This window comes from Cryptomeria japonica, chromosome 4 (assembly GCF_030272615.1).
Source record: "Cryptomeria japonica chromosome 4, Sugi_1.0, whole genome shotgun sequence".
Classification (NCBI taxonomy): Eukaryota; Viridiplantae; Streptophyta; class Pinopsida; order Cupressales; family Cupressaceae; genus Cryptomeria; species Cryptomeria japonica.
In genome coordinates, this window is record NC_081408.1 from 85820264 (window position 1) to 85964442 (window position 144179).

The window sequence follows — 144179 nt, forward strand, 5'->3', positions numbered from 1 at the left end:
GACATGGACCTCTACCTACTCCTCTGCTTCATCTCTTACTTTGGCTTCCATTTACCCAAGATCTTGGGGTGAGGAAATCTAGCAGGCTAGGTTAGCTTGGAGAGCTTTTTTTGTGTAATTCTCCTAGCTTGCCACTGACCTCCTCATTGAATGCCATTTCTTCATCACCTGGCTCTGTCTCTTCTTTCCCGACTGCTATATCCTTAAGAAGGTCCTCTTGATCTTGGGGAGCTAGGATCAACCTTTCATTCAATATGTCTTCTACCTCACCCCCTTCGCCTTCTAGCGGTTGTTGTTGCTCAAGATCCTCTTCTTCTTGATCAGAGTCAGACTCGGCGTTTCTAACTTTCACCCCTTCAGTGGTGGATGTGAAGCCTTGCACTCCGGACTGCCCTGAAGATATATTGACTAATGGTGGTGTAGGAGCAGTGGTGTCTGGAGCACTTGTTGTACCTGTTGAAGGTGGTTGAGCAGGTATCTCCTCAGTAGCTTCTACATTCTCTTCTTGTTCCTGGGTACCCTCTCCTTCGGTGTGGCCTATAGCCATCCTTGGTGGGAGAACTTTGGCGAGTGGCACCGCGCCCAACCCATTGGTCACCCCTAGGTCTATAGCCTTCTTCAACAGTTCAGACTCCCTCATATTTTCTTGGAGTTTCTTCAATAAGTCCTCAATGCTTTCTTGAGCCTTGTCTTCCTCACTTGGGTCAGTGGAGGTATTCTGCCTTGAGGCTGACCTTGTCTTTCGACCGTACTCCTTATGGCCTCTTGACTGAGGTACCCCTAAGGTGGATTCCTATTGTTTTGTTTTTGATATGCTGGGCCTTACCCTCTACCTTAACCATTGTTTAGTCCTATTGATGACCGCTTGGGAGACCTTCTCCATATTTGTATCTTCAGTTGCAGACCACTTTACTAGGGAGAGGGGCCTCTTATCTATACCTGATTCTCTATAGATTGGATCAAGTAACTCTCCATCATCCCTCAGGTCTTTAGGGAGGTTAGTCTCAATACCAAAATCTCTTACCTGTGGGACAGATAACCTATTATAGTTCTTTTCCCTGACCTAAAAAATATCTTGTAAGTTGGTCCAAAAGTCTTCCAGGCTGGGCCTATTCCCCTCATATGCCTTAGGCATAGCTTGTTTGAGTTTCCCGTAGGGATCATAAAATTCTCTAGCATTATCACATTCTTTCAAGTTTAAATCTTGAAGCCCTTGTTCCGCTAGTTTTGCCACTTGTATCTTGGAACATGCAAAGTATCCAATAGACACTAAGAAATCAATTCCTGTTTTATGTTTCGATGACAGCAATGACTGGAGACCTACAAGTTGCCTTACATATTCTAGCAGAATCACCCTATTGTTGCAATAACGAGGCAGCAACATCGGGTTCCCTGTGAATCCACTAACCCTAATGTAAGTGGAGAGTGGGTTTTGGATGAACCAACATGTCCACTCTCGGATGATAGCCATAGCCTCTGGGCTAATATGATATCTTGCATCCTCTATCAATTTGATGATTATCGGGAAAAAAAAGGCATCATTAACTCTCTTGAAGTGCACCTTAGCATTGGCTAGAGTGAGTTCGGAATAATACTCCCATATCTTCTTCTGTCCTTCCTTCTCTCCCAATTGTCCTTCCACCTGTAGGCCTGGGAATTTTCCAGCTCTAGCAGCTACCCAGATGACATATGATGTGAAGAAGAACTTTTGGGTATGCTGCACCTCTTTCATCTGCTTACAGATATTATCAGAGAGGATCTATGGCCAATCAAAGTATTGTTTCCCTATTAAGATAGTGCTCATGAACTGGAACATCCAGGGATGGAAGTGCTTGCAGTCCGGCTTGCCAAAGGCCCTGCTGAGCATAATGATTAGGTCCTTTTGAGGTTCTTTAAAATCCACCCTTAGGATCTTTGATGCCTTAATCCCTTTCTTTCTTTCTTCTTCTAGCCAATTGGCATTCATGTGCCTCTTACTGGCTAATATTTTGTCATTCCATGCCTTTAAGGCGTCTACTTTGGTTAGCAGAAACACTTCTTCCCTAGTAATGGTACTTCATGGTGGCTGGGAGTCTATCAATTTCTTTGCCTCTTTTGTTGGCGGATGAGTCCATCTAACCACTCGAACCTGCAAGCAAAACAAAAATCTTCAATCTCCAACATTAGGCATTAACTTTAATTTGCTTCGGGACTTTGGGGTCCCAGGGTCCCGGGTTAGGCACAAGGGGAGAAGGCTCGGAACTACAAGGATCTAGGGTTCCGAGGTTAGGTCTACACAAAAACCTCCCAGAACTCTGGGGTTTCGGGCTCATGGAAGTGGTGACCTAGAACTCCAGGGATCAGGGGTTCCACGGTGGTGGATATAGAAACTACCTGGAACTTCGGGGTTCCGGGGTGTGGAAATGGAAGCCACCCAGAACTCCGAGGATTCGGGGTTCCGAGGTGGTGGAAATGAAACCGCCCAGAACTCCAGGGATCTGGGGTGTGGAAATGGAAGCCACCCGGAACTTTGGGGTTCCGGGGTGGTGGAAATGAAACCGCCCAGAACTCTGGGGATCCGGGGTTCTGGGGTGTGGAAATGGAAGCCACCTAGAATTCTGGGGATCCAGGGTTCTGGGCTCAAAACTAGGGCACACACAATGACAAAAACCACGCAAAAAAAAAAAAGAAAAACAAATGAAAGGGAAAGGAAAGGAAAACTAGCCTAGAAAACACAACAAGGGCAAGAAAATTCACCAACCTGGTAAATCAAAATACCCAAAAATGCCAAGGAAATCTCAGAGGTTCGGAAGTTCACAACTTGGAGCTAGAGAGGAGGAGCTCTGAATGCACAAAATGAATTTTAAAAGACCATGATCTCTATTTATAGCTCCTTGAATCCATCCGTACGAAAGCGTTTAACACAACCTCAGGACTCTGGGGTCTCGAGCTTTCGAGCTCGACAAAAAAAAGAAAAAGAACACCCCACCCCGGAACTTCAGGTATCCGGGGTTCCAAAGTAGGCAGCAAAGATGACCTCGGAACTCTGGGACTCCGGGGTTCTGAGGTCAGCAGACAAAAGACCTCGGGACTCTGGGACTCCGGGGTTCTGAGGTCAATAGACAAAAGACCTTGGGACTCCGGGACTCCGGAGTTCCGATGAAAAAAGAAAAAAAGGGGGGGCCATATTTCGACTCAAGGAGACTAATGGGGAAATAGATATGATGGGCATAACAAATGGCGACTATCTGGGAAAAATGACTATAGACAATTTAGAACTTCAGAATCTATGGTTAACCCGACACTTACAGCTATTATCATTCAAAAGGATGTATAAGAGTAAAAGATGAGTGACGCAATGAACAAACAACCAAGACGAGAAATAGACATGATTAACTCTTAAGTGTGTGCGTATGATTTGTTACCCCATCATTTCAATAATGTAGATCATCATAGGAAACTAGGCGCAAGCTACATAGGTGAAGTCATTAACCGTGTTTCGTGCAAGGCTATCTTGGGCATAGCTTTGCTGCCAGTTAGGCATCTATATCCCCGATAGAGATACCTCTGGATCCCATCAAACAGTGCTCCACTACCAGCCAGGCATCCATAGCCCTGGTGGAGGTTACTTGAAACACCCATTTGAGTTGCTTAAGAAGATCATTTCTTTCTTTCTCTTTTTTCTTTTTTGAAAACATTATAGGATATAGAGAATGACTTATTTCTTCAATAACCTTTTAAGCAACTTTCAAACATTGAATTTTGATAACTGGGCTGGGAGCCACAGTGAATACCAAGAGACTCGAGGAGACTAATGGGGAAATAGATATGCTGGGCATAACAGTTACCTCACTAGAGGATTTAAATAACTCAATGAACTTGAGCAACCTGGTTAGAGGATTTACAACAAAGCCTGTTAAGGCTACCCAGTCAAGGGATTTACCTTTTGTTGAAATGGTTAGAAGACAACAGGTAAAACTCCGATTTGATAACAACACTTCTTGCTAAGGCAGATCCTTTTCAGTTCCTGTCTTCTGCAATCACACTCTGCAGATTCCTCACTCTAGTTTGGCAAGCATCCAATCTCCAACACACAGACACACACACAACTTTTGTCAACACTTATAATAACAAAACTCATCGACCTTATAGACAACAATTAGGTTGGTAGCATAAACCCTAAACCCTAAATATTTTAGGTTTACAATTACAAGCGGTCCAATCCTAACCATCAAAACACATTACATAGAATGAAATGATCTAAGACAAATCTAAAGACATTCTGCATCATCCAGCTTTCACCGCATCTGGAAAACAGTAACACATCACGCGCTCTTCTCACACCGCTCAGAACATCGCTCATTCCCGAGGTAGGCATTCAATGCATTCAATCTTCATGCACAAGATCCTCAAGGAAATCCTTCACATGCACCCAACTGACGTGGCATCCTGATCCTTATCTGTATCGTTCACAAAATACCATCAGTTGCACCGCACAAGCCATACCGGAAACCCTAGAGCTGAACAAAGGCTACCAACCGGTAGTCATACTTAGTGAACCCTGACATTGATCCACTCCATCTTGGTTGACCATAACCACTTCCAATCTTCATACTGGTGCATACCGGTTCACCTGCTTGAGCACTTATTGACATCAATGACAACATACATTGTCACCGCTTCATCATATGCCAACAACCTATCCCTAAAGTTTCCCCATTTGGTAATTTGTGTGGAAACATATATGGCACCACTAGCTAATGTTTCTAGGCTAGTGGCGAGGGATTTACGATGCTCAAGTTCAGATGTTTTCAATTTATCATTCAGTCTATTTATTTTAGACGTATTTTGCCCTAACTGATTAATTAAATGCTCCTATGTTTCAGGTGTGCGGTCAAAAGGAGGAATTGGGGGTGTATCTTATGGGTTTTTAGGAGGTGCATTTTGTTGTTCTTGTTGTGGATTAGAAGAATCTAGTTTTTGAAATAAAAAATGAAAAAACCTAATCAAAATTAATGAAATTAAATTCAAAATGTAAAACAAATTGAACAAACGGGAAAGAAAGACAAAAATTAAGAAAAACTAACCTTGATCCATAGTGTCTGGAGGAGAAATGTGGCACCTCATTCGTGGTCTGGAGGAGAAATATAGCACCCCAATCATGGTTTAGCAAAGAAAATGAAGGAAAAAGAAAATAAAAATGTGGTTGTCACAGGAAAATAAGACCTATTTTTTTTTAAAAACCTTTTTTGATAGGTACCGCGTACGCGGTCCTTTAGAGATTATGAGCACTTTAGGGATTATTAGCGTGTACGCGCTCATTTTCCTATAAGTAGCGTGTACACGCTCATTTTCCTAGAGGTAGCACGTACGCGCTACCTTTCCTAAAAGCAACATGTACGCGCTACCTTCTCTAGGCTTGGGAACAACAAACCTGAGTGCGTACGTGGTCATTTCAAATTTTATAACTGCGTACGCGCTACTTGTTTTTCCATGTTTTTTTTTGGGTGGTGTCCACTTTTCTGACGACCATCTTTGTGCACATACCCCACTGTCAAACCCCTTTTGGGTCCTAGGTAAACCCATTACAAAGTCCATCGACACACTTTCCCAAGGTCTTGAGGGAATGGGTAAGGGTTGATAGAGACCAGCATTGGTGCTTCTTCCTTTTTCCTTTTGGCAAATGGTGCATGCATCTACAAACTTTCTTACATCAACCTGCAATTTGGGCCAAAAGTAGTGCCTCCTTACCAATTCAAGTGTCTTCCAATCCAAAATGACTTGCCATAGCCCCATTATGCTTTTCCTTGATGATATTAGTCCTCATTGAACACCTTGGTTTGCACAATTGCCCACCTTTGAAAAGAAGTCTATCTTGGATCAAAAAATCAAAAAACTCCACATGATACCTTTCATCAAATTCAGTACATACCTTGTAAATATCCTTGAAGTCCTCATCTACAACATACATATCTTTCAATGTATTAACTCCAATGCTTTCTAATTGTATTTTAGATATAGTTAGCACTCTTCTACTTAGTGCATCAACCACTTTTTTGGCTACTCCTTTCTTGTTTTTTATGGAGATGGTATAGGCTTGGAGGGATTCTACCCATTTCATATGCCTATGGCTTAACTATTCTTTGCTATTAATGAAACTCAAGGCTTGGTTGTCAGTATAGACCACAAATTCATTTGGTAGCAGATAGTGCCTCCATTTTTTCAAAGGCTGAACTAATGCATACATTTCTAGGTAATAGGAAGAATATTTTCTCTTTGCCTCATTAACATTTTCACTAAAGAATGCTATAGGTCTGCCTTCTTGGCTTATGACTTCTCCTATGGCCACATGACTAGCATCACATTCAATCTGAAACACTTTATTAAAATCAAGTAAGGCAAGTACCGGTTGTTGAGCTACCTTTTTCTTGAGAGTTTCAAATGCCTCATCTACCTCCTTTGTCCAAGAGAACCTTCACTTTTGACCACCTTTTATGGTTTCCAACATTGCAGCACATATTTGACTGAAACCTCTTATGAACTTTCTATAAAATGTGGCTAATCCATGGAAACTTCTAACCTCACCAATAATCTTAAGAGTAGGCCAAGAGAGAATTGCATTTACCTTATCCTGATCCATCTTCAAGTGACCTTTAGAGATCACAAATCCAAGGTAGATGAGTTCTTCCTGCATGAACAAACACTTCTCCATATTGATCATCAATTCCTCTTCACTCAACTTTTTCAAAACCTTGTTTAGATGCCTCAAGTGCTCTTCCTTTGTCCTACTAAATATTAGTATATAATCCAAATACACTGTTACAAACTTCCCTATGAATTCTTTCAAAACTTCATTCATGAGTCTCATGAATGTACTTGGAGCATTAGAAAAACCAAATGGCATAATGTTCCACTCATACAACCCTTCATTTGTTTGGAAATTTGTTTTCCACTCATCACCAGGCCTAATTCTAATTTGGTGGTATCCACTCTTTAAATCAATTTTAGAGAAATATTTTGCACCCCTGAAACAAGAAAGCAAATCCTCTATCCTGGGCATTGGAAATCTATACCTTATGGTGATCTTGTTAAGAGCTCTTGAGTCAGTACAAAGCCTCCATGTTCCATCCTTTTTGGGTACCAAAACTGTAGGGACTGCACACGAGTTAAGGCTCTTTCTAATCGGGTTAGAATCTAGCAACTCTTGAATTTGCCTTGCCATCTCCTCATTTTTCTGTGGTGTGGTTTGTATGGAGCCTTGTTAGGTAATGTAGCCCCTGGGATCAAGTCAATACAGTGACTGATCTCTCTCATTGGTGGCAAACTCCTTGGAACTCCATCTGCAACTATTCCTTGGTATCTACCAATGATCTCCTTCACTTCCGGACTAAGATCCTTGTCCTTTCCTTCTACCCTATCATCTGCAACATGATTCTCCTTTGAGGTTGGTATTGGAAGCAATGCAAAACATATTCCTTCTTCCATCTTTATCTCCTTGAGGAATGGTTTTCTTTCCATCATCATCACTTTGGACTCAGTTTCTTTTCGTTCTTCATTGTTTTCAGTCAAGGGTAGTAGCTCTATGACCTTGTCATTCTTTGTGATGGAGTAGGTATTCCTAAAACCATCATGGTGTTCTTTGAGGTCATATTGTCATGGTCTTGCAAACAAGAGGTGACAAGCATCCATGTTAACAACATCAAACAAAATCTTATCTTTATATGCACTTATCTGGAATTCCACCCATGACTGCTCCTCTACAAGTGTTTGTTGCCCCTTTGTGAGCCAATACACCTTATAGGGGTATGGATGGGGTATCCTCCTCAATTTCAACTTCTCTACCATTTCTATTGACACAAAATTCTCATTAGACCCTGAGTCAATCAAAGCTTTACATACCTTTCCTCCTGATTGGCAAGTGGTGTGGAAGATAGACTTTCTTTGGGGTGGCTCCATAGGTGTTGGTACCTTCAAGAGGGTTCTTCTCAACATTAGTGCCTCTCCTATCTCTAGGTAACCATATGAATTAGGTTTACTCCCGCCTTGGTAATCTGTTTCTTGGGTTAGGTTGGCTCTCCTTTCCCCTTGGGAACTAGATCCCATCTTCTCTAGGCATCTACTAGTAATGTGTCCCTCTTGGTTGTAGTTGAGACACTTTATTGACCCTGCTCCTCTTCCTGATGATCTACCTCTAAAATTAGGCCTTCTCCCTCTGAAGTTGCCTTTGTTGTTGTTGTCATTCCTTAAGGAGTATTGACTACTCTCTCCTTGAAACTCAAAACTTGATCCTCTTCCTCTAAAGTTGCTCCTTCCTCTTGGTTGATTACCCCTTCCTCTACTGCTCTACTCTTGTCTTCTTTTAAGCTTCTCCTCTACCTTTAATGCTAATTGATAGCATTTATGAACAGTGTCAGGGCACAAGAGGTTCAACTCTTCTTGTATGTTCTACCTTAGGTCATTTAGATACCTTGCCACTCTTTCACTTTCATCTTCAACCTTCTTAGACTTTATACTCAATTTCTGAAATTCTTCAGTATAGGCACACACATCCATCTCTTTGTGTCTGAGACTTTGCCTTCTCTTGTGTAATTGGACTTCATAGTCCTCAGGTACATATACTCCCTTGATCTCTGCAATCATCTTCTTCCAAGAGGTGATCATTCCTCTTCCCTCTTTTACTCTTTGCCCTTGCACAAAATTCCACCATGTCAGGGTTGCTCCCTACATTTTTTACTTGGCAATCTTCACCTTTTCGTTGTTAGCAATGTCTTCACATTCAAAGAAGTTGTTCAAGGACTCTATCTAGTCCATCACTCCATCGACATCCATCTTCCCACTGAAAATAGGGAGATTTGATTTCTGGTCCATGGTTCTCCTCTCCATAGACTTCAAGGCATTGACTAGGTACCTATGCTCTGTAGGAACTTCCTCTTCTTCCTTCCCTTGTGGGTTCTCCTCTTCTTCTCCCACTTCCTCCAAGCCATCAGGTCCTCCTCTCTCTAGTCTGCCTTCCAAGTTCTCTATCAACTTTCTAAGCCGATCATTCTCTTCTCTGTTCTCTTGCACCATCCTAGCAAGTTCCACATTTGTTAAGTCCGCCTACCTAGAGTTGTTTCAACATGTCTTAAGCCTTCCTAAGACATCTCCAACACATAAACACCTAGAAAATACTCAACTAAATACCCCTAGGCCCATATGCCCATGGTGGCTTATCAACTTTCCAAATCCATGTCATTGGGTAACAAGGTGGGGTTTATTACAAAAATCAAACAAACAAGACTATCCTATAACATAGATTGAAAGGTCACATTACCATGTGTGACCTTTAACCTTTATTGCCCTTATCAACTTAGTCATGAGGTGATCCTGCACCACTACCTTTGCTTGATATTACACCATGCTAAACTCATGTAGATGAGACAAACAAAAAAAATTGCAAGGTCAAATTTTGATGATAAATAAACTTGGGTCGTATTCCTATGCCAAAAAAAATTCAATGGTCATCTCATAAATAATCATGCTGATAAACTCTAATATAGAGAAATATGGAAAAGGCCTTGATTTTAATTTCTAACTGTAGCATCGAAATTAGGAATCATCACAAGATAAGTAAATCAATCAAAACACAAGACATGCTAGCTCAATCAAAAGAACACTCATTGAAATGAACCTAATCCTAAGCACATTCAATAGAGGTATGAAAACAAAGCATCTAAAAGAAAATATCATGCAAACCATATAACAATTCGGATGCTTCTTCCATGTGGCTCCATTGTTGTTCTTTCCTCTTCAATGGGTTTGTGGATCTCACCTACAAGTGCTCACACAATTGAAAGCAAAAAGCTTAAGAGTACTAGAAACGTAAGTTCGGTAGTTTGATAGAAATTCGGGATTCATGAAGTGATTGATTGAAGAAAATTATCCAATTTATAGAAGAATTGGATAAATGACAAGATTGGCATGATGCAATTCAAATGGAAATTGCAAATCAATATGACAAATTATGACAAATTATGCACTTTCCATGCACAATTTGATTGATTGATAATTGATGACAAATTATGACACATTCCATGTCAAAATTGATTGATTATCAATTATGACAATTTCATGACAAATTGAAATGTCATTCCCATAGAATTAGGAGATGAAATAGGAGGGAAAAGGAATTAGAAATTTGAGAAATAGGAAATTGAAATTGATGAAAATTAGAATTTAGTGAATTAATCAATAATTTTTCATTTATTAATTAATTCACTCACAAAGAGGAATAATTAGCCAATTAAATAAAGATTTAATTGTAAAGAGAGGACTTAGGATTAATAAATAATTTAGTAATCCTAGAGGAAGAAATGGCAAATTAGGTTAAATGACTAAATCATAAAACCCTAGAAGACGAATTAGAAATGCGAAAATGACAATTAGGTCTTGATTGAAGATAATTAATGTCATGATTTTGAATTGATAAATGACCAATGCGACAAAATGATTTGATAAATGCGCCAATTGACGAGGAACAATGACAACTTGCTCCAAATTGACATAATTGAGACAGACAACGATCGATGACAAATCGGTCGCAAAATGACAAAATTGACAAGAGGACGAGGATCGATGACAAAATAGATTGCAAGACAACAAGATTGGAAATGACCACGATCGATGACAAATCGATCGCCAAAACGACAAGATTGATAAACCGATCGCCAGATGATAAGATTGAAAAGAGGGCAAAACCCTACTTAGGATTGACGATGTCCATAATGATAAGATTGATGATAAGATTGATAAGAAAGCCACGATTGATGACAAATCGATCGCAAGATTGACAGGAGGAAAAAACCCTAATTAGGATTGACGATGTCCAAAATGATGACAAATTAGCATGCACATTGATGCAACAAGATAAGCTCGATCAAAATCATGATTGGATAATGTTGTCGACAAGACCAAATTTGAGGACGAGATGAATGTAGAAGAATGACTCGATGTTCGCAAATGATAAAGACCAAGTGCGAATCATAGGAGAAATGTTAATGCGACGCAAAAACCTAAAATGAGGCAATGCGCAAATGTTAAAGTATGACCTCGCAAGCGTTGACCATTTTTGGGTGTCTACATTTTGCCCCTCTTTGAGACAATGCGATTATGAGCGTTGTTTCAAAGAACAATAATGAAAATGCCCCAGACAATAATAATGACATATGCATGCCCCCTCGAGGAATTGGCCGGAAACATGCAGAAAAGAGGCCAATTGATCGATAAGAATGATAGAAAACGATAGGATCGAATAGACTGCCAAGATTGACGGAAGAAATGTTAGTAAGCAGAAATTAAACAGAGGACAGTTAGAGATGAAGGAAAAACTTGCTTTCAGTAATGCACTTTGTAGGTGAGAACCTTTATTTTTATGTAGCAAAATGGATGCGTAGCATCTGGCATTGAAGGCCAGAGCTAAAATGCAACCCTTTTTGCAAAAGACAGACATGTCACAGACAAGCAACAATCACGATCAAAAAAGAAAAGGATCATGAACCATCCCGGTCACTCTAAATCACTCAGTGACATCATCGAGCAACATAGGAACATGATCGAAGCCAAAGATAAATCAATAAAAAGATAAGATGCGCAAATGCAAGCAAATCAAACAAACATCTTGATCTTCATTGTCAAAAGTTGAATCGTGCTGATAGGACGATCATGTTGTCTGGTTTCAGGATATGCGGTACCCCGTCTAAGACAGGACACAGTCTGGTTTCGAGTATACCACACCCTGTATAAGACCCATGATAATGTGACAAGGACAAATGATTTTGATGCTGATATTCGATTGATAAGACAATTTGGATCAGTTTGAATGTTTGAGGTGATTGAAAAGGTTCATCTATTTATGCATGATTTCATTAAAGCACGATGTTGGATTGCGAGTGTCGTTGGATGAATGCTCAGTGGTTTGTCAATGCATAAAGGGAATACTTTATTGCAAAATGCTTGTTTTTGCTTTTGGGGTTTTACAATTTTTTTTTTTTTTTTTTTTTCAGGACTTTATTTGACTTTTTATGGATTTTTTCAGGACATTATTCGATGTTTTTGAGATTTTTTTCAGGACTTTTTTCAATTTTTAAGACTTTTTTTAGGACTTTTTTCAATTTTTATGACTTTTTTAGAGATTTTGCCCCCAGTGTCTAGCAAGGAAAGGAATATGATAGGTGAATAAATAGGCTTGCTGAAATGTTGGTGGATAGAAGGAAGATAAAGGCCTTTTATTATGGAGACAACGCGGATGCAATTTGCAAGGGCTATTGCGTGATGGGACAAGAGATTGGATATGACAATGTAAAGCAGGAACATGGCCTGAGGGACATGTCAAGAGGTGTTTTAAAACCATGTTTAAATTTTGTGTCCTTATGTCAGATCAAGATCAAGGGATGAAAAAGATATGGATAGGATAAGCAAGACCAAGAATGGATAAAGGACATGGACTAAAGGTCGGGATTAGCTAAGGGATAGTGGCAGAAAGTTGCGATAAGCCAGGGAATATGGATGAAAGGTTATAATAAGCAAATGGATAAAGACCAAAAGCTATGATGGACTAAAAGCTGCAAACAAGATGCGTGATGCTCATGACGATCCTCAGCCTTGTCAAGATCAAAGGTGGAAAGGGAAATTGGACATGAGGGACAATAGGATAATGGAAGGGTATGACATGATATGATAGGATAATGAAGGGCAATAGGATATGAAGGAGGAAACCTGCCCCCAAGTGTGGTGTGCAAGAAGTTCATAAATTGCGCATGACGCCTGTTTGCCAGGTTTTCATCATGGTACTTGCCCAAGGCGCCTGTTTGCCAGGTTTTCACCAGTGGACGAATTATTTTTCCTTTATTTTTTTTTTTCTTTTTCTTTTTTCACTTTTTTTTTTGTATTTTGACTTTTTCAATAGAAGATAGACACATGATAGGGATGGAAGAAGGACTCAAGCATCTTTTTATTTTTTGGATAGTAGCCTTAAAAAAAAAAGTGGACCATGACCTTTAAAAGTATGCTCAAAGACGTTGGTAGGATAAGGACATGGAAAAAGAGATGAAACTAAGGCGAGGATCTATGCAAAGGATTGTATCAAAGGGATCGAAGGATGGAAAACATGCATTGGATAATGGATAGGGTATTGGAAGAATTGGGCTTCAGTGGATGGAAATGAAGGCAAGATCAACATTGGCACACACCTTGAGGGGTAATGGACTGATGGAGGACAAATGTATTTTGGATATTGAGATTTTGACGAAGGAACGACTATGGATTTTGGGACATAAGGGCCCAAAACGGATGAAGGAGGTGATGGAGGAAAAAATTTGAGAGGTTGGGATGGAGGAATAGCAATTTTGGATGCCAAGTTGGATTTTGCTCTTTGTGCTTCAAGGAGCTTCTTAGGGATCCACATGGTTTTTGATTTTTCATGCTTTTGTGGTTCCTTGGAGTGCATTGCTTGCACAAGGGAATTAGGAACCCATATATATTTTGACTTTTCTTTATTTTGCTCAGTGGGCCTTTGTGTCCTTTTGGATATTTCTTTTTCTTTATAGATCATATTGTTCTTTGTTTTGACATGTCGATTATATTGGACATGTTGATCCTTGAATACATGTGGATTTCTAGACTTATGACTTTGATATTTGGCATCCAAATTGCTTGGAAGAGAGAATGAATGTCGATGTGGATGGGAATGATTTGGAGGCTTGTGGGATGTATGGAAGGTTCTCCAAGATGTGTGCCTTTGCTGATGTTGCATAGGAGATGGAGGGATATAGGGACCTAGAATGGATGGAAGCGATGATGGGGAAGGGATATGTTTTGATTTTGATGGAGGGATACCAACGTCTTGAGAGTGAGTTGTGTAGCCATGACCATTAGTATACTCTTTGATATGGAGAGATTCTTGCTTATGAAGGTCTACTCCTTTGCCTTTATGAATATCTTGACTTGTAGGATACTCTTTTCTTTGGGAAGAAGACGCAAGTTCATTATGAGGTGGATGTGATATGAGAGAAATAATGAGATCTTGAAGTGGATCGGATTGCACCAAAGTGGAAGAACCCATTATGCATGTCGAGGGTTCATGAACATCTTGCACTGACACGTTAGAATCATGAGGGGTATCAGGATCATGAGGGGGATTAGGATCATGTAGTGGACATGGTTCAATGATAGGCTCTTCAAGAGATGGAATGGGAGAAATAATGGGATCACCAAAAGAAATGCACTCTTGGAGTGGATATGCTGGATTAGGACGTGGAGATGGAGGAACAAGTGGATCTTGTGGAGGATCTGAAGGAATGATTTGATCTTGACAAGGAGGAAGATCATTGGAATCCTCTTTAAAGGTGCTTTTCTCTTGACTTCCAATGGGATCATCGAAAAGGATGGAAGGAATATCTTTATCTTGTTTAGGAAGTGGAATGTCAATGGGATTTGAAAGGACATTGTGTTTGTGAAATGGAAGGGGATCATTTGGGATTGGATGGACTAAGATATCTTGATCTTGCTCGGAGAATGGAGTGTCAATAGGACTTGAAAAGGTGTTGTTCTCTTGGATAGAATGGATAGTGATAGGAGGATCATTATGAATGTGTGGGAAGATGGGGTCCTGGTCAACAATTGGATGGGATGATAAGGTTTTGTGATCTTGATCTTGATCTGTTTCAAGACACATTTCTTCATGCTCTAAACTATCCTCTTGACATGGAGTTGGACTTTGAATATGCATGGGGGATTTTGGCAAGGGATTAATGCTTTGGCATGAAGGAAAGGCAATTTGAACATTTGTAAGATCAGACATTCCAATCGTAAAGCTTTCCTGCATCTTAGATTTGGGTCCACTTTTTGGTATTCGAGGAATCACTTCTTGTTGAGGGACACCTGTCATCAACATTTGTGTGGCCTTCATTTGATCTGGTGTTAAAGGTGTTGCATTAAACAATGGATTGTTTATTATTTTGAATGTGGACTTTTGAGGAATAGTCACTGTCAATGCCTTTGAAGCACGTTTACTCATCAAGGTGGGTTGGGTTTCTTGTTGCACATGTTCTTCATTTGGATGCGGAGAGAAACCTAACAACTCACCGCCTTGTTGTTTTTGCACATTAATTTGCTTACTTGAGGAGGTCACATTACTCATCATGTCAAGATATTTTTGTGAGAATCTCTTAAAGACCTTATTCAAGAATTTATCCATCTTTTTTGTCAACTTTGGATCCTTAAGGAACATAACAACATCATCAGAGACATCGAAATCTGATGAAGAATCTGGTAAAATATTTGGATTTGTTTCTTGTTGAATGCCTTGGTCTGAACCGAATCCTTGTGAAAGAGTTTGGTCTTCATACAATGTTTGAGTTCGAATGTCATGTTGCAAATTTGGTTGATCCCAATTAAAAGGTGCACTTCCTCTTGGAGTTGGTGGAACACTCCCATGTCCTGGTTTCATGGGTACAAATACTAGTTCATATAATGGAGGTGGTCCAAGTTGAACCGTTCCATATGGTGGTAGAGATGTGTTTAATGAACCTTCAACTTGCACTATTTGACTGGTTTGAAACTGCGAATTTACTATGTTATCCATGGATTGATACATTGGTTCACTCATCTTCTTAGATCTTGATCTTGTCTCAACAGGCATGTCACTTATGCAAATGCAATTTTTTTTGGAATTTTTCAAAGACAATATATGATATGTAACTAAATGCAAACTAAATATATGAAAATGCAATCTATGTTTTTGGTTGTTTTTGAAGATTTTGACAAACTTTTGAAATGCAAATCTAAGAGAGGGACCCTTAGGAAATTGGAATGATATCTAGACCTCAAAGAACAAAAGGACTTAAGTGACAAAAGGACAAAATGACAATGTCTCCCCTATATGCTTGGATACTAAGCTAGGTTTGACGAAATGATATTGATGACAAAAGGACAAAAGATTTGATAAGGTCTAAACTTCTTAACAATGACTTAGGGTTTATCAAAGATTTGGATTACTCAAGTATGACAAGACCTAGTTTTGACACTATATGCTAAGGGAAAATTACTATGCAAATGACCCTAATATGATATGATAATGACCTAAGCTTAGTGAAGAGACTTAGGGTATGCAAATATAAATGTATGACAATGATATGACTTTAATGCAAGAGGACACATGCAAGTGGATGACTCTTATTGATATGCAAAAGGAGCATGACTTAGGTGAAACCTAACCTTGATATTTGACAATGACTTTGCAAAATGCAACCTAGGATGAACCTAAATGTAAGTGACATAAATGTTGAGACAAGTTTTTGAACAATGTTGGATAACCATGTTTGAAGAAGATGATCTTTGAATCTTGTTGAACTTTTATTGGATGAATGTCTCTTGTGTTTAAATCTTATGTTGGATCAATGTGTTTTGCTTTTGAAATGGGATGCAATTCAACTTTTGACAATCAAAGAATACAAGATATTGCAACTTAGACTCAAGACAATCATGCTCATTTCCACATTTCTTATGGTAGGCAAAGACATTAAGTACTTGAGAGGTAGACTCATTATGGGATTCAAGGAGAATACATAGATGCTTGACCCCACGGGCTCCCCTCGACGGCACTCACTTCTCAGGGAAGCCAAGCATCAGTCCCCATGGAATCTCCCCATGGCGAACTTAGTATCTCTTCCAAGTATCTGAATTTGTCCTTCTCAAGCAACTAGAAGGGTTTTTGGCCTCTAAAAACAAGGTGTTTAGTAAGGATTTCTGTTAAGCGTTACTCCTTGATGTCATGCAAGCATGATTGAGACATTAAGCCCATCAAGATACCAAACAAATGTAGTCGCGCAAGCGCGATTTAGACCAAGAGGCCCTACTTAGATGTTGATATGAGAAAGAGTCCAAGGGTCATCACTTCCCAAGTAACTGCAATTCCCACGTAACACTTCCTTCAAAGCTTTTGCTCATCAGGTATTTGTTTATAGTGAGTTAGAATGCCAAGGAATTCTAGCCGTACTCAGTTTGGGTCGTTCCCTTCTCACGATTATCACTTGCTTGCAAAAGCAAAGTGGTCGGGAAGGCAAGCCCTCTAATGGAGACACTCAATCAACAACACAAGCATGGTATCGAAGATCTGGATTTCTGATCACCCTAAGAAGGATGAGAGCATACTCTCCTACTCCAATGTCATACTTAACAAACAAAGCAAACAAAGGTTCATTTCCACCTATTTATAAATCACTAAGTGCCTAATTAAAAATCTCAAACACACAATTTGGTTGTTTCTCCAAGGCAACCTACAAAAACCCAAGTTAGGAGTTTGATTTGTTGTCTTTGACCATCGAATCTGCATAACACATGTTAGTAGTTTGATTTGTAGTCTTTGTCATGCGTATGCCAAGATCCTGCACAAATAATTAGTACCAAAATCCAAAGCACAGATGATCTGATTTATGAAAACCAGATTACAATTTCAGTCCACTTTGAGAAGGCATAACTTTCTCATCCTAGCTCCGAATTACAAACCATTTGATGCGTTGGAAAGGTATTCAAATAATCTAGAACCAAATTTCGGAAACATCAATGATGTCTCATCATGTTTCCGGGCTACCATATTTGTCCAAAAATGCACCGAAGACCCTCAAAATTGCAATTTACTAAAACATATAAAATTTTGGAAAAATTAGATTTCAATATTTTCCCAATTTAATCCTGATCAACAGAAAACATAAAGCAAAAACTACTTTTTTCACCTCTGTTCTAGACTTTACACAAGCGCAGAACTCATGACACAGGCGCAAGATGTCTGACACAAGCGCAGAATGTCTCAACACAGGTGCAAGATGTTTCAACACAGGCGCAGAATGCTTCACACAAGCGCAGAAGTGTCCAGAATGCACTGCACGGCTCTGTTTTTTGGTTTTTGACCTGCAAAATCAACTTAGAAGCACTCCAAAACACAGTAAAGGGGTTAGAAGGTTAGTATTCACGTCGGGTTCACCAGTTAATGTACGTTAGGAATTAGGAATCATCACAAGATAAGTAAATCAATCAAAACACAAGACATGCTAGCTCAATCAAAAGAACACTCATTGAAATGAACCTAATCCTAAGCACATTCAATAGAGGTATGAAAACAAAGCATCTAAAAGAAAATATCATGCAAACCATATAACAATTCGGATGCTTCTTCCATGCGGCTCCATTGTTGTTCTTTCCTCTTCAATGGGTTTGTGGATCTCACCTACAAGTGCTCACACAATTGAAAGCAAAAAGCTCAAGAGTACTAGAAACGTAAGTTTGGTAGTTTGATAGAAATTCGGGATTCATGAAGCGATTGATTAAAGAAAATTATCCAATTTATAGAAGAATTGGATAAATGACAAGATTGGCATGATGCAATTCAAATGGAAATTGCAAATCAATATGACAAATTATGACAAATTATGCACTTTCCATGCACAATTTGATTGATTGATAATTGATGACAAATTATGACACATTCCATGTCAAAATTGATTGATTATCAATTATGACAATTTCATGACAAATTGAAATGTCATTCCCATAGAATTAGGAGATGAAATAGGAGGGAAAAGGAATTAGAAATTTGAGAAATTAGGAAATTGAAATTGATGAAAATTAGAATTTAGTGAATTAATCAATAATTTTTCATTTATTAATTAATTCACTCACAAAGAGGAATAATTAGCCAATTAAATAAAGATTTAATTGTAAAGAGAGGACTTAGGATTAATAAATAATTTAGTAATCCTAGAGGAAGAAATGGCAAATTAGGTTAAATGACTAAATCATAAAACCCTAGAAGACGAATTAGAAATGCGAAAATGACAATTAGGTCTTGATTGAAGATAATTAATGTCATGATTTTTAATTGATAAATGACCAATGTGACAAAATGATTTGATAAATGCGCCAATTGACGAGGAACACTGACAACTTGCTCCAAATTGACATAATTGAGACAGATAATGATCGATGACAAATCGGTCGCAAAATGACAAAATTGACAAGAGGACGAGGATCGATGACAAAATAGATTGCAAGACAACAAGATTGGAAATGACCACGATCGATGACAAATCGATCGCCAAAATGACAAGATTGATAAACCGATCGCCAGATGATAAGATTGAAAAGAGGGCAAAACCCTACTTAGGATTGACGATGTCCATAATGATAAGATTGATGATAAGATTGATAAGAAAGCCACGATTGATGACAAATCGATCGCAAGATTGACAGGAGGACAAAACCCTAATTAGGATTGACGATGTCCAAAATGATGACAAATTAGCACGCACATTGATGCAACAAGATAAGCTCGATCAAAATCATGATTGGATAATGTTGTCGACAAGACCAAATTTGAGGACGAGATGAATGTAGAAGAATGACTCGATGTTTGCAAATGATAAAGACCAAGTGCGAATCATAGGAGAAATGTTAATGCGACGCAAAAACCTAAAATGAGGCAATGCGCAAATGTTAAAGTATGACCTCGCAAGCGTTGACCATTTTTGGGTGTCTACACTAACCAATTAGCTTGGATGCCTAGAAATGGACAAAAAATCACTTTCTTTGAGCAAATAAATGTAGGATAGTTTTGGCTTCTAATCTATCTCTGTTTAAACGAGAGGCTTCATGTTCAAAAGATTTGCTATGTTAATCAGGTGGTCAGTTTCAAAATATCCCCAAGCTCATATCAACACTTGATCTTAATATACCCCTAGATTTGCAAAATGACTAGAGACTTTTTTGTCTTCTTCAATGCTAAGGTGTCTCCCTCTTGATCCCAATAGTGAAGATAAGCTCATTTATGACAGCATAAGAACACATGAAACTATTCAATAAACAAATATATCATGAAAATCTTAAGTGAATTTCACCATGCTATTTTGTCAATCCATGAGCACAAATCTTTTAGGGTTTAGCAACCTCTTTTATGTGCCTACGCTTTCAAACTAGGGAAAAACATAGGTAATGCATAGCCAACTCTAAAAAAAATCAAGAGAAGCAACCATTTTTGCACAAGCCTTATGAAGTTCCAGCAAATCATGAAAAGAGGGCAGTAAGCTATGAAACATATGCCAAGAGGGCTCAAGCCAATGGTGAGTATTGCCCGATATTTAAAACATAGCTAACAGATAAGTGAACTCAACCTAGCTTGAAAACACAAAATTGTTCATGAAGCATACATTTTGAGAGGTTAAATCATTAGTAAGTTCCACTAGTCATGAAAAGACTTGGAAAATGCTCAAGCTATTTATGCCAAGCACTTAAAAGCCATAGAAAATAGACCTAGCACACATTTTGAAGGGTTTCACCATTAGTGATTTTTGTCATGACATAAAAGATAATGCATAACAGAAAATTATCCTATAAAATGTAACTCCAACAATAAAAAATCAACATCATGTTGTTGTGAGAAACCCATTGAATGAAAAAAACCACTAATTGGCTCTTGTTAATTATTTCAACCAATGAGAAAGGACCAAATTTATATGATGTCAACTTTCAATGATATTTTCATGCATGCATTCAAATATGTTAAAGAATAACAAACTGAACCAAAGTTGAATTTTGTTAGAAGTCTTCAAAACACAATAATACTTTGATTGTTAGCTACCAACATACAATAGATAGGAATACTCCAAACATAGGTCCAAAGTGAATAGAAATAAGTCTTCAAATAAGTCCATGTTGGTTTGAGTATTCCCTTTCCAAGAGTGTTTCAATATGTAGTAGAGATAAGCAAATATATAGAGCACAAATTGTGGGTACAGGGTTGGTGAAGTTTAGAATGGATTCTTTGCTCACCATTCACACACCAAACATAGTACATTCTAATGATGTCTAGAATTTAAAACTCTAGCTCTTTTTTGTTCACTTAAAAGCAAACACATTTTGAATAGCTTCAGTTAACATAGCAATACTTGAATTTTTTCTATGGTCAGCAAGTTGAATCTGCCACTCCCTTTCCTTCAATTACTATTATGGCCATTAGTTTAAAGGAAGCACATTAATCACCCATATCCATATCTGGTAGATTATTTCAATCAATTAAATGAAAGAAAAATAATTTCTAAAATATGTTTTCTTAAATGTTTTGCATGTAAACTTTAATTACAACAAATAATTTTTGTATAAAAAATATCTGTATCTAAACTTTAATGAGAACAAATATTTTTTTGGATAAAAAAAATATTTGCAATGTGATTTGTTAAAATGGTAAATATTAATAATATGTTAAATAGAGTTCATTACCTATAGTTCTTGTCTTGCAATAATTAGTAGAAAATGGGAGGGGATAGAAACTTGAATTTTTTTAATGTAGCTTAAGGTCAAATCGGTGCATTATGAAGTTAAAGCAAGATAAGAAGGCGCATAGATTTCAAGGAACGGATGCATGGATAATTGTGTGATGATAGGTGAAATATATAACTAATCATGGTGTATATTTGTGTGTTGATAAAAAAGGGCGTCACAGTCAATGGGACTGATAGAGCCCCATTATATATTTATAAGTGTTTGACTTATAAATACACTATGGGAGTGGTGCATTCTATAGGCCCCAAAAACTAAAACCTCAAAAAAAAGGGATAAATTAAAGTCAATTTTTTTGAAAACTATATGTCTAAATGAAGATGTATAAAGCGTAATTGAACTTTTTCCCCACAAAAGAATGTAAACAATGATGAAATAAAATTTATTTTGTAAATTAGAATAAATAAAATTAAAAAAAAAAATAGTTAATAATTAATAAGTGTAATGTAATTTTTAATTTGTAAAGAGGTGTGACAGTTGGAACCACCCTTTGATATTATTTTTTAAACCCATAAAAAAACAATTTGCCAGAAGGAGAGAAAAAGAAGAAGAATTCAGGTTAAGAGACTGAGAGTTTTGGGCGCCTTTACACTCGAAACCCTCTTCTCCAGCTTTGCCCAAATGCTCTCCACATTTACGTTTTCGGCAGGCATAATTGCCTCATAAATTGCAGTCCTTGTTAGATATGATATTACCTATTTTAATGTAGAAAACTAGCCGAAACTTGTTTTATGGGGGAAGTGCAACAAGTGACATAAGGTAGTAACAAAAACCCAAAATTAATTTGCAGCGAAAACATACTATGGGGTGAGAGAGGCTCGAACTCTCGACCTCAGGATCACTCAAATTTAGCTATGAGACCTACGCGCTAGCCAACTGCGCCACCACCCCTGATGTTTTTAAGGGGCGATTAACATTTTCATTCTTTATTACTCATCCACTGATGCCATGCTTGGCTTATATTTATCTTATTGTCCTTGTCACAAACATTGAGGCTATAATCTTGAAAATAACGGCATACAAAATGGAATCTACGGAAGCCTCAACTGATACCAGTCTTATATCAGAGCCAGGTTTCGATCCTGGGACCTGTGGGTTATGGGCCCACCACGCTTCCGCTGCGCCACTCTGATGTGTTGATACTAAGGGTTTCCTAAACTGAGGAACTCGCCATGTCTGAGAGCAAGGAGTAAGCGAAGAGAGCACAGTAGCAGTGACTAATTCAGGACGATTTGTTTAGTAAATTCAAAAAACTAAAAGGAAGTAATACGTTTGTCTGAGCCCAGGTTCGAACAGAGGACCTTTAGTGTGTGAGACTAACGTGATAACTAACTACACCAAACAGACGATTTTAGTCTAAATTATCCAAAGACTCTTTTGAAAGAATCTTTGTAAAATGAATAAAATCTGAACAAACATTTACTATTGTGTTCTCTGCACCAGAAGAATAAAATGCATATTTCCCATTACAGGATTCCGTGTGCGGTTAGGCTCCAACGCCCAGGATAGTTGTCGTCTAACCTATCCACTGAGGTGTCAGATTTTGCCGTGAAACAATCGCAGCTGCGTTTGTAGTCCAACGGTTAGGATAATTGCCTTCCAAGCAATAGACCCGGGCTCGACTCCCGGCAAACGCACTTAAATGTTTGTTTAAAGTAGATTTTACAACATACTGTAACTATTTTTTGAAATTCATTTCTCACATTCAGATTGAACAGCAAAATACCTTTGCGTTGCCGGGTCTCTCGGAGTATCCTAACTAACTAGGCTGTAACTCTTTTTTGAAAGTCATTTTTCACATTCAGATTGAAGAGCAAAAGACGTTTCCGTTGCCGGGACTTGAACCCGGGTCTCTCGGGTGAGAGCCGAGTATCCTAACCAACTAGACTACAACGGATTGCTTGCTTATTGCCACTCCTCTTCATTGTATTTGAAGCTTTTCTTAGACCAGTTTAAGATCCGGTTTTACGGACGGTGTGCAATTTTTCAAAGGTCTTTCTTTACGTATGGGCACCTAAAATCTCATCCTTACTCTCCATTCTGCCTGGATATTTTTGTGCTTTTGGTAAATCAAATTTTATTTCCATTCATATATATATTTCTTATTACATTAATTCAGAGATTATGTTAAAATTATAATGTTGGAATTAATGATTTTAAAGTTAGGCAAGTTTAATTTCGAACATAGCAATTTGAGGTCGCACCAACAGTTATATTTGCTTCTGACGTTTTCATTTTGTTTCTTAGTGTTACCCAACAAACTCTTGTCTGATATTTTAGTAAGATTTACGTCTGTGGCTGACTTTATGCTGTGTATAAAGGCCAAGGAGATAAAGTTAATGAGTAGAGAGAGTAACAGAGAAAGAAAAGAAAGAGAAGCTTGAGAAACAATGGGGAAAGCAGTGATCTCATTGCTGCCAACAACGATAGTCTTTCTTATGGTTCTTTCTATTTCAGTCTGGATGGTAGAGGGAAAAACCAGGCATTGCAAATTTGATGTAAGTTTTGTTGAGTTATATTTGTTTTATAGAACTTTTGGCTTTGAGGTTGTTACAATGTGAATCTATCCAGTACAGATTCAATTTTGTAAGTGCTGTATGTTGATTTTTAATCTTGTGGATCAGATTATTCACATTGTGTAGTTTATATGGGGCAAGTTTAAATAGCGTACTTTAAATTTTGATTTGTGTCTGGTGGTTCATCTGAAATCACACAAATTTTTCTAATAGAGTTTATCTATTAGTATGATTTTAGATGAGCCACTTAAGCAAATCAAACCTTAAAATATGTTGTTAAAGACACAATATTTAGATTTACTTGTACAAATACATAACCTTCTAAAATAATTTTTATCTAAAATCGAATCCAGCCTAAACTAAACCAAACAAGGATTATATCTTAGATACTCACCCTTGATCTTTATATGAATGGCTTCGAATTTGAAGGTGCAGTAGCAGATTGCGTCATACCAAGCCTATTGTCACAGTGAATAGGCAGTTCCCAGGGCCAACTAATTATGCTAGGGAGGATGATACATTGCTCATCAAACTCACCAATCGTGTCAAATAAAATCTCTCCATCCACTGGTATGATCTGGTTTTACTATTATTGATTTAGAATTATAGAAACTTTGCAATGGGTTTGAATTATGGTCGAAATTGTCATTGCAGGCAGGTTATAAGACAGCTGCGTACAGGATGGGCTGATGGGCCTGCTTATATCACTCAATGCCCAATTCAAACAGGGCAGTCTTATACTTACAACTTCACTATCACTGGCCAACGAGGGACACTCTTCTGGCATGCTCATGCTCATATTCTATGGTTGAGAGCAACAGTATATGGAGCTCTTGTTGTTTTACCCAAACTAAATGTGCCTTATTCATTTCCAATATCCCATAAGGAAATCACATTGATTCTAGGTCAGTGAAAGGATTGAATTATATTTGATATGATTACATGATTAAGTCATGGCATATAACACTAGTACTGAGTTATTTGAGTAGTGGAATGAAAACGTGGAAGCTGTTATAAATGCAGCACTGAAATCTGGAGGAGCACCCAATGTGTCTAATACAACATTAATGGAAAACCAGGTCCACTAGGCACCTTCACATGTCCTATCAAAGTTAAAGCAACCAACGAGTCTCAAGGAAAGTTTTTTCATTAGACTTCTCTGTTTCGGGTTGAGCTTTGATTTATTTATCTATGGCTCATGCGAGTCGTACTATTATAGCTCATTTATTACTATGATTTCAGATCTAGTTCTACTAGTTTGACTCCAAATGAACCACCTAGAATGTGCTACTTAATTTTCCGTATGACTCGAATAACCCATTTATTACTGGGATTTCAGATGAGTCATACTGATGTGTGAATGCTAGTGCTACTAATGTCACTTCAAATGAACCACCTAAACAGATGGAAGTTTAGAATGTGCTACTCAAACTTCCCTAATGAGATTTGTTCTCAGACTTACCATACAAACAATATTGACTATATTCGGTAGTATAAAAGAATTGTAAATCCTGGGGTTCTTACAATTCTTACTAAATAGCGTGTGTTATGAATGATAAAATCTTATAACAAAAGATTGCAATCTCCCCTATATTGCAGATACTTTTGTTCTTCCAGTTGAGCAGGGCAAGGCATGCCTGCTGAGTATAATGAATGCTGCACTGAATGATGAACTCTTCTTCGATGTGCCAAGTCATCGCCTCAAAGTGGTTGACGTGGATGCAGTGTACACCAAACCATTTGAGACCAAATCTGTGGTGATTGCTCCGGGACAAAACACAAACGTTTTGCTCCATGGAAACAAAAACCCTGGCAGGTATTTCATGGCCTCTCACCCCTTCATGGATGCCCCTGTTCCTGTAGACAACAGAACCGCCACTACAATCTTGCAATATATCAATGCACCCGATTCATCTTTTTCATGCAACATGATTGATATGCCTCAGATCCCATCTCCAAATGATATTGCATTTGCCACTAACTTAAGCAACTCCATCAGGAGCTTAAATTCTGCCTAATTCCCTGCAAAAGTCCCAGACAGTATATCGCAATCTATTGTTCACAGTGGGGATGGCATTGGACTCGTGCCCATCAATCAACAATGTAAGCTTTGTCATGCTCACCATTGCCCTTCTGCAAGCACATTATAACAACATCAATGGAGTTCTCACAAAAGATTTCCCAGACAACCCTCTCACTCCTTTCAATTACAAAATAAAAATATGAAATTAAATTAATTGTGAATGTCAATGGATTTATCTTAATGTATTCTGACAGTTTACTTTCTACTAAAACAAGTGATTACATGCACTTTTGAATTAATATCTCAGCATTTCAAAAACAAAACTGTTCCGGAAAGGTGTGACATGGACAGAGCTACTCTTGTTTTTTGTTCAACTCGGTTTAGTGCAGGTGTTAAAACATGCCAGAATCTTGCCATTTCACTTTGTAATTTGAACTAAATAAAAGCATGTATATAAATAGTTGAAGCTTTGCGTATGCTTTTACATTTTGCATAAATGTTCCAAACAGTATGTGGAAGGAGAATCCATTTGAAAAACTTTTACATTTTGCATAAAAGTTCCTCACAGTATGCTGAAGGAGAATCCAGTTTCCAGAACTACAAGGCAATGTAGTCCTTGTTGTTACACACTTAATTAATTTAAATGTAAAACACTACCCGAAACTTGTTTTATGGAAAGTGCAACAACTGATATAAGGTAGTAGCAATTAACCAAAATGAATGGCAGCAGTAACTCAGCTTAAAATGGGGTGAGAGAGGCTCGAACTCTCGACCTCAGGATTACTCAATATCAGCTATGAGACCTACGCGCCACCACCCCTTATGATTGTGAGGTGCTGATAAAGATATCCACTCCCTAAATCAAAAGGCAAAAAACATATCTACTCTATAATAGAAATTGAACTGGAATTTACTTCTGTACTGATGCTATTCTTAGCTTATGTTCCCTGTCACTTATAATCTTGAAAATAACGGAATACAAAATGGAATCTACTGGCAAAATGTAATACCTAATTAATCTACTGGATTCTCCTTCAGAATACAAAGCCTCCAGTTTCATATCACTGCAAAATATAAAAATGGAAGCCTCAGCTGATACAACGTTTTATATCAGAGCCAGGTTTCGATCCTGGGACCTGTGGGTTATGGGCCCACCACGCTTCCGCTGCGCCACTCTGATGCGTTGTAGAAATTAGCAATACAACTAAAAATGTCTAATTGAAGAGACACTGCAGTAATAGTTTAAAACTAAAACTAATCAACTTGTCTGAGCCCAGGTTCGAACTGGGGACCTTTAGTGTGTGAGACTAACGTGATAACCAACTACACCACCCAGACACTTCTATTGATGGAAACAACAACTAAAAATCTTGGAATATGAATAAAATGTCAAACATCAACAGAAGAATTAAGTTAACACAAATGCATATTCCCATTACATAGGACAAACAAAAATAATATGCCGTCAAGCAAGGATTCCGTGTGCGCTTAGGCTCCAACGGCTAGGATAGTTATCTTCTGATCCATCGATTGACTTGTAATATCCTATAAGATTTAGCCAAAAATGCGTTTGTAGTCCAACGGTTAGGATAATTGCCTTCCAAGCAATAGACCCGGGTTCGACTCCCGGCAAACGCAATATGAAACTTCTAAACACAGTGAAAGGTTTTTCCGTTAGTGTGTTGAATGAATATAGTTTAGGAATTTCTTTTCTCACATTCAGAAAAGAATTTTCCGTTGCCGGGACTCGAACCCGGGTCTCTCGGGTGAGAACCGAGTATCCTAACCAAACAGACTACAACGGATTGACTGTGTATTTATACTTCTATTACTGCAATTCAAAACGTTTCTTAGACCAGATTAAGATCCGAATTTACGGACTATGTACTTCGTTACAATTTTTCATAGGGTTAAAAATTGGTGGAGAAAAATCTCAAGGTTACGGTCCACTGTTAAAAAGTCATTCCGCCAAGATATTTTTAGTGCTTTTAACAAATCAAATTTTATTTCAATTCACACATATTAGTTATTATATTTTTATTTAAAAATAGCAAAACAAAGGTGCTGATTTTGTATAAAGACAAGTAAAAAATGCTATTACAACTAGTTAGAACAAACTATTGAGAGCACAAGCTATAACAGACTACTTACAACACACTATCAGAATAGTTAGGAAACAATCAATAAAATTGGATAATGATGACAAGGTAGTGGAAGAGTGTCATTCGCAGTGATAGTCCACTATATAATGCGAGGAGTAATTTCTTTGATAGCCCTACATTCAAGGCTCATAGAATCAACAGTTTTTCAAAAACCCAGATCATAATTCACTGCCTCCTTGGCACTGGCAATGGCATCAACAAAGGCCTCATAGGCCATCTTGAGGCCAAGGTAGGTTACCCTATTCCTGCCAATCAACAACGAGAGATGTTTGATCACCTATTTGAGATCCTTGTAGGTTTATTCTAGGAAGGGTCATGAGGCAATGGTAAACCTGCAACTACATGTAATGGATAGATGCCAGTGAAAAGTCATCAATTGATAGCGATTTTGGCAAGCTCTCCAACATGGTGATGGTTGTTTCTTATCTTGCATCACCATTAATGAGAACCAAGGCTTCCCCTTCCCTCTTTCTTCATTTCTTTCTATTGTTGCACGACTTTGCTCGAGGATTGCATAGGAGCTCTCATATTATGGTGTTTGAAGTATGAACACATAAGAATTCTACATTCTCAAGATGTGCCATCAAACATTGTTACAGATAGGTCTCATGTATATTGATGAGATACGAGTTAGGTATGATAAGGTAGCAAGTGCATGGTGTTATTTGGTTGGAAAACCATATTTAACCATTTGACCCCTATATAATCACATAAACCCTATAAAGATATGGTAGGTTGTTGAAAGGAGAAACATTAGTTATGAATCATTAGGTAGCCTTGATCCTATTGTGACCTTACAATCATGTATCTTAAGATATTTTAGCATGAGAGTGTACACAAGTAGCTTGGACTCTCATAGGGTGTGAATCTGTAACAGAGGGAAGTTGACACCTCGGGAGTGATGAGTCCTCGGAGAGCCAACGGTCCTTCCAATACATCTACAAATTGGCTCAAGGCTAGGCCAAGGGATAAAAGTAATAGAGTTAAATAGTTAACCATAATTTGAGGCTCTCAGATGACTCTATCAAACCTTCGTCCAAAGGATGAGCGCACAAGTCTAGGATGCTAGTGCGATGCACTATCGTCCTATATAGACAAGGTACAGAGTTCGTACAAAGTGTGATTGTAATGCAATAAAACACATAAAGTAATGGAGCTAAACTAGTAAATGCGATATACAAAATAACCAAGATAAAATGGAAGGAGAAAAGGGAAGAGAATAGACAAACAATAGGTCCACGCTATGAAGCCTCCAACCAGATGAATCTTCTCTAATGCAATATACACACAAGCAAGAAGGAAAACGTTATGGGTTGTGTTTCAGAGTCTGCCTAAGTCAGACCCCCGTTTTGGTGTTTCCACCTCCACGGACAATCCAAAAAGCCACAGGAAAGGAAGATAATGAAGAAGCCGATAAAAATGAATGCAAAGACAAATACAAAGACAATGTTATGCTATTTGATAATTGGAAAATAAATGAAATATTGGAAATGCAAGATAGAGTTAGATCGCTCCCTTAATGCTTGGCAAGTATTGGTATGCTTGGTAAACTTGGTAGCTCGACAATGCTGCAACAATGGTGGTGGTGTCTCCAAGAGCTTCAATTTCCAAGAGAAAGTCTCCAATCTACCAAAAGATCCCCTGGAAATGTCTCCAAACCCAGGATATAGGCTAAGGGATGAGTTTGAATGTTGGTGGTCGTGTAGGGAGGTGTTACAATTCCTTCTTGGCGTGGGTTGTAACGTCCCAACGACCACCCGTTAACTGACAGATTGGTGGGACGGTAGAGCGTCACGCAAACGTCTTCGCGCCACGTCTGTGTCTGCGAATCTGTCAGATTGACAAAGTTGGTAACGCTTCTAGGGAAGCTGACATGGACTTCTTTGGTGGACAAAAGGACAAAAGGACAAGTTGGCGAATTTTTAAACTCAAATAATAGACAAACCCCTATTCTTCAAATTTGAATCCTACTAATGAAAAATAAGAAAACAATTTTAAGGTCACAACAATGAAAGCGAATGAAAGAACCCAATAACTAACACTGAAATAGCAGAGTACCGCTAGCTTCACGTGGCGCTGACCGGAAGTTCAGGTTTTCTTTTATTAATTTGTGCATATATCATCTTTTAGCTATTTAGTCTCGATATCACATTTTCCTGTGTGGCTCCGCAATGGAGGAGGGTTATCAAAATAATCGCGATGAACAACTGCACGTCCTAATGTTCCCGTGGTTAGCCCACGGTCACATCTCCGCTTACGCAGAGCTCTCCATCAGGCTTGCACAGCAAGGCACTAAAGTTTTCTTCTTTTCAACACCGCTAAATATAGCGAAGATCAAACCCCTGTTTGAAAGCCGCCAGATCCCAAGTATTCAGCTATTGGAGCTACCGCTGCCAAAAGTAGCGGGGCTTCCGCCAGAGATAGAGAGCTCTTCAGACCTCCCGATGCAGCAGCTGTTGATGGATTAGAAGCCCCGTTTGAAAAGCTTTTGGCGGAGATTTGTCCGGACTGCGTGATCTTTGATTTTGTTCAGTGGTGGGCGGGTAGAGCCGCCGCCAAATTTGGCGCAGCTTCTATCGCTTTCTCTACATTTGGTGCCGCTTTTAGCAGCTGGGGTATGCATCCCGTTTGGCGGCAGTACAGGAACGGACTTACGGCGGAGGATTTGGTGGAAGAGCCGAGAGATTACCCCTCGCGGTCGGTCACATTGAGGCTGTATGAAGCAGCGGGGGCTTTATTTGTCCACAGTGCCCCAGAACCAGGTGCTGTTAGTTTCCCTGAGCGCAGCTTGCGTGGCATAGATGCCTGTGACAGCGTGGCTGTCAAAACGTGCGCTGAGCTGGAGGGAAAGTATATTGAGTATTTTGGGAAAGTGACTGGGAAACCAGTTGTTCCGCTTGGCCCTCTCTTGTCACCGCACGTGTCAGGAAGAAAACCTGACTCGGATGAGATGACATGGCTGGACAAACAGTCGCCGAGCTCTGTAGTCTACGTGTCATTTGGGAGCCAGTGCTTTTTAAGCATGGAACAGATTGCAGAGGTGGCATTGGGACTGGAGGCCAGCTGGCAGCCCTTCTTGTGGGCCCTCCATGGTGATTCATTTTGGGTTCCAGAGGGCTTTGTAGAGAGGGTTGGTAAGAGGGGTGCGGTTGTTAGAGGATGGTTTTCACAGAGGGAGATACTAGCCCATCCTAGGGGATATTATGACTCACTGTGGTTGGAACTCTTTGATGGAAGGAATGAGCAATGGCTTGCCTTTTATAGCTTCACCCATGCAATTTGATCAATGTCATAATGCAAGGTTGGTTGTGTGGTGCAGAGGCACCTAAGCACACAAGCATACCAGGAGGTCAAAAGTCATAATATGAACAATTTATTGTATTTGAGTCATTCATAATGTATTAAGGTTATTTGAGTCAATTGAATCATAATATGTAAGGCTAAATGAACCATTTTGTCCAAAGATATTTCATAGTTTGGACAAATACTTGGTTTTCATTTGCAAGAAATCAATAGATGAAGGGTTTACATGATTCAGGTTTAATGAATGATATATGGATCTACAATCATTATGGATTGATATATATAGAGAAGATTTGATAATGATTTTGTTGGGAAATATATGACAATGCCTCTAACATGTTGGAAGATTTGTATTGATGATTGAATTTCACGAATGATTTGAGGTTCTTGATTGGATAATCATGATGCTCTGCATCATTGTGGAGTAATTGAAGTTGGGTATTGAAGTTGGGCGAGGAAAGGATGGGGCTTTTCAAAGGGAGGAGATTTGTAACGTTGTGAGGATGGTTATTGGGGTTGAAGGGAAAGATATTAGAGCCAAGGCAAGGGAAATTGGCCAAATGTTCGAGGATAAAATATTGAAGGATGGAGGATCTCAAGATGAATATATTACTGAATTCGTTAAGCACTTGCACCTCCTCAAGGCCAATGAGAGGCTTAAAAAAGGTAAGGAAATCCAACATTAAGTTTTTGCTACAATCAAATGCGCTCTCTCGCTCTCTCTCTCTCTCTCTCTCTCTCTCTCTCTCTCTCATGGACCTCATCCCTATCCTTTAAGATAGTTAAATCCAAGCACCTTATGAGGTTACTCAACAACATACTAAATTGACCTAAAGATATTTTTTATTTTATTGAAATGAATAATAAATATTATGGAGTGTACTTCAATTATGCCTCACTAAGTTCTTAGTCAAAGTCATTGTTGGGATAAGACTCCAATATTGCCCATTTTGATAAATAGTTTCTTTTAATTATTAGTTTTTGTTGTGGTAGGAACACTAATGCATTGCTTGCCTTCAATTTTTAAATTAGTTTAGCTAATGAGCATATAGAATTAAAAAATCTAAGCAACAATCCTATAGTCTATCATTGATTTTCTTATTTTATACTTTCTAATATGTTATTTATCTCTCTTTTGATTGGTTCATATTGGGAATAATCAATGTACAATCAAAGTTTTATTATTATTTTATAAATTATATGTTCAATGCATTTAATTTTTTGGACCAAATTTCAACTATGTGTGCATACCAAATTGAATGCTCAAGTTCCTATTATAGCTTTGTGAATCCCCAATTCTACACAATTATCTTCTATAAGTGACATTTGAATCTTTCAGTGAATGTTTGATGAAATCAAATCGTTCCACATATCTTAACCATACTCTTTTCATATTTGGACACCATAGCAATGTCATGATTGGTTCAACAATTTTTTGGCCTATAGGGATATATAAATGGATGATTTGCATGCTAAAAACTAGTGGGTGTGGGTATGTTATCAAGTACATACCTTTATATATTTCATCCTTATTTGATATTGTATGATTGGATAATTTTTTTAACTGAATAAAGTTGATATATCTGAATCGCACACAAGAAAGGACGAGAGAGTTCAATAATTAAGCCACATAAGGAGGAAGATAATCATGATCAAAATTACTAATTCATTAGAAATACACTAGTAATTATTCCTGATTGATGGGAGTTGTGTTCTCAAGTCAAAGATTTAAGGTTATGCTTTGCATTATAAGATGTATGGTTCTGATGTATTGAATGTTAGTCTAGTTGAGTTTGTCATCATCCTTGAGTGTGACTTCTATGGTGGAAAGCTAAAGATTAGACGCATTGATTCCCAACCTCTTAATGAGACCACCTTTGCTATGCTATCTGGTTTTAAATGCTTATAGCCTTCTAAAACAACTTATTATTTACATTTAGAGATTTTTGGAAGAGAGGATATATATTTTTCTTCTAAGGAATCAAGTTAAGTTTTTAAATAACAACTCCATGAAGAGAGTAGTAATTGTTAAAAAACAACAATGCATATTTGATTCCGTAAATGACTAATGATTAAGTATCTAAAAGTTAAGTTTGTCATATTGTTGGATATGGTTAGACCCAAAAGGACCTTATATCTTCTGAGTTTACAACCAAAAATGTTAGGATGTTGGTGCATAATAGTCCAAATGTAGTTGGCAAGTTTGGAGTCTTCGAACACATGCTTGATAGATATAGTCTTGCTACAATTTGGGCATTTGAAAGCATTGGTGGAAAGGAACCAAATTTGCTTGCCCATGGGATATTTGTGGTGAAGAAATTACCAAGAAACCATTTGCAATGGCACTTAGGCATATTAGCTTGATAATGTTAAAAGAAAAAGTAAGCTTTAACCACATTGAATTGTTGATCCTATATTTCCATTTTAACTGTAGACATTGTTTAAATTGTAGGCTTTGAAAAGTAGTTTAGGTGCATCTCAATGAGAATTGGTTTATCCCTTCTCCATGGCCATCTCTAGTCCTTGAAGAAGTTACAAGAAGTGAGTGGATATTTTGATAAGGAGAGTATGGTTACCTAACTCCATAATCAATTCTCTATATTCATTGTACAAACTAAAGTATGATTGAATTTCGTTCTAGTTTCTCCATTGAAGGGTGGGTAGATACCAAGTCAATGAATGTTTAGATTCCTTTTGTGCCCATTCATCCTTGCATAAAGAGAAAGAGGTTATATGCTAATTTAAGCCTAACAATTTCACTAAATTGAAGAGGGGTAGTTGAGACTATGTTTGAGATTTATTGGAACTAATTAACTACTTTGATAGAGCTTACTATAATTTCTAGATGTTAGTGAGAGGAGGATACAGATTAAATTGTATGGATAAAAGAATCTCTATCTTATATATATGAAAATTCTTTTAGTAGACGCCAATGCAATATTTTGTCTAAATAATGTTTTCCAAGGCTCGTAGTTCTATATGAATTGGATTACCAATTTGCAATCAAACATATTCTCTATGTTCTATAGTCCATTAGACTCAAGTTACTATTGTTTCTAGGTTGAATGTAATGATACCGTGAGGAAGAAGTAAATTTAAACCTTTATTTCCATCCCATTTATTCCATTAATTTTTTTTAACATCTTTGGGTAAGCTCTTCATGATAGCCTTAAGAGGGAATACAATAAGAGAGTAATAGGCACAGGTGAATACGAAGATAGTTTTGTCTACTTGTACTCTTCCACTAAGAGAGTAACATATTCCTCTACAATTGAATTTTTATTTTTTTGAAATTCCACATGAACCAATTTCACATTTTTTATAATGCATCATCAACCATATTATGCTTTCCTGGGTTGTAAACCAAATCAAAGTCAAACTTGGCCAAGTACTCTTCCCACTTAGCCTGCTTCAAAGTCAACTTAGCTTGCGTTTTGAAGTAGGTCAAACTCACATTGTCAATCTTGACCACAAAGTGAGCTCCCAACAAGTAGTGCCTCCATACAGTTGGCCTTAAACATCACACACTAAGCCTTTGACCGCTTAGGTGGTAGTTGTGGGCTCATTTCCTTTGCCAAGGTCTGCTTCCATCTTTTCCCGTTTCGTTAGCGCTCAAACTCAAAAATTTCTTCCACGCAAATTTCAGTGGATGTCCGTGTATGTTCCATCGCAGCCCGTGGGTAGTTTTTTATTTCCCACCACTCTCCTGGCCTATGCTAAAATGGGAGCTTTCTGAACAGGGTTTGGACATCCAAAAAAGTGCAATAGAACGACGATTATTCTTAGATATCAGTTGGAAATGCTCAGGTAAACATGTGTGCAAAAATGTGGAAGCAAAACCAAGGCACGTGAACTTTTTTTATTTAAATCTTAAATAAAAATATTAGGCTCTTTTTAAACAAATCTAACACTTTTTCTTATTTATTAAAAAAGTTCAAAATTTGTTATCATCTAATTTTTTTTTTCTCTAAGTTATTATTGTAGACACCCAAAATTGTCATGTCTAATTAAATAAATATATTTATTTATTTAATTATCTAAGCTTAATTATTCTATTAATTAAATAAATCTTTATTTATTTAATTAATTCATTTATCCTCTTCTAGCCTTATTTCTCATTTAAATAAATACCTTTATTTATTTAAATTATCCTTTTTCTAAATTAAATAAATATCTTATTTATTTAATTATCCCACTTCTTCTATTAATTAAATAAATCTTTATTTATTTAATTAATTCATTAACCTTTTCTACCCATGACACATGTCATTCATCTCTTAATTCATACACTACCTACCCCTTTCATTATTTTATTATTTCTTTTACCTACCCTCTAATCATAGCCGACCTCCTTTTACACCTCTCAATCTTATCCCTCCATTTCATATAGTGTCTTCTATATAAGAGGATGCTTCCTTCATTATCAAACCCTAACTACTTGATCAATTGACTACTTGGCATATGCAATCCTACTTGCAACCACATTTCGTTCTTTGTTGAGCTCTTGTGCACATAAAATCTAAGAGCAAATACATCAAACAAGATTAATGGAGATAGGAAGAATGGAGATCCAAACCCTATTGGACATGTGATGGTATAATCTTTGTGATTTCGTTTGATTTGCATTGTCTTAGGTAATCTTCATATGTTATGGTGGATCTTTGTTGTTGTTAGGCTAGGGTTTTGTGGTTGAATTCATTTAGCCTTTCAATATCGTTATTATTGTTATCCATTTTCACCATATACATTTTGGCACGCCCCATGGGACATGGATTTTTATTAGATCTGTGTTTTTTTTGCAGATTTTTCTAACCCTATATTGTTGTTTTGTAAAACAATTTGGAGAATAATCTTGTGCAGCAAGGGTTTTGGACACAAAATCAAGATCTTGGAGAGATTCGATCATATCAGACAAACGACTTGGAAATTTTGCACCAAATTGTTTTTGCAGGTTGAAGAAAGTATCAGGAGCCCTCAATACAAAATTCAGAATTTTTGGAGCACATTTTCATTTTCTATGAATTTTTTATGATTTTTCATAAAAAATTAATTTTGAGAGAAAATGAGAGAATTTTTCAGATTTTCTTACATTTTTGGAAATCTCTCATAATTATACATAGGATCTGTTCTTTGTGATTTTAATTTTGATGCAAAATATTTCCCTAAAAATCGGATCTTTAAAAATTAGGGTTTTTCCTTATTTTGATCAGATCTCACAAACGGCTTCGAATTTTGGCATAAACGTTTTTGTGCAGGTTAGGAAAAGTATCAGAAAGATTCAGTAAAAATTTCAGATTTTTTGGATCACTTGTTCAATTTATATGAATTTTTTATGATTTTTCATAAAAAAATAATTTTGAGAGAAAATTAGCGAATTTTTTGGATTTTCTTACATTTTTGGAAATATCTTAGAATTATATACAGGATTTGTTCTTTGTAATTTTAAATTTGATGCAAAATCATTCCTCAAAAATCAGATCTTTGAAAATTAGGGTTTTGCATTATTTTACTCATATCTCACAAACTGCTTGGATTTGTTGCAAAAACTTTTATGTATAGGTTTGGAAGATCATCAGGACTCTCCAGTAAAAATTTCATATTTTTTGGATCGATTTTGCATTTTATATGAATTGTTTATGATTTTTCATAAAAAATTATTTTTTGGAGCAAATTAGCAATTTTTTTGGATTTTCTTACATTTCTGGAAATATTTTGAAATTTTACAAGTGGTCTTTCTTTATGATGAATCAGATCTTTGAATTGGTCAACAAAATGCATTGTTGAAGGCCCCTATTTCACAAAGTCTTTTGGATCTAAAATTTACCTAACTTGTGTGCTTGCAGGAAGGGGTGATTATTTCAAACAATCCAAACTACTAATAAATCTTTGTTGCAGGTCCTTGGCAAGGGTTTTTGGATTTTTATTGTGTGTCTTATTTTCATAGACTAGCAAACACTTCAATTGGTGCACTAAAATTGAATCATTGCCTTTTGTGTCTTGAGCAATAGACTCTTTTTGTTTAATCTTTAGAGGGCCTGTCTTCCCGTGTGGTCATTAGGACTACTAGTGAGAAGAGAACGACCCAAGTCATAGCAAAAGAAAAGCCATTTTCTTCCAAACCATTATAAATAACTGTATTCATGGTGAAAACTATGAATAACGTGTGCTAATTAGTTCATACCGATACTATGTCTCCCCATAAACCCATTTGATCAAATTTATTTGATTAGTTGTAGGGCATAACCCCTACTGTCTAGGAGCCTTCTGTATTTACAGAGCTGAAAGTGCCGTATGTATGGCCACACGAGCGGATCCCCTTACTAGCACCTTTTTGTTTTAGAAGCCAAAATCCTTCTAGTTGTTCAGGCATGAGGTCGAACCTCTGGTAGTGGCCCACACACATACGGTTCTTAGTAGAGATACAAAGTTCACCACAGGGAGTTTTCGTGGGGACTGATGCTTGGCTGACCCGAGAAGTGAGTGCCGAGGGTGGAGCCAGTGAGGTCAAGCATCTAAGTATCCGCTCTGAATAGCGTAGCCTCGGGGGTAAAACCTCATGGGGGATCAACAACTATTGTCTTGGCCAGCCATAAGAATTGTGCTTGACTTATTTTAAACATTCAAAACATTCAAGACCAAACAGCAAAACATTGTGCCTTTTGTGTCTTCAAGTGTATGCAAAACATTTTTACATCAAACAACACACTTTTCTTAGAGTCATTTTGAGTCTAAACACTTGCAAACATTGAGTTCTCATCAACATTGTGTCCTCTTGTCACGAAAAACAGTCAAACATTCAGATTTGGTCACAACCAACAACTTCACAAATTGGAAAAATTTTACAGTCCAGCAAGCAAGAGCAATCAGTTTCAGAATTCTTGAGCTTCCTAGGTTGTTTCTCCAGGTTTTGATCTAGCATTCAACCTGTCTTTGGGTCTCACAAAGTCCATCATTGCTTTACATCTTGCATTAAATTTACATTTGTCTAAACTTGAGTCAAAAGGTCACTTGCTTGTCCTCATCATACTTTGTCAACACACTACATACAACAACATTTTGCTAAGTGGTCCCTCATCAAGGTCTATCACCTTTGGGTCTCATTTGGTCTTACTTAGAGTCAAGGTCAACTTACCTCATCAAGAGAAACTATCCTCTCTTTGGAAGTCACACCTACTCTACTACATACATAATTGGTCTTACACTTTGGACATTGCAAGTACGCCTCAGATTCATTTACATTCCATCCAACTCTTGGTCTTCCATACTTTTTCCATTTTCATCTAGTCTCACACATCTCGGTCAATACCTAGTTCATGGTTGAAACCCGTCTTCAAAAATCTAGGAGAGAAACTAAAGAGGCTCAAGAGTTAGCGAAAATGAGTTCTTATGAGTATGACAATGATATCTTTTTCAATTCTGATCATACTACATTACCTGACATGGATGCCTATAGAAACATTCCAAATGTTGAGAACATGGACACTACAAACAACAATGATACACACAATGATGATATGGACAACTTTTCAGTACATTCAGCAGATGTGGAAGAATCCATTAGGGATCTCCGTTTCAATCGATTGGTTGAGGAAATAATGAGGACGGATAGACAATACTTCTTACAAATGATGGCACAAAGTGGAGCCAAGATACCTCATGATTTTGACATGTCTCAAATAATGGAAAATCGACCTTTGCAACAACCTCACTCCAACATGGATCAAAGGAGACCTAATACTGGAGGCAATAGAGGACCACATATAGTTCTTGAATCACCATCATCTTTGTTTCAAAAACCAGAGGTCCCACATACACATGGTCAAGCATATGATACTCACCTTTGCAGACCATTATGGAAGTCTTATGCAGAAAGATATGCTCAATCACATACCAATGCTAAGGATCAACCACCAAAGCAATTGGATATTCAAAGGCATGCTCAAAATTTGGACACAAGGAAACCTCGTGTCAAATTTGGGGGCAACACATTAGAACATGACATGCCTGTAGAGTATGGTATACATGTACAAAATAGATATTTCATTCCTCAACATGAATCTATACCAAGTGGTCCATATACGCAACATCACTATAGACCTCCTCCATATGAACATGTGTATGATCAATATCATCCATATATGCAACATGCTCCTCCTCCAATTGGTGCCTCAAGCATGGGGTATGGTCCAAGAAGTCGATCTCCACCTAAGAGCAATTTGGAGCAACAAATCAGAGACTTACAAAAGAAAATGGAGGACATAAATACACCAAAGCCAACATACACAATGAGAGACATATGTCCCTATCCATTTGACAAAAGCATTCCAATGCCTCCATTTACTACACACTTTGTGACGCCTAAGTTTGATAAGTATAGAGGAAAAGGGGATTCTAAGGTACACATAAGACAATTTTTCATAGCTTGCATTGAGGTAGCAGCAGAAGAGACATATTTGATGAGATTATTCCCACAAAGCCTAGGTGATCAAGCTATGGAATGGTTCTCCCAACTCCCACCTGGTATTAAGTCATGGGGTGATCTAGCAGAGGCATTTATGCAACATTTCTCCTACAACATAGAGACAGACATATCAGTCACTACTTTGTGCAACACCAAGCAAAAAGAGGGAGAGTCTTTTGAATCATTTTTACAAAGATGGAGGAATCTAGCCAGTAGATGCTCTTGTGAAATTCCACAAAAACAAATGGTAGAGATGTTCACCTAGAATGTTAACAAAGACATTGGCTATGATCTAAGGAAAGCTTGTTTTTCCACCTTCAAGGATGTCATTGAAAAAGGCTTAGTGACAGAGAAGGTCCTAATTGAACAAGGAGTCATTAAAATATTCAAAGAAAACAAACAAGACTTTAAAGGAAAAGATAAGCCAAGATTTTGGAACAAAAACAAGAACACAGTCAATGATGGTGTTGCTGATGCCAATACAGTTCAACCAAAAATCATTTTTTCTGGATCAAGTTCTACAAACAATCAAGTGAATACTCAAACAACTTCAAAGTCACGAAGGAAGTACACCCCATTGGGAGAACCACTTGAGTCAGTTTTCAAAAAGCTAGTGGCAAACAAGATAATAACAATTCCAGATCTACCTCCATATGAGCCAAAGGTTAAACCAAATTGGTGGAATGATGATGAATATTGTGAATTTCATAAGAGCAAGGGTCACAAGACAGGAAATTGCCATCGACTGAAGAACATCATACAAGATCTCATTGATAGAGGTGACATTGAGATTGAGGGACACTCATCCAATCAAGAACATGAAATGTTTAAGGAACCATTCCCAAAACATGACAAAGGAAAAGCTAAAGTCACATATGATCAAACCAACTATACCAGAGCATCCTACAACTATGATTCAACTATCAATCACATCTCGATGGACAATTATGTCTCTACCATTATCATCAAGGACAAAACCCCTGAGAATTCTACTCAGAGACCCAAGATCGTTTTGAAAGGCGTTGGATCTTCTTCCAAACCTACCTTTGAATGTCATGTTACAACCCGCTGAGGTAAAATCGCTTCGCAAGGTGCTCCAACTAAAAACACCACTTCCTCATCAACCAAACCTGAGTATGACCTTGAAGAACAGTTAGGGAAGACACCCGTGCTCATCTCCATACTTGAACTCTTGCGCATATCCCCCACACATAAATCCATTCTTGACAAAATCTTGAGAGAAACTGTTGTTCCTACTGATCTGAACGTGGACCAGTTTCAAGCCATGGTGGGATACCTTTCCATTCCACACTCCCTTACATTCACAGAAGCCGATGATGCCTCCGTAAGTCAACCACATAATGTACCATTACACATTGAAGCCTTCATACACAAACATAGAATCAAAGGAGTCCTGATAAATGGAGGAGCAAGTCTAAACATTTGTACATTGAGCACTATTAAACAATTGGGATATTCCGACAAAGCTGTGAATTCTACAAACAAAATTACTATCAAAGCATATGATGATGAAGAGCTTTCATCCAAGGGTACAGTCACCTTACCTCTCAGAGTTGGGCTAGTTACAAAGGATGTGGTTTGTCAAGTACTTGATCTTGATCTCACATATAATATATTGCTAGGACGTCCATGGATTCATGAGATGAGCACAGTCCCATCTACATATCATCGATGTATCAAGTTTCCATACAATGGAGTTGAAGTGACCGTCAAAGCGGATCCAAATCCATTCATATATTGCAACAATCTGCAACCTAGATCCGAAATAACAATTCCAGCTAATCGAGAAGCTATTCCTTCATTAGCATATGTTGATTCAGAATCCTTAAAAGCTTCTACATCAAAACAGGCAGAGATCAAAGAAAAGTTCAAGTTTAAAGATATGGGATGTGGTGAGTATATCTTTCATGTTGATCAACTCCCGCTATCTCCTAAGGTATTCAGTCGACAAGAACAACCTACAAAAAAATTGCAATTCCAAGGAATTGGGTGTGAACCACCTAGTGTTGTGGCTACTAAGTCCGAATGCAAATCTCCTCTAGTGGTGCAAGCAACTCTTGATATCAATAATCCTAAGAGTGGTTCCAACAAAGAATCTATTGAGTATATCGCTAGCCCTCTTGAGAACTCACATAGCCTTACCATTTCATCCACTCATTCCATTTCCACTCCACTTCCAGACTTGGATCAACAAGAATTACAAAAGCCCTTACTCATTGGGGATCAAAAATCAAGCTTTGAAAAGAAAAATCTAAAAGTCAAAACTAAAGAAAAGTCCTTTAGTCCAAATCAAAATCAAAAGCTATTGGACTCTGCAAAAATCAAAGTCAAGGATAAAAATCCTATGAAGCAAAAAGAGCAAGAGTTGATCTCCCCTAATATCAAAATAACTGGGGGCAAAAGTTCTACAATTTCAAGCCAAAAAGAATACTTGTTGATCCTAAGTCTCCATCATGCTATCCTACTTTCACTTCTTTTTGCAATCATAAGCCTTCATCACTCATCCACTTGTTCCACACATCCATCTCCTTTTGGCGATACATCATGGATCTTTAATGGAACTTCCTCAAGGGACTTTGTTATCAGGGATGCCCAAACTTCTTCAGGTGACACACATACGGGCCTACGTAGTCCACACACTAGTAATTCTATCTCAATTCCTTTATCAAGGAAGATAGTCACTCAAGCTACAAATCATTCAGTCAAGGAACAATGCAGCTACAATCATAAAGTCAAGCCTCGCACATTTGAGGTAGGTGACTTAGTTCTTAGAGAAAATCCCAAAAATCAGCAAGACAGAGAGAAGAAGGGCAAGTTCGAACCAAATTGGCTTGGTCCTTACATCATCACAGCAACCTATGGATCTAGTGCATATCAGCTCTCAACTATAGAAGGTGAACCTTTGGAGGATCCTATCAACAGCATGCACCTTCGCAGGTTCTACACATAGCTCTTTGGAATATCCTAATTCAAAAAATACAAAAAAATCAAAAATTTCAAAAATACAAAAAAATCAAAAATTTCAAAAATACAAAAAAAATAAAAAAATTCAAAAATACAAAAAGAAATTATAAAACAAAAAAAATCGTTACTTGGTGAAAACCTGGCAAACAAGCGCCTTGTGACACAAAAAACATTGAAAAATTGAAAAAAGTAAAGAGAAATAATTTCGTCCAACGGTGAAAACCACTTCGGTGGTGCCCTAGGCAAGTACCATGGTGAAAACTGGGTCACCAGCGCCATGCGTAGAGACATTGCTCCTCCCTCCTTCAGGATTCACTTTCATCCTTTCACTTTGCACACACTCACAACCTATTCGTTCATAATAAACTTACCCATTCCCATCATGTCTTGTTATTGATCTACCCAAGATTGGTTAGCCATTCATAATAAACCTCCCTTTTCACCTCCCTTTCCATCCATAATAAATCAGATCCTATCTGTGGCTAAGGCAAGTCCTATGTCTAGTGATGGGTGTGGAACTGAGAACATCACATGTTTCGAGGAGTACAGTTTCTTCCAGCTTCCTTCAGTCTATCCGCGCACAATCCGCAATAAAGCAACATTTGCATCGCCAATCCGCAATAAAGTTTCATCTTCTCCACAATAAAGTATCAGTTTCATGGATTCAGTCAGTTTCAGATGAGACAACAACAACAATGGGCTTCAACAAAATCAAATCTTTCAACAGACTCAGACAACATATGGTTCCGTGCTATCTATCCTTTTTGTGAAAGTAAACATTGTGACCACAATCAAATAAGACTTATACAAGTGACAAGAGACACTAAATTTGAGGACTACAGTGGATGTTGGTGTCGAGTCTTGGTTTTCTTTTGATTTTATCTTTTGGTGACATGTCTTTTAGCTTTTTTAGGATGTCTTTGACTAGAGATTCTATCTCCAGGATGTCTTTGACTAGAAAGGTGAGGATGGGGTATCGTCACCTATTTTCTTTTGTTGTCTATGGATTGTCTCTTAGTAATGCTATGACTTGTCCAAGGATATGAGGACACTGTGAGTCTAGTGTGAACTAGGGCATTCCTTGTTTGTGACTGTCTTATCTCCATGCAAACAGGTACAATGACTTTCTGGGTCGAACATATGCCTCGATTGTCATAACCTACTTGCCATAATAAATCTCAATTATGATAATGCACAAGAAGCTCTTTCACTTTCATATCTTCTATCTTTCATCCCCCTTTCTTGATTGACTTCCATCATCCTTCTTGAGTCCATGTAGCCTGCTATCACTTGACTGAGTATAATGACACGCCAAAAACATTTGCATTTTATGTAGTTGCACCTGCATTACCACATATTAAGCATTTCATACATACATATAGATATCACAATTGCATCACATCTTGCACACAACACATGTTAGCACATTTTATATTCTCATCATGTAAATAATTATTTGCATTATCATATTCATTGGCATTTCATACATTCACATTTGCATTGGCATAACACATATAAAACATAAAAGAACAAAAAAATATATTGCATTGCATCATATACATATTTCCATCCATATCATAAGCATCACATAGAAACATACATCACATAGGTACGCATGCATATAGCTGCCGCAAAGATGAATCATCTCATATATATAATCATAAGTGTCATGATACAATGATGTCAAAATACATATGGCTACAAAATCACCCACAGGTGTCTACATCATCATACAAAATGGTACAAAACTGATACAGAGGAACCCACTGATCACTCCTCCCAACATCGCCAGTAGTGCTAATCCTGTCCATGTCATCATGTCCCATGTCACATATCCTGCCCTCATCTCCAGTCCTGGATCCTGAAACACTCGTCTCAATGCATCCCTGTCTCCATCTCGATCGTAGGGAATCAGCTCCCCATCGATCGGTATCCTCAAAATCATGTATACATCCTCGAGGGTGACTGTCATCTCCCCCATCGGTAAATGAAAGGTGCAAGTCTCAGAGTGCCACCTCTCCGCCAGTGCAGTTAGCAATCCCATATTCGCCCGAAACTCAGGCACATACAAAATATGTCTCAATCCCATAGCCTCAATCGCAGCTCGGTCCTCGGCTGTCAACTCAAGTAGCAACCTCTGAGTCGATGGGAATCTCTCCCGTGACTCCAGCATAGGCAAATACTCCTGCAGTCACACAAATCAATCAACTCAGTCCTAGTGACACTCACTGTTCATCACAAAGTGTTGCTTCTATCCTAGTGGTACTCCCTGTTCATCACAAAGTACTACGTGTTTGACACTCCCTGTTCATCACAAAGTGTTGCTTCTATCCTAGTGGTACTCCCTGTTCATCACAAAGTACTACGTGTTTGACACTCCCTGTTCATCACAAAGTGCTGCTCACATTTGCACTCACTGTTCATCACAAAGTGCTGCTCATATTTTAGTACTCCCTGTTCATCACAAAGTACTGTATCTTGGTACTTACTGTTCATCACAAAGTGCCTTGATCTATCCTATCCTAGGGCCTCTTCTTGAGTGAATCCTCTTGAGTAGTTTCCTAATTGGCAACGTATGTTCTGTCACAAAATTGTCAATCCTAGCCCTATTTGCTATCCTAGTTTTCCCTAGAGGACCTGCTTGAGTGTATCCTCTCAGCAGCTTATCCAATCGACAGCGTATGTTCATCACAGAACTGCCGATTTGACCTAGAAGACACAAATTCATATTTTTGGACACAAACGTGCTTTCATGACATAAACGCTCTTTTAGACCGCATAAATGCGCTTGGCACCAACGTAGCCATGCCTACATGTTTTTGACATTTTTTGGACCCTATTCTAAGCGCATTTACTACTCTACCTAGCATGCATTAATGACAACAATAAATGCATCAAAGTACAAGGAGGTTTTGTGGTACTTACTGGCTCTCCTGCATCTGCTAGCCTCTGAAATCAGCGAATGCGGTCGAATCTGTGAACCAATGCCATCGCTGCTGACTGCTACTGCTCTATCTCGCTCTGCACTCTAATCTCTTGGATGTGTGGATGACAATGAGGATGTTTTCCCCTCGTGGTCTATCTTATAGACTACCCTAGCCCTAGTCTCCTGTGTCAGTCTTCGTTATTCCGTGACTCTGTCACTTTATCCGGTCAGTCCATTCTAGCCTCTCTTTCTTATCGAGAGATTGTCAGCAATCTTTTCAGACATTTTCATCCAATCTCTCGAGGGGGCATATCATTCCCATCTTGGGGCAACTCTGTATCAGTTCATATTATCTTCTTTGAAACAACCCGACAAGCCACATTGTCTCAAAGAGGGGCAAAATGTAGACACCCAAAATTGTCATGTCTAATTAAATAAATATATTTATTTATTTATTTATCTAAGCTTAATTCTTCTATTAATTAAATAAATCTTTATTTATTTAACTAATATATCATCAATAATAAATATAACAAACTCTTTTATAATAAGGGCTCATTGCAATTGAACACTTGATTGAACAAATAAATTTATTGGCAAATGTGTCAAACCAATGATAGTAAATCCCTAAGGCATGCTAATTTCATGTAATTAGGTTTGTGGGACCTAATTATCCTTAATTATGCACTATATTGAATCATTTAATAAACTAGTTTAGTGAAGCACAAAAAATTTAGGGATAATAATAACATTATATGTGCTACTTTGATATAATTGGTTTTAAAATAATTGAGAGCCTATTTATTATGAAATAATTCCTAGTAATCCCTATAACCAATTATACATTCTAATGTGTATGCAAGCTTTCCCATTTAAACATAAAATAGTTTAAATACTCCATAAGAAATAGTGAGAAACCACATGCAAGCGAATTGGAAAAATAAATAATGAGCAAATTTTGATTGTTTGGTAAAATATAATTAGAATAATCACTATAATTCTAATCAAAATTTTGTTTGAGAAATATACCAGTAATGATTGGGAGAAAACCCAATAAAAGGTATATAAAAAGGTAGGAATAACCTTTCTAATTGCATAACCCCAAGGAAAGAAGAAGACTTATATAAGAAAATAAATAAACATTAGTAAAAAATAGGAAATAAATAAATGTCTATTTTTTTTTCCAATAATCACATCTTTGAAGAATCACACATAATATTTTTAGTAATAGCCTTAAAAAATTGTTCTTGATCTAGACTAAGGAATAGCTAACCATTCAAGAAAGGAATCAACATTGAGTGAATGGAGTGAAGATAGGGAAAATTAATTCTATTCTAGTAATCAAGATCCCAATCCAACAATTGGTGCTGAGAAAATGAAATTAATCTCTCAAGAAGTTTTAATGGTTCCTATCTTGTGAAATTGACGAGGGGATTCTTACAAATTAAAATTCCTCTCAAGAGGATTCCTTGCTAATAGAAAATGAGGTGAATTCAATCTTCTATAAGAATTATAAATAAAAAATCTATTAAAAAATAGATAGAATATCCCATAAATTATTGTGAAATGGGTTAAAAAAGAATAAGTTGATCCTAAGGAATCCTCAAATTAAAATTCTCCACAACATCAAGTATTACAAGATATGAGGAGATCATAACTACCTTACGAAATTTGGTCAATTCATTTTCTTCAAGATGACTTGCTCTCCTAGATTGGTGGGAACTCTTTAACATGAATGGATACCTCCTCTATCAAACCAAAATTTATGGTTTCAAATTTTCATAGAAGTAGGTTTGGTCAACCAAATTATTAATTAGAAACTCTTTTAGGAAACTAAAATTATCTCTAAATTATAATTTTCTAGTTTTATCATAAATTGACCTAATTTCCCTACCATTAGGAGATAACTATGGCAGATTATGTAATACATTATGAAACTCATAAATTAATTATACATGATATGTGAAAAATTTACTACTATATTAACCTCAAATGACAAGTAGGGAAGCATATGAAGGGTTATTATGTCACATATTGATTTTAGCCCCATTATCTAGATGAATACACTCTTAGATTTTACACATAGGAATGGAACACTCACATAAACAAAAAAAAAGGCCCGGCTTAATTATAATAGTAAAGAGATATATGATATTATTTTTATATTTCCCAAATTGATTGAGCATAATGATTTTATAAAATTTGAAATAATTATATGCTTGGTTTTAGAAGACCTTCCTTTGACTTTACAAGTCATTGAAGATCATCTAAAGCTCAAATTCACCTTCAACTTAAAAAAAATATGTAGTTTTATGATCAACCCTTCATTATATATCTCATTGAACATTGATGAAGCAAGCTTCTAAAAACAAGAATCACCAATACTATTCTCTACTAAAAAGATCATACTCCTAAAAAAATCATAAGGACTGGAATAGTAATTCCAATTTTTAAGAACATTCTATTGGAAAGGAATGGATAGAAATGAAACTAAACACTCTCAATGGATTAATCATATTTAGAGGAATAGACTAGGATCAATTCATGAAAAAAGTTCTCTTATCTTAAAATTAATAGATGTCAAAGCAAAGGAAAATAAGATCTAGGAATAAAAATCTTGAGACATTTAGCTAGCTTAACGTGAAAAGAACATAAAACTTTTCAATAGGTTAAGTAGGGAAAGAAGGAGCTACAAAAATCACTTTTATAAAATTTCGGAGGAGAACCTCTCATTGAACCTAAACCCATCAAACTTGAATAAATTTTTCTTTTTAGTGAAATTATTACAAGTGATGGGGATTTAAAATTATAGGAGAAAATAGAATTCCTATACTTCATTCTCTTTTTAAACACAAGTGAAGATAATCAAATATTAATGACACCTTTCATTAAGGAGGCGATGAATTGAGATTCATTTAAAGTGAACTTAAACAAAGTCCAAAGCCCTAATGAATTTCACGTTTCCTTGTTGCTATATCATTGAAAAATAAATCGTGGTGGCTTGTATTGAAGCCCAAAGATTCTAAAGATTCTAAAAGAACTCAATTATATATTTATTACATAAATCCCCACAGGAATCCCCTTGTAACACTATTGAATGTTTTGGCACTGTGTACCAAAGAAGAGATCCCCAACCCATTTTCTTAATATCCTGCAATCAGGGCTTTCCAAAAAAGCATGTTCCTTTGAGGTGTTCTGTCAAACAGTTCAGGTCCCTTGTCTGTGCTTCCACATTTTACATCTATTTCTGCCACACAATTTTTGGAGGCATTCTATCAAACAGTTCACGCTCCTTTTCTATGCTTACACATTTTGCATACATGTCTGCCAGGGAAGTTTCAGCTACAACATCTCCAAAATTCCTCTACCGTTTATTGTGTGATAGATCTCCATGCCCTGTTCCAAAGCTACCATTTTCGCGCAGGCTGTGAGGATGTTGGCAGATGTTGCGGAGTTTGGCATTACGCCTGCCAATTGCATTTCGTTGAAAGCTTCTAAATTCTTTTCAGCAAATGCATTTTTGTGCATATCCTCTAATCATGCGGGGTAAAAGATGACAGCACAGTTGCTGCTAAGTCAGTTTGCTCCACTCCTTGTTCATTCCACGTGATGACAGCCAAAAACAGAGATTGGAGGTCCTGGAACGGAGAGTATTCTTTCTGTGTCATTGCTGCTCAGGGATCGTTGGTGTTGATTCCCTTCAATGGGGAATAAGCGACGCCCTGTTCAAATCGATGGCAACAATCTCGGCTTCTGCAAAAGTGTTCAATGAGACCGCATTTCTTTGAGGCATCCGATCAAAAAGTTCACGTGCCTTGGTTTTGCTTCCACATTTTTGCACACATGTTTACCCGAGCATTTCCAACTGATATCTAACAATAATCGCCGTTCTATTGCACTTTCTTGGATGTCCAAACCTTGTTCAGAAAGCTCCCATTTTAGCATAGGCCAGGAGAGCGGTGGGAAACAAAAACTGCCCACGGGCTGCGATGGAATTTATACGGACATCCACTGAAATTTGCGTGGGAGAAATTTTTGAATTTGAACGCTAACGGAAACGGGAACAGACCGAAGCAGACCTTGGCAAAGGAAATTGGCCCACAACTGCCACCTGAGCGGTCAAAGGCTTAGTGTGTGATGTTTAAGCCAGGCCCCTCCATACCCTCAAGCAATGCACAATTGTTGTAAACTAGAATGTCGTCAAGATAAACTGCGAGAGACATCGTTCATCAAAGTATTGAATGCCGCAGGGGCATTTGTGAGCCCAAATGACATCACAATAAACTCATACAACCCGTACTGAGTTGTGATGGGAGTCTTTTCTCATGATCACCAACAACAATTCAGATCTGGTAGTAGCCTTGGCATAAATCTAGCTTTGTGAAGTATCTAGCCTCAGCTAAGCGATCAAAGTTGTCCACTATGGAGGGGGAACAAATACTTATTCTTTAAGTGCTCTGTAATCCACACATAGACGCAGGGAGCCATCTATTTTTTTTTGAAAGAGCACTGGGGCCACATAAGTGTTGATAAGTGATGCTGCTCTAGCATGCAGCTCCATGCAACTCCAGTTTGGACATGAAGCTATCCATTCATCACCATGCATAAGCTATTTTTAGTTTAAATAGTTTTTTTGTTTACTCATGCAAATAAAGCATGTACTCCAACATGTATTAATCCTTAGGACTATTTTTAGTTTTTTTTTGTTTGTATGAATTTGTTTTTAGTAAATAAAGCATGCTGTGCATGCACTTATTGTATTCTTAATTTAGGGAGTAGTTTGCTTTTTTTAGTTTGAGAGCCTTAGTAGCTTTCCATGCAATGCTAGGAATATATTTAGAACTGAAGTTATTATTGATTCTTCTAGACTGCAAATTCTTTATATATACAGCCTCTATGTAATTTTTTAATTAAGTTTCAATAAAAGAAATTGGTGTGTGCAATTCCAAAAAAACAGGGTTGTTGTTATTGTGTGTTCTTTGTTATTTAATTTGATTAATCGGTTGGCTCTGAGGAGACATAGTAGTTTCAAATTTTACAAGTGGTATCAGAGCAGGTAAAATTGTTTTGGGTTAAAGTTTTATTGTTGGAATTTCGTCAAAGTTAATCATGTCGAATTCTAACCATATGCCCGTTCCAGAATTTGATGGGAATGATTATGATTATTGGTGCATTAAGATGCTGACCTTTTTGATTGGAAAAGATTTGTGAGAGATTATTGAATCAGGTTATGAAGAGCCAGCTGATTGGAATGCCCTTACAACCAATGACAAAATAGCTAGAAAGGAAGCAAGGAAAAAGAATGCTCAAGCTTTGTTTCACATTCAGATAGCTCTTGATAAGAGCTTATTTCCAAGAATATCAGGAGCAACAACTGCCAAAGATGCCTGGAAGAATCTACAAGAAGCTTATCAGGGTAGTGATCAAGTTAAAGTGGTCAAGCTTCAGACATTGAAGAGAGAGTTCGAGAATTTGAAGATGCAAGAAGCCGAAAGTATAAGTGATTATTGTGTCAGAGTCAAAGATGTGGTCAATAAAATGGCTACACTTGGAGAAATTGTAAGCAATGAAGTTTTGATTAAAAAGGTGTTGAGATCTTTGACACCCAGATGGAATCATGTAGTAATAATCATAGAAGAAAGCAAGGATTTGACAAAACTACAGTTTGATCAACTGGTTGGATCCCTGATGTCTCATGAAGAAAGATTGAAAGATTTTTTTGAAGGTGTAGAGAAAGCATTTTCCTCTAAATTGCTAATCACAAAAAATGAAGATGCAAGCAGCAGTAGTGCCAAAATCAATCAAGGCCAAGGTAAAGGGCAAAGCCAAAATTCTTCAAGAGGTAGAGGGAGAGGTGGCTCAAGAGGAAGAGGATACTAAGCAGAGGTTGGTTGAGATAGGTAATCCATTATCATGAAGTCCTTTGTATTCTTCATATAAAGGGAGAGAAGCTTGAGGATCCATAAGTACCTGTTCAACACTCAAAGTTAGTGGGCATCTTAAATGCTCAATGGAAGGTTCTTGCCTGTAACTTTCACTAGTACTACTCAAAAGTAGTCTTCTCTCCACACTGGACAAAAACTTTTTTAGATGTGAAGAAAAAACCCTAAAGCTCTCCAAATCATTATGTCTCCCATGCATAACCGACAAGGGCTGAAACTTTTCCTTGCAAAGATCCCATAGCTGTTCTCCATGCGAAAAATCCACAACTTCATCCAAAGTACCATGCATGACAAGCACAGGGCAATTCACCCTTTCAATCTTATCCACATTGTTAAAAATGTCAAAATAGTAGGTTTTCTTCACAGGGAAGATAACACGTAATCCAGAAAGTATTGCACCCTGTAAAACAACCCCTCCCAGTTTGTTCATTCTTGCTGCTAAATCAACAGAAGGGCCACTTCCTATAGACTGGCCATAAAGTATAACTCGGTCCTCCTGTACTCCATATTTCTCTTTCAAACATCTTAATGTGGCTTCTATATCTGCATAACAATTCTTTTCGCTGGGCTTTCCTGTGGATTGTCCATAGCCAGGCAAATTTGATAAGAGAAATGTTCAATGTTACCATTGTAATAGGTATGGCCACTTTGAAAGAGAATGTAGATTGAAAGAAGGTAAAAGTGCTAACTATGCTCAAGAAAGTAGTGAGAATCCTCCTGATCACTTATTTTTATCTTATGCCAAGGGTGAAAATACTAGTAAAGATGTTTGGTACCTAGATTCTGGATGCTCTAACCATATGACAGGGAATGAGAAGTTGTTCTCAACAAAGGATGGAAGTTTCAAATCCAAGATCCAGCTTGGTGATGATAAATCATTAGAGGTTGCTACCAAAGGAGCTATGGAGGTCCAAACAAAAGAAGGTATAAAGAGTATTCATGATATTTATTATACTCCACAATTGAAGCACAATTTGTTAAGTGTTGGGCAGCTATGTGAAAAAAATTATAAAGTAGTCTTTGAGAATAAGACGTACTATCTATGATAAGAATAAGGGTAATAGGGTGATCATTGTTGTTCCTATGACAAGAAATATAATGTTCCCCTTGAGGTTTGGTGAACATAACATCAGTTTGGCAAATATGGCTTATGAAGATTCAAGTTGGTTATGGCATCTCAGGTATGGGCATTTAAATTTTCATAGTTTGAAGTTTCTGACCTCGCATGCATTAGTTTCTGGTTTGCCCAAGGTTGAGGAACACAAGGAGGTTTGTGAAGGTTGTGCTAAAGGAAAGCATGCAAGGGAAAAGTTTCCAAAGGGCAAAGCATGGAGGGCTCATCACCCACTTCAGCTTGTTCATTCAGATATATGTGGTCCTATACAGACTAAGAGTTTGGGTAAGTCATCATATTTCATCACTTTTATTGATGATTACTCACAAAATTGTTGGGTATATTTTTTGAAGGCCAAAGATGGAGCCTTGGATACATTCAAGAAATTTAAAGCCCTTGTGGAAAATGAGAAAACATGCAAGATAAAATGTTTAAGGACTGATCGTGGAGGAGAATTTTGCTCCAAGGCTTTTCAAAGTTATTGTGATTTTAATGACATCAAGAGGCAACTTACTACTACATACACACCTCAACAAAATGGAGTAGCTGAAAGGAAGAATCGTACTCTGGTTGAAATGGCAAGGTGCATGTTACAAACCAAGGGATTGAGCAATTCTTATTGGGGAGATGAAGTTGCTACAACGGTGTACATCCTCAACCGTAGCCCCACCAGTACACTAGAAAAGATGACTCCTTATGAAGCTTGGTATGGTAAAAGGCCTAATGTTAATCATTTCAAAGTTTTTGGTTGTTTGGCTTATGTGCATGTACCTGATCAGAATAGACAAAAGTTAGATGCAAAGAGTGAGTCATGTATTTTTATTGGGTATAGTGAGAAAAGCAAGGCTTATAGATTGTATAATCCCCTCACTAACAAGCTTATTGTCTCAAGAGATGTGATTTTTGATGAAGGGGGAGTTTATGGTCATAAAAAAGGCCATGTTGAGAAGCCAAAATCTATTTTGAATGATGATATAATTGCTGATATTGATCATGAGCAGCCAACTAATGTTTCTATATCCAGTGGTTTAACTCCACCATGCAACCCTTCATCAAGTTCTTTAGTACCAAGTTCAAGTCCAGCTTCTTCTCCAAGTTCTACAAGGAAGGTAAGGAGATTGAGTGATATCTACCAGAAGAGTGGAAATCAAGTACATGAAGAAAACCCAGCAGGTGAGACAGTGAATTTTGCTTTATTAGCCAAGGCTGATTTTGAACCATCATGTTTTGAAGATGCATGTACTAATGAGGTTTGGGTGAAAGCCATGGAAGAAGAGATGGATTCCATTCATAGGAATGACACTTGGGAGTTAACAGAACTTCCACATGACAAAAAAAAGATTGGCACCAAATGGGTCTACAAGACCAAATTTAACAGTGATGGGAGTGTTGAAAGACACAAGGCAAGATTAGTTGCTAAAGACTTCACACAGAAGTATGAAATTGACTATGAAGAGACATTTGCACCAGTAGCAAGACAAGAGACCATAAGAATGTTGATTTCATTAGCAGATCAGAAGAAGTGGAGCATACATCATATGGACATGAAAAGCACCTTCTTGAATGGGTACTTAGAAGAGGAAGTATATGTGGAGCAGCCACAAGGTTTTGAAGTGGAAGGAAAAGATAATTATGTCTACAAGTTGAAGAAGGCTTTGTATGGCCTCAAGAAAGCACCAAGAGCGTGGTATGCCAGGATTGATGGATACTTTCAGGAGAATGGCTTCTAGAGAAGTAAGAGTGATCCTACCCTTTACTACAAACAAGAAGGTACTGATATTCTCATCATAAGTTTGTATGTTGATGATCTTTTGTATATGGGTAGTATTTCTAAGATGAAAGATGAATTCAAAGCTGCTATGATGAAAAAATTTGAGATGAAAGATCTTGGTCTAATGAAATATTTTCTAGGAATGGAGGTTTATCAAAGTAAGGATGAGATTTTCATTTGTCAAACAAAGTATGCACAGGATATGCTGAAGAAATTTAATATGACTGATTGTAACCCTGCCTCCACTCTAAGTGCTCATGGAGATTTGTTATGTAGAGATGATGGTGCTGATTTAGTTGATGAGACAGCTTACAGAAGTATTGTGGGGAGCTTGATGTTTCTAATCCACACGAGGCCTGATATTGCCTATTCAGTTTCACTTGTTTCAAGGTATATGACAAATCCATCTAAAATACATATGAAGGCAGCCAAGAGGATTTTGAGGTATGTGAAAGGGAATTTAAGTTTTGGTATTCATTACTACTCTTCTGAAATGTTCAATCTTGTAGGCTTTAGTGATTCAGATTGGGGAGGTAGTATGGATGACTGTAAATCTACATCTGGAAATTGTTTTTCTTTTGGTTCTAGTTTGATTACATGGAGCTCAAAAAAACAAAGTATTGTTGCCCTCTCATCTACAAAAGTAGAGTATGTTGCAATTACCTCAGGAGGTACACAAGCTCTTTGGCTCAGAAAAGTTTTGAAAGAAATTGGAGAAAAACAAATTCAGCCTATAGTAATTTATTGTGACAATGTGAGTGCCATCAAGTTAGCCAAGAATCCGGTTCATCATAGCAGAACAAAGCATTTTGATTTGAAATATCACTTCATACGAGATTTGGTGCAAAAGAAGGATGTCGAATTGAAGCACATCAACACCCAAGATCAGCTAGCAGATATATTTACCAAAGCGGTTGCGAAAGCTCAATTTATAGCACTACGAGATAAGATTGTCAACCCTCTCAACATCAAGGGGAAGTATGTTGATAAGTGATGCTGCTCTAGCATGCAGCTCCATGCAACTCCAGTTTGGACATGAAGCTATCCATTCATCATCATGCATAAGCTATTTTTAGTTTAAATAGTTTTTTTGTTTACTCATGCAAATAAAGCATGTACTCCAACATGTATTAATCCTTAGGACTATTTTTAGTTTTGTTTTTTGCATGAATTTGTTTTTAGTAAATAAAGCATGTTGTGCATGCACTTATTGTATTCTTAATTTAGGGAGTAGTTTGTTTTTTTTAGTTTGAGAGCCTTAGTAACTTTCCATGCAATGCTAGGAATATATTTAGAACTACAATTATTATTGATTCTTCTAGACTGCAAATTCTTTATATATACAGCCTCTATGTAATTTTTTAATTAAGTTTCAATAAAAGAAATTGGTGTGTGCAATTCCAAAAAAATAGGGTTGTTGTTATTGTGTGTTCTTTGTTATTTAATTTGATTAATCGATTGGCTCTGAGGAGACATAGTAGTTTCAGATTCTACAATAAGGAGAGCGAGAAGGGCGAAGATACCCTACCTCAGTGAGGTCCACTAGCTGCTTCTTCAGTTCTTACGTTTCAAGACCAAATAAAGCTTCTCTAAATCAGAGAGCTTAAGGGCCTCATGATCGAGCATCTGGAAAGAACAAACATAGTCTTTGATTTTGCCAGTATGCTTCAGCTCGTCGAACTGGGCTCAAACCACCCAATCCGAGTTTCCAAGTCGGAACTACAACTGGAGTGTGGCCTTAAGATCTTGCCAAGGCTTAATTTCTATAATCACCTTCCCAGTAGCCTTGTCAACAACACACATTCTCCATCAGAGTTTTGCACCTCCTGTGAGGAGTGCGACTGCCTTCTTGAGCTGAGCTTCATCAGATAAGCCAAGCATATTTGAGAACATTTCTTCCATGTCCCAAAAGAAATTATCTAGTGCTTTATCGTCTCTTTTCCCATCACAAGGCTCAACTAGAAGAGTCGGATTCGAGGCGCCTTGTGCTCTAACTTGAGTCAAGAGCGCATGTCCATCTTTTAGAAACTGAATTGCCTTGCGAAGCTTGACAATGGCTTCCAACACATCATTTGTGCTATCGGTAATGTCACTATAGGCGAACTCAAGATTTGTGGTGCGATTGTCAAGATCCACACCTTCCACAACCTCCATTCTTTTCTCTGAAATCGGAACAGTCACCATCGTGATTCACACATGCACACAATCTTATTAATGAAATAAAAGAAATATATACAACACAAACTGTTAGAACAGTAAAACAGTTAGGGCAGAAACCGCAGAGGTGGTTAGAAAACTAAACTACCAAACCTAAACTATCTGTACAATCAAACAAACTAAAGATCCCGAAGGATTAGTTAGCATTTCCCCCTTAATCCAAACGGACATTTGTCATGCCAAGCAGCATTCGGAATTGTTCAAATTTTACACATCCCAATGCTTTGGTGAAGATATCGGCAATTTGATCTGCAGTGGAACAATGTTGTAAATGTAAGGTTTTGACCTCAACATGATGTCGAATCAAATGATATTTGGTGTTGATATGCTTGGTTTGATCATGAAATCTAGGATTCTTGGCCAATTGAATTACAAAATTATTATCAACAAGTAAAGGCGTTGAAGTTGTCTGTTTCTCCTGCAAATCATCGAGAATTTTCCTGAGCCACACAATTTCTTTGGTGGCTTGAGCTGCTGCTACATATTCGGCTTCAGTTGTAGAGTCAGTAGGAACTGTTTGTTTCTTCGATCTCCAAGTGACAACGCCTGATCCAAGGATCATCAAATAACCAGAAGTAGATACCCCATGTTCTTTGTCGCCATCAAAATCTGAATCAGAATAACCTGTGAGATGGAATTCTGAAACCTTTGAGTATTTGATGCCAAGAGTCTAAGTTCCTTTTAAATATTTTAGAACTCGTTGAGTTGCAGTCCAATGTCCTTCACATGGTTTATGCATAAATCTGGACAAAATTCCTACTGCAAAAGTAATGTCAAGACGAGTAGTGGTGACATAAATCAAACTTCCAACAAGCTGCCTGTACTTGGTTGGATCTTCGAAAGCTGCTCCTTCATTGGAAGAAAGCTTTAAATTTTGTTCCATTGGAGTGGAAATGGAATTACAATCGTGCATTCCAAATCTGCATAATAACTCTCCAATGTATTTCTTCTGAGAAATAAAAATGAACTTAGGATTTTGAATGACTTCAATGCCTAAGTAATAATGAAGTAAACCTAGGTCTATCATATCAAATACCTTTTTTAGTTCTCTCTTAATGGATGCTATATAATCATCATTGTTTCCTATGATGAGCAGATCATCAACATAGACAACTAGATATACAATTGATCTACCAACTTTCTTGACAAATAGAGTTGCGTCATCTAGATTGAAGTGTTTGTAATTTAATTTCAGGAGATGTTCAGTTAATTTTTCATACCAAGCATATGGTGCTTGCTTCAAACCATATAAAGATTTTATCAATTTACATACCTTTTGCTCTTGACCTTTGATAGCAAAACCTTCGGGCTGCACCATATAGACATCTTCTTTCAAATCTCCATTCAAGAAGGCTGTCTTAACATCCATATGATGTATTTTCCATCCTTTTTGTGCTGTTAAAGAAAATAAAGTTCAAATAGTACCCCACTTTGCTGTAGGAGCTAAAGTTTCCTCTGTAGTCTACACCTCCTTTTTGAGCATATCCTTTTGCTACAAGTCTTGCTTTGTGTTTGTCAAGTGAGCCATCAACTTTATATTTATTCTTATATACCCACTTGCAACCAATAGGCTTGATTCCAATTGGAGGGTTCACCAACCTCCAAGTTCCATTTTTAATGAGAACATCATACTCTCTTTGCATTGCACCTCTCCACGCATCACTAGCTGTTGCTTCTTGAAATGAAGAAGGTTCATCAATAGCAGCGAAGTTTAATTCACAATCAAATGTAACAAAATCATCATACTGGCTTGGAACTGTTCTAGTCCATTGTGATCTACGTACGAGTTGCTCCATTGGTTGCTCTGTTTCAAGAGACTTTGGATCAGGTGCTGCACAAGGTGATTCTGATTCTTCAGAATTGCTATTACTTTTCAGACTATCCCCATTCTCTGGACCTTCCATAGGTTCACTGTTATCATTCAAAACATCTCCATTCTCTATCACAAGTTTTGTAACTTTCAAAGATTGACCTAGAAAAGGAATCCCCCCTTTAAGAGAGGGAAGTTCATTATCCCATTCATGATAGAATTTTTTAGAGTGAAATCTATCAAGATGAGCAAGCTGTTTGTCAATAGTGAGAGTATCTTTGTCAAATTCAAGAAATATAACATCTCTAGAAACAATAAACTTGCTATTTTTTGCATCATATAGGCGATAAGCTTTAGAAGTATTATAATATCACAAAAAAAGACATTTTCTACTTCTAGCTCCCAATTTATTTCTTAGCTGTGTAGGAACCAAAGCATAACAAGTGGAACCAAAAACTTTAAAATGCTTGACAGTTGGAAGATGACCATGCCACACTTCATAAGGAGTTTTGTTGTGTAGGGCAGCAGAAGGACTCCTATTATTGATGTAGATAGCACAAAGAACGGCTTCCCCCCAAAACATCAACTTAACATTGTTAAAAAACATCATAAATCTTACTATATTCAGTATTGTCCTGTTCATGCGTTCTACCACACCATTCTGTTGGGGATTATAGGGAACAGTAGTCTGATGTTTAATACCATTGTCTAGCAGATATTTTTTAAATTCATGAGATGTATACTCCCCACCATTATCAGTTCTAAGGGTACCAATATTGAGCTGAGTTTCATTTTTAATCCACAAATGAAAATTTCTGAATGTAGAAAAAACTTGAGATTTGTCTTTTAGTAAATAAACCCAACACATCCGTGTATAGTCATCAATAAAGGTCATTAAATATTTATTGCCATTTGCAGATGGAACTGACATGGGCCCGCACAAATCTGAATGAATAAGGCCTAGCTTTCGAGAAGCTCGAAACATAGAATCATGAAAAGGTTGCTTACTATGTTTGCCTAAAATACAAGCATCACATGGGGAAAGCTGTCTTGGAATAGTAGGAAGCCCTTGAACTCCATTCCGTTTCAGTAGTTTGAGACTATCATAACTAATATGACCAAATCTAGCATGCCATAACAAGCTGGAAGACAAATTACCACTATGTTGAACCAAATGTGCAATATGATGAGAAGTAGATGAGGTACCTTTCAACTTTAATAGTTTGTCCTCTTCCACTCCTGTCATGATAATCACACGATCAGAAGCTCGTTTAATCTCAATGATGCCATCATACATATGTATGGAGTGACCTTGTTGTCTAATATGCACAAGGGATATCAAATTTCTCTTAAATTGGGGAAGATAAAGAACATTAGAAAGTATGTAATCTTCCAGTCTAGGTAATTTCAGTCTAACAGATCCAATACCTAAAGGCTTTAACTGAGACCTGTTAGCAAAATAAACTACTCCATCTACTTTATCATTGAATGTCTCAAAGAAGTCTTTTCTAAATGTCGTATGGCACGTAGCTCCAGTATCTAACAACCAAATGTCATTCCAAGAGGAAAATGAAGTACTAAAAATTTCTTCAATGCCAAGATTACAATGTGCGACAACATAATGTGCAGATTCAGGAGGGTTACCTTTGTCTGGTGGCAGCTCTTTCTTGTCACGAATCTTCTCCCAAGGAGTTCTACAAAGACTGGCTGAATGGCCCATTTTTCCACATCTATAGCACTGCAGAGATTGCTTGTCTCTAGGGTGACTGTCTCTGTATTGGAAGTCTCTATGTTGGTTTTGTGGCTGTGAATGTTGTCTGTCACCTTGGTAATTTCTACCCCCCCTTCCTCTTAACTATCTTCTGCCATGACCTCTACTACTACTGTCATGTCTCATAGATTCATCTTTGGATGGCTGCCCCTGTTGTGCAAGACACAAAGTCTCAGCATTGGGAAGTGACTCCTTCTTCCCAAAGGCTTTTTCTCTCTTAGCAATTTTCTCCACAAGTTTATCAAATGTTATGTCTTTCATTTTTTCACTAGCTTGAAGGGATTCAAGATAGTGTGAATATGTAGGATAAAGGGCTTTAATAAAAGCAGTGAGCTGGAGATCAACTTTTACACCCCTGGCTTCAATATCATGAAAAAGAGCTCTGATTTCAGAGGCTAACTTCATAGGATCATTATCCTTCATCTCTAGATGGAATAACTTCATTAACAATTGAATAATTTCAAGCTTTGAATGAGAATCATAAAGATCTTTAAGTTTCTTTAAAGTTGTGAAAGCCGTTTTACAAGAATTTATATGCCTACTTACCTCTTCACTGACAGAGGCAGCAATCAGAGCATAAGCCTTTTTGTCTTTACTCTTCTAGATTGCTTGTTCTTTTGCTTCTGTAGGTTGTTCTGGCTCTTTGCTGTCATCTTTGCTTTCACAGACATCATCCCACAAATCATTAAAAATTAAAGTGTTCTTAACTTTCCGAAACCATTCTTGATAATTCTTTTTACCAGAAAGAACTATTCCAACGATTGAAATTAAAGAATGCATTGGAATTTTTTTCTTTTTTTCTTTTTGATGCAATCTAAACTCTGTTTTCTATTCTATGCTTGAAGCAAATTATTAAATCTATTTACTTCATAATAAAAAACTAAAATGGCAGAATATGATTATAGACTTATAATCATCTATTACCGTGGCTCTGATACCACTGAAATCGGAACAGTTGATTCACACAGGCACACAATCTTATTAATGAAATAAAAGAAATATATACAACACAAACTGTTAGAATAGTAAAACAGTTAGGGCAGAAACCGCAGAGGTGGTTAGAAAACTAAACTACCAAACCTAAACTATCTGTACAATCAAACAAACTAAAGATCCCGAAGGATTAGTTAGCATTCTCGAGGTCGCGAACCCAAGAGCGAGTCTTGGGATGATGCATCTGAGTTCCATGACAAGAATGCACTCCCATAGGCATCTCGCGCTTTGGATCCTCTTCCTCTTCGCACTCAGACAATTCTTTATCGGTGTGCAACGTACTAGAAAGAACATGCTACTTTCAAACTCTGATACCAACTGTAAGGGGGCTGAGCTTTCAACCCGCCTTCGAAATGGACCTTGCGGCTCTACTCGCCCAGTGATGTTACGAGGAGTGCACAATTCTGACTACGCCTCACACTATGCAACGAATAGAAAACATGGAGTTCATACTTTGCACAGTAAAATAAAGAATGCTACAGAATTCACAAAAACCGCTTTAAGATCCAACTTCTTACAAAATTAGAGCAACACGCACAGAAAGAACAAGAACACAAAAGATCGGGGCAACAAGATGATTCTATTGACAAAATCCGATGGACAAAATTTAAAAGCCATCATACAAGTAGTGCAGGTCGGGCTTCGCCTAAAATGCCTGCATACACAAAAAAATCCTATACATTATTCTACCCTCATGGCGGCATCAAGCCTTTCCTACTTTCCATGCATCAAGTCACGCAACTTGAATTCCCAAGAAAACCCTCACTCAGGAAATTCCCACCAAGTTTTTCACAAAAGCACTCAACTCGCACTTAGGCATCCACACTCAAAAATTCCCCCTAAATTATAACTCAGGAAAGAATAATAGATAGTGCTAAAGAATTTCCTTCCTTTAAAGATTCGCACGAAGCTTGGAGAAAAAGACATCCTTCCGCATCATTCGCCTGCTGATCGGGATCATCTGACGGCTCAGGGGCACGACCGAGCACGAAAATCTCAGCATCCAATCAGAAGTCGGATCCCAGCGCTCACCCAACTCGTCTCTCATTGCAAAAACAACTTTATGATAGTGGAAACATTTGTTGCCCCATACTTGGAAACAAATTTTAACTAGCAACCATACTTTTGGTTTAGAAAGGTTGCAAAATTTTTCTAAAAAGGTTAAGAATCATTTGAATAGAATCAAATTTTAGTTGTTACTAGTTCATAGAAGTGATATTTTAGGTTCCAAACAATTTTAACAAATGTTAAAATCAAAATTTGATGGTTATGTTTTGTAATGATTTTATGTTCTTGTTTCATCCTTTTTTCAATTGTTTCTTATGGATAGTTGTATTGTAATGATCTTATATTTTGTTGATTTTTTTTTTATAGACTATTGTATTGTTGATTTATTTTGAGAATTGTTTGATTATCTCCTATATTGTAATTTTCCCCATTGCATGTTTCAAATAAAAATAATAATAGGCGAACCTCTTCACCCTTCACTCCTTTCTCAACTAACCCCCCAATTACTAACTTTAAAGAAACAACAAAAAATGATAACTAAAACCTCATGGTACTGTCTATTCAAGCACCAAAAGAGAGCCTCGCAAGACAATTTTCCCTATTTAATAATTAATTTAATTATCACAATACAATTATATTTTGATTTTTAAATCAATTATTAAATAAGAAAAATTGTCTTGTCAGACTCCCTTTTGGTGCCTCCATAGACAATTCCAAAGCCCATTAATAAATTTTGACATATTCTAAAAGCACCACTTCGCCCTTGTAGTTAGCATTTTTGGACTCTAATTGGCCCATTTGGGCAACTTTATCGGTACCCATAGTGTATACTACTTGGGCATTTGTACATAATTATTGGCAATTTTAGTACACAAACATCTTTATGTAGATAATGTGGACACTTTAAAATGACCACTTTTTGACCTTACAGATATAATAGATCCCACAACATGTATTGTTGATTGCATTTCTCAATAGGCTTCCCCTATTAATGAAAGCAACTGCACGTCCTGATGTTTCCTCTGTTAGCCCACGGTCACATCTCCACTTACGCAGAGCTCTCCATCAAGCTTGCACAACAAGGCGCTAAAGTTTCCTTCTTTTTAATGCCGCTAAATATAGCAAAGATCAAGCCTCTATTTGCAAGCCACCAGATCCCAAGCATTCAACTGTTGTAGCAACCCCTACCAAAAGTAGCGGTTAATATCAATTATATATATTAGGTTAATATCAATTATGTTAATATAATTTATATAATTAAGTTAATATGATTTAACCTAGTTGATATTAACCTAAATTATATAACCTAATTGATTTTAACCTATTGATAAAGTTAAAATCAATAATATGATTAATTTAATATCAATAGGTTAATCATATAACCTATTGATTTTAACTTTATCAATAGGTTAAAATCAATTAGGTTAATATGATTAAGTTAATATCAATAGGTTACATAATTAAGTTAATATCAATTAGGTTAAATCATATTAATTTAATTATATAGATTAGGTTAATATCAACTATGTTAATATAATTTATATAATTAAGTTAATATGATTTAACCTAGTTGATATTAACCTAATTTATATAATTAAGTTAATATGATTTAACCTAGTTGATATTAACCTAATTTATATAATTAAGTTAATATGATTTAACCTAATTGATTCTAACTTAATTATATCTATTGATATTAACCTACTTGACATTGATATTAATATGTATTAAATATCAATTAAGTTAAATCAATTAAATTCATATCCATTTAATTAAAATAAAAAATAAATAAAAACAATATAATTAAATTATAAAAAATAAAAATAATATAATATAAATAAAATATATTTCAAACTATAAAAATATTAAATTAATTATATAAATTAGGTTTATATTAACTTAATTATATATAAAATATATTATAAATATTAACCTAATCATGTTATTTAACTATATAAATTAAGTTAATATCAACTTAATATATAAACTACTATAAATAATATAAAGTAATATATAAACTACTATAAATAATATAAAGTTTAAAAAATATGTAAAAAAAATATTAACTTTTACTAAAAATATAATAAAAAAAATTATTAAATAAATTATATAAACTACTAAATAATTTTTTTACAAAACTATAAATAAAATTTTTTAAAGAGGGGCTAGCTCGCTAGCATTTTGTGGGGCCCCACTTACCCAGTGATGTCAACACTTACCCACAATAGAGGGGATTTACAGCAAGAGAGGGCAGGCACGATGCACAGATGAGGCAGAAGGAACAAGGTACTTGCAAGCAGGTACTTAGAGGTAGGCCTAGGCTAAGAAGGTGCGGTTTACATTGTTGCTTAGCCAGTGCCCCAACAGACTACCCCTCGCAGTCGGTCACATTGAGGCTATATGAAGCGGCTGGGGCTTTAATTGTCAACAGTGCCCTAGAACCAAGCGCTATTAGTTACCCTGAGCGCTTCTTACGTGGCATAGATTCCTGTGACATCGTGGCTGTCAAAACGTGCGCTGAGCTAGAGGGGAAGTATGTTGAGTATTTTGGGAAGGTGACTGGGAAACTAGTTGTTCTGCTTGGACCTCTCTTGTCACCGCACGTGTCCGAAAGGAAAGCTGACATGGATGTGATGGCGTGGTTGGACAAACAGTCGCCAAGCTCTATAGTCTATGTGTCATTTGGGAGCCAGTGCTTTTTACGAAGGGAAGAGATTGCAGAGGTGGTATTGGGATTGGAAGCCAGCTGGAAGCCCTTCTTGTGGGCCCTACATGGGGATTCATTTTGGGTCCCAGAGGGCTTTGTAGGGAGGGTTGGGAAGAGGGGTGTGGTTGCCGAGAGGGAGATACTAGCCAATTTTATGATCACTGTGGGTGGAACTCTCTAATGGAAGGAATGAGAAATGGCTTGTTTTTTATAGCTTCACCTATGCAATTTGATCAGTGTCATAATAGTTGTAGAGGAATTGAAGGTGGGTGTTAAAGTTGGGTGAGGAAAGGATGAGACATTTCAAAGAGACGAGATGCAAAGCTATGTGGATGGCTATTGGGGATGAAGGGTAAGAGATTAGAGTCAAGGTAAGGGAAATTGGTCAAATATTGAAGGACAAAATATTGAAGGATGGAGGATCTCAAGATGAATATGTGATTGAATTTGTTAAGCACTTGCACCTCCTCAAGGTCAATGGGAGGTTTAAAAAAGGTAGGAAAATCCTACATTAGGTTTTTGCTACAATCAAAAGGTAGACAAGTTAGACAAGTTCTCTCTCTTTATATATGAGTAATGGACCTCATCCCTATCCTTTAAGAGAGTTAAATCCAAGTACCTTAGGAGCTTACTCAACAACCTCCAATTGATAAAAATACATACTTAATTGACTTGAAGACACTTTTTATTTAATTAAAGTTTATATTAAATACTATGGAGTGTACTTCAATTTACGTAAGGTTATGTCTCACTAAGTTTTTAGTCAAAGTCACTTTGGGGATAGGAGTCCAATTTGCCATTTTGATAAATAGTATGTTTTAATTATTACTTTTTGTTGCGGCAAGAACACTAATGCATCACTTGCCTTCAATTTTAAATTAGTTTAGCTAATGAACATACATAATTAAAAAATCTAAACAACAATTGTATAATCTAAAATTTAAATTAATATTCTTATTTTATATTTTTTGATATATTATTTATCTTTTTTATTGGTTCATATTGAAAATAGTCAATGAACTTCATATCGTAGTGATAGGCGGTTTTATATCAATGAACAGGCATTGTTTGAATCGTGCCTCGACATCATTGCTTTTGTCAAATCAGTGGGGACTTGTGATTTGTGGAGATTACATGGCCAGCAAGTTCATCGCATCTGGTTGGTGCAAAGTTCTTTGAAGAACTTGAGGAGTCTCAGTCATATATCGTGAGATGTTTTTACTTTGGCAAGCCATGCAGGATTGTGGTGGATGAAATTCTTGTAGCCCACCAGCTTGAAGCTCCCTTCTTTCATATGACCACTGTTCAACTTCTCTTCCTTGCAGAATTCAGATCAAATTTGTACAGAAATGGGTACGTTTGCTGGAGCTTGGATTTATATCCTCGCGACTGAATAATTACGGACCAAAACATTGCTCGGTCTTTGCCGCCATAGCATTCATTCATTCTAATCTGTGTAAGGTGCTTTTATTGTTTTCTATGGTGAATTTGGTTTGCAAATACACTTTGTCTAGTTGAAGGCATTCATTTGATTTTTTAATCAATATAATTGAAGTAGATGTGAAGTTGTCAAAACAAGTAAAGTCCAAGTTGTATTATTTTAGAATAGGGTCTATGTTGACAAGTTATTAATAGTCATGTTATCAAAAGTGTTATAGTCAAGGTGCATTATCGGTTGAAGCTAACATCTTTGATTAAAAGAGTAGGCATGGATAAACTAAGTTTCATCAAGAAATTCAACGGTAGAGATTTTCATACATGGCAAATACAGATGCAACTACACTTGATAGAAAAATATCTTTGGGATGTTGTCAAACCAAACTTAGTCATACCAATTGATGCAAATGAACTTGTAAATTGGAATATTAAAGATCATAAAGCTTTGGGAACTATTGGTCTCAACTTATTAAAAACATATTTACACTGTGGATTTTGTGAAATTGGCAAAAGAGATTTGGGAATCATTAAACAAGCTCTTCGGATTTGAAGCAGAAAGTGCGAAAAAAATATTGAAGCACAAATTACATGGATTGAAGATGGAAAAAGCTACAAAAATGGCAGAGCATATCAGTAAGTTTCACTATCTCCTAAATCAACTAGCTGGGATTAATGAAAAAGTAAAAGATGATGATGCCAAAGAAATACTTCTAAATAGTTTGCCTAAAAAAATGTTTGGAATGGTGATCACATTAAGCAAGGTAACTGTTAGTCTTGAAGGAGTAATATCTACTCTAATTGATCATAATGAAGACTCAAAATCTAAAGAGGTCTTATTTGTACATAACAAAGCAAGAAAATGCAAGTACAAATCCAAGCATATTCCATCAAAAAGAAAAATCAAATGCTTGTATTGTAATGAAATAGGATGTAATTTTGAATTGTAAGAAGAGGGAACAAGATCTACTAGATGATAAACTAGATCATCAAGCTTCCTTAGCTGAAGAAACTGATTGGGGAAACCATGCCAATGATGAAGAGCAATCATGTCTGAGTGATGAAGAATACATGCTTTAGATAAATTCAAGATTGGAGGTAGGAGGCAACAGAGGAAGGAGGACAATCAACATCCTCTAGCTAGTCACCAATGACAGGGCCTCATATCAGCTTTGGTGGGTTTTTATTTTCTAATATGCAACATATGATTTATTTTTTAGTGTCCTTTGTTGTGTGAATAAATAGAATTTCATATTGTGGGGGGGAATATAAAATTGCCTAGTGTAATGAACAAAAGCACTAATGTAATGCAGTTCATGGATCTTGAAAGGTTTGTGAGAGGATCTAGAAAACCACAAGAGGCACTACTACATAGAGTGGGGTTTAAGACAATTTTGAGACAATTTTTGTGTAAATTGTCTTAACTTGAAGAAAAAAAATTGTGTATTGTCTTAAATATTGTCTTTAAGCGAGTGTGTAAAAATTATTCTCTTAAAAAATTGTCTTTACAAACACAATATGAAGAAAATGTATTCTTGTCTCTTTAGAAACAATTTCACTTTTCTCTCTTTAGAGACAATAGTTAAGATTTAATCTCAACAATTTTCTCTATAAAGACAATATGAAAAAATGTATTAAAAAAATAATAATAGCAATTTAAAATTACTATAGAAACAATAGCAGTTAAACTATAAACTATATAAATGAGAATGAACAAAAAATAATATCAAATAGAATGCTTAGTCATTCGTAGTGGACACATAAGTTTCTTAGAAGTTTCATACTGTTTAGAATGTAATTGATCAACTTTTCACATAAATCATACCCAAAAAAGAGTATAGAAAGAAGAACAATTACCAATTGGGATACAAAGAGAGTTGCCCAGTAGAGAAAAATGATGAACAAGTCAGCAAGAGAACCGACCAAAAAGAAAGACAATACAACTACCATTGCATACTTGAAGTACTTACCATCTGAAATGAAATGGTCATGATTTTATACATTGCTTAATGTTTCTAGGAAGTAATATTTCATTTTACAAGGCAATAATTGAAGCCAAAATATATATAGTATATCTTTTCACTAATCGATTCAAAACTTAAGCAATTACTTTTTAAAATCCCTCTATCCTTATTGAAATAGCACCAAGCCCAAACTCAATTTATCGTGTTCAATTTAAAAAAAACACTTGAAAGAGAGGAAATTCCAAGCTCTGCATTCAACCTGTTTATGCCATAAAGTACGCAAGTTCACTAAAAACAAAAATTACTTTTATAAAAGTAGCTGCAATTTTATAACTTTATAACGCCTCTCCCCACAAGCATGAAACAGTAAATTTATCCATTGTATAGAATTACATAAACATCAATCAAATTGTCATGTTATGCGTAATAAATTGAAAGAAAAATGTGTCAGTGCTCTAAAGAAGCAATACCTCATTGGCCCTAGACGCAAATACTTGGATCGAGGAAGATAACAACATAAAGAGAGAAGATTAGGAAGATGCTCACGGGTCTCATAAAGCTTTCAAAGCTCATCATCTGTCCACTAGTATTTGTTGTCATGATTCCTCATCTCTCCGATCATGTCAAACAATCAAGTAATTTTAAACTAGAAAAGTAAATGAAATTGACAAGCTAGAGTAACCAGTATGAGTTTTTTTTGAAAAAAACATGAAAAAGATAGAACTCAGAGGGCTTACTACGTCATATATTGAGATGCTCATGATACATGAAGATTGTTTTCTTGTGTACACCTGAAAGAGTTGTTAGTCATTTAAGAGCAAACACAATCAAGCATACCGATGAAACATAGTAAAATAGAGAGATCTAATTGATAAAACAAGCAAAGCATTTGTCTCTTAAGATTGTTCCATTGTTCTCTATCTCTAAGGATCCTTCAAAACAAGATAGCTCTGAGATTATATGAGCACTTGATCTCTAGGATGACTACCCAAAGAATGACGAATAGATGATCAAAGATCTAGATGCAATATGCAACTAAGATCTTAGCATGTTATTTATATGAAACTAGTTATGATATGGTGCAAGATAATGAGATTGAAATGAAGATTAAACTAACATGATATACTATCCTAACATGATAATGCTACGATAATACTATTTTATGATAAAGAAACTAACATTCTATGATAATGCTATTGCTATCTAAAATACTTAAGATTATGAGAGAGGCAAATGCAAATTCTTGATAACCTGGATGCATAAAACCTGGATGGTGATAATGAAGAAATGAGGCCTATTTATAGAAGAAATGGGAAATTGGATGGTCAAGAGTGAATAATCTTAACAAGGGTTAGGACTGAAGGATAATCAATCTATGTGAGACTTTTAAGCCAATCCCATGTTGACAAGTGTCACCATGAGAAGGCTTGAGAGGAGAGATAAGGAGCATTAAATGCTTGAGGGGAGATGATGGTTACCCTAGGGGGTTGGGTTAGGGTTAGGTTAATGGATATTTCTTTTATCCAAGGGATAAATGAATGTCCAAGAGTTAAATGGTTACCTTAGTCAAAGCAATAAATTCTTTGAAGAGACCCATGAGTTAAAATGATGGTTAAGTTAGGTCAAAGGTGAGTTAACCATAAATGATTATGTAAGAGCCTTTAATGGTTTGGAAGACTTTAGAGTTAACCATTTGAAGACATAAAGCCTTTAATGGTTATTGAAGACTTTGGGGATTTTTGAGAAGTGACTTCCTTTTATTTAGGAATTTGACAATGATTAGGATAGGATCTGCTTAATTAAGAATAGGAGATTCTAGAAGAATGATTAGTGTGCAAGTGGATTTTGTAGGAGAATGCAAGTGGGAGGAATTTTAGGATTAAAATAAAATCATTTATTTCAATTAAATGGTGCAACTTGCATTTGGATAGATATTTAAATAAATATTAATTTATATAAATGTAAATGTGAATTTTATATTTTATTTAAATAAATCTTAATTTATTTAAATGAAAAAAATGGGGGATAAAACATTAAATGCTTGAAGACGTTGAGGGAAACCATCAAAGGTTTAAGAAGAATCTAGAAGGAAGCCATTAAAAGTTTATAGACTTTAAGGGAAACCATTAAAGGATTAAGAAGACTCTAGAAGGAAGCCATTAAAGGCTTAAAAACTTTGATGATTAGCTTATTGAAGACATAAAGCCTTTAATGGTTTATGAAGACTTTGCAGATTATTGAGAAGTGACCTTCTCTTAAGGAATGTGCAAATGTTTAAGGGGTAATTAAGATAATTATGATAGATTAGAAGAATCTAGAAGATGATCAGACATGCAAGTGGATTTGTTAGGAGAATGCAAATGGGAAGATATTTTTGGGTTTAATTTGAAATAAACTGATTTATTTCAAAAAGGTGGGTGACAACTTGCATTTGGATAGATATTTAAATAATTTTGATTTATTTAAATGGAAGAGGGTTTTTAATTAAATGTAAATTTAACTAAAGGGAAAAAGAGGAATTTAATTAAATAAAAATGATTTATTTATTTAAAGGCTAGAATGTGGTAAAATAAATAAAATAAAATAAATTGAATAATTTATTTAATCAAATAGAGGAATGCAGGTGAATTAATTAAATATTATTTAATTAATAGAGGAATTGATTGAATAGATTAAATAAGCATTAAATATTTATTTAATTAGGTGGTCAGATTTATACATCTACAACTTGTATGAGAGTTGATTTAGCAGTTCACAACCATGTGGATCAAAGACAACATCTTCTAAGTGCCATCAATACATTCAAGGGGTAAAGAGAGTGATGCATGTTGTCCACAACAAGGGAGGCTATTTCTTAGTATTATGATAGTGTGCTCGATAAAGTTAGAACTAACACAATGGATGGAGAACAAATCATAGTCAATGTTTGTTTGAGACAAAATAAACAATCACATGATGAGAGTTATGTCATAAGGCAACATGAGTAAATGGATGCACTATCAAAAAAGAAAGCAGTCCATAAAGGACAAGTCTACAAGAATAGTGAGCAAAGTTCTATCATTGCAGTCAAGAATTACTGTGACTTAGAGTAGTACAAATTTGATGAAGTGTCTCTAGTGACTTAGAGAAAAAGTAAAGGACATTAAGAATTCAAATCAAAGTCCCAGATCAAATAAATGATGTAGTGACAAGATCTCAAAGGCAGTCACAAGATAGTGAAAGAGCATTCATAGCATCAAAATACCTAAAAGGAATAGAGCTCAAAAAAATAGAGACATACAAGAATAATGTGAACAACAAAGAGTGAAAGACAATCTCGAACCACACCATAAAGACCATTTGTAATCAAAGGGAGACACTCATATAACCATGTCAGTTCTTAGAGCCACAATAATGATAAAATACATGGTAACAACAAAGCATAACAGAGGTCTGCTACAACAACTAAAACAAACTTCATTGTCAAATCAAAGACAATGACCAAAACACCTTATTGTGAGGATCTGGTTATTACTGAGAAGGCGGGCAGGGGGGGGGGGTTGAATCAGTAATAACAATAAACTGACATCTTTTACCAATCTTCAAATACTTCTCAAAATAGTTCATAACCAATACCGGTAGTCACTCAATCAATCACTTAAAACATATTTATCAAACTACTCCATCATGTGTTCATCAACATGCATGCAAATAAATGATATCAAAGCACCACATAAACAAATCAACCACCATATAAACATTGAGATTTTTCACGTAGAAACCCAAAAGGGAAAAACCATGGTGGGAATTGGTACCCACAAAATATGCACTCTTTTAGAACATGCCCAATTAAAGGCCTAGCCCGGTTAGGAGCTTTACAATAATGCCTGGTTAAGAGAAGACCCTGTTAGGAGTCACCCGGTGAAGGGATTTTAACCTCAGCCATGTTAGGAGCTCTACCCTATTAGGAGTAACCTTGCTAAATTATTTAAACCCAAATTTATGAGCCACTCGGTGAAGGGATTTACAAGGTCAGACTTGTTAGGACCTACCCGGTTAAGGGATTTTAATGCTGCTGCAACTGTTAGGAAACAACAAATAAATGATCTGGTTTCAACACTCTCTACTTGCTTGTACAAATCCTTTTCAGCTCCAATTTGCTTCACTCTTGCAGACACTTCAAACTGGTTCAATACACTTACTTTTCTAACCACCAACACAATAAAGCTACTCAAACTTGACCTAAATACATCTTTCAACTCAGTCAGTTATATAACCCTAACTTATAATTAGTTTACATGATAAATCATATCAGATCATTATAGTTCATTATACAGATCATTACAACAAATTTCAAGACAATTACAACCGTTTAATGATCATAACACATCACTGTACATCGTTTTGATAAGTTGTCAAACCCTTAACACATTTTGCTAAGCACTTCATTGTTTCCCAAGAAATTTGCTCCTTGATCGCACTCAAATAACATCTTATTCATTCACACTGATTCTGACACATCACCACTAAGTTAAGAATATGAAAAGATTCACTGCCAAACCATAAAACATCACCGATTAAAGATCTTGTTACCGGTTCTCAAACCCTACACTGAATATACAATAGTCAATTACAACATGACTTCCGGTTCTCCAATCTTGATGTGGTTCTTGTCATAGACTCATTATATTGTCATAAGCATACATTCCAAACCACAACACCTAACTCAACTTGGATCTCTACCACAATCATCTCCTTCTCTGTTCCTACTTACTGGTTGACTACTACTTAGCAGTTTTTCTCTACAACTCAATCCATTATCAGTTAAGCTATACCAATAGGCTTAGATAACTTAGATGAGATACCAAACATAAGAAAACATGGTTGCCATCAATGACAATACAAATAATTGATCATCAAGCATCATATAATAATTATATCATTACTAACAGTCCATCAATATATCATATCAACATCATCCTTTACCGGTACTTCATCATCTCCATCAGTTATGCCAACATGCCAACAAAACGTATCCATAAGAATAGGTTTTAATGGTGACACTCTTCATATAAGCCATAAGCATAATACAGTCCTTAGTTTGGAAGTTGTATCAGCATGAAGAATGAAAATATAGTCTAGAGTCAAAATTTATGGTGAATTTTGAGTATGGTAGAAATAGGTCATGATAGTATTGATGTCATCATAAGATACAAAGTATATAAATCCCACAAGGCTTCAAGATAGAAAAGATAAAGAGAGTGCAATTAGGTTAGAAGACAACCATAGAAGAGCCATCATGATAGTACTGAACTAGAAAAGATCAAAGGCTACTAAAAATAGTAATGTAAGGACTCATCATTTCCATGTTTAGTAATCTCCAAAACCCTTGGTTCACTGTCCAAGTAAGATCCAACACAACAACAACCTTGAAAGATTATAATACCATAAAACATTTAGCAGGTCATCTCTACATTTGTCTCAATGATAACAAAGTGTAGACCAAATATGAAATGATATTCCATAAAGACATAGGAACAATGAATGTATCACTGTCAGAAGGCTTCAAGAAGATAGGCTACAGGTCTAGAATGGAATAAAGGAACAACAAAGCCCGAGTCTAAAGGAAAACATAGTGAATAGATCTCTCGTTCCAATTAATTTTAATGCCTTGATCTCAAAGATTCTCTGTACAAATATGTGATTGCTCAAGTCTATGCTTATATTCTATTTTGAAATATATCTAAATACAGTAAGAAGAGGATAATAGTAGTAATATACAACCATAAACATGATAATCATAAATACAACAATAAGAATGCTATTTTTATTTCTTATTAAAGAAACATGAGAATTCATTGAACAAGTATGAGGGTATATAAATTAGGTTTATAATAGCAATGAAAACTGAATAATGATAGGAAGCAAATATGCCTTTTGTTGATTTAGAGTGACCAGGATGGTTCGTGGTCTCTTTCTTTTTTGTTGTGATTGTTGTTTGTCTGTGATGTGCCTGTCTTTTGCAAAAAGGGTTGCATTTCAGCTCTGGCCTTCAATGCCATGATGCTACACATCCATTTTGCTACATTAAAATAAAGGTTCTCACCTACAAAGTGCATTACTAAAAGCAAGTTTTTTTTCGTCTCTAACTGTCCTCTGTCTCATTTTCTTCTTACTAACATTTCTTCCATCCATTTGGATAGTCAGTTCGGTCTAGTGCTCCGATTTCCCCAAACACACATGTTGCATCCTACATTCATTGGCTAGTACATTTGCATTACATCAAACATCACATCAAGCATTTTATCCATTTCATATTATCAATGCATCAAAAACACATAAAAATACATCCATACATATTCCACAATAAACAGTGCATAAGTCATTCATACATGGAAAATAACATAAGTCATAACACATTGCATCCCATCATATCGATGCGTATCATATCATATATCCACATAATATCAGAGTACAAAATTGGACTATCTGTCCTAAGTATGGCCCACAGGCTGACTACAAAATGTCAAACTATATCTGTCTCTGTCCTAAGGAGCACGTACCTCTGTCACTGGGTGCTCCCTCTATCCTCCTCATCCCTACCATGTCTCATGGATGATGTCCCTCCTAGTCCTGGCTGTGGTGGTCTCATAGGTCCACTTACCCCCATGCTGCTCACTGACCTTCGCGAGCGTGGTCTGCTCTCTGTCCTCGATCGTGCCCGATATGATGCTGCTCTCTGCTCTAGTAGAACTGCACTCTCATATAATGTCCTCCAATAGCGTATCTCCTCTCCAGTCTCTACCAACATCTGTGCCATCTCCCGTGCACTGGCATCCCTAATCAACCCAATATACTCAGTGACCCTCTGTTCTTCTCGCTGTGCCTGAGCTATTGCTGTATCTCGAGTTGCTGTAAGTCTAGCTATCTCCGCTCTGACCTGATCCTGCTCTGTCCTCAAGATGGTATTCTGTCTCTCTAAAGTCACAATGTGATCATGTTGACTCGCTATGGTAGCCCTGCACATCTCCATCTCCTCTATCCTAGCTGTCTCTAGCTCTATGGGTATATCCTGCAATGCCTCCTGCTCACCTGAATCTGGCTCATCATCATCATCCCTCTCATCATCTCTGTCCTTGTCGTCCCCCTCATCCTCATCCCCGCTGTTGTCCTCCTCGTCCTCATCATCTCCCTCCTCCTCTCCAGCGAGTGGGAAGTCCTCCTGTCTCCTCGGTACTGGAATATCAGGATTTGTCAATGGCATTGGTCGTCGTTGTGCAAACCATCTCTCATACTCCTCTGTCATCGCGACATCCTCCACATCTGATCTCCAATCCCACTGTCTCTGTTGTATCTATGTGAAGTCAGCATGTGCTATGTGTGGCTGAATCATACTCCCCCACTGACTCGTCTCTGGGCAAAGTGTGCAGTCCTCCTAGGTACATCCTATCTCTCTCCAAACTGTCGTCTGACTCTCTCTAGTGATTCACTAGTCACCCAATCAAGTACCTCTCCTGTCTATAATACGGTATCTCATCACTATCATTTGACCATCCAGGGCAATCATGATATGGCCTCCATGTGAACTCTCTCAGCCTGTCTAGCTCGTGTCGCCAATCCAGTATGTATCCAAACGGACCCTGTCTTAGTGCTCCCCCATAGTAGTACAAATATGGTCGATGTGGTAATACCCGTCTCTCTACAATCAGTCGACATATGGCTATGTGCTTGAATACCCATACCTGTAACAATGTGACTCCACAGCTCAAAGTCTGCACTCCCTGATATGTTATCTGATGCAACTAAAAATATAGCATAGCCAGTACACATGGTCCCCATGTGTACACTGTCCCCTCTGTCGCCATCCGCTCTAGCACTCTTCCCCATCCAATCGGAAATCCATGTCCTCATTTGTCTCCTGCTAGTAGACATGCTATCACCACGGCTATAACCACATATCATCGATCATACTCTGATGCCATGGTCTCCTAGCCGATTTCCCTCTTTATGATATCTAGATCATCTGTGTCGCACTCAAATAATCTACACAACGCATCTCTCCCTATCACTGGGTCATACTCTACCATCTCCCCATGAATTGGAATGCGGACGATACACCATACATCCTCTAGTGTCACAATCACCTCTCCAGTTGCTAGATGGAATGATGAGGTCTCTGAAAGCCATCACTCTGCCAATGCGGTAAGCAGTCCTGTGTTTGCCCTAATCTCGGGCATGAATGTGATATAGTATATCCCAAGTCCTTCTAATGTATCTCTATCCATGCTCCTGAGTCTATGTCGTAACATGAAGCAGTCAGGTCGGTTCTCCCGCGTGATCAATGGATACTATCAACTCTGCATCACAATTGGGGCACATTTTGTCAGTTTTAGGGTTTTCTCCTATGGGCTGCATTTCCTTGTTTCATGTCCAAATCAGGGTGTTTTTACTCTATTTTGACCTATCCTATTCTTATCCCCCTTTTCAGGATCATTCGCATGCCAATTTTGACCAAATTAGGGTTGCCAATGCACAACTGCGCTTGTGTGCTCACTCCTGCGCCTGTGTAACACAACCTGAACCTGTGTCACCCTACACAAGTGTAGAAGACCCTACACAAGCGTATAAGTCACTTTTTGCATTTTTTGTGGGCCCCACAATGTCCCGCAAGCAAGTCAAATACATAAAATTGAAAATATGGGTTTTTGAGATGCATACCGCTGCTCCCGCGTCGTCTGGTCATCTATACATGCGTACACATTCTCTGAGGTGATCTGCCATTGGAATGTTCACCATCTCTCTGCAAGTGTCCTTTTCCAGAGCAACAAATCCTCCTCTTTGGCTAGTGCAAATGAGCACTTTTCACTCTCTTTGTCTCATTTATAGATCTTTGTCCGTGCATAGATAGACGTGCACCCTCTCCATCTTATGCTGGTCGCGGTCTTTTGCACCTTCAATTGCTTTTCATTCATGTATCCGGTCTCCGATTGTCAGTTTGTTTGCTCCTATCATATTCTATCATTATTATCGATCAATTGGCCTCTTTTCTGCATGTTTCCAGCCAATTCCTCGAGGGGGCATGCATATGTCATTATCAGTGTCTAGGGCATTTTCATTATTGTTCTTTGAAACAACGCTTAATATTGCATTGTCTCAAAGAGGGGCAAAATGTAGACACCTAAAAATGGTCAACGCTTGCGGAATCATACTTTAACATTTACGCATTGCCTTATTTTAGGGTTTTTGCATCGCATTAACATTTCTCCTATGTCACGCATTTGGTCTTTATCATTTGCGAGCATCGAGTCCTTCTGCATTCTTCAGTTGTCTCGCTTTTGAAATTGGTCTTGTCGACAACAATCTTCAGTCATGATTTTGGTCAATCTTATCCTGTCGCATCAATGTGCATGCTAATTTGTCATCATTTTGGACATCGTCAATCCTAATTAGGGTTTTGTCCTCTTATCAATCTTGTCATCATGCAATCGATTTGTCATCGATCATTGTCATTTTCAATCTTATTATCTTGTGATCAATTTGTCATTGATCCTTGTCCTTTGATCAATTTGTCATCAATCTTGTCGTTTTGCAATCTATTTGGTCATCGATCCTTGTCCTCTTATCAATCTTGTCATTTTGCGATCGATTTGTCATCGATCGATGTCCTCTTTTCAATCATTGTCTTTCTCAATCATGTCAATTTGGATCAATAAGTCATTGTTCCTCATCAATTGGCACAGTTATCAATGAAATCATTTATCACATTTATCAATTCAAAATCATGATCGAATCGACATCAAATCAATCTTACATTAGGACCTAATTTTCATTCTTGCATTTTCTAATTCATCTTTTAGGGTTTCATGATTTTATTCATTTAACCCTGTTTGTCATTTCTCCCTCTAGGTTAAATAATTTATTTATTTATCCTAGGTCTTCGTGTCACAATTAAATGTTTATTTAATTGGCTAACTAATTATTCCTCTTTTTGTGAATTAATTAATAAATGACAAATTATTAATTGATTTACCTAACTTCTCCTAATTCCTAATTTCCTAATTTTTTTCATCAATTTCTAATTCCTCCGTCTTTGTGAATTAATTAATAAATGAAAAATTGTTAATTAATTCACTTAATTTCCTAATTCCTCATTTTCTAATTTTCTAAATTTCTAATTCAATTTCCACCTATTTTCTAATTTGTCAAATTTAATTTCCACCTAATCAATTTCTCTCTAGTCTCTCCCTATTTTTGTGCTTCAGTGGAAGCATGAATTTCTCATGCGTCATACTATTGGCATAGCAAGATGTCATAGGCTTTTAGTCCTCTAACCTTTGCATTGGCAATATGTCATAATTCATGACATAGAAGGTGTCATAACCTTCTTCCTTCAACTCAATTTTGCCATTTTGAAATCAATTGCCTCTAATATCAATTTCATGCTAATCTTGTCTTTTCTCCAATTTATCTATAAATTGGATGAATTTCTTCAATCAAGACTACTACCTGGTCGAATCAATCACGCTTCGAGTATTCTTGCGCTACAATCTTGTCTATTTGCTTTCATATCATGCTCATGCACTAGTAGGTGAGATCCACAACAAAGCTATTTGAAGGAGAAAGAAGGACAATGGAGCCACATGAAGGACACATCCAAGTCTGCATTTGGTTTGCTTAGTTTTCAATCTTGAATTGATGTCTTGTTTTCATGTCTTTATTGAGTGTGTTTAGGATTGATCATTGCAATTGAGTTTTCGTGATTGAACTAGGCTAATACTATTTGCTTTGATGATTTCCTGAATTCCTAGCTACAACTACAACATGGATAGTGTACACCGATAGAAGGGTTATCAACACCTTTCTAACCACAGTGGTATCCTCCACTTCACCTCCTGCACTCTTTATTTCATCGACTATCTCTTTGATCCTCTCACCATATTGTTGAATATTTTCACCTTCAGTCATACGCATGTCATCAAATTTTCCTCTCAAACTCTCTTCCTTGCCAATATTAACATGCTCATAACCGCTATAGATCTCTTCTAGTTTCTTCCATAATTTATATACAGTCTCCAATCCATGAACATCAACATATTTTGAATCGGACAAGGAACTAATGATGGCCTCCAATGCTTGATTATTCTCTTGTTGCTCCTTCTTTTGATCATCTGACAAAATCCCACTAGGCAAGTTATATTTAGTAACAACATGTTCTTGATGGTATGATGAAAGAATAAGTATCTGATAGAATACTGAGAGGGGGGGGGTGTAAATCAGTATATTAAAAAACTGTTAATAAGTTCCCAAACTTCAACTCAGTCAAAAAAAGTAAACATATCTCAGTCAAGATCAATATTCATAAGAATACTTACATCGATCGGTTTAAATGTTATGACAACTTTAACAGTAGACAACTTCAATCTTATAAACATCAACAATGCTTAATCATAACTCAACATATTCATCTCTCAATGCTTCTACATTATATGCCTTATCAAAAATTAACCATATTAACAAATAAGATCATAACCACAAAAGCATTCACCACTTGACACAAAAGTTTATACATATAAAACTCAAATAGGTAAAAACCACGATGAGATGAGACTCACAAGGATAGCTATCTGAACTCTTCCGAAGTTCACCCTGTTAGGAGCCAAGCCTATTAAAGCTTTACAATAAATCTTGTTAAGAACTAATTCCTGTTTAGGAATCACCTAGTTAAGGGATTTATAAATATGCCTTGATAAAAAGCACAATACCCTATTAGGAGTAACCTCATTGGAGGATTTAAGAATCCAAGCTAATGGACCACCTTGTTAGAGCATTTAATGAGTAACCAAGCTTGTTAGAGCTTACCTGGTTAAGGGATTTTACTTCTATTGTAATTGTTAGAAAACAATAGGTTTTCTTGATCTGTTTGAGTAGCACTATATTTGCTTGATCAGATCCTTCTATGCTTCAATCTCCCTTCACTCAAAGTACAAATCCATTCACCAGTTCAGCAACTACACACTCAATAGGTTTTCTACCTATCTTGCCAACAACTTCATCGACCTTAAATAGAAATCGATTAGGTTGGTAACACAACAAAAGCCTAATTCTCATCATCAAGATTACAAACAATTCGGTACAATCTTGACCATTAGAAATCATGACAATCTCTTCACATTCTTCAAGAAAATTCTAACCGCTCCATGATCACCGCTTCATTGGACTTTGTAACTCATCACACGTTGTGTATTAGATGGAATCTACTTTGCTCCTTCCCTAGACAAGAACAAATGGGCCAAAACAATTTCAACATATCCTCATTCAAATGATCACACGTGTCTCCATCATTACCACTTATTAGATTAAAAACCATCAAACTTGATCAGTTAGGGTTTAACAGCTGATAAGGTTTACCAGTTACAATATATATAATTTACTGGTGTACACCTTTACACTGATTTAACTCACAAACTTTACATACATGTTTACAATATCTTCCACAAAGATCTTCTTACCAGTTACTAGCTAATATTAAAAACAACAATATCAACAATAACATAAATACCATTACCAGTTCAATTGACATAACATGAATACCATTACCAATTCTATTGACATCAATGACAACATATCATTGATGCAATCTCTTATGAAAAATACCAAACAAACTCAAACTACCAACAATCTGTTAATAAGATGAGAGGGGGGGGGTGAATCATAAAAACTCACTATGCAATATATTTATTAGATTCAACCTCGGTAGCCTTTATTGCTATGCAAATATGACTATATATCATTCAAACTCATAAACAAATATACTTAAGACATCATAACAAATTTAACACCAGATTTAACGTGGAAACCCAAATAGGGAAAAACCACTGTGGGATTTCAGACCCACTAAGAAATATACCTTTCTAGAGTATGCACGGTTAAAAGCCAATCCTGTTATAGATTACATAAACACATTGCTAGATGTGACCCGGTTAAGGGATTTCCCTCAGACTTGTTAGAATCTTGAACTTTGTTAGAAGTGACCCTGCCAAAGGATTTCAAACACTCATTCAGAATGTTACCTTGCTAGAGGATTTACAAATAAGACTGTTAGGTCCACTCGGTTAAGAAATTTCCTATCACTTACAAAATAAATAACACTATAAAATATATCTACAACTTCACATCTGAAATGCTAAAGTAGACTCTATGTGTTCAATGTACTCAAGATAATCTTGTCATAAGACTTATCTTATTCCTTCCTAGGCTTCTCAATCTGTTCTTTAATTAGATATTCAATCTTCTGTGCTCGGTGATCACTGTTGTAGTATCACTATTGTAGTATCACTATTGTAGTATCACTATTCTTCTATTTTCCTGCATCCATTATTCATCAACAATTTCTTATTTATAAACAATTTCTAAGCACTTAATCTCCTTGATCACATTTCCCATGATCAATCTTAGCCATCAGATCTTCAAACTTGACTAGGTTCATTGTATCCTTCGATCTAAAAATGTTTTATCTTGCCTTGGAACTTGTATTCCTTCCTTGGAACTTGTGCTAGGTTATGACCATTCAATCTGCACTATAGATCTAACTCCTATATTTTCATTGTTGTAGATCCTCAACAAACTTCTTTCACGACATACCAATCATCTATACATCTCTAGCTCATTGGAATCTTTCATTTAATAATGCTTTTATCGATCCAATGCATTCTGTTATTACTCGGTTGTAACTTGATAAATACTGAACCTAACTCGGTAGATATTCTACCTTTTTTAACGGATAGCGATAACCTTAGGGTTTACCAACTAGCATCTTGCTCGGTAACATAGAGCAATATCAAACCTTAACTAATTCTATAGCTCAAAATCTTTTCTCCTTCTTGTTCAGTCTTCGAATACTCATATATAGGATATCAAAACAATCAAAACAACAAGATCTCATCATTGTCTTACTCGGTAATAGTTTCCCATTGAATAAATTATTACTCCCCTTCATTTTCATTCTTTCTATGTCACTTACCGACATCTTTATACTTATCAAATCATACTCATTAAGATATGGCAACATCATACTAAATCAGAAAATCAATTTCTTGACATCAATGACAAAATAATATTATTAAGACAGTAATCATCCTTTCTCAGTTATATCAACAATCTTCAACAACCTTCTCAATATCCTCATACCAACAAACTTACTAGAATGTCAACAATCTCTCTTTGTGAAATGCTAACAATCTCCCCCTTTGGCATTGATGGTAAAACCAATTTTTAATGGTAATAACTAACTTGATTTTATTTCAATTGATTCGGATTTGAATTGCTGTTAATCTTCTCCTGTTGTTATCCTTGAATTCTCCCCAAGTCATTAGTCTTCTCCCATCTTCACCTATTAATCTTCACTAATTAGTCTTCTTCCCCTTTGACAACAATGCCAAAAATAAAACTAATTCATGATTTCTTATGCCGTGAAGTAATTTGCTTGCTGCAAATACAAATGTATCATCTCAGTCTTGGTCAGAGCAACTTGTCTTCAATCACTATTTCCTGCACAACTTTAGGCAACCTCCTAAAGTGTGTAAAGCAGCATCAACTCATAAATAGTTATCTTGTAGATTCATAGAATTGATGCTTTCACTAAACTCTGTTAGTGAGTACTAGATAGGGGTAGGACCCCTAAATTACTTCTGAGATACTCAAAAGTGTCCTTTGGCAGTGGCTTTGTGAATATGTCTACTATTTGTTCCTTTGAACTAATATATTCCAGCACAACTTTCTTCTCTGAGATAATGATACTTTATAGAGATATGCTTTGTCTTAGAGTGCATTATCGGAATCTTTGAAATGTTAATGGCACTAGTATTATCACAGAATATAGTTACTGGTTCAGTAACTTTCTCATTCATACCTTCCAACAGTTATTTGATCCATGCTATATTGGTACAATTCAATGCTACAACAACATATTCAGCTTCAGCTGTTGACTGTGAAATGCATCCTTGTTTCTTGCTAAGCCAACTTACTAATATGTCTCCCAGAAAGAAAGCTCCACCGCTTGTGCTTTTCCTATCATCAATGTTCCCTGCCCAATCAACATTAGTGTATACTTTTAAGTCAAAATCATTCCTCTTTTTATATACTAAGCCATAATCTTCAGTGCCTCTTAAGTATCTGAAAATTCTCTTGATTGTTGTCATATGGGTTTCTTTGGGATCTGCAGAAAATCTTGCAACTATACCTACTGCATGTGCTATATCTGGCCTGCTATGAACCACATATTGCAACTTTCCAATCATAGATCGGTAAAGTGTCTCATCAATAGATGCAAATTCATCATTCTTTGATAGTTTACAATTGGTAGTCATAGAAGTACTTACAGGTTTAGAATCCTCCATTCCAAATTTCTTCAAGATTTCCTTTATATACTTGGATTGAGTAATGAAAATCTCATTTTTCATTCGCAGTATCTGTAAACCTATAAAATACTTTATTTCACTGATTAATGACATCTCAAATTCTTTACACATTTCATTTCCAAAGTTCTTGCATAAAGAGTCATTTCCACAAAAAATAATATCATCAACAAATATGGCTGAAAGCAGTATTCCATTGTCCTCATCATTTTTCATATACATGTTGTTGTTTTCACTTGTCCTTAATAAATCCAGTCTTGATTAAGTAAGAGTGCAGTCTTTCATACCATGTTCTAGGTGCTTGCTTCAAACCATATAAACCTTTGTTCAACTTACATACCTGATCTTTATTCTTGTCTTCAATAAATCCTTCAAGCTATTCAATATAAACTTCTTCTTCTGGTATACCATTTAAAAATGCAGATTTAACATCCATTTGATATACCTTGAAATTTTTGTAAGTAGCATATGCCAACAATGTTCTCACTCCTTCAAGTCTTTCCACAGGTGAAAAAGTCTCACCATAATCTATTCCTTCTTCTTGAGGATAACCTTTGCAAACTAGTCTTGCTTTATTCTGAATGACCTCTCCTTTTTAATTTAGCTTGTTTCTGAAAATCCACTTTGTACCGATCACATTTTTCTCTTTTTCTCTTGGGACCAGTGTCCATGTTTCATTCTTCTTGATTTGTTCAATCTCTTCTGTCATAGCATTTACCCAATCTTCATTACTAAATGCCTCTTTTACTATTCTTGGTTCAAATTCAGATATCAAACATGTGTTTTGTCTCAGTTTGTTCCTTGTCATCACTAGATCATCCTTATCTCCTATAATTTGACTTGATGCATGATTTCTTCTGACATACCTGGCTAATATAGGCTTGGTAGGCTCTGTATGATCTTATTCATCACTCGGTAACTAAGTATTTTCTTCATTTTCTTCATCAACTTTCTCGGTAGGACTTCTCGATTGAACATATACAAACTCTTCATAACCTTCTAGTTATTTGGAATTTCCTTCATCATTTCTTTCTACAAATTCATCAATTTTCACATTTACACTTTCTACTATTTTGTTAGATGATTTGATCAGACATTTAAATGCTTTACTTCTAGAAGAATAACCAAGAAATGTTCCTTCCTCGCTTTTCTGATCAAACTTTCCATTTCTGTCATCTTTGTGAACATAACATCTACTTCCAAATATTTTAATGTAACTTACATTAGGTTTCTTGTCATACCAGATTTCATACGGTGTCTTCAAAGTTCCTTTCCTCAGTTGTACTCGATTCAGGCTGTAAACTGCAGTGTTGATCGCTTCTCTCCAAAATGTTTGTGGTACCCTCTTTTCTATCATCAGGGTTCTGGCACAATCTACAATTGATCTGTTTCTTCTTTCAACTATCCCATTTTGCTGAGGTGTTCTCGATGCAGACACTTGTCTCTTTATACCATGATCATTGCAAAATAGGTTAAATTCATCAGAAATGAATTCTCCTCCTCTGTCAGATCTTAGACATTTGAACTGTCTTCCTGTTTCTTTTTCAACTCTAGCCTTATACCATTTGAACATTTGAAAGGCTTTTGATTTCTCTTTTAAAAACATAACTGACATCATCCTTGAGTAATCATCCACAAATAATATGAAGTATTTATCTCCATAATAACTTTGAACTTTCATAGGACCACAAAGATTAGTGTGCACAAGATCTAAAATTCCTTTAGAAGTGTAGGACTTACTTGTAAAGCTTGACTTTGTCATCTTACCCATCTGACATCCTTGACATATTGCTTTCTCAGGTTTTTCCAAGCTCGGTAGACCTCTTACTCGGTGCTTCTTACTTATTTTGATCAAGTTATCAAAATTTACATGACAAAACCTTTTATGCCATTACCAGCTATCTTCTATTTTAGCATACAGACAATTGTTCCGAGTTGAATCAAGATGAAATGTATTACCTTTTTTTTGTGTCCTGGTAGCAGCCAGCTTTCCATGTTTGTCATGAACTTTGACACTTCCTTTCAGAAATTCTATTTGGTATCCTATATTGTTTAGCTGTGCTACACTCAACAAATTGTATTTCAAACCTTCAACCCAGTATACATCATCACATTTAGCATTGTCAAGAAGTGTGATAGAACCTTTACCTTTCACCGGACATGGTGCATCATTACCAAATCTTACATAGCCTTCATCATAGTCTTCTAATTTAACAAACTTGTGTTTATCACCTGTCATGTGATGTGAGCATCCACTATCTATGATCTAAGAATCATTTTTATTTATGTGAGATATTAAGGCTTTTTCCTCATACCTTTCTTCATCTGATCCATCTTTGATAGCCACATAAACAACTTCCTCTATCTCAGTCTCATCAGATTTGTCATCGTTGGATTCCTCATCAGCTACTAGGCATGTCTTTCTATCTCTCCTTCTGAAGTCTCAGTGTCCTCTATATTGATTGTCTTTTTGTTTATCATCTCGGTATTCTCTCTTTTCACTAGATTCTTTGTCAGGATAGTTAGAAGCCATATGTCCTATTCTATCACAGTTAAAACATTTTAAAGGTAACTTTCCTTTATACTTACCTTTGCCTCTTGGTAACCTTCTGGCTAATAGTGCTTCAAGCTCTTCTTTCTTTCTGATTTCCTCATATAGTTTGTGTACCTCTTCCATATTTTTGCGAAATATCTCACTTGCTCCATTGTGATTTCTGTCAGTATTCCATTGTGATTTTCGTCATATAGTTTGTGTACTTATACATTCTATCATTGTAATCATTAGATTCACCAAGATGAAAAGAACTGAATGCAGATTCAACTTTATTTACCGAAGACCCACTGTTATCAAAATTACTTAACTCAAATGCATGTAGCTTACCGATAGTAGCATCCAAAGAGACTGACATGTTTGGTATAGATCTTAATTTATTGATTGCAGATACTCGAATGGCATAAGCAGGTAGAAGTGTTATGAGAAACTTACTTGTTACATCCTTTTCTTCAATAGTTCCTCCTGCTCCTTTGATTTGATTGATAGTTTCCTTTAACCTTGTACTGTATTGGATTATGTTCTCACCTTCATTCATTCTCATGGATTCAAGTTGACCTCTTAGACTATCTACTTTTGCTCTTGGAACATGTTCATCACCACCATACATAGATATAAGCTTGTTCCACATCACTTTGGCATTAGTGCAGCCTTCTAGATCATTAAACTCTGAGTTGGTTAATGCTAATGTTATCTCAATCATTGCTTGAATATGCTCTTGCTTTGCCTTTTTCTCTTCCATTGTCATCAGGTAGGTGCTAGGTGCACTGTAATCATTCTCTAGATAATATATTTCATATTCTCCAATTCCTGATAAGTGCAGCTTCATCCTTTTTTGCCATGTGGAGAAACTAGACTTGTTCAGCTTTGGTGCATACTTTTTATACATATTCGGATCTTGCCTCAAGTACCTTTAAACTTTTCTTCCAGAGTCCAAAGCTCTGATACCAATTGTTAATAAGATGAGAGGGGGGGGGGGTGAATCATAAAAGCTCACTATGCAATATATTTATTAGATTCAACCTCGGTAGCCTTTACTGCTATGCAAATATGACTGTAAATCATTCAAACTCATAAATAGATATACTTAAGACATCATAACACATTTAACACCAGATTTAACATGGAAACCCAAATAGGGAAAAACCACTATGGGATTTCGGACCCACTAAGAAATATACCCTTCTAGAGTATGCTCAGTTAAAAGACAATCCTATTACAGATTACATAAACACATTGCTAGATGTGACCCGGTTAAGGGATTTCCCTTAGACTTGTTATAATCTCACACTTTGTTAGAAGTGACCCTGTCAAAGGATTTCAAACACTCGTTTAGAATGTTACCTTGCTAGAGGATTTACAAATAAGACTGTTAGGTCCACTCGGTTAAGAGATTTCCTGTCACTTACAAAATAAATAACAGTATAAAATATATCTGCAACTTCACATCTGAAATGCTAAAGAAGACTCTATGTGCTCAATATACTCAAGATAATCTTGTCATAAGACTTATCTTGTTCCTCGCTGGGCTTCTCAATCTATTCTTTAATCAGATATTCAATCTTTTGTGCTCGGTGATCACTGTTGTAGTATCATTGTTCTTCTATTTGCCTGCATTCATTGTTCATCAACAATTTCTTATTTATAAACAATTTCTAACCACCTAATCTCCTTGATCACATTTCCCATGATCGATCTTAGCCATCAGTTCTTCAAACTTGACTAGGTTCAATGTATCCTTCGATCTGAAAATGTTTTATCTCGCCTTGGAACTTGTATTCCTTCCTTGGAACTTGTGCTAGGTTATGACCGTTCAATCTATGCTGTATATCTAACTACTATATTTTCGTTGTCGTAGATCCTCAACAAACTTCTTTCATGACATACCAATCATCTATACATCTCCAGCTCATTGGCATCCTTCATTTAATAATGCTTTTATCCATCCAATGCATTCTATTATTACTCGGTTGTTACTCGGTAAATACTAAACCTCACTCGGTAGATATTTTGCCTTCTTTAACCGATAGCGATAACCTTAGGGTTTACCGACTAGCATCTTGCTTGGTAACATAGAACAATATCAAACCTTAACTAATTCTATAGCTCAAAATATTTTCTCCTTCTTGTTTAGTCTTCGAATACTCATATATAGGATATCAAAACAATCAAAACAACAAGATCTCATCATTGTCTTACTCGGTAATAGTTGGCCATTGAATAACTTATTACTCCCCTTCATTTTCATTCTTTCTATGTCACTTACCAATATCTTTATACTTATCAAATCATACTTGTTAAGATATGGCAACATCATACTGAATCAGAAAATCAATTGCTTGACATCAATGACAAAATAATAGTATTAAGACAATAATCATCCTTTCTCAGTTATATCAACAATCTTCAACAACCTTCTCAATATCCTCATACCAACAAACTTACTGGAATGCCAACAATCTCTCTTTGTGAAATAATAACACAAATTGAAAATGGCAAAAATCCCCCCCTTTGGCATTGATGGCAATACAAATATCAATGCCTTTGATTGTTGCTGAGATTGGTGAATAGGAATCTTGGTTTACATTACCAAGTATTCACCTTGCTTTGTCTATCTTTGTCTGTCTTTAGCCTGCTGCTGGTTAACCTAATCAGACACATAATTCTTCTCCTCAACCACATAATTCTTCTCCTTAATCACATAATTTTTCTCCCCCTTTGACAACAATGCCAAAGTGAAAGTAAAACATGCAATTCTACTCTCACTATGATTTTGATGCTCCCCCTATGGAATACATCCACTTCTTCATCAATCCATGTAAAATTCTGCAAGTAATTTAGGGACCGATGCAATCAACATCATGCTCAACTAACTTCATGAAGAGGGATAACCCCCAATTGACTTCGAAGATACTCAAAATTTGTCTTAGACAGAGGTTTGGTAAAGATATCTACAAGCTGCTCCTTGGTAGAGACATGCTCCAAGATAACATCTTTACATTGAATTTTTTCCCTCAAGAAATGATATTTCAATTCAATGTGCTTGATCCTTGCATGCAAAATAGGATTTTTAGAAATTTTTATTGCACTTTTATTATCACAAAAAATATTTATTGGTCCTAAGATTTCCATGTTCATGATAACTCAATGATGAACAATAAGTACCAAACTGGTACTGAGAGGGGGGGTGATTCAGTACAGTCACAAAAATTTTTCCCGAATCAGTTTGACTGCAAACACTGCAAATGTATGATAGATAGTAACACTGGTAAAGCTAAGAATGACTATGACAAGCATTAACCGGTTAATCACTTAGATTTCCACTCAACTTAAGAATACACTTCCATTTCACCCTTATGCATGAGTAGGTAATCTATCATCAAAAATATAATAATAGCTAGCTCAGCATGATTTACCTTCAGACACAAATCACTTAAATCATCACATGAAAAATACTACACATGACACAGATTTTCACGTGGAAACCCAATTGGGAAAAACCACGATGGGGATGAATACCCACAAGCTGCTTTTGAACTCTTTAGAAGTTTGCTCTGTTAGGAGCCTAGTCCGGTTAAAGACTATTACAATATATTCTTCTAGGAACCGATCCTGTTAGAGATCACTCGGTTAAGGGATGGCTAAATACCCGGGTAAGGGTTAAACCCTGTTAGAGGTTACCTTGTTAGAGGATTTCAAGAATTCAATGAGTTTGAGTCACCCTGTTAAAGGATTTATAGCAAGTTGGTTAAAGCTACCTAGTTAAGGGATTTTCCAACTATTGAAGTTGTTAAAGATCAACAGGTATTACAATGATATGATAATAGCACTCAATGCCTAATGCAGATCCACTTAAGTTCCTTCCTTCTTCACACACACTATGCAGGAATCAATCCTTTTATTTCATCTAGTTTGGCAAGAATCATGTATCTCTACACTTACATACACACACACACCATTTGCCAACAACCTCAACATGAAACACAACATCGACCTTATAGAACACAGATAGGTCGGCAGCATAAACCTTAAACCCTAAACACTTAGGTTGAGCAATTGATCAATTCAATCCTGACCATTGAACACTTTGCATTTGAATACAACGGTCTTGAATAGATCTCAAGACATTCTCCATCATTCATTCTTCACCGCTTCATGGAGGTGATAACCCATCACATGTTTTCCACCATTTGCAAAGACTTTGCACATTCCTGAGGTAGATAGGATCAATCTCCTTCATGCAAGATCCTTCACGTGCACAAGGCTAACGTGGTAACATGTTCTAATCTTGATTACAATGCTAGCTCATCACACAATGTCATCGGTTGAATCACACAGGCTTGGAACACTTCAATCAAAAACCCTTAAGCTAAGACTGCCAACCGATAGTCATACAATATTAATCCTTACTAGAAACCATTCCATATGCTGGTACACATTCCATCATACCGGTTCACTTGGACAAACATACCACTTCACCTATTACTCATATACTAGTTTATACCATTATACTAGTTCTCTTTGCCAGCTGCTTAGCTTCAATATACCTATTCACTTCTTTGCACATATACCTGTTCACCACATTATACCGGTCCACTTTTTAGCATATTTTCAGTTCACTCTCCTGTATATTGGCATCAATGATAACATAATATCATCATGTCAACATACTCTGCACAAATGCCAACAATCTCCCCCTTTAGCATTGATGGCAATATACAAAGATATTACCTAGCATCACATCTTCTGCTATAGATATCTTCTCCGCTTCACATCTTCTCCCCCTTTGACAATAATGCAAAAGTGGAGGCACAAGTTTTCAAGTTCCACTATGTTGCTCCCCCTGAGGAGTAGCATCCTTCAGCACATCAATCCTGAAAAAATATTGGACACTGCAATGCCTAACTGATGTGGAGCACATACTTTCAGTTCACCTTTTGAAGGGGCAGCACCACTAATTCACCTCTCAAATAGGTAAATATAGCCTTTGGTAGAGGCTTGGTGAATATATCTGCTAACTGCTCCTTACTGGAAACATGTTCCAACACAACCTCCTTGTTCTGAACCTTCTCCCTCAAGAAATGATACTTGAGCTCAAAGTGCTTGGTTCTAGAATGCAAAACCGGATTCTTGGAAATGTTAATTGCACTTGTATTGTCACAAAATATGCTTACCAGTTCAGATAGAGGAAATTTGAAGCCATTTAATACATGCTTCATCCAAATAGTCTAGGTGCAGTTCATAAAAGTTGCAACATACTCTGCTTCTATTGTAGACTGAGAGATACAACTCTACTTTTTACTCATCCATGAGACCAGTCTACCACCAAGGAAGAATGCACCACCAGTTGTGCTCTTCTAGTCATCTACATTACCAGCCCAATTAACATTTGTGAACACTTTCAGGTTGAAATCATTATAGTATAGATACCATAACCCATAGTCAACTGTTCCCTTTAGATATCTAAGAATCCGCTTGACTGCTACCAAGTGGGATTCTCTTGGGCTTTGCTAAAACCGAGTGGTAATACCCACTGCATGTGCAATGTCCAGTCCGCTATGCACTACATAATGCAACTTATCAATCATTGATTGGTAATCCTTCTCATTTACCAATGCCGAGTCATCCTCTTTTGATAATTTACAACCGGTCACCATTGGTGTACCAACTGGTTTACTGTCATGCCAAAGTTCTTCAACACCTTTTTGACATACTTGGATTGAGTAATAAATATTTCTTCTTTCATTTGTTGAATCTGCAGTCCAATGAAGAACTTAATTTCCCCTATGAGTGACATCTCAAACTCCTTTTTCATCTCATCTACAAAATCATGACTCATCTTGTCATCTCCTCCAAAGATGATGTCATCAACAAATACTTCACAGATCAAAATCTGATTTCCTTCTGATTTCAAATAGATATTGATATCTTCACTTGTTCTTTCAAATCCAATCTTCACAAGATGTGAGTGCAAGCATTCATACCATACTCTAGGTGTCTGCTTTAGTCCATACATGGCTTTATGTAGCCTACACACCATGTCACTATCTTCTGATAGGGCAAACCCATCTAGTTGCTCTATGTACACCTCCTCTTCAAGTATTTCATTTAGGAATATAGATTTTACGTCCATTTGGTATACCTTTCCACACTAGTCTGGCTTTGTTGCTTACCACTATGCCATCCTCATTTAGCTTGTTTCTAAAAACCCATTTGGTTCCAATGACATTTTTATGCTCTAGTATGGGTACCAAAGACCATGTACCATTCTTTTTTATCTAGTCAAGTTCCTCCTCCATTGCCTTGATCTGGTCTTCATCTTTATGTGCCTCTTTAGGCTCAAATTCAGAGATCATACATGAGCTTTCTCTGACCTTTCTTCTTGTAAGAATTCTTGCATCTTTGTCTCCTATGATCTGCTTTGGATCATGATTGAGTTTGACATATCAAGGTATGTTCTTACAAGATTCCTCTTGCTTTTCTTCTTCATCCTCATCTTCATCAGCATCAACATCCACCAGTGTAGGAACACAATTACTGGTACTGGGCTGATTTGCAACCGATTCCCAGAAGGTTACTACCGGTTCATCTCCTACTTGCTCACTATCAGTTTCCTTAGGTTTCCCCAAGTTTTCATCAACCCTAACATTGATGCTTTCAACAATTCTCTGAGTCCTATTGTTGAAACATTTGAGAGCTTTACTCTTGGTGGAATATCCTAAGAATATTCCTTCATCACATTTTGCATCAAACTTGCTCTGATGTTCACTCCTCTTGATATAACATTTGCTACCAAACATTCTAAAGTAGCTTACCACTGGTGTCTTACCGGTCCAATACTCATAAGGAGTCTTATCCTTTCCCTTTTTGATGAGTACCTGGTTCATTGTGTAGACTGCAGTGCTCACCGCTTCTCTCGAAAAGGTGTGAGCAACTTTTCCTTGGATCAACATAGTTCTAGCCGCTTCAACCATAGTCTGGTTGATTCTCTCTGCTAATCCATTCTATTGTGGAGTCTGGGGGGTAGATAGTTGCCTCTTGATGCCATTCTCTTCACAATATTTGTTGAATTCATCGAAAGTGAATTCCCCTCCTTGATCATTTCTAAGGCATTTCATTCTTGTACCACTTTCCTTTTCTACCAATACTCTGAAAGCTTTGAACTTTCCAAATGCTTCAGACTTGTCCTTCAAGAATGTGACCCACATCATTCTTGAGCAATCATTTGTAAGAATCATAAAATACCTATCTCCCTGCACACTCCTAGTTTTCATAGGACCACACAAATCAGTATGCACAAGATCAAGTAAGTTGTCAGCTATGAAAGATTTACCTTTGAAGGTTGAGGAAGACATTTTCCCTAGTTGACATTCTCTACACAATGAATTTTCTGGTTTTCTCAACATCGACAGTCCTCTAACTACCTTGATCTTATTGGCCTTCACAATGTTGTCAAAATTTACATGGCAGAGTCTCCTATGCCATATCCAACTATCATCAAACTTAGCCATAAGACATGTACTTATATTTGCATTTAGCTGAAATAAGTTACCTTTGGTCTGCATACCGGTGGCCATCAAATCACCATTCTTTCCTTTGATTTTGCACACTCCATTTTTTAATTCCAGAGTGAGTCCACTGTCATTCGGCTAGGCAACACTCAATAGATTGTGTCTGAGACCTTCCACCCAATACACATTGCCAGCACTACTCTTTCCATTCAGAGAGATGTACCCTCTTCCTCTGACCATACATGGTGCATCATTACCAAAGTGAACCACACCACCATCATATTCTTCCAAAGATAGAAACTTGTGCTGGTCACCAGTCATATGATGAGAACAACCACTGTCAATAATCCACTCATTGGAATTATCAAAGCGGGAGACAAGTGCCTTCTTGTCTGACACATCTTCCTTTACTACAACAAACACAATATCTTCATTCTCTTCATCTTCTGATTCCTCATCTGTGACACCTTCATCAACTACAACAAAATAGTTTCTTCGGTTTCCTCCTTTGAATTTCTTGAACCTCTCTGGTTTGTCCTTGTTATCACCATTTGGATAGTTTATAGCAATATGTCCTATCCAATTACAAGAAAAACATTTCAAAGGGAGCTTACCTCTGTATTTACCAGTTCCTTTAGGAAGTTTCCTGGTAAGAAGAGCTTCAAATTCCATTAGGATCTCCTCATCATCCATTTCTTTGTTCTGTCTTGGTTCACCACTGGTGCTTGCTTCTTTTCATTTTCTAGATGATATAGCAGAAGCTCTAAAAGCTAATTTAGTCTTTTGAACACTACTATCAAAACTATTTAGCTCATAGGCTGTCAACTTTGCAATGATGGAGTTTAGGGATACCTTAGTTTTGTCTATTGATCTCAACTCCTGAATAGCAGCAACCTTTATTGCATAGACCGGTAATAAGGATCTCAGAACTTTGCTTACCATGGTGGAATCTTCCATTTTATCACCCACACTCTTGATATCTCCAACAATAGTTTTGATTCTTATTACATACTGCTGAATGGTCTCACCTTCAACCATCCGCATGTCTTCAAACTTCCCTCTAAGGCTTTCTTCCTTAGCTTGTTTTACATGCTCATCACTGCCATAGATATTCTCAAGAGTGTCCCATACTTCTTTGGGATTATCTTTATCCTGGGCATCAATAAACTCAATGTCAAATAAGCTGCTGATTAGGGCTTCCATGACTTTCCCATTCTCTTGTATTTCTCTCTTTTGATCATAGGTGAGAGTACCAGTAGGAATAACAAAAGTATTCTCAACATAGCTCCAGTGTTGAGCACCCATGCTTCTGATGTAAATCTTCATTTTGTCCTTCCATATTTTGAAGTTATCTCTATTGAACTTTGGACGTTCCCTCTTCATCATTACAATAGGATCTTTCCCTCAAGCGCTTAAGCTTACAACACAAAGGACCTGAAGGATACTCTGATACCAATTGATAAGTCAATGATGAACAATAAGTACCAAATTGGTACTAAGAGGGGGGGGGGGTGAATCAGTACAGTCACAAAAAATTTTCTCAAACTGGTTTGACTGCAAACACTGGAGATGTCTAATAGACAGTAACACCGGTCTGAAACATAGTGCAACCGGTAAAGATAAGAAGGATTGTGAAAAGCATTAACCAGTTAATCACTTAGCTTTCCACTCAACTTAAGAATACACTTCCATTTCACCCTTATGCATGAATAGGTAATCTATCATCAAAAATATAATAACAGCTAGCTCAGCATGATTTAACTTCAGACACAAGTTACTTAAATCATCACATGAAAAATACTACACATGGCACATAGATTTTTCACATGGAAATCCAACTAGAAAAAGCCATGGTGGGAATGAATACCCACAAGCTGCTTTTGAACTCTTTAGAAGTCCGCTCTATTAGGAGCCTAGTCTGGTTAAAGACTGTTACAACAAGTTTTGCTAGGAACCGATCCTGTCAAAGATCAGCCGGTTAAGGGATGGCTAAATACCCAGTTAAGGGTTAAACCCTATTAGAGGTTACCCTGTTAGAGGATTTCAAGAAATCAATGAGTTTGAGTCACCCTTTTAAAGGATTTACAGCAAGCTGGTTAAAGATACCTGGTTAAGGGATTTTCCAACTATTGAAGTGGTTAAAGATCAACAGGTATTACAATGATCTGATAATAGCACTCAATGCTTGATGCAGATCCGCTTAAGTTCCTTCCTTCTTCACACACACTATGCAGTAATAAATCCTCTTATTTCATTTGGTCTGGCAAGAATCACACATCTCTACACTTAGATACACACACACCATTTGCCAACAACCTCAACATGAAACACAACATTGACCTTATAGAACACAGATAGGTGAGCAGCATAAACCCTAAACCCTAAACACTTAGGTTGAGCAATTGATCGGTTCAATCCTGACCATTGAGCACTTTGCATTTTAATACAATAGTCTTGAATAGATCTCAAGACATTCTCCATCATTCGTTCTTCACCGCTTCATGGAGGCAATAACCCATCACGCGTTTTCCACCATTTGCAAAGACTTTGCACATTCCCGAGGTAGATAGGATCAATATCCTTCATGAAAGATCCTTCACATGCAGAAGGTTAACATGGCAACATGATCTAATTTGATTACAATGCTATCTCATCACATAATGTCATTGGTTGAATCACACAGGCTTGGAACACTTCAACTAGAAACCCTTAAGCTAAGACTACCGACTGGTAGTCATACCATATTAAGACTTACTAGAAAACATTCCATATGCTGGTTCACATTCCATCATACCAGTTCACTTGGACAAACATACCGCTTCACCTATTGCTCATATACCAGTTTATACCACTATACTAATTCTCTTTGCCAGTTGCTTAGCTTCAATATACGTGTTCACTTCTTTGCACATATACCGGTTCACCACATTATACCAGTTCACTTTTCAGCATATTGTCGGTTCACTCTCCTATATATTGACATCAATGACAACATAATATCATCATGTCAACATACTCCGCACAAATGCCAACACTTCAAACCTTCCAAAATGTGCCTCATCCACATAGCTTGTGTGCAATTCATATAAACTGCTACATACTCAGCTTTAGCAGTAGATTGTGAAGTGCAACTCTACTTTTTGCTACTCCAAGAGACTAGCCTTCCTCCTAGAAGGAATGCTCCACTAGTAGTACTCTTTCGGTCATCAATATTTCTTACCCAATCAACATCTGTGTCAAATCAAAATTTCCACCATATGGATACCATAACTTATAGTCAACAATACCTTTAAGATATCTAAAAATTCTCTTGGTTGCCATTAGATGTCCCTCCTTTGGATTCTTCTAAAATCTAGCAAAAATACCAACTACATGGGCAATATCCAGTCGACTGTGAACAACATAGTATAATTTTCCAATCATTAACATGTATTCCTTTTCATCTACAAACTTAGATGCATCTTCCTTGGACAATTTACAACCTGTAACCATTAGGGTTCCAACTAGTTTACAGTCACTCATACCAAAAGTCTTCAAAATCTATTTCACATACTTGGATTGAGTAATGAAAATACCATTCTTCATCTGATGTATCTGTAGGCCTATGAATAATTTTATTTCTCCTACTAATGACATCTCAAGTTCATTCTTCATTTCATTTGCAAAATAATTACTCATGTCATCATTACCTCCAAATATAATGTCATCTACAAATACTTCACTGACCAATATCTCATCTCCTTCAGACATGAGATAATTGTTGTTGTCATCACTGGTTCTAGTAAAGCCTTTCTTCATCAGATGAGTATGAAGTCATTCATACCATGCTCTGGGTGCCTGCTTTAATCCATACAAGGCTTTATGTAATTTGCATACCATGTCTTCTTTATTTGTGTATGCATAAACATCAGGTTGCTCTATATAAACCTCTTCTTTCAGTATTCCATTCAAAAATGCAGACTTAAGATCCATCTGGTATACCTTGAACTTCTTATGAGCTGCAAATGCAAGCAATGTTCTGACACTTTCTAGTCTAGCTATTGGTGCAAAAGTTTCTCCATAGTCTTCTCCTTCTTCTTGCACATAACCTTTGCATACTAATCTTGCCTTATTGTCAAATACAACACCATCTTCATTTAATTTGTTTCTGAACACCCATTTAGTACCTATTACATTCTTGTTTACTGGTCGAGATACCAGGGTCCAAGTGTTGTTCTTCTCAATTTGATCCAACTCCTCCTCCATAGCTTTCACCCAATGATCATCACCAAATGCCTCCTTAGCACTTCTTACTTAGGAATATACCTAAGAATAACATGATCATCCTCTTCAGGTTTGGCTTCTTCATTGTCATTTTCCTCTGAATTTATTTGTTCTGGTTGAACAAGTACATCAGGATTTTCTTTACGGGTTTTTGATTTAATAGTTTAGGTTCCAAAAGCAAAATGGAAGGATCTTCATCCTTTTTCTTAGAACTAGTTCCTTCTGAAATTTTAGGACATTCATCTACATGAACATCAACACTTTCAACAATTTTTTGTGTCCGGTTGTTGAAGCATTTATAGGCCTTACTCTTGGTGGAATAGCCAAGAATTTTGTCTTCATCACTCTTAGCTTCAAACTTGCTTATATAATCACCTCTTTTAATAAAACATTTGCATCCAAATATCTTAAAATAGCTAACATCAAGCAATCTCCCATACTAGTACTCATATGGGGTCTTGTCCTTACCTTTTTTCACTAGAACCCAGTTCATTGTGTAAACAAATATACTTACAACTTCTTTCCAAAATGTTTTTGATACACCTCCTTGTATCAACATAGTTTGTTAGGTCTCGGAGGCAACTGAGAGGGGGGGGGGGGGGGGTGAATCAGTTGTCAATTAATTTCAAAACAAATATAACTTAACCAGACTTAATGCATAATACCGGTAAACCAAACTTTATGCCGGTAAATAGTTTTGACTGTTAATTGCAATGTCGATAAAGTTTAATGCATGAAGCAAAAAGATAAATAACATCCACAACACATAACATAGATATTTGTACGTGGAAACCCTGTAAGGGGAAAAACCACAGTGGGAAACCCTACCCACAATTATATGATACTACTGTAGATAGTATGTGTGTACAATATGGAGTCTACACATGCAAAAAGGCCAACTACCTAGAGCTCACTACTCAATCACAAAATGGGAGTTACACTGACTACAATTGGATGGTTAAATCCAATAATAATGTACTACTCAAAATATCATCTTCATATGTTGGATTCAGTATCGGTTAAGCTCAGTTGTCTTCTTCAAAACCTCCTTGAATCTTGAATGATGTATGTGTGTATAGCTCTGCTTATATTCACATATACCTTATGCTCTACCACTTATTACATTCCCATGTCCATATCAATCTCACAAATGAGATCTTACATATATACCAAAACCTAAAACCAAATGTGTAGGTCGACTCACTAAGATATTACAATAAAATCAATTACAAATGAATCAATATGCGATGCATCATGTCAGCTCAATGCATTTACATTAATAACAAATCATCTTTATAATGTGTCGTGCTGATCTGGAATAGATAACACTTGCCAGTGCATAACCTAGACCTATTTTCCAGTAACACCAAATATGTAAACTTGATTAGATCAATGACCAAATCATCAAAATAAAGTGTCCAAACAATGTCTTCAACATACCCAAGTATTTTCTAGGTTATCCTTAGTGCCGGTGAACAATATAACCTATCGATGAACCAGATACCGGTGACTGTGCATAAGTCATTGAACATGGCGATGAACATAACCAGGAATCTCCAAGTGTTGACATCAATGACAAAACCAGTGCAACACATCCAAAATACCAACAATCTCCCCCTTGGAATTGATGGCAACACAAGATGGAAAAACCATCTAAGTGCCAAAACAAAAATGCCAAAAGCCAAAAATGAATAATCTCCAAAAGAGACCATTAACGAGAAATCAAAATATAGATACAGAGAGTAACAATCTCTCCCCCAATGAATAATGTCTCCAAAAGATAATGTGTTTTTCCATAGATATCTCTCCCCCTTTGACATCAAATGCCAAAGCAATACAAAAACTAGATTCAAATAGTTCATAGAACTTATTACAAAATACCAACTTATCAATTTATCCAACTACTCCCCCTTAGAAGTAGCTCTCCTCATCAAAGCCGAAAAAATGTTTCTCTATTAATTCTATCAATTTGATGCCAAGCATCAACTATCTAAGTCTCTATGGGTGGGGGTATAACCCCAAGCTGCTCTCTGAGATATTCAAAAGTTTCGTTAGGCAAAGGCTTAGTAAAAATATCTACAATCAACTCTTTAGTATTCACATAAACCAATTTCACTTCTTTTGCTTCAACATTCTCTTTTAGAAAATTCAATTTTATAGAAACATGTTTAGTTTTTGAGTGAAATATCAGATTCTTAGATATATGAATTGATGCCATATAATCACAATAAATGGTTATAGGTTCTTTGAATTTTACCTTTATGTCCTTCAACATTTGCTTAATCCATAATAACCTGGATACAATTAGTTGCTGCTGCAACATATTTTGATTCTACTGTTCATAAAGATGTGCAACTCTGTTTCTTGCTCAACCAAGAAATCAATCTGTTGCCAAGAAAGAATGCTCCGCCAGTGGTTCTCTTTCTATCATCTACATCTCCTGCCCAATTTGCATCTATGTATGCACATAAATCAAAATTTTCATCTTTAGGATACCATAAACCAAGATTTGTTGTGCCTTGTATATACCGGAAAATACTTTTCACTGCTGATTCATGATTTTCTTTAGGATTACTCTGAAATCTTGAAACAACACACACTACATTCATAATATTAGGTCTTGTTTGTGTCAAATATGGTAACTCTCCTATCATAGACTTGTATCTAGTCAGATTAACAGGTGTTGATTCATCCTTAAATGATAGTTTATCAGTTGTAGTCATAGGTGTACTTACTGGTTTAGAGTTTTCCATGCCAAATTTCTTTAGTAATTCCTTCAAGTACTTTGATTGACATATGAATATACCTTTATAAGTTTGTGAAATTTGCAATCCTAAAAATAATTTTATCTCCCCAATCATAGACATTTCAAATTCTTCCTGCATCTTATTAGAAAAGTCTTTACACAATTCATCTTCTCCTACAAAAATTATATCATCAACAAAAACTTCTATAACCAAGATGTCATCAGTAGTCACTTTGAAATATAAGTTGCTATTAGCACTACCTTTGTTGTAACCAATCTTCAAAAGATATTTGTCCAATCTAGCATACCAAGCTCTAGGAGCTTTCTTTAATCCATATAAAGCTTTCCTTAACCTGCAAACCAAATCTTTGTCATTTGTCAATGAAAATCCATCAGGTTGTTCAATGTAAAATTCTTCTTCAAGATCCCCATTCAGAAATGCACATTTAACATCCATTTGATATACTTTATAGTTCTTGTATGATGCAAAAGCTAAGAATAATCTAACTGCCTGAATTCTAGTTACCGGTGCAAAGGTTTCATTATAATCAATTATGTGAATATCCCTTACACACTAATCTTGCTTTGTTTCTAATTACCTTACCATCTTCATTAAGTTTGTTTCTAAATACCCATTTAGTTCCAATTACATTTTTGTTTTTAGGTTGGGGAACCAATGTCCATGTGTTATTCTTTACAATTTGTTCCAATTCATATTCCATAGCTTTAATCCAATGTTTATCTTCACATGCCTCATTAACTAATGTTGGTTCAATTTGAGAAATTAAACATACCCCTTCATTTTTTAGTCTTCCTCTAGTCATAACACCTTGATACTTGTTCCCAATTATCTGACTTTTAGAGTGATTCAATCTTACATACCGAGGTGTTTTTACTTGCTGTTGTTCTTTAGTCACTATGGAATTCTTAGATGATGGCGGTGTGACTAGATAAAAATTTTGTACCAGTGTACTTATTATAGGCTCATTTGATATTATCTCTATTGCCGGTTTAGAGTCCATGTACCTTGAATTACCTATAAACTGTTCATCAATCTTCACATTTCCACTCTCAATGATTTTCTGCAATCTCTTATTAAAACATCTATATGCCTTGCTCTTAGATGAATAACCAAGAAATATTCCTTCATCACTTCTAGGATCAAATTTTTCAATATACTCATCTCACCTAATATAACATTTACTTCCAAATATTCTGAAATATTTAAGAGTAGGAGTATTACCAAACCATAGTTCATAAGGGGTCTGACCGGTTTCACCTTTGATGTGAAATTTGTTGAATGTGTAAACCGTTGTACTCACTGCTTCTCTCCAATATACATGAGGTAGATTTTCTTCTAATAACATACTTCTAGCTACATCCAAAATAGTTCTATTCTTTCTTTCTACAACTCCATTCTACTGGGGTGTCCAAGGTGCTGATAGTTGTCTCCTAATTCCATTCACTTCACAAAATGTATTAAATTCCTTAGATGTGAATTCACCTCCTTGATCTGATCTCAAACATTTGATTTTCTTACCGGTTTCATTTTCTACCATCACCTTGAATAGTTTGAATTTCCCAAAAGCTTCTGATTTCTTCCCAAGAAAAGTAATCCAACACATTCTATAATAGTCATCAATGATTAGCATAAAATATCTATCTCCTTGTAAACTTTTAGTTCTTGCTGGACCACATAAATCAATGTGATCTAAGTCAAGAACATTATTGGATTTTTCTGGAATACTCTTAAAAGTTTCTCTAACTTGCTTTCCAAATTGACATTCCTTACATATCGGATTGTGAGGTTTAACAATCTTAGGTAAATCCCTTACTGCCTTAGTTGTACTGATTTTCACAATGCACTCAAAATTTACATGACAGAGTCTCTTATGCTATAGCCAACTTTCATCAATATGTGCAATCAAGCATGCTTTCTCATTGTTATTCAAATGAAAGATATTACCTATAGTCTGATTACCGGTTGCAATTTCTAAGCGAGTTCTATTCATGATTATGCATTTACCATTCTTGAATTGTAAGTGAAATCCTTTTTCAACTAATTGACCAACACTCAAAAGATTATACTTCAAACCTTCAACATAGTAAACATTATCAGTATTGTGCTTACCATCAAAAGATATAGTGTCTTTTCCTTTGATCAAACAAGCTTTATCATCCCCAAATCTTACTAGACCTCCATTGTATTCCTCAAAAGTTAAGAATTTACTTTTATCACTAGTCATATGATGTGAACATCCAGAATCAATGATCCATTCATCCTTATCTTCAATTTTAGCTGCCAGGGCCTGCTCTACCGGTTGAACAGTAGGTGTTGGTTGATCTTCTATTATAGCAACAAAAACCCATCCATTGTCTATCAGTTCCTCATCAGAATCATCAGTAACTCCTTCATCAGCATAATAACAAGATTTGTCTCTATTATTCTTAAATATATATCTTTGATATTCAGGATTAGGCTTATATGTTCTTTTAGCTTCTTCTTTCAATCTTGCATGTCTATCAGGACACCTAGATTCCATATGAACAATTTTATTGCAGTTAAAATATTTAAATGGTGCTTTACCTTCATACTTACTTCCAACTGGACCTTTAGGCATTTTCCTTGCAAATAGTGTTGGCATTATAACAGACAATGGGAGATTGTTGGCATTTCAATAAGGATATTGAGAAGGTTGTTGATGATTATGGATATAACTGATTAAGGATGTTTACTCTCTTAATATTATTATTTTGTCATTGATGTCAAGAAATTGATTTTCTAATTCAGTATGATGTTGCCATATCTTAAGAAGTATGATTTGATGAGTATAAAGATGTCGGTAAAAGACACGAAAAGAATGTGATGAATAAGGGGAGAAATAAGTTATTCAATGGGAAATTATTACGGAGTTAGACAATGATGAGATCATGATGTTTAGATTGTTTTGATATCCTACATATGTTGTTGATTGTAAGGTTAGTACTATACTATGTTACCGAGCAAAGAACCTAGTCGGTAAACCCTAAGGTTATCGCTATCGGTTAATGAAGACAGAATGTCTACTGAGTGAAGTTTAGTATTTACCGAGTTGTAACCGAGTTGTAATAGAATGCATTAAATGATTACATGTGTTATTTAATAAGGAAGCTGATGAGATGGAACTGATTAAATGATTGGTATGTTGTGCATGAAGTTTGTTAAAGAATCTATGGCAAAGGAAAATTGACAAGAAGATCTACAGTGCAGATTGAACTGCAATACCCTAGCACAAGTTCCAAGAAATGTATGCAAGTTCCAAGGCAGGGTAAAATGTTTTTCAGATCAAAGGATACATTGAACCTAGTCAAGTTTCAAGATCTGATGGCTATGATTGATCATGGGATATGCGATCAAGGAGGTTAAGTGGTTGGCAAATTGTTTATAAATAAGGAACTGTTGCTAAACAATGTATGCGGGCAAGTGTATGCATAGGGATGGTACATAGTGATTACCGAGCACAGAAGCTTGAAGACCTATTTGAATAACAAAGTATAGAGCCCAACAGATGGACAAGATAAGTCCTATATTGTATTGAGCAAATAAGAATCTACTTTAGAATTTTAGATGTGAAGTTGCAGATAGATTTTTATTACTGTTATTTTGTGAAGTGACAGAAAATCTCTTAACCGAGTGGAGTTAACAGTGTTATTTGTAAAACCCTCTAGCAAGGTGACATTCTGATTGAGTGTTTGACATCCTTTAACAAGGTCACCTCTAACAAGGTGAAGATCCTAACAGATCTAGGGGAAATCCCTTAACTGGGTCACATCTAGCAATGTGTTTGTAATCTTTAACAGGATTTGCTTTTAACTGAGCATACTCTAGAAGAGTATATTTTTTAGTGGGTCCGAAATCCCACAGTGGTTTTTCCCTATTTAGGTTTCCATGTTAAATCTTGTGTTATGAGGATTATGATGTTTATATGCTTTTGAGTTTGCATGTTTAGCAATTTTGGTTATATTACTGAAGTATATGTTATTGAGGTTGAATCTAATGTTTTTATGGAGGATTAAGTTTGTATGATTCACCCCCCCTCTCATCTTGTTGGCTATTGGATCTGTACTTACATTAAGTATTAGAACTATCAATTGGTATCAGAGCTTTGGACTTAGGAAGAAAAGTTTAAAGGTACTTGAGTAAAAGATCTAAAGATGTATAAGAGGGATGCACCGAAGCTAAACAAGTCAAGTTTCTCTACATGGCAGAAAAGGATGAAGCTGCACCTTTCAAGAGTTGGAGAATATGTTGTATATTATCTGGAGAATGATTTCATTGCACTGAGCCCCTATCCATTGACAATGGAAGAGATAAAGGCAAAGCAAGAACATATCCAAGCAATGACTGAAATAACATCTGCATTGACCGACTTAGAGTTTAATGATCTAGAAGGCTGCAATGATGAAAAGGCAATGTGGGACAAGCTCATATCTGTGTATGGAGGTGATGAACATGTTCAAAGAGAAAAAGTGGATAGTCTAAGAGGGCAAATTGAATCTATAAGGATGAATGAAGGTGAGAACATAACCCAGTATAGTACAAGACTAAAGGAGATTGTCAATCAAATCAAAGGAGTAGGAGGAACTATTGAAGAAAAGGATATAACAAGTAAATTGTTAAGAAACCTTCTACCAGCTTATGCAATCCGAGTCTCTACAATCAATGAATTAAGGTATGTACCCAATATGCCAGTTTCTTTAGATGCTACTATTGGTAAGCTACATGCATTTGAGTTAACTAATTTTGATAACGGTGGGTCTTTGGTAAATAAAGTTGAATATGCATTTAGTTCTTTTCATCTTGATGAATCTAATGATTACAATGAAAGAAAGTATAAGTACTCTGAAGGAGATCATAGTGGAGCAAGTGAAAGATTTCGTAAGAACATGGAAGAAGTACACAAACTATATGAGGAAATCAGAAAGCAAGAAGAGTTTGAAGCACTATTAGCCAGAAGGTTACCGAGAGGCAAAGGTAAGTATAAAGGAAAACTACCTTTGAAATGTTTCAATTGTGATAAGATAGGACATATGGCTTCTAACTATCTTGACAAAGAATATACTGAAAAGAGAGATTACCGAGATGACAAATAGAGAGATAATCATTACAGAGGACACCGAGACTTCAGAAGAAGAGATAAAAAGACATGCTTAATAGCTGATGAGGAATCCAATGATGATAAATCAGATGAAGCTGATACAGAGGAAGTAGTTTATGTGGCTATCAAAGATGGATCAGATGAAGAAAGGTATGAAGAAAAAGCCCTAATATCTCACATAAATACTAATGATTCTTGGATCATAGATAGTGGATGCTCACATCACATGACAGGTGATAAACACAAGTTTGTTATGTTAGAAGATTATGATGGAGGTTATGTAAGATTTGGTAATGATGCACCATGTCCGGTAAAAGGTAAAGGATCCATAACACTTCTTGACAATGCTAAATGTAATGATGTTTATTGGGTTGAAGGTTTGAAATATAATTTGTTGAGTGTAGCACAACTAACCAACACAGGTTACCGAATAGAATTTCAAAAAGGAATTGTCAAAGTTCATGACAAGAATGGAAAGTTAGCTGCTATCGGGACACAAACAAAAGGTAACACATTTCATCTTGACTCAACTTGAAATAATGTCTGTATGCAAAGATAGATGATACCTAGTTATGGCATAAAAGGTTTGGTCATGTAAATTTTGATAATCTGATCAAAATAAGTAAGAAGCACCGAGTGAGAGGTCTACTGAGTTTGGAAAAACCTGAGAATGCTATGTGCCGAGGATGCCAGATGGGTAAGATGACAAGATCAAGCTTTACAAGTAAGTCCTACACTTCTAAGGGAATTTTAGATCTTGTGCACACTGATCTTTGTGGTCCTATGAAAGTTCAAAGTTATTATGGTGATAAATATTTCATATTATTTGTGGATGACTATTCAAGGATGATGTCGATAATGTTTTTAAAAGAAAAATTAGAAGCTTTTCAAATGTTTAAATGGTACAAGGCAAGAGTTGAAAATGAAACATGAAGACAACTGAAATGTCTTAGATCAGATAGAGGAGGAGAGTTCACATTTGATGAGTTCAACTTATTCTGCAATGATCATGGTATTGAAAGATAAGTCTCTGCACCGAGAACTCCACAACAAAATGGGATAGCTAAGAGAAGAAACAGATCTATTGTGGATTGTTCCACAATCCTGATGATTGAAAAGAAAGTGCCACAAAAATTTTGGAGAGAAGCAATAAGCACAACAGTTTACACCTTGAACCGAGTTCAACTGAAGAAAGGAACTTTGAAGACACCATATAAAATCTGGTATGACAAGAAACCTAATGTAAGTTACTTCAAAATCTTTGGAAGTAGATGCTATGTACACAAAGATGATAGAAATGGAAAGGTTGATCAGAAAAGTGAAGAAGGGACATTTCTTGGTTATTCTTCTAGAAGCAAAGCATTTAAATGTCTGATCAAATCATCTAACAAAATAGTAGAAAGTGCAAATGTAAAAATTGATGAATTTGTAGATAGAAATGATGAAGGAAACTCCAAAGAACCGGAAGATTGTGATGAATTTATCTATGTTCAACCGACAAGTCTTACTAAGAGAACTGTTGAAGGAAATGAAGAGAATATCTAGTTACCGAGTGATGAAGAAGATCATACAGAGCCTACTGAGCCTGTATTAGCCAAGTATGTCAGAAGACATCATGCATCAAGTCAGATTATTGGAGATAAAGATGATCCAGTAATGACAAGGAACAAACTGAGACAGAACACATGTCTAATATCTGAATTTGAGCCAAGAATAGTGAAAGAGGCATTTAACATTGAAGATTGGATAAATGCTATGACATAAGAGATTGATCAAATCAAGAAGAATGACACATGGACTCTAATCCCAAGACCAAAGGACAAAAATGTAATCGGTACAAAGTGAATTTTCAGAAACAAGCTGAATGAAAAAGGTGAGGTCATTCGAAATAAAGCAAGACTAATATGCAAAGGTTATGCTCAAGAAGAGGGAATTGATTATGGTGAAACTTTTCCACCTATGGCTAGACTTGAAGGAGTAAGAACATTGTTGGCATATGCTGCTTTCAAAAATTTTAAGGTATATCAAATGGATGTCAAATCTGCATTTCTGAATGGTATATTAGAAGAAGAAGTTTTTATTGAACAACCTGAAGGATTTGTTGAAGACAAGAGTAAAGATCAGGTGTGCAAATTAAACCAAGCTTTATATGGTCTGAAACAAGCACCTAGAGCATGGTATGAAAGATTGCACTCTTATTTGATCAAGATTGGTTTTATAAGGACAAGTGAAAATAGCAATATGTACATGAAGAATGATGAAAATGGAATACTGATCTCAACCATATTTGTTGATGATATTATATTTTGTGGAAATGACTCTCTATGCAAGAACTTTGGAAATGAAATGAGCAAAGAATTTGAGATGTCATTAATCGGTGAGATAAAGTATTTTATAGGTTTACAGATACTGCAAATGAAAAATAAGATTTTCATTACTCAATCCAAGTACATATAGGAAATATTGAAGAAATTTGGAATGGAGGATTCAAAACCAGTAAGTACTCATATGACTACCAACTATAAATTATCAAAGAATGATGAATCTGCATCTGTTGATGAGACACTTTACCGATCCATGATTGGAAAGCTACAATATGTTATTCACAGTAGGCCAGATATAACACATGTAGTAGGTATAGTTGCAAGATTCTCTGTAGATCCCAAGGAAATACACATGACAGCAATCAAAAGAATTTTTAGATACTTGAAAGGCACTGAGGATTATGGCTTAGTATATCATAAAGGAAATGACTTTGATTTAAAAGTTTATACTGATGCTGATTGGGTAGGCAACATTGATGACAGGAAAAGCACAAGTGGAGGAGCTTTCTTTTTAGGAGAAAGACTAGTGAGTTGGCTTAGCAAGAAACAAGGATGTGTTTCACAGTCAACAACTGAAGCTAAATATGTTGCTGCAGCATTGAATTATACTAAAATAGCATGGATCAAACAACTATTGGATGGTATAAATGAGAAAGTTACCAAGCTAGTAACTATATTCTGTGACAATACTAGTGCCATTAACATTTCAAAGAATCTTGTTATGCACTCTAAGACAAAGCACATCTCTATCAAATATCATTATCTTAGAGAAGAAGCTCAAGAGAAGAAAGTGGTGTTGGAGTATGTTAGCACAAAGGAACAAATAGTAGATATCTTCACCAAGCCACTGTCGAGGGACACTTTTGAGGGAATACTAAGAATTTCAGTGAATCCTAGGGTTTCAACTATTTTGTGTTCAGGTTTGACATTACCAGAATCATCACAAATTACAATCTTATACATGATCTTGATTTCCTCATCACCTAATTATTCCATGTGACAATGTATGTACATTCTAGGGTCTTCTGCAAAAACTACTCCTTTGGGGATTTGAGAAAATGCACCAACATTATCATCTTTCTGTTAGTGAATAGATTTGTCCTTTTTACAAATGATCAATCTTGAACTCTGTTGCCTTATTTTAAGAACAAGTGTTTCACTAAATAGCTGGGTAAGTGTTGTTCAAATCACTTCCCTCTGAATTTTGCATAGGTATAGCTCCCTATCTCAGTTTTTCAGGGAATGCTCTAAACTATTTATTTTTGAATAGCAGCTTTTAACCCGAAAGCATGTAAGGCTGCCTACTTCATTCTTGGATGAGAGGCCAATATGTCACACATGTTTCAAAAAGAAGAAAGCAATTTTTCCTATCTTTTCAATATATGAGATGACAGCAAGCTGAAACAAAGTTCAGTATACCATTTCCACAGGTTTAATAAAGAATGAACAGATTCAAGAAACTAAATCTATCTCCAAACATGAATCTTCTCTAGAAGTAAACAAGCACTCAAAGGAAAGAGCATCAGAAGAATAATAATTTTCTGTAATGGAAAGATCATTACTATTATTTGATTAGATAAACATATGCAAAGACATGTATCTACACAGATTCAAAACACATAGATTTTCCTTCTCCCAAGAACAATATGATCAGTCTATATATATATTCTTATGCAACAAAGGCATGAAAATACATCTACAAATCTTTTTCCATTCCAGATTTAGTAGTTTGATTCTTCCTTCGACAAAACAAAAAATACACAAAATGGAGCGAAAAACCAAAAATTGGTCACCAAATCTAACCCCTATACTATCTATCTTTCCTTAATTTATAGTTTAGAATAGGGGAGGTCTCCCTGAAAACTTGACCACCCTCATAAATAGTTATGAAACCAACAAGAAGTATTTTGGGATAGATGTCCTGAAGTCTTTGCATAACCATGAGAAATTATAAAATAAAGGAAACCGACCCTAAATTAATGCATTATGCTATTTTTCCATCATCATCATCCTCTCCGTTTTCACGGGCGTCATGAGCAGTTGTGAGTTCTTGAACAATGGACTGGTTCAGAACTTTCATCGCATTGAGCTTCACCTTCGCCGCCTACTTATTCCACCGGTGTTGCACCATCTTTTCGGAATGTTTCAGCAGTTGATCATTTCCAATGAAAGTCATAGACTCAATCCTAGCCACCCTCGTTATATCTTTCGGAGTGAAATTACCCTTGGCCCTAATCTTCTCCATGTTCATCCGGAAAGATTTGATTGCATCCTATGTGCTCAACCCACAAATTCCCAACTGCCAATCATGGTCAGGGTTAACCACCTTGTTATCATTAACTATGCTGCATTGGAGATCCCGGAGTTCATAAACAAAGGTCTTTGCATCGGTGATCACAGACTTGAAGGTAAGCTCTCACCACATTAAGGTTTTCTTCAGCACAAAAAGCTGACATTCATCCACCACCAGCTTGATTAAGTGTTCTGTCAAAAACCTGGTAACTCCATACTCTTCTATTTTGGCAAATAGAGGCAAGATATTCCGCCATTTGTGCCCCTCCTTCTCCCATGGCACGAGTTGATTTTGAACCTCAGCAATAAGACCCTATATTTCATCGCATAGTCTCTGGGAGTCGATAATGTACTTCTCGCCATCCTTGATTATCCCCTCAATCCATTTCTCCATAGCTTCAGCAATACTCTTGACCCATTGAACTTGGTTCATTAGCTTTTTATTTTCTAGCGAAGTTGGGTCAAAGTTCTCTTTAGTGTGAGATATTGGAAGTGCCCCAAGGCAACCAATACTATTGATGAACTGGGTTAGAACGTTTATGTGTTGCTTTAGTTCTCTCTTTTCTCGCCCATCCTTCTCTGACCTAGTGAGCATTTTCTTTGCTGACACTTGAAAGAAATGATTGTCTATGTCTCTACTCATGGTTCCCAATTCCACCTTTGTGATTGTTGGGTCTCAAATCAACAGATTGGATAGGTTCTAAGGAAATGCCAGTCCCTATGGTCAAACCCTCCAATTGACTTGGCCAACATGTAGAGTGAATCTGTTTGGTTGCTTACTCTCTCACTTTAGGCTCTGCAGGACCTAGGCGGGTATACCTATTCACTGAATGTCTCCAATAAACAGTGCTTTTTATAGCAGATATGTTATCCTAATTTGATATCTCCTGATCTTGAAATGGCATGAGTTCCTTGAATGGAGATATAGCAGACGAGTTCAAGATTGTTGTTATGATAATTGTTTGTTTTGTGTTTCTTAATTACTTCTATAGCTGTCAAAATAACTAATTATGAAAGAAATGATGAGTATAACTTGAGATTTTAGCCAGTGCCTTCTTCACTGTTTGGGTTACAGAGTCATCACAATTTTCTTCAGGACTTATAGTGCGAATCTGTGAGACAGTTTTTTTAATTCATCCCTTATGAACCTGTCAGTTACTATTTCTTTTAAAACCAAATGAATGCTTATATTATGTGCTAATTGAGTGAATTTAACCCTACCCTTAAGGGACCAGTCAATTAAGCTTTGCAAGGAACGATTACAATCCGCAAGCAGAACTTTTGTTGCAACATTATAACATAAAGCATAGATCTGATCTTAAGAACATGAATAACCTTATCTTTATCAGACAATATCACAGACGATTGCCAAAAGAAAATGAAATAATCCACAACACATATGCAAGGAAACAGTAGATCAAGATTTGTATTCCATTATAGTTTGTACACAAAAGACTTACAGGCTGTTGCTATTTCGCTCCTAATCCTCTCTAATTATATTATCTCTCTACATTACAAAAATCATTCTCATATATATATGAGGACGAAAGTTTTTCACGAAAAGACATGACTTTTCAAAATATTAGTCGTTAACTTGAGTGTTTCTAAACTTAAGCAAAAAGAGATTCAAAAGCCCCAAATGATGAATGTAATCATCGTCTTTGAATGTTCTGATTCGAGGCGTTTGCTTTTTTAATTCATCCCCTAGCATCAGGTACTTGAATATTATCTGGTTGACGGTAGGGGCCATATCCTTACTCCGATCAATTTTTGACAAGGCCCAATCCTTGACGCTGACAAGTTCCTTTTGCAAATCCTCCAAGGTTATTACCTCTCCTTCCTTGTAGACGGAAGGCATTCCAATGGGTTTTTCATCATCTAATTCTTTTAAATCTCTTCTCAGCATATCCTCGAGTTTGACATGATTATCCATATACGCGTTACCCTTAGCCTTTTCTTCTGGCGTCATGGTATCGTCATTGCTTAGCACCCCCTGCAATCGTGCTCTTAACCGTTCATGCTCTGTTAGCGCTTTTATTGTTCCATTGTAAACTATCCAATATGGTTCAACCTGTAAGAGCATGGTGTTAAACCGATGTCCTATGATGTCGTTGACCAATTTGTCCATCTTTTGCTGGATATTGTCTGCGCGTTTATTGGCCTTCTCTGCCTGATATTTCCAGTACAGGGCATCAGAGACGTCATCCAAGCTGCGTCCTGCGGGGTATGAGGTGTATTCGTTGATAGGAGTCCCCGTTTCTAATTGCAATACCTTTGCTTGCAGCTTCTGATTTTCCTCCTTGGATTTTTCATATAATCCCTTGTATGTAATGTTCTCTCTGACCAAAAACTCTGTCTGGTCCAAGTTCAATCTTGCAACATCTAGGTTGAGCTTTGCAGTGACCCTAGGATCAGTCTTTCCAACCTGATGAACCATGAGATGCCCAAAGGTTTCTTCTATATCCACAATGATTGGCCTCTTCCCTTTTGGATATAGTGCCCACTGTAGGAGAGCCTTTTTGTCTGGATCATATCCAGAGCCTAGGAACAGTTTATCTACCTCCTGGGGCAATACCTGCTGATTCAAATCTTGTTTTTTCAAAAAGCCATCAAATAAGAGTGCTGAGTTGATATCCCAACCAGAGAAGATGATCACACCGGCCTCTTTTAATAATTTCCTCCCCTTTTCAGGAGTCATGTCTTTCATGAGGACATCAATTTCATCCTGTAATCTCTTCATCTGTTCCTCCTCTGGTTTTCCAGCCATGCTTCGTTTGACATGAGCCCCTTTGTATTGATATAGAAATGAAAGGAATTCCCTAGAGGAGGCGAATCCATCATCAGCAACGAAGTCCTCATGCTCAGTCATTCTTATGTCAACAACATCTTTGATGTTGATTTCTCCTATGTCCATGTTCATTTCTGTTTCGAAACCAGGAGGATAATCCTCTCTAGGAGAATCAGGTGGGATACTACAGGCGGTTGATTTCGGTGACATGTGAGCTAGGGGCTGACTATCCTTCTCAGTATTAATGAAGCGAAGGAATTGTGAAGGAACTCTGTGCATAATTTCAGCTTCATGTTGAAGCAGCCTTTTAGCTACCTCCAGAGGATCTTGGAGATTTCCAATTAGGTCTCCATCTATCATTCCCCTTGCCCTTTTCCATTTGTAGGCCTCCCAGACTAACTCACTCTTTCCTTTTAAAGCTTTGGCCTCCTCTCGCTCAAGGTTCTTAATTAGGTCGTCTGGCATTTTGGCCATATGTATCCCAGCTTTGAGTTTCTGTGAGGCTCTGGCAGCTCTTATATATCCTTCGGGATCAAAATTCTCCCTAGGCTCACCCAGAGTCATGCCATAGTAATTTAATTTATTCTGTAATAAATGATAACTCTTTGAACTTTTGACAATGAAATCAGAGAAAACTAATAAACCTGGAACAATAGATTGTTTACCAAAATCAGTTAAATGTTTAGCACTGGCAATAGACAATTGCCTTATAATCTCCAAGCTAGCCACTCTGTCTGGCACCGTAATTGGAAGCATGTGCGGTTGCCCTTCATATCCAAATTTCAGGGGACAAAGTATAATCCCTGTGTTGTCCAAAAGCTGCACTGTGTGATTATCATGGCAATACCAATCACCCCAATTATGTTCAATCTGTGACTCTGGAGAGAAATCCTTTGGCCTGAGGAACCTCTTAATTTCAGGGGACAAAGTATAATCCCTGTGTTGTCCAAAAGCTGCACTGAGAGGTTTCACAAAGTATTCTTGAAAATGCCAATATTGGTTGTTCATAAACCTCTGGTCCCATGCTGATACCCACAACTGAACCGGCTTCTTCAGACCATTCTTATCATAAGACCTGATGCTGAACTCATCTGGCCAGAAGTTAATTTCTTGTCCACAATAAAGAAGAATATGCATTAGCATGGAGTATAATGAAAAGTGAACATTCACAAGGTCTCCTTTCAATTTTTCCAGCCCATGATTCAAGGCATCCGCAACATAAGTAGCAAAATCAAATGACCTAGGGTCTTTTGATTGAATATCAGTACACAGAACCATAATCCCAATATCCATGAGTGGATGAGCCTCTAGGCCTAGTACTTGGGCTGCAGTATAATACGTATATTTGAAATATGGATGGAAGTGGTTGACATCAAATGGCACCTTGTCATTTTTGCCAAACTGAACAAATGACCCACCCACTTTTGGCCTGTGAACAGGTAGCCTCCAAGTCCTGTAGATATTTTCCAAACTAAAGAATTCCTGTGAAAGTTTCTTCATATCGATGCTCTCCTCGACTTCCCAGTCTAGATCAAAAACCATATCAATAGTCTGCTTGTTGATTACTACTAATGTATTCCCTCTGTAATCACATATGGTTTTAGTTCTCGGGTTGTAGCAATCTACCAGAGCTTTCATTAATTCTACGTCTACAAACACATTTGGAACTACTAATTTGCCTAAGTTCCTCTTCCATAGATTACTAATGGGTTCGGGTGCATCCCTTCTTTTGTAACCAAACAAAAATAACTCATGCCCTCTTATCTCAGTCCAAATGTCTCCTAGATTTTCAAATTTGTCCTCTAATCCTTCTTCTTCACTTTTAATCTTTTTGGACCTTACACTAGACGATGGACACTGGTCTAATAAGTCTTGAGTCAAAGCTCTCCCTTCTTTCTTCTGTCTCTTGGGCTTCTCTTCAGGGTTTAACTCTTTTCCTTTCCTACTCTTTTTAGAAGAAGAAGACGAAGGTTCCATAGTTACAGGAAATAAGAGAGACAACACTTACTTGGTAGAATGCTCAACTCTTCTGGTTATCGCTTGCAAATCTCTGCAAGTTCTTCACAGATTCCAATCTCTTAGCATCGATCTGATTCTTACGAAAATTCACTCAGTTCAACTGCAATTGAATGGGCAACTTGTGTATAGTTAATGTTCTGCATCTGTAACGGCTACTCAAGTGTTTTAAACTTAATTGCAGACGTGACACTTTTCAACTGGGCCTTTAACTCCTTCGCGGGAAGTACAGTCCGCTCAAAGTGCGCGCATTTCAAGTTATCGATGAAACCCTTATCTTCGGCCAAGTGTTTGAATCTTCCATCGAAAGCTCATTCTCTTCGATAATATTGTTTCGGTGAAAAGCTTACGTCGAGAAGCCGCTTTTAAGACTCATCAAAATCACTTTTTCATCGATAGTCCCCTTTTTCGACAAGTTGCTCGTGAGTTTCATCGATGCCATACTTTCGATGAGTTTCTTTCTTCGGTGAAGGCTTATGAGTGTTCATCGATATCCCCTTTTCATCGATATCCTTTTTTATCGATGAAAAAGCTTTTCTTTTGTTCGACACCACGTTCATCGATGAAACTTGCATTTCGATGAATGTATCTTGAATTTCTTCGGTAACGACATTCCTTCGAAATCACCTTTTGCCTTTTTCGCTTTTTGCTTTTACCTTTTCGATGAAACTTGGAGTATCGATGAGCGGTTTCTTGCGTTCATCGAAGGTAACTTTTTGCCGAAATACCTTTTCTTAATGCTTTATATGCCCTGTGTCGATGAAAACGCTCTTTCGATGAAACTTCTCCTGCAGTGCTCGATACAGTTTACTGGCCGAAATATCCATTAGTCTTCATGCTTATGGAAACATATATTATTATATATTTTTTTTTATTTTTTTTAAACATAGTGCTCAACAGCGGCTCTGACTGAGGATGGAGGCATTTTGAATTATGCCTTCAAGAATCCAGAATCTCTGGTTAGCGCAGATATGATGGTATTTACAATGGAAATGGATCCTACCCTACTGTACAGGTGATGCAGAGTGCTTCAGGAGAAGAAGTTCTTTAAGAACTGCCCATGTACTGGCAATTCTTGGACCTCCCCTGTTGCGTTTTGAAGCAAATAAGAATCCTCCCCCCCTTTGTCTATGATCACATATGGGCCGATCCATAAGGCTTCAAATTTACCATGCTTGCCTTTGTCTTGACTCCTGGCATTCCACATTAAAACCCAGTCTCCTACACAAAATTTCCTGTTTGATGTCCTCTTGTCATACAACCTCTTCATTTGATTTTGAATCCTAATATTTTGCCTCTGAGCTTCTGCCCTGACTTCATCAAGTTCTACTAGCTGCATTATTCTTTCTTGTGATGGATCTTCAACATCTATTTCTTCTTGAATCATAAATCTATGTACAGGTAGAAGATTATCCAAAGGTAGTCTGGCCCTTTTGCCATAAACCAATTCAAATGGAGACTTTCCTGTGGATTTTTTCACAGTTATCCTGTCTGCCCATAATGCAAGATTCAACTTTGAGTCCCATGCTTTTTTGTTCTGCCCCAGCATCTTTTTAATGATCTTCAGGATATTCTTGTTGCTTGATTCAGCTTGCCCATTCCCCTGGGGGTGGTAAGGAGAAGAATGTGATATCTTAATGCCATATTCATCACAAAAATTGTTGAATTCCTCTGATCTAAAAGACATGCCATTATCTGAGATGATTCTTGCAGGAACACCAAATCTAGTAATAATGTTCTCCATTAAGAATTTTATCACCACCTTGCTAGTGGCCTATTTGGTAGGTATTGCCTCCACCCATTTGGTAAAATAATCTGTAGCAACCAATATCCATCTGTGTCCTCCACTGGATTTTTCTGATATTTCCCCTATAAAGTCTATTCCCCACTGTTGGAATGGTTCCTCAGTCAACATTGGTCTCAACGGGAGTGATCCTTGATACTTTGTTTTGCTTGAGAACTTTTGACAAGCTTCGCATTTTCTGACATATCTATAGGAATCGTTGAAGACACATGGCCAATAATATCCGGCTCTCAATATTTTATGTGCTGTAGTCTTAGCTGAGAAATGGCCACCACAAACCCCATCATGCATTTCATGAAGAACTTTGTCTGCCTGGTAGTTGTCTAGACATAATAACAATATCCCATCTCTATTTTTCCAATATAAGTCCCCATTGATAATCACATACCTTTCTGATTTTAACTTCAAAGCTCTTTTCTGACTATCGGTCATAGCATCTGGACATTTTAAGTGCTTAAGGTAATACATGATATCAGTGTACCATGCTGTTTTCTCAATACTGAAATTAGCTTCCTCCCATCCAACCTGATTCACATCAGACTCTTCAATTTCAGTTCCTATCATGAGTTTGGCCAGCCCTTGTCCTTTGATAACCTGTGAAATTTTCAACTCAATGTTAAATTCTTGTATCTGATTGATCCATTTGCATCTTTTGCCCGTGACCTCAGTTTGTCTGAAGATATCTTTTACTGCTGCATTGGGGACATAAGCAATAACTTCGGCCCCTACTAAGTATGGCCTGAATTGTTTTACTGCTTTGACCAGAGCATAGGCCTGCTTTTCATTTATTTCATACTTTACTTCTGAAGGGCTTAAAGATTTGCTAAAGTATGCAATGGGTTGCTCATATCCCTCTGAATTTTTCTGTAACAATACTGCTGCTATAGTGTGACAAGAGGCAAATGAAAATATTATAAATGGTTTGCCAAAATCTGGGGAAATTAGTACTGGTGCCTCAGAAATTGCTCTTTTGATAGCCACAAAGGAATCAATTGCTTCTTCAGTCCAGTCAATTTTTGCCTCTTTCTTCAACATCCTTACTATAGGTTTCACTATGTCTGCGAAATTCAAAATGAACCTTCTCACAAAATTAATTTGTCCCAAAAATGACTGAATGGCTTTGATAGTTCGGGGGATGGGAACCTCATTAATAGCTGCTACTCTTTCAGGGTCAATTCTCACCCCCTCCTTGGATACTATGTGTCCAAGTAGTTTTCCCTCTTCAACACCAAAGTGACATTTCTTGGGATTCAAGGAAATTCCATATTCTAAGGCTCTTTTAAATATCTTCTCAAGGTGTTCACAGTGATCATCAGCTTTCTTCGAGTACGCAGTCAGATCATCTTGGTATACTACCATGATTATATCAATCAATTCTGCAAAAGCCACATCCATTGCCCTTTGAAAAGTAGCTCCAGCATTGGTCAATCCAAATGGCATTCGTGCATAGACATAAGTGCCCCATGGAGTTGTGAAGGATGTCTTATATTTTTCAGTTTCTCTAACTTTCACCTGATTGTAACCTGAAAATCCATCCATCATGGACAGCAACTCACACCCTATTACCTTCTGCAGCATATTATCCATATTTGGCAATGGATAGTTATCCTTTAGAGACGATATGTTTAAATTCCTAAAGTCTACACATAATCTAATATCCCCATTTTTCTTCCTGACTGGTACCAAGTTAGAAACCCATGTGGAGTATCTGCATGGCTCAATTATTCCTGCGTCTTTCATCTTTATAATTTCTTCCCTCATTTTTGGTAGCAATGTGGGATTAATAGGTCTCTGCTTTTGTCTGAATGGTTTTGCTTCTGGTTTAAGTGGTATCTCATGTTGAAAGAGATCTTCCCTGTAAGCTTTGAGATCCTCATAAGACCATGCAAACACATGTTTATATCTTTTTAACAAAATTATCAGTTGTTGCCTCATAGTAGGAGTCAATTTTTTCCCAATAAAAACATTCTTGGAGGCTTCTTCATTTCCTAGATTGATTTGTTCAACATCACTTTCTTTAACAGCTGACCCTTTGGTTTCAATCACATCTTGAGCATTAAAAGTTCTCTCTAATGCTACCAGGCCTCTTGGTAATTTATTTGACTTCAGTTGTATAATTTCATGTCCAAATAAGGTCTCCTTACCTTCAGTTTGTTCCACAAAGTCATTAAAATTTATAGCTTGAGCCTGATAATGATCAGCACACTGTAAGAAGTTCAGCAGATCTGCATCATCTTGAAACACTTGCCAATTATACAAGTTGTCAGGAACAAATGGTCTTACTTTCATCTCCACTTCAGATATCCCAGTTAGCGTTATATCATTACCTTTCAGTGCAATATTTGCTAGAAAATCTGCCATGATGTTCTTTGATCTATCTATCCAGGTTATCTGAAAAGCATCAAAAAGCTCCATGGTATCCCATACAACATTCCTGTATTGTTTCCATCTTAAGTGCTTCGAGGCATATCTCTCCTTTACTTGTGAGACTATTAATTCTGAATCACCAAAGACACTTAGCAATTTGATTCCATGTTTGACTGCTATGTTAAGACCAGTGAGTAGGGCTTCATATTCAGCAATGTTGTTTGTACATTCAAATAACAACTTGAAAGAATATTTGTAAGTTTCTCCTGTAGGTGAAATAAAAAGGATTCCAGCCCCACTCCCTTCTTTGCTACAAGACCCATCAAAGAACATTTTCCATATCTGACCATCCTTTTCAGTTAGACATGACTCAATGGGGATCCACTCTTTAAATTTAGGTTTTGTCAACTGTACCTGGAAGTTGTCCATATCAGTTTGTAAAAAACATACTTGGTTCACTGTTTCTTCCATGTCTTCTATGATATATGTGGACCGAGGTTCCCTGTCAATTTTTATTTCCTGTCCATTTATTGGAATCGTAGCATAAGACAAATCTAGCTGCACATATCCACCAATCATATTCGACCACTGTCTAGACAACAACATTCCATAGTTTGGTGGAACATCTACCACCGTGATATCTATTTTATATGATGCTTCTGGACAGGCTGCTAATCTGAACTCTACATCCTTCATGATACCAACCACTGGGACTGATCTATTGTCCATGGCATAGCACTTCCCAAAGGTAGTATCAACTTCCAATCCTAATTCTTTCATCACCCCAACAGGCATGACATTTATGGCTGCTCCTGAATCAATCATACAATTCTTTACCCTTTTGTTGTTTATCACCAAAGTGAGGTAAAATGGGTCTACTTGTGTTGGGTTTTTAGTTATAGTGGACCCTAAGTATATAACTGGAGCCATTTGTTCATTACTGTCACCTGTTGGGACTTCTTGTTTCTGTTCATTAACCTTTCCTTCTTGGACACCTGAAATCATCTCCAAAGTTTTTTCCCTATAGTCAGGAAACCTCATGATTTCCATCAATGGGACAGAGACTTTTAATTGCGTTAGTGCAGCTGAGATATCAAACAAGGTAGATTGCTGTGATGAAAGAATTTTTACCGTTTCTTTCTTTTGAACATCAGGACCCTTCTTATTATTCTTTGGTACAACCTCCTTAATCATAGCTCCTTTGTTTATTCGCTTGAGTGTCTCATTAGTTTCTTTCATAAAAAGACTAGTAGGTTTACCTTGCTCTGGATTCACTACCCTATTCCTTAAATCATAAGTCCTTTTTGCTTGTGCAACGGCACAAGCTGTAATTCTTCTTTTTTCCTCCTCAGTAGGGATTCTGAGCTTAACACTTTCATTTTTGCTGGTGGTCACAGGCAAGACAGAGCATTGATCAATATTTATAGAATCTGACCTTCCTTCCTGACTAAATGATATCATATTAACAGTTGAATCGTCCACATGATCTTCATAGCTATCCTCTTCCTCTTGCAACCCTCTTGCTACTGCGCACAAAGAAGAAGCGTGTGGCATATTGCAAGCATAGCACCACATGTCATCGTCTTGAGTATAATTCACTGTTCTTTTTAAAGGATCTGGAATTTGTTGATTGTCTCTGTGGTTCCTTTCTACTGGTTTTCCATCCTTCCATGTAGTGTTATAAGGCATGTCATGTAGTCTAGGTCTCTCAGGACGGTAGTATTGCTGTTTCTCAGTTTTGTTTACTCTTACAGACAAATCCTTCAGGGCATTTAAAACTTTGTCAAGCTTATCTTCATCCCTATTGGCCTTGGGTGCTTTAGGATTGTACAATCTTGCATCCTCTCTTTTTTGAACCTTACCAGCAGCCTTTCTATTGTTCTCTATAACAATGGCATCTTTCATAACATCTCGGAGATCTCTTGGGTTTCTGGTTCTCAACTCATAGTTTGTTTTGCTGTCATAAGCATTGATATAGTACAGAATGCTCACTTCAGGTACTGGTTTCATCCTATTAGGGATTTTGTTCAGAACCCTATTGAATCTTTTGTTAAAGTCAATTACTGATTCATTTTGCTCTTTCTTAATGCTGATGATTTCATGCAAAGAAAACTCAGGACTATTATGGTCTCCATACTGCTCCAGGAACAATTCTTTGAATTCTGCAAGATTTCTAATGGATGCATCAGGCAACGTTCTAAACCAATCTCTCGCATCTTCTATTAATGACTGCATAAACAACTTGATCTTGACATCCTCATATGGCAAACCAAAATCCTCAATTACTGCATCAAAGGCTTTGCAATGAGCCTCACCTGAAACTGCATTACTTCCTGTGAACTTTGGTATTGCTGTCCTGATTTCATTTGGGATGGGATATGGATACACCATCATTCCTGAAAAATCAAACTGCCTCATTTGTTCCATATTTATTAGTCCATGCCCTCCATGAGGATTCACAAAGTTCTGGTTCATATTACCATACAAGGGCATTTGGTTTTGATAAGGAGGAGGGTATTGATTCTGGTGTTGATACTGAAACTGATTAGGGGGTGGATGTTGGTTATAAAACTGACCAGGGGGTGGATACTGATTATGAGGGATGAAGCCTGTATGTGAGTTTTGCTGGACTGGTGGTGCACCTGATTGCACATGATCATCCCTCTTGTTACCAAACAGAGGATTCTCATAAGCTTTGAAATCATTACCTTTTGTTTTACCCACTCCCTGAGCATATGTTTTCTTGTAGTTGTTTACATCTTTATTAAAGTCATCCTCACCAACATTTATGCCCAATTTGGCACACAGCTCCAAACATTCCTGAGTCCTTCCTGAATCTCTCATCTCAGCAGCTGCCTCCATCATTTGTCTGGTTAAATCTGTAAATCTATCTGCAGGATCTGCCATACCTGATCCTGATGGAGGTGGTGTGTATTGTCTGGACTGTGCTTCATGATTTTCAAAACCAGGGGGAATTTGGCATCACCCCTTTTGAGCTTTATATGCTGCAACCAAATCTTCATTCACCGGGCTTGAAGTTGTTGTTCTATCTTGTTCTTTTAAGGGCGAATGTTGGCTACTTTCATGTTTATACTGGTTGTATCTTTCTCTCATGGAATCATTCATGGGTTCTTTATTTTTGTTCTTTCGTTGAGGGAAATCTAATTGGGATAAAGATTGTCCTTTCGCAACCGATCTTGTCCCGTGCATTGAAATTCTTATTTCAGAGTCGCCACCTCTTTCCTAGAGGATATGTGTTATTTTTTTCTTCTGAGTTCTTTCCCACAGCAGAGTTTTTATAATTCTTCCCCAGCAGAGTCGCCAATCTGTTGGGTCTCAAATCAACAGATTGGATAGGTTCTAAGGAAATGCCAGTCCCTATGGTCAAACCCTCCAATTGACTTGGCCAACATGTAGAGTGAATCTGTTTGGTTGCTTACTCTCTCACTTTAGGCTCTGCAGGACCTAGGCGGGTATACCTATTCACTGAATGTCTCCAATAAACAGTACTTTTTATAGCAGATATGTTATCCTAATCTGATATCTCCTGATCTTGAAATGGCATGAGTTCCTTGAATGGAGATATAGCAAATGAGTTCAAGATTGTTGTTATGATAATTGTTTGTTTTGTGTTTCTTAATTACTTCTATAGCTGTCAAAATAACTAATTATGAAAGAAATGATGAGTATAACTTGAGATTTTAGCCAGTGCCTTCTTCACTGTTTGGGTTACAGAGTCATCACAATTTTCTTCAGGACTTATAGTGCGAATCTGTGAGACAGTTTTTTTAATTCATCCCTTATGAACCTGTCAGTTACTATTTCTTTTAAAACCAAATGAATTCTTATATTATGTGCTGATTGAGTGAATTTAACCCTACCCTTAAGGGACCAGTCAATTAAGCTTTGCAAGGAACGATTACAATCCGCAAGCAGAACTTTTGTTGCAACATTATAACATAAAGCATAGATCTGATCTTAAGAACATGAATAACCTTATCTTTATCAGACAATATCACAGACGATTGCCAAAAGAAAATGAAATAATCCACAACACATATGCAAGGAAACAGTAGATCAAGATTTGTATTCCATTATAGTTTGTACACAGAAGACTTACACGCTGTTGCTGTTTCGCTCCTAATCCTCTCTAATTATATTATCTCTCTACATTACAAAAATCATTCTCATATATATATGAGGACGAAAGTTTTTCACGAAGAGACACGACTTTTCAAAATATTAGTCGTTAACTTGAGTGTTTCTAAACTTAAGCAAAAAGAGATTCAAAAGCCCCAAATGATGAATGTAATCATCGTCTTTGAATGTTCTGATTCGAGGCGTTTGCTTTTTTAATTCATCCCCTAGCGTCAGATACTTGAATATTATCTGGTTGACGGTAGGGGCCATATCTTACTCCGATCAATTTCTGACAAGGCCCAATCCTTGACGCTGACAAGTTCCTTTCGCAAATCCTCCAAGGTTATTACCTCTCCTTCCTTGTAGACAGAAGGCATTCCAACGGGTTTTTCATCATCTAATTCTTTTAAATCTCTTCTCAGCATATCCTCGAGTTTGACATGATTATCCATATACGCGTTACCCTCAGCCTTTTCTTCTGGCGTCATGGTATCGTCATTGCTTAGCACCCCCTGCAATCGTGCTCTTAACCGGTCATGCTCTGTTAGCGCTTTTATTGTTCCATTGTAAACTATCCAATATGGTTCGACCTGTAAGAGCATGGTGTTAAACCGATGTCCTATGATGTCGTTGACCAGTTTGTCCATCTTTTGCTGGATATTGTCTGCGCGTTTATTGGCCTTCTCTGCCTGATATTTCCAGTACAGGGCATCAGAGACGTCATCCAAGCTGCGTCCTGCGGGGTATGAGGTGTATTCGCTGATAGGAGTCCCCGTTTCTAATTGCAATACCTTTGCTTGCAGCTTCTGATTTTCCTCCTTGGATTTTTCATATAATCCCTTGTATGTAATGTTCTCTCTGACCAAAAACTCTGTCTGGTCCAAGTTCAATCTTGCAACATCCAGGTTGAGCTTTGTAGTGACCTTAGGATCAGTCTTTCCAACCTGATGAACCATGAGATGCCCAAAGGTTTCTTCTATATCCACAATGATTGGCCTCTTCCCTTTTGGATATAGTGCCCACTGTAGGAGAGCCTTTTTGTCTGGATCATATCCAGAGCCTAGGAACAGTTTATCTACCTCCTGGGGCAATACCTGCTGATTCAAATCTTGTTTTTTCAAAAAGCCATCAAATAAGAGTGCTGAGTTGATATCCCAACCAGAGAAGATGATCACACCGGCCTCTTTTAATAATTTCCTCCCCTTTTCAGGAGTCATGTCTTTCATGAGGACATCAATTTCATCCTGTAATCTCTTCATCTGTTCCTCCTCTGGTTTTCCAGCCATGCTTCGTTTGACATGAGCCCCTTTGTATTGATATAGAAATGAAAGGAATTCCCTAGAGGAGGCGAATCCATCATCAGCAACGAAGTCCTCATGCTCAGTCATTCTTATGTCAACAACATCTTTGATGTTGATTTCTCCTATGTCCATGTTCATTTCTGTTTCGAAACCAGGAGGATAATCCTCTCTAGGAGAATCAGGTGGGATACTACTGGCGGTTGATTTCAGTGACATGTGAGCTAGGGGCTGACTATCCTTCTCAGTATTAATGAAGCGAAGGAATTGTGAAGGAACTCTGTGCATAATTTCAGCTTCATGTTGAAGCAGCCTTTTAGCTACCTCCAGAGGATCTTGGAGATTTCCAATTAGGTCTCCATTTATCATTCCCCTTGCCCTTTTCCATTTGTAGGCCTCCCAGACTAACTCACTCTTTCCTTTTAAAGCTTTGGCCTCCTCTCGCTCAAGGTTCTTAATTAGGTCGTCTGGCATTTTGGCCATATGTATCCCAGCTTTGAGTTTCTGTGAGGCTCTGGCAGCTCTTATATATCCTTCGGGATCAAAATTCTCCCTAGGCTCACCCAGAGTCATGCCATAGTAATTTAATTTATTCTGTAATAAATGATAACTCTTTGAACTTTTGACAATGAAATCAAAGAAAACTAATAAACCTGGAACAATAGATTGTTTACCAAAATCAGTTAAATGTTTAGCACTGGCAATAGACAATTGCCTTATAATCTCCAAGCTAGCCACTCTGTCTGGCACCGTAATTGGAAGCATGTGCGGTTGCCCTTCATATCCAAATACCCTTATCTCTGTGTGATTATCATGGCAATACCAATCACCCCAATTATGTTCAATCTGTGACTCTGGAGAGAAATCCTTTGGCCTGAGGAACCTCTTAATTTCAGGGGACAAAGTATAATCCCTATGTTGTCCAAAAGCTGCACTAAGAGGTTTCACAAAGTATTCTTGAAAATGCCAATATTGGTTGTTCATAAACCTCTGGTCCCATGCTGATACCCACAACTGAACCGGCTTCTTCAGACCATTCTTATCATAAGACCTGATGCTGAACTCATCTGGCCAGAAGTTAATTTCTTGTCCACAATAAAGAAGAATATGCATTAGCATGGAGTATAATGAAAAGTGAACATTCACAAGGTCTCCTTTCAATTTTTCCAGCCCATGATTCAAGGCATCCGCAACATAAGTAGCAAAATCAAATGATCTAGGGTCTTTTGATTGAATATCAGCACACAGAACCATAATCCCAATATCCATGAGTGGATGAGCCTCTAGGCCTAGTACTTGGGCTGTAGTATAATACGTATATTTGAAAAAATGGATGGAAGTGGTTGACATCAAATGGCACCTTGTCATTTTTGCCAAACTAAACAAATGACCCACCCACTTTTGGCCTGTGAACAGGTAGCCTCCAAGTCCTGTAGATATTTTCCAAACTAAAGAATTCTTGTGAAAGTTTCTTCATATCGATGCTCTCCTCAACTTCCCAGTCTAGATCAAAAACCATATCAATAGTCTGCTTGTTGATTACTACTAATGTATTCCCTCTGTAATCACATATGGTTTTAGTTCTCGGGTTGTAGCAATCTACCAGAGCTTTCATTAATTCTACGTCTACAAACACATTTGGAACTACTAATTTGCCTAAGTTCCTCTTCCATAGATTACTAATGGGTTTGGGTGCATCCCTTCTTTTGTAACCAAACAAAAATAACTCATGCCCTCTTATCTCAGTCCAAATGTCTCCTAGATTTTCAAATTTGTCCTCTAATCCTTCTTCTTCACTTTTAATCTTTTTGGACCTTACACTAGACGATGGACACTGGTCTAATAAGTCCTGAGTCAAAGCTCTCCCTTCTTTCTTCTGTCTCTTGGGCTTCTCTTCAGGGTTTAACTCTTTTCCTTTCCTACTCTTTTTAGAAGAAGAAGACGAAGGTTCCATAGTTACAGTAAATAAGAGAGACAACACTTACTTGGTAGAATGCTCAACTCTTCTGGTTATCGTTTGCAAATCTCTGCAAGTTCTTCACAGATTCCAATCTCTTAGCATCGATCTGATTCTTACGAAAATTCACTCAGTTCAACTGCAATTGAATGGGCAACTTGTGTACAGTTAATGTTCTGCATCTGTAACGGCTACTCAAGTGTTTTAAACTTAATTGCAGACGTGAGACTTTTCAACTGGGCCTTTAACTCCTTCGCGGGAAGTACAGTCCGCTCAAAGTGCGCGCGTTTCAAGTTATCGATGAAACCCTTGTCTTCGGCCGAGTGTTTGAATCTTCCATCGAAAGCTCATTCTCTTCGATAATATTGTTTCGGTGAAAAGCTTACATCGAGAAGCCGCTTTTAAGACTCATCGAAATCACTTTTTCATCGATAGTCCCCTTTTTCGACAAGTTGCTCGTGAGTTTCATCGATGCCATACTTTCGATGAGTTTCTTTCTTCGGTGAAGGCTTATGAGTGTTTATCGATATCCCCTTTTCATCGATATCCTTTTTTATCGATGAAAAAGCTTTTCTTTTGTTCGACACCACGTTCATCGATGAAACTTGCATTTCGATGAATGTATCTTGAGTTTCTTCGGTAACGACATTGCTTCAAAATCACCTTTTGCCTTTTTCGCTTTTTGCTTTTACCTTTTCGATGAAACTTGGAGTATCGATGAGCGGTTTCTTGCGTTCATCGAAGGTAACTTTTTGCCGAAATACCTTTGCTTAATGCTTTATATGCCCTGTGTCGATGAAAACGCTCTTTCGATGAAACTTCTCCTGCAGTGCTCGATACAGTTTACTGGCCGAAATATCCATTAGTCTTCATGCTTATGGAAACATATATTATTATATTTTTTTATTTTTTTTATTTATTTTTTTTTAAACATAGTGCTCAACAGTGATCTCGAAATCATCAGGGCTAGCCTCCTTGTTTTCATCCTTGAGTTTATACAAGGCAATTTCAGCAACCCATTTTCTAGTTCCCTCATCATTGTGTAGGCAAGTGACAGTCTTGAACCTCTTCAGGTTTGGATTCTTCTCTATGTATTTAAAAACCATTTCCTGAATCAGAATAGTCACAGGAAGAAAACTCCATTTTTTGTTCACCGAGGTGGTCAACCATTTAGGAGTTGTACTGGAATGAGTGGTTCCTTCGATCATCTTTGAAGGTGGCATCATAGCCATAGTCACCGTATGAGAATCCAAGGCACTAGCAACTTCACCGTCCAAGTCTTCAATTTCAGATATCTGGGCATTGAGCGCGGTATCTTTCATCCCCGTATCCTTTGCCTGATCCATCTTTCTTTGAGCAGCACTTCATGACCGGGTATGCTGAGGAATACAAAAATCCAAAGTTGAATTAGACCTGTGTCTAAGCTGGGGCGACTTGTTATCCTTACCTACATGAACAGGCATAGAAACATTGTTAGAAAGATGCTTTGGTGAAGGTAGAGGATCCTTATTACTTCTCACAGAATTAGACTTAATGCCTGATTTCATTGCTTTCTTATTGGCCACCCATGCCGCGGTCCTTTCCAAAACCCCTTTGGTCCTTAATTGTATATCATCATTCTCTTCCTCATCCTAGTTAATTGGAGGCATTTTAGCTTTGACAAGAGCTAGGTAACCTGGTTCGAAAAGCTCTAGATAATCCTCTTCGAGCCCCTTAGTATCCAACTTTATCTGCAAAGAAACAACTTGTTCTAACACCAATCTCATGTTTCCCCTTTTGAATATTTCAAGTTCATCTGTACAATCTTCCCAAAAATCTTCTAACTATGGCATGGGAAGATATGGCATTAGACCAAGACTTCAGGAAAATCCTTTATTATCAAAACCTTTCCTTTCAGAATACAGAGAAAAATTGAAATTCCTGAGGTCTTCTCCTATACTCAAAGCATTAGACATTGAATTGCAGGACAACACGCCCAATTGTATGGGAAAATGACCTTCCCATTTGTCCCTAGGCTGTGCCTTTTTTATTATAGAGGTTAGTTGCCTACATACCTCTGCTGGAACAAAGCAATCTGAATAGAAGTGAGGGAGCTTGAAGGGCTCCTCTTCAAAACCGCCCACCCATATGTAATAGAAGCATGGAAATTAGATATAAAAACTACCAAACCTCTTTATCAAAGTTTGTGCATCATCGAAGATTCTTTTAGCTTTTATATTCTTCAATTCATGACACAAATCACCCAGAAAAACATTGTGCACCCTTCTGAAATCTTGTAAAGCTTTATCCTTTTGCAGCATAGGATAGAACTCATATATGGGAACATCCTCCTCAGTGAGCTATTTCGGTATTCCAACCAGCTCCTTAACACAAGCCAAACAATACAAGAGATATGAAGACATAAAGAAATTTTGTTCGAACTGTTTAGCCAAACTCAGTTGTTCTCTCATTGAATCAGCGATCAATTCAGCCAAATCCAAATATTGCTTTCCTTCTAAAACCAGCTGCACATAACAATAAATCCAGTCGTCGAAGCTATAAGCTTCAGTGGATCCTCTGGCTCGGTGCAACAAAAGCATTACGTTATGGATGTGCGGCAACATGTGATTCTTATTAGGATTCTTGGGTAACCTGGAACCACCTCTTTGAGGAACCTTCAACCAGAATTTTGCTACATTGTTTTGGTGTCTGGTTCTGTCTACGTTGAACTCGGTGATTGACTAAGCAAGAGAAAAGTTGGAGAACTAGTAATTAGGTATCTTGAAGATTGAGGAAATTACTTCATGATTTATGGCAAGAAAGGTTTCACCATTGTCTCTCCTAATGGTTTCAGACACTGGGTCGTATCTAGCAATACATTCCCGAATCAATTCTGGGCAAGGAATGGCTGGGGGAAAAGTCGTGGCTTCTACGAGACTACTACTCAAAATCTTTACACCAAAAGACTTGTCAATTCCCTTGAACACCCTTTCTTTCAACACCTCAAGGTTTTCCCCTTTTAGATCAGTATCACTAACTATGGGTTCAGTGGATGCCAGGCTAAATACGTTCCCAAACAAATGCAGTGTGGACTTCATAATTTTAAACAATAAGCCTAAATTGGTTACAGAAAAACTTTCTGTAAGAGAGAAAATGCAAGCAAAAACCACTAGAGAGGACAAGGAAAAGACTCACCTTCATAGTTGAACAACTGAATGATGGCTAGCAGCAAACAAAACTCCTATCCAGGAAAAACAAAGACACAGCAGCGAGGAACAAATGCGGAGTACTCACAATCCTTCATACCTTAGTAGTGAAGGCAATGATACGGAAACATTGAATGCAATAACTCCAATTTTCAGTCTGAGTGTGTCGAGTTTGTGGATTAGACCTCGCACGCATGCATTGAATGCATGGCGGTGTTTTTGAAGTAACCGCCAGTTCCTGAAATGATTAGTTGCTTTGAAAAACCAAAGATTGATGTCACTTAAGACATGGTTCTGCCTCTTCATATTTGGCAATGAATGCGCCATCAAATCATTAAAATCCACGGGGCCCACCAACTTTGAACACATATGAACATCCTGAACAGACTTCATGGGTGTTCAAGTAGTTCAAGATGTACACCACGCTCAAGGAGAATTTTTTCGAAACAAATAATACCAAGCTACTGAACACGTGTGCTATATTGAACATGTTGAACATATTTGAACCTCTTGAACTTAGTTAAATGAGTTCAAAACCTGGCGAATAATAAAGTGACATATCACCAAACAAGGAACTTTAAGAGAGCTGCTGTAAGACACTTAGAGAAAAAATTAGTATGAAAAACCTCCCTGAACACCTTGGAACCTATGGAACCTGGTTCAAAATGGTTCAACGCGTTCACAGAGTTCAACCAATTATCTAAACTTGACTTTTATGATTGAAAAAAAAAAGGATTTACAGGCGTACTAAGGACTTGAACTGAGGTATCACTAGAAGGATTAGGACTCCAACTGAAAATCTTAAAGGATGACTCACTCTTATCATGAGGAATAAATGATGTAGTAACACTTTCTTGACAATCTCAGGAACTCACTAGAATACGGGTCTAGGGTGTTTATTCACTTTGACTACAGTAGGGTTTGCTATGAATTCAGGAACAGATGAAGAAGCCATAATTATAAATACCTTTATCTGCCTTAGGAATGATTGCTTGTTGAATTGCTTCACTTCTTTGCTCGAAATGCCTTTGCTTTGGAATTTTTGCACTCTCGAAGGTTTGAATGCTAGGTGAAATGAAATTGGAGCCAAAACACTTGATTTATAATGTTAATTTTGCCAACCACCACATTTAATGCTTGTTAGTTAAGTAATGACTTAACTTATCTGCTGGTATAGAAGTAATTTCAACTTCTCACCATCAACCGAGGGAATAATAGCATGTTTCACATTTCATTGCTAAACCCTCAAGGTAATTTTCTTTAGTTAGATGAAGAGTCTCTTGTCGGTGGAGTGTTATTCTCTTCTGTTGGTGGAGTGTTACTATCACCATTTAGATTTGATTTCCTGATCCATTGTTTTGAGAATTTCTGCTTTAATTCTTCAACCTTTTCTTTACCTTTCAAACTAGGACCTTTGTTATTTACCGGTGAGGACTTGCTTCTACAAAATTTTGCAATATGTCCAATCTTGTTACAGGCATAACAAGTCACATTATTTTTCTAAATAGATTTTCCATATCCTATGTTGGTTTGTGTTCTGTATTGATTAGATAAGTGTCCAAATCTTCCACAAACATAACATATTACATTCATTCTGTAATTCTCTGAATTGTGACCAACTTTGTTGCATTTTGAACAATGACTGGTGGGTGTATTGGTATTCTAATAATTTCTAGATCTACACTGATTTTCTCTATGACCATAATTGTTACAGTTAAAGCATTTTCCATTAAATTTATAAGCAGTAGGTTGTCTTACCGGTTTGCCTTGATCCCGTGTGTTTGCAACACCGGAGCTTTCACCAGCTTCAAAGCCAAGACCATTAGTGTCACCATTAGGTTTCTGATTCTTCAACAAGTCACCAAGTTCTTCTGAGCTTTTCTTGAATTTTTCTTTATGTTGATTTGCAGCAGTCAGTTCTCCTTCCAAGATACCTTTTTGTCTCATGAGTTCATTTGAGTCATTCTATGCATGCATCAGATCTGTCTTCAACATATCATTTTCATAACTAAGTCTTGTGTTTTCATTTGCAGCATCATTCAGTCTTCTATTCAAGTCTTCTTCATTCTTCTTTCTATCTTCAATTTCTTTAGAAAATCTCAAAATCTCATAGTCATATCCTGCATCTCATTCTTTGTTGTCATGTTTTCTTGTTTCAGCTTATTCATTAGATCACTGAGAGTTTCCTTTTCATCATTCTCATTTTGCATCTTTTCACAAAGTTCTCTTCTCTTGTTTCTTGAAATGGTAAGATTTTCTTGAAGTACTTGAATAATATCCTGTGCAGCTTTTAGATCATCTTCAAGTTTGATATTTTTTAGTTTTTCTACATCATAGTCTGAGAGAGCTGCTTCTAATTGCTTCATCAAGTTTTTCATCTCTACCAGTGTCAAGATCTTCCTCAAGTTGTTATGCTTCTAAAAATAGAGGACCAAGCTCTGATACCAATTGTTAGGATTCCCACAGATACTGAGAGGGGGGAGTGAATCAGTATCTAACCGGTTATAAGATTTTCTTAACTTAAAACATGTAGAGCATATCAATACTGTATACCGGTAAACAAGAAATAATGCAGTAAACAGAGATAACAACAACCACATGAAAAACACACCATAACATAGTAGTTTAACGAGGAAACTTGGTGTGGGAAAAACCTCGATGGGATTTGCGAGTCACAATATTCACTTACTAGCCAATAAGAGAATATTACTGCTACAATAGGGGCCTGCACATGCAGGAAGGCCAAGTTCCTAGAGCTCACTACTCAATTACAAAATGGGAAGTCTCACTGACTTACAAAATGGATTATATAAATCCAATGTCTTGTACTGCTTCAAAATAGCATCTACTATGCCAAATCCAGTATCGGTTTATAGCTCTGCTTCATACATGAACCCTTAACATATAATTCGCATAATAGGTCAGCCTTATTTCGCCTATATATTTTCTTCCATCTCCTTCAAAATGTTCTACAATGATCTCTTATATATATGAGTCATTTTACAACTTGCCAAGTCGTCTTACAATGATTTTACAATAATTAACAAAATATATTATAAACAAAATTCCTGTCGGCTTCTGTGCTGGTATGCTTCCTTTTACTATCAGTGGTCTCTGTGCCAGTGTAGAGTCTGTCTTTGCCAGTGCCGATAAATTGTCTTGCCAGTGTTATAGGATTGTAAGGTTGCCATCAATGACAAAACCTTCAATCACCTACAATATCTCATTGAAGTGTGCATTTGCCAATAGATACTGATACATTAGGCATTGTTCTTAATTCATTTATAGCAGTTACTTTCATTTTATATGTCAGTGGAAATTCTCTTAAAACTTTAGAAACAATTTCATCTTCACTTAAGGATCCTCGACAATATTGTATACCCAAAATAATTTCATTTACTCTTTCCATAAAAGTAGAAATCCTTTCATCTTCTTCCATTTTCATATTTTCATACGTGAGCCGAAAGCATTCCAGCTTTGCAATTTTGACTAAGGTATTACCTTCATTCAATGTTTCCAATTTGTCCCAAATAGCTTTAGCAGTAGATCGGTCTAATAATCCCATGATTTGCTGATCTGACAATGCACTCAAAAGTGCTTCTCTTGCTTTGCAATCATTTTCTTCATCTTTAGCCAAGGTTGGTGGATTATGTTGACCTTGAGTAGGACCAACATAGCCATTCTTTGTAACATCCTATATGTCCTTTTCAATGTAATTCAGATGTGTCTCCATTCTGATCATCCATATACCATAGTTAGTTCAATCAAGTTTCAGATTGTCCTTCCTGAAATAGCTAGTTGACATTAGATCTCCTCAAGTGGTTAAACTTCTGTAAAAAAGAGGACTAGGCTCTGATACCAATTGTTAGGTCCTAGAGGTAATTGAGAGGGGGGGGGGGTGAATCAATTGTCAATTAATTTCAAACCAAATATAACTTAGCCAAACTTAATGAATAATATTGGTAAACCAAAATTTATGCCGGTAAACAGTTTTGACAGTTAATTGCAATGCCAGTAAAGTTTAATGCGTGAAGTAGAAAGATAAATAACATCCACAACACATAACATAGATATTTGTATGTGGAAACCTTGTAAGGGGAAAAAACATGGTGGGAAACCTTACCCACAATCAGATGATACTACTATAGATAGTATGTGTGTACAATATGGAGTTTGTACATACAGAAAGGCCAACTGCCTAGAGCTCACTTCTCAATCACAAAATGGGAGTCATGGTTAAATCCAATAATAATGTACTACTCAAAATAGCATCTTCATATGCTAGATTCAGTACTAGTTAAGATCAGTTGTCTTCTTCAAAACCTCCTTGAATATTGAATGATGTCTGTGTGTATAACTCTACTTATATTCACATATACCTTATGCTCTACCACTTATTACATTCCCATGTCCATATCAATCTCACAAATGAGATCTTACATATATACCAAAATCTAAGACCAAACATGTAGGTTGGTTCACTAAGATATTACAATTAAATAAATTACAAATAAATCAATATGCGATGCATCATGTCATCTCAATGCATTTGCAATAATAACAAACCATCTTCATAATGTGTCATGCTGATCTAGAATAGATAATGCTTGTCGGTGCATAACCTAGACCTACCAATAACAACAAATATGCAAACTTGATTAGATCAATGACCAAATCATGAAAAAAAAGTGTCCAAACAATGTCTTCGACATAACCAAGTATTTTCCAAGTCATCCTCAGTGCCGGTGAACAATATAACCTACCGGTGAACCAGATACCGGTGACTGTGCATAAGTCACTGAACATGCTAGTGAACATAACCAAGAATCTCCAAGTGCTGATAAGTGTTGACAAGTGTTGACATTAATGACAAAAATAGTGCAACACATCTAAAGTACCAACATAGTCCTAGTCTCTTTAACCACTGACCGGTTGTTTCTCTCTGCTATACCATTCTGTTGTGGTGTCATTGGCACAAAAAGTTATCGCTTGATATCATTATCATCACAATATTTAGTGAGCTCTGCAGAAGTGAATTCACCACCTTGATCTATTCTTAGACATTTTATCTTTTTCCCACTCTCTTTCTCAGCTAAGGCTCTAAATGCCTTGATTTTACCAAAATCTTCATTCTTATCCTTCAAGAATGTGACCCACATCATCCTTGAACAATCATTAGTGAAGATCATGAAGTATCTGTCACCTTGAATGCTTTTTGTTCTTATTGGTCCACATAGATCTGTATGGACCTGTAGACACCCAAAATTGTCATGTCTAATTAAATAAATATTTTATTTATTTAATTATCTAAGCCTGATTCTTCTATTAATTAAATAAATCTTTATTTATTTAATTAATTCATTTATCCTCTTCTAGCCTTATTTCTCATTTAAATAAATACATTTATTTATTTAAATTATCCCTTTCCTAAATTAAATAAATATTTTATTTATTTAATTGTCCTACTTCTTCTATTAATTAAATAAATCTTTATTTATTTAATTAATTCATTATCTTTTTCTACACATGACACATGTCATTCATCTCTTATTTCCTACACTACCTACCTCTTTCATTATTTTGGTATTTCTTATACCTACCCTCTAATCCTAGCCGACCTCTCTTTTTACACCTCTCAATCTTAACCCTCCATTTCTTATTGTGTCTTCTATTTAAGGAGATGCTTTCTTCATTGACAAACCCTAATGACTAATTTTGGAGGACTTAGCTACACTACAATTCTACTTGCAACCACATTCCGTTCTTTATTGAGCTCTTGTGCACATAAAAATCTGAGAGCAAGCATATCGAGATAGGAAGAATGGAGATCAAAACCCTAGTGGACATGTGATGGTATAATCTTTGTGATTTTTGAGTTATTTTGCATTGTCTTAGGTCATCTTCATATGTTATGGTGGATCTTTGTTCATTGTTAGGCTAGGGTTTGGTGGTTGAATCCATTTTAGTCTTTCAATTTTGTTGTTTATTGCTATCCATTTTCACCATATACATTTTGGCACGCCCGATGGGACTCTTGTCCCTTTGCATTTAACATTTTTGTTGCAGATTTTGCATTTTTGAAGTTGCAGATCGGACGATTTCGACGACATTTTAGGTTTTTTTTCCGCATCTGCGAGTGTTCGGATCGCGTTTTTGTATTTCAGAGGCGTCTGTGATATCTTTTATCGCGTCTGTGTTTCTGTCATTTTCTATTTTTGCAGGTTTCCGAAAGTCGCGTCTGTGATCCCGAATCGCGTCTGTGATCCCGAATCGCGTCTGTGAACCATCTGATCGCGTCTGCAGAATAAAAAGGCATCTATGTTATTAAATCGCGTTTGAGAATCACAGAACCGCGTCTGTGTAGGACAGACGCGTCTGTGTCTGGTATAACAGCGTCTGTGCATTCTGTTTTTTGCAAAAACTTTTTTTCAAGTTTTTTGATTCGGGTTTTCGGATTTTGTACTTAGGGTTTCAGATCTGGTTTATTTTTGGCTAACCTTTGCAGATCTAGCTAACCTGGTTTGTGCAGCTTGCTTTGGAGGCAAATACGTTTTTGTTGAAGGCCCCTTTTCACAAAGTCTTTTTGGGTTTTCTTAAAATTTACCTAACTTGTGTGCTTGCAGGAAGGGGTTATCATTTGAAACAACCCAAACTACTAACAATTTTGTTGCAGGGCCTTAGCTAGGGTTTTGTAATTTTATTTGTGTGCCTTGTCTCCATAGCTTAGCAAACACTTCAATTGGTGCACTAAAATTGAACCATTGTCTTTTGTGTCTTGAGCAATAGGCTCTTTTTGTTTATTCTTTAGAGGGCCTGTCTTCCCGTGTGGTCATTAGGACTACTAGTGAGAAGAGAACGACCCAAGTGGTAGCAAAAGAAAAGCCATCTTCTTCCAAGCCACTATAATCAAATGTATTCATGGTGAAAACTATGAATAACGTGTGCTGATTAGTTCATACCGACACTATGTCTCCCCATAAACCCGTTTGATCAAATTTATTTGATCATTTGTAGGGCGTAACCCCTACCGGCTGGGAGCCTTCTGTATTTACAAAGCTGAAAGTGCCGCATGTATGGCCACACGAGCGGATGCCCTTACTAGTACCTCATTGTTTTAGATGCCCAAATCCTTCTAGTTGTTGAGGCAGGAGGTCGGACCTCTGGTAGCGGCCCACACACATACGGTTCTTAGTAGAGATACAAAGTTCGCCATGGGGAGTTTTCATGGGGACTGATGCTTGGCTGACCCGAGAAGTGAGTGCCGAGGGTGGAGCCAGTGAGGTCAAGCATCTAAGTATCCGCTCTGAATAGCGTAGCCTCGGGGGTAAAACCCCATGTGGGATCAATAATTATTGTCCTGGCCAGCCATAAGAATTGTGCTTGACTTATGATAAACATTCAAACAATCAAGACAAAACAGCAAAACATTGTGTCTTTTGTGTCTTCAAGTGTATGCAAAAACTTTTTACATCAAACAACACACTTTTTGGAGTCTAAACAGTCTGCAAACATTGGGTCATCAACACTGTGTCCTCTTGTCACGAAAAACAGTCGAAAAATCAGATTTGGTCACAGCAAAACAAATTCACAGATAGGAAAGATTGCACTAAGGTTACAGAAATGCGTCTGTGTCGGTTAAAACCGCGTCTGTGTCGGATAAACGCGTCTGTGAAGTACAGAATAGCGTCTGTGTTTTTATCAGCGTCTGTGTCGAACAGAGACACGTCTGTGTCTGGAAATCGCGTCTGTGAAGTATACAGGAGCGTCTGTGTCCACAATTGCAAAAAACTGTTATAGTCTTAGCAAACATCAACAGGAAATCTCAGAATCATGTTTGTGTCAAACAGAATAGCGTCTGTGTATTAAAACCGCGTCTGTGAAGTATACAGAGGCGTCTGTGTCAGGATTTGAAAAGTTTAACAGTCCAGCAAACAAAGAAATCAGTTTCGGCATACTTGAGCTTCCTAGGTTGTCTCTTCAGATTTCATCTAGCATTCAGCCTGTTCTAAGGTCTTACACAGTCCATCATTGCTTCATACCTCATTTTACATTCATACTTGTCTAAACTTGAGTCAAAAGGTCACTTGCTTGTCCTCACTATACTTTGTCAACACACTACATACTACAACACTTTGCTAAGTGGTCCCTCATCAAGGTTTCTTACCTTTGGGTCTCATTTGGTCTTACTTAGAGTCAAGGTCAGCTTACCTCATCAAGAGAAACTATCCTCTCTTTGGAAGTCACACCTACTCTACTACGTACATACTTGGTCTTACACTTTGGACATTGCAAGTAAACTTCAGATTCATTTACACTCCATACAACTCTTGGTCTTACATACTCTTGTCATTTTCGTCTAAGTCTCTCACATATTGGTCTAACACCTAGTTCATGGTTGAAACCCGTTTTCAAAAATCTAGGAGAAAAGCTAAAGAAGCTCAAAGGCCCGTAAACATGAGTTCTTATGAGTATGACAATGATGTCTTCTACAATCCTGAGCACACTACATTACCAGACATGAATGTTTATAGACACAATCCAAATATGGAAAGCGCAAACGCTATACACAACGCTACACACAATGATAATGTGGACAATTCTTCAATACTATCAGCAGACATACAAGAATCTATAATGGACCCTCAATTCAATAGATTGGTTGAAGAGATAATGAGGAGAGATCGTCAATACTTTCTAAACATGATGGCACAAAGTGGAGCTAAAATACCACATGATTTTGACTTATCTCAACTTATGGAAAGTAGACCTTCACAACAAACTCAACCTAATAGTGGAGGACCAAATAATATGATGCCGGAGTCACCATCAGTTTTGCTTCAGAAACCAGCAATCCCACATACACAAGCTCAAATGCATGATACTTACACTCAAAGACCATCATGGAGGCCTTATGTTCAAACACATGCTCAAGATATGGGTCAACCAAGACAAATGGATACTCAAGGACTTCCTCAAAATTTTGACACAAGAAGACCTCATGCCAAAATTGGGGGCAACACAATGGAAAATGAAAGGCCCATTGAATATGGTTTATATACACAAAACAGATATGGGGTCCCTCAACAAGAAATTATGCCAAGTGCTCCATACATGTCGCAACAATATCGACCTCCATATGGACATGTCTACGATCAGTATCATCCATATATGCAACAAGCTCCTCCTCAAATGGGTGTTTCAAACATGGGATATGCTACAAGAAATCAGTCTCCTCCCAAAAATAATTTGGAGCAACAAATTAGAGATCTACAAAAGAAAGTGGAAGACATGGGCACATCAAAACCCACATATACTATGAGAGATATATGCCCTTATCCCTTTGATAAGAGCATTCCAATGCCTCCGTTTCCTCCGCACTTTGCAACACCGAAATTTGACAAATATAGAGGGAGAGGAGATCCCAAGGCACACATAAGACAATTCTTCACAGCTTGCATTGAGGTAGCAGCAGAAGAAACATACTTAATGAGGTTGTTCCCACAGAGCTTAGGAGATCAAGCGATGGAATGGTTTTCTCAATTACCTCCTGGTATTAAGTCATGGGGTGACTTAGCAGAGGCATTCATTCAGCATTTCTCTTACAACATTGAAACAGATGTCTCAGTTACTACCTTGTGCAATACGAAACAAAAAGAAGGAGAATCTTTTGCGTCATTTTTACAAAGATGGAGAAACTTAGCTAGCAGATGCTCTTGTGAAATCCCGCAAAAACAAATGGTGGAAATGTTCACACAAAATGTTAACAAGGCTATTGGTTATGATCTCAGAAAAGCTTGTTTGTCTACATTTAAGGATGTCGTTGAAAAGGGCCTAGCAACAGAAAAGGTCTTGATTGAACAAGGAGTTATCAAACTATTCAAAGAAAACAAAGAGGACTTTAAGGGAAAGGACAAACCAAAGTTTTGGAATAAGAACAAGAACATAGTTAATGATGGTGTTGTTGATGCTAACACAGTGAGACCAAAGTTCATCTTTTCTGGATCAAATTCTACCAACAATCAAGTGAACAATCAAACGGCTGCTAAACCACGAAGGAAGTACACTCCATTGGGAGTACCACTTGAATCAGTATTCAAGAAGCTTGTAGCAAACAAAGTGATCACGGTCCCAGATTTTCCTCCATATGAACCAAAGGTAAAACCGAATTGGTGGAATGATGATGAATATTGTGAATTTCATAAGAGCAAGGGTCACAAGACAAGTAATTGCCATCGATTGAAAAACATTGTACAAGATCTCATTGACAGAGGAGATATTGAGATTGAGGGACATTCATCTAACCAAGAGCATGAGGTGTTTAAGGAACCATTCCCAAAACATGACAAGGGAAAAGGCAAAGTCACAGATGATCAAGCCAATTACACCAGAACATCTTACAATTATGATTCCACTATTAATCACATCTCAATGGACAATCATATTTCTACCATCACTATCAAAAATAAAAATCCTGAGAATTCTCCTCAGCGACCTAAAATTATCCTAAAAGGTGTGGGATCTTCATCCGAAGCTACCTCTGAATGTCATGTTACAACCCGTCGAGGTAAGATCACATTGCCAGGAACCTCTTCTAAGAATACCAATCTTCCGTCAACTAAGCCTGAGTACAATCTTGTAGAGCAATTAGGGAAAACACCCGCACTCATCTCTATTCTTGAGCTCTTACGTATATCTCCTGCACATAAAGCTGTCCTTGACAAAACCTTGAGAGATACTGCTGTCCCTACTGATCTGAACGTGGATCAGTTTCAAGCCATGGTGGGATACCTATCCGTTCCACACTCCCTCACATTCACAGAAGCCGATGACGCCTCCATAAGTCAGCCTCACAATGCACCTCTACATATTGAAGCCTTCATACATAAACACCGAATAAAACGAGTCCTGATAGATGGAGGAGCAGGTCTTAATATTTGTACATTGAGCACCATCAGACAATTGGGATATTCTGACAAAGCTGTGAATGCTACAAACCAAATCACTATTAAGGCTTATGATGATGAAGAGCGTTCGTCCAAGGGCACAGTCATCTTACCATTAAGAATAGGGCCAGTCACAAAGGACGTGATTTGTCAAGTCCTGGATCTAGACCTCACGTATAACATATTGCTAGGACGTCCGTGGATTCATGAAATGAGAGCGGTCCCATCAACATACCATCAGTGCATAAAATTTCCTCATAATGGAGTCGAGGTAACGGTCAATGGTGATCCAAATCCATTCATATATTGCAATAACTTGAGATCACATACTGAGATTATCATTCCCAGCAATCGTGAGGCTACTCCTTCTTCAGCATATATTGATCCTGAGTCATTAAAGCCCTCGACATCCAAACAAGGTGAACTTAGAGCCAAGTTTCAAGACAAAGGCATGGGAGAATACACTCTGAATCAAACAATGTTCTTACGACAAGTCATGAACTCCCCCAAGGAATATGGGAGACCACATCCTAATAAGCAAATCTCCATCATGCTCTTCAAATGGGATCCTACCGTCTTTCAAAAATGGGGCGAACTAGAGGAAGAAAGTTTATATAAAATGCTATATAAGGACGCTGAAGATGATACACATGATCAAATTATAATACCCTGTGAAAACTATGGTAAAGGTTTCAAAATTCTGCAGAGATTCGGGTATGATGGAAAAAGTCCTCTCGGACTACGCAAAGAAGGTGTCATGGAGCCTCTACAACCTGAGCTAACTACAAGAAGGGAACGCTCTAAGGGGCTTGGTTTTCTAAATCCCAAGATTCAAAACAAGAGAACAAAACAGATATGGCGAGTCAAAGTGGCTGAAGTTCAACAAGAGGATAATTATTCCACAGACTCCAATGAGTGGGAATGGGGTTCAGACAAATCCTCCAGCGACTATGAACTTAATGAGACATTTAGAGAGCCAGATGAACCTACAGAGGAGGAGGAGTTTTACAAGAAATTCAGAGTTGGTCAAGAACCGACCTATAAGGATCCCGCACAAGCTTCGTTTCAAGGCCCTAGGTCAGGATCACATAGGATGAGGACACCTGTCCCTGAGGGTGCTACTAGTGATGATAATTTGGACTCACTCACGATCGACACTGATGAGGAGAGTGCCATTGACGACCTCGATGACTACCTTGACATACCTGAATATAACCACATCTTCACTATTAGCCTTGCGGACTCTAAAAACACTAAAGACCTTCCCCTCGTTCACCCCCAACTCATTGACTGGGATCAGGATGGACCACCACAGATTGATACATTTCAAAATGACGAAGCTATTATTGATTATCTTGGCATTCGCGAAGATCTTCCTCTTGGAGACCATAAAGCAGGATACGCCATAGAGCTAAATAACATGGCATACTTTGGTGAGGGTGTCGGGCCTTCTAGTCGCAAAAATGTGAAAATAAAGACAAAACAAGGGTCTTATGGCGAAAACCACACTGTGGCGCTCTCTGACTCTAAAAAAGTAAAAAGAAAGGACGTATCTGAGGGTGAAAACCTCTCTGAGGCGCCCGAAGATGGAAGGCTTGACATTCTCCCAGCATCATACGAGGAAAAATCATCCATGTTGGTAGAGGAGACTATAAAGACAAACATTGGTACAGCAGAGGTTCCACACAACATATTTTTGGCTCAATCATTGACAGAGGCCGAGAGAGCAAAATTCATAAGCTTCTTTAAGGAACGACAAGTCAACTTCGCATGGTCTTATGCTGATATGCCTGGACTAGACCCCGACTTAGTAATGCATCATTTAACAGTCAAACCGGGGGCAAAACCAGTAAAACAGAAATTGAGGAAAATGCATCCACAGGTGGCATTGCTAGTCAAGGCAGAGCTGGAGAAATTACTAGATGTCGGATTCATACGCCCAATTGATTATCCCGAATGGATTTCCAACTTAGTACCTGTTAGCAAACCAGATCGCAGCATCCGAATATGTACAGACTTCAGGGATATCAACAAGGCTTGCCCGAAGGACGATTTCCCATTACCAAACATTGATTTAATTGTTGATCTCACAGCAGGCCATGAGATGTTATCTTTAATGGACGGATTCTCTGGATATAATCAGATCAGGATTGCACCTGAAGATCAACATAAAACATCATTCACTTGTCCATGGGGAACCTTCTGCTGGAATGTCATGCCCTTTGGGCTGAAAAATGCAGGTGCCACGTATCAACGAGCCATGACTACTATCTTCCATGATCTCATGCATGTAAAGGTGGAAGATTATGTCGACGACCTTTTGGTTAAATCAATAGACAGAAATACACACTTGGACATACTTTTAGTTGCTTTTGATAGGCTGGAAAAATACAAGGTAAGATTAAACCCAAAGAAATGTGTCTTTGGAGTAACCTCTGGGAAGCTCCTAGGATTCATTGTGTCTAAAAGAGGAATAGAAGCGGATCCAGCAAAAGTCAAGGCTATCTTGGACATGCCACCACCCAAGAATATCAGTCAACTTCGGTCTTTACAAGGGAGACTCCAGTCTATACGAAGATTCATAGCACAACTTGCAGATAAGTGTAATCCTTTCCAGCACCTGCTACACAAAAACATTAAGTTCAAATGGGATGAGAACTGTCAACAGGCTTTTCAGGCACTTAAAGACTATCTTTTGAACCCGCCAGTTTTGATGCCACCAATTCCGAATCAACCATTGCTACTTTACATATCAGCTACTCCAACAGCACTGGGGGCACTATTAGCACAGCAAATATCTGACGGCAAGGAAAAAGCAGTCTACTATATCAGTCGCACATTGGTGGGATATGAGCTGAACTACACACCAATTGAGCTTGCATGTCTCGCTGTGGTCTTCGCTTCACAAAAATTACGACATTATATGCTTACTCACAAGACCAAGTTGATTGCCAGAATTGATCCACTAAAATATCTGCTCAACAAAGCTACACTTACTGGGCGGCTGGCCAAGTG

At 37.0% G+C, this 144179-nt stretch overlaps 3 protein-coding genes, 8 non-coding genes and 1 pseudogene across 11 annotated transcripts; 5 read left to right on the forward strand and 7 right to left on the reverse strand.

Moving 5' to 3' along the window:
* Positions 1-22145: 22145 nt before the first annotated feature.
* TRNAM-CAU (transfer RNA methionine (anticodon CAU)) lies at positions 22146-22233 on the reverse strand. Its single transcript is given in 2 exon segments — positions 22146-22181; positions 22196-22233. It is a non-coding gene; the product is annotated as a tRNA-Met (tRNA).
* A 170-nt stretch (positions 22234-22403) lies between these two features.
* Positions 22404-22475, reverse strand: TRNAM-CAU (transfer RNA methionine (anticodon CAU)). Its single transcript has one exon. It is a non-coding gene; the product is annotated as a tRNA-Met (tRNA).
* A 432-nt stretch (positions 22476-22907) lies between these two features.
* TRNAG-UCC (transfer RNA glycine (anticodon UCC)) lies at positions 22908-22979 on the forward strand. Its single transcript has one exon. It is a non-coding gene; the product is annotated as a tRNA-Gly (tRNA).
* Positions 22980-23166: 187 nt separating this feature from the next.
* Positions 23167-23239, reverse strand: TRNAE-CUC (transfer RNA glutamic acid (anticodon CUC)). The gene has a single exon. It is a non-coding gene; the product is annotated as a tRNA-Glu (tRNA).
* A 486-nt stretch (positions 23240-23725) lies between these two features.
* On the forward strand, positions 23726-26084 carry LOC131055753 (laccase-11-like; annotated as a pseudogene).
* Positions 26085-26960: 876 nt separating this feature from the next.
* Positions 26961-49506, forward strand: LOC131055754 (inactive UDP-glycosyltransferase 79A6-like). The gene is made up of 4 exons (XM_057990140.2): positions 26961-27066; positions 30404-31173; positions 31781-32012; positions 49397-49506. Exons 1-4 carry the CDS (start codon positions 26961-26963, stop codon positions 49504-49506), a joined length of 1218 nt encoding a protein of 405 aa, XP_057846123.2.
* Positions 26990-27061, reverse strand: TRNAM-CAU (transfer RNA methionine (anticodon CAU)). Its single transcript has one exon. It is a non-coding gene; the product is annotated as a tRNA-Met (tRNA).
* On the reverse strand, positions 27146-27219 carry TRNAV-CAC (transfer RNA valine (anticodon CAC)). Its single transcript has one exon. It is a non-coding gene; the product is annotated as a tRNA-Val (tRNA).
* Positions 27448-27519, forward strand: TRNAG-UCC (transfer RNA glycine (anticodon UCC)). The gene has a single exon. It is a non-coding gene; the product is annotated as a tRNA-Gly (tRNA).
* Positions 27614-27686, reverse strand: TRNAE-CUC (transfer RNA glutamic acid (anticodon CUC)). The gene has a single exon. It is a non-coding gene; the product is annotated as a tRNA-Glu (tRNA).
* Positions 49507-49640: 134 nt separating the features above from the next.
* LOC131055756 (uncharacterized) lies at positions 49641-52264 on the reverse strand (the record flags this gene model as incomplete). Its single annotated transcript, XM_057990141.1, has 2 exons — positions 49641-49766; positions 51689-52264. Coding segments are annotated over 2 exons (702 nt in total), but the record flags the coding sequence as incomplete, so codon positions are not given.
* Positions 52265-64611: 12347 nt separating this feature from the next.
* LOC131055757 (UDP-glucosyltransferase 29-like) lies at positions 64612-65232 on the forward strand. Its single transcript, XM_057990142.2, has one exon. It carries the CDS (start codon positions 64612-64614, stop codon positions 65230-65232), a length of 621 nt encoding a protein of 206 aa, XP_057846125.2.
* Positions 65233-144179: the final 78947 nt, after the last annotated feature.

Coding starts and splice junctions, on each gene's coding strand:
- LOC131055757 (XM_057990142.2), top strand. CDS start 64,612: ATGAGGCAGAAGGAACAAGGTACTTGCAAGCAGGTACTTAGAGGTAGG.
- LOC131055754 (XM_057990140.2), top strand. CDS start 26,961: ATGGAAGCCTCAGCTGATACAACGTTTTATATCAGAGCCAGGTTTCGA. Junction 31,174..31,780: donor CAGAGGGCTTTGTAGAGAGG/GTTGGTAAGAGG, acceptor GAGTAATTGAAG/TTGGGTATTGAAGTTGGGCG. Junction 32,013..49,396: donor CAATGAGAGGCTTAAAAAAG/GTAAGGAAATCC, acceptor ATTGCTGCTCAG/GGATCGTTGGTGTTGATTCC.